The 144,179-nt window shown below is 52.5% G+C and overlaps 1 non-coding gene and 1 pseudogene across 1 annotated transcript; both read right to left on the minus strand.

Annotated features, from left to right (window-relative positions):
* Positions 1-1,381: 1,381 nt before the first annotated feature.
* On the minus strand, positions 1,382-63,062 carry LOC145337931 (uncharacterized; annotated as a pseudogene).
* A 47,284-nt stretch (positions 63,063-110,346) lies between these two features.
* Positions 110,347-110,538, minus strand: LOC145337935 (U2 spliceosomal RNA). Its single transcript, XR_013885406.1, has one exon. It is a non-coding gene; the product is annotated as a U2 spliceosomal RNA (small nuclear RNA).
* Between the last annotated feature and the right edge of the window lie 33,641 nt (positions 110,539-144,179).

A 144,179-nucleotide genomic window follows, 5' to 3' on the forward strand; every position in this document is an offset into this window, starting at 1 on the left:
GCTGGACGGTGACCAAGACACACACACACAGACACACAGACACACACACACGCAAGGTCACTCCTTGTTGGGTCCAACGTCCTGAGCTGACTCTGCAGAGCCCAGAACCTGGGGGTGCAAGTGCACAAGTCTTTGAAGGTGGCAGTACAGGTGGAGAAGGTAGTGAAGAAAGCCTATGGATGTTAGCCTTTATAGGAAGGGGGATAGAAATAAGAGCTGGAGTCTAATGTCACAGTTGTACAGAACGTTGGTTAGGCCGCATTTGGAGTACTGCGTCCAGTTCTGGTCGCCTTACTACCAGAAGGACGTGGAGACTCTGGAGAGAGTGCAGAGGAGGTTTACCAGGATGTTGCCCTGGTGTGGAAGGACTGGGGTATGAGGAGAGATTGGGCAAATTGGGGCTGTTTTTCCTTTGAAAGACGGCGACTGAGGGGGGATCTAATGGAGGTGTATAAGATTATGAAGGGTATCGATAGAGTCAACAGTGGGAAGCTATTTCCTGTGTAACCCGCACTTCATTGCCGTGTCAATGTCAGCGGCTCAAGGGAGAAGGTTTCAGTGTTTAACCTCGCTGCTGGCCACTCGGCCCATCTCTCTCTGTGTCAAACTTACTAATCCTACCCCCCCACAACTCCCCACCTAGTCATCGCCAGAGAGAGAGAGAGACGGAATATTTTGCAACAAGGATTTTATTGAAAATTTAGCTGGAAGTTGGAGTCAGCACCGATCGCAAACGGACAACTCTCTGCCCATCCGCTTGTCCACTCTGTGCCCCCACCCACCCCCCCGGCCCCGCCTCTCGTTACCGTCATCTCTCCAACGCTGAATGTGTGTGTGTGTGTGCGGGGGGATAGTTTAGTTGGGGGGGGTTAGGGTTACGGTGATGGATCGATGAATGGGGAGCAGGATGGGGTTGGTGGGTGGGGGGTGGGGAAGGGGTTCCCGCAGTTTTTTGATAGGGCGGTGGTGTGGGGGTGGTGAAGGAACCTGTGATTGTTTCCCATCCCACATACAGACTCTTTGTGTGTGATGGATTGGAGAGTGGGGGGTGGGTTGTGGCGGGGGGAGGCGTCGGTTTTTGGGGAGGGTGAAGGGCCCCACGGATGCGGGAGGGTGGGCTGGGGGGTGGTGGGGGAGACAAGTGAGGGCGTCGGTGGTGGTGGTGGGGGTGGGGGGCTACTGAGAGTTCAGCGAGTTAGCCAGTCCCGTACAGTGTGGGCCAAAGATTGGGTTGGGCGGGGTTTGGATGAAGGGGGCTCTTGGGAATTGAAGGATTGGAGGTTTTGGGGGTGGTGGTGGGGGGGGCGTGATTGGGGAACCGGGGGTGAGGGCCAGGGAAGTGCCCGCCCCACCCCCACACCCCCCCCCCCAACCCCCCGGCTCTGATTTTTAGCCGCAAACTCAATGGTTGGCCATGATCTCCTTGAGCCAGTCGAGGTGGTTGTAGATATTGGTGTAAACGGCGTACGTGTAGGCCCGACAGGCCTCGTCGTAGGAGAGGATGCCGGCGGCGTACTCCACGCCCCCCTCCTCCACCACGAAGGGGGCGCCCCGGTCCCCCCGGCACACGTTCTCCTCCAGCGCCGAGCGCTGGGTGCAGAACAGGTCGGGGGCGTCCTCGGCGAAGAGGCTGGGCTGCTTCTGGACCAGCTGGTGCAGGCACTGGCTGGCGTTGGCTATCCCCAGCTCCACGTACAGCAGGTGGGTGGCGGGCTTCAGCTCCACGCCCATCCCCCAGCCTGCCAGGTGGCCCACCTTGCCCGGGGCAGCCAGGTCGTGCGTGGGCAGACAGATGGGCATGATATGATTGGAGTAGGTGATGTTCTCCTTGAGTTTGACCAGGGCCAGGTCGTTGCTGTAGACCACGGCATCGTTGGTCTTTGGGTGGGTGAAGATCTTGTCGATGTGGACCTCGTGGGCACTGTCCATTTCCCGGGCATCCTCGATGCCCACGTAGGCATGGAAATTGGCCTTGATCTCTGCCTCCGAGCGCCCCTCTCCCTGGAGGGCGTGGGCGCTGGTCAGCATCCACTGGTGGGCAATCAGTGCCCCGTCGATGATCTCCCATCGGCCCCCCGCAGCAGCATGCTCCAAGGAGAGGCTCCGTTCACCACCATCTGGCCCCCACCACCCGCTGGTGGGTCTCCAAATGGACCACGGGACGGCCACAGAGATCTAGAGAGAGAGAGAGAGGGAGAGGAACATCAGACGACCCTCACCGAGAGAGAGACAGAGAGAGAGACAGAGAGAGACGAGAGAGAAGAGAGAGAGAGACAGAGAGAGACAGAGAGAGAGACAGAGAGAGAGAGACAGAGAGAGAGAGACGGAGAGAGAGACAGAGAGAGAGAGAGAGACAGAGAGAGAGACAGAGAGAGAGAGACGGAGAGAGGAGAGACAGAGAGAGAGAGACAGAGAGAGAGACAGAGAGAGAGAGAGAGAGAGAGAGACAGAGAGAGAGAGACGGAGAGAGAGACAGAGAGAGAGAGACGGAGAGAGAGAGGGAGAGAACATCAGACTGACCCCCTCACCAAGAAAGAGACAGAGAGAGAGAGACAGAGAGAGAGAGAGACAGAGAGAGAGAGAGAAACAGACAGGAGAGAGAGAGAGAGACAGAGAGAGAGAGACACAGAGAGGAGAGAGAGACGGAGAGAGAGAGACAGAGAGTGAGAGACAGAGAGAGAGAGAGAGACAGAGAGAGAGACAGAGAGAGAGAGAGACAGAGAGAGAGAGAAAGAGAGAGAGACAGAGACAGAGAGAGAGAGAGACAGAGAGAGAGAGAGAGGGAAAGAGAGAGACAGAGAGAGAGGGAGAGAGAGAGAGACAGAGAGAGAGAACAGGGAGAGAGAGAGAGAAAGGGAGAGAACATCAGACTGATCCCTCACCGAGAGAGACAGAGAGAGAGAGACAGAGAGAGAGAGAAAGAGAGAGAGACAGAGAGAGAGAGACAGAGAGGGAGAGAGAGAGAGAGGGAGAGAACATCAGACTGATCCCTCACCGAGAGAGACAGAGAGAGAGAGAGAGAGTGAGAGACAGAGAGAGACAGGGAGAGAGAGAGAGAGACAGAGAGAGAGAGAGAGAGAGACAGAGAGAGAGACAGAGAGAGAGAGAGAGAGACAGAGAGAGAGACAGAGAGAGACAGAGAGAGAGACAGACAGACAGACAGTGTGAGAGAGAGAGGGACAGAACATCAGACTGACCCCTCACCGAGAGAGACAGAGAGAGAGAGGGAGAGACAGAGAGAGAGATAGAGAGAGACAGACAGACAGAGAGAGAGAGAGACAGACAGAGAAAGAGAGACAGAGAGACGGTGGGGGGAGAGAGAGACAGAGAGAGAGAGAGACAGAGAGAGAAGAACAGAGAGAGAGAGAGAGAGACAGAAGACAGTGTGAGAGAGAGAGGGACAGAACATCAGAGTGACCCTCACCGAGAGAGACAGAGAGAGAGAGAGAAACAGAGAGAGAGAGAGGGGGGGAGAGAGAGACAGACAGACAGAGAGAGAGAGGGGAGACAGAGAGAGAGAGACGGAGACAGAAACAGAGATAGAGACAGACAGAGAGAGAGAGACAGAGAGAGAGAGACAGAGCGAGAAACAGAGAGAGAGACAGAGAGACACGCAGAGACAGAGAGAGTCTCGCAGTGTAACAGGGGTCCCTGATGGAAGGCAGACAGAGTAAATATGATTCTGTACCTGGCTTGCACGTAGGGATTTCAAAATCAAGGTCAGTGTTTTCTCCATTATCCTTCGATCGTACAGACATAAACACCATAGACTAAACACCTAGACAGCACAACAGGGGTTAGAGTGCAGCACGGCAAACTGATATATCCCCCGGTACCCCCCGAGACTCCCCCGCAGAGCCCATCACCCACTCAGCACTGACCCTCCCACAGTGCAGTGCTCCCTCAGCACTAACCCTCCCACAGTGCGGCGCTCCCTCAGCACTGACCCTCCCACAGTGCGGCACTCCCTCAGCACTGACCCTCCCACAGTGCGGCGCTCCCTCAGCACTGACCCTCCCACAGTGCGGCGCTCCCTCAGCACTGACCCTCCCACAGTGCGGCGCTCCCTCAGCACTGACCCTCCCACAGTGCGGCGCTCCCACAGTGCGGCGCTCCCTCAGCACTGACTCTCCCACAGCGCGGTGCTCCCTCAGCACTGACCCTCCCACAATGCGGCACTCCCTCAGCACTGACCCTCCCACAGTGCGGTGCTCCCTCAGCACTGACCCTCCCACAGTGCGGTGCTCCGTCAGCTCTGTCTGTGGACAGATTTCTCGAACCCACCTTCATCGCTGAAATCTCTTTCGTGGTAGTTTGCGTCACAAGTATATTTGATCGCAGAGAGATATGACGTGACCCCGTGCGTTGTCACGTATTCAAAGTGTCCGTGTTCGATATCCTTCGGAACGCCGCAGGAAACTGAGAGATAGAAAGGGAGGGAAGGAGAATTCCTCAATCTGGGACACTGAGATCGAACCAACGCAGGATTCAAACAGACCCTTCTGCCAATACAGTTCCTGCTCTCCCCTTCGATCGGCCATTGCTTGATCGAATTTTAACCCCAGCCTCACAATCTCGCCGCTCCCCCCTCTAATCTTTCCTCAGTCGGGATAGGGAGACTGGAAACGTGCTCCGAGTGTGGGTCTAACTGAGGAGATAGGGAGACAGGAACTGTGCTCCGAGTGTGGGTCTAACTGAGGGGACAGGGAGACTGGAACTGTGCTCCGGGTGTGGTCAAATCGAGCGGATAGGGAGACGGGAACTGTGTTTCGAGTGTGGGTCTAACCGAGGGGATAGGGAGATGGGAACTGTGTTCCGAGTGTGGGTCTAATGGAGGCAATACGGAGACGGGAACTGTGCTCCGAGTGTGGGTCTAACTGTGGGGATAGGGAGACAGGAACTGTGCTCCGAGTGTGGGCCTAACCGAGGGATAGGGAGACCGGAACTGTGCTCCGAGTGTGGGTCTAACTGTGGGGATAGGGAGACGGGAACTCTGCTTCGAGTCTGTGTCTAACCGAGGGGATAGGGAGACGGGAACTGTGCTCCGAGTGTGGGTCTAATCAAGGGGATAGGGAGACGGGAACTGTGCTCTGAGTGTGGTCTAACCGAGGGGATAGGGAGACTGGAACTGTGCTCCGGGTGTGGGTCTAACCGAGGGATAGGGAGGTGGGAACTGTGTTCCGAGTGTGGGTCTAATGGAGGCAATACGGAGACGGGAACTGTGCTCCGAGTGTGGGTCTAACTGTGGGGATAGGGAGACAGGAACTGTGCTCCGAGTGTGGGCCTAACCGAGGGGATAGGGAGACCGGAACTGTGCTCCGAGTGTGGGTCTAACTGTGGGGATAGGGAGACGGGAACTCTGCTTCGAGTCTGTGTCTAACCGAGGGGATAGGGAGACGGGAACTGTGCTCCGAGTGTGGGTCTAATCAAGGGGATAGGGAGACGGGAACTGTGCTCTGAGTGTGGGTCTCACCGAGCAGGTAGGGAGACAGGAACTGTGCTCCGAGTGTGGGTCTAATCAAGGGGATAGGGAGACGGGAACTGTGCTCCGAGTGTGGGTCTAACCGAGGGGATAGGGAGATGGGAACTGTGCTCCGAGTGTGGGTCTAATCAAGGGGATAGGGAGACCCGAACTGTGCTTCAAGTGTGGTTCTACTCGAGGGGATAGGGAGACAGGAACTGTGCTCTGAGTGTGGGTCTAATTGAGGGGATAGGGAGACAGGAACTGTGCTCCGAGTGTGGTCTTATCGAGGGGATAGGGAGACGGGATCTGTGCTCCGAGTGTGGGTCTCACTGAGGAGATAGGGAGACTGGAACTGTGCTCCGAGTTTGGGTCTATCCGAGGGGATAGGGAGTCGGTAACTGTGCTCCGAGTGTGGGTCTATCCGAGGGGATAGGGAGAAGGGAACTGTGCTCCGAGTGTGGGTCTAATTGAGGGGATAGGGAGACAGGAACTGTGCTCCGTGTGTGGTCTGTCCGAGGGGATAGGGAGACGGGAACTGTGCTCCGAGTGTGGGTCTAACTGAGCGGATAGGCTGACCAGAACTGTGCTCCTAGTGTGGTCAAATTGAGGGGATAGGGAGACAGGAACTGTGCTCCGAGTGTGGTCTAATCGAGTGGATAGGAGATGGGAACTGTCCTCCGAGTGTGGGTCGAACTGAGGGGATAGGGAGAGGGGAACTGTGCTCCGAGTGTGGGGCTAATCGAGGGGATAGGGAGACCGGAACGTTCCTCCGAGTGTGGTGTAACCGAGGAGATAGGGAGAGGGGAACTGTGCACCTAGTGTGGGTCTAATCGAGGGGACAGGGAGACGGGAACTGTGCTCCGAGTGTGGGTCTAATCAAGGGGATAGGGAGACGGGAACTGTGCTCCGAGTGTGGGTCTAACCGAGGGGATAGGGAGACGGGAACTGTGCTCCGAGTGTGGGTCTAATCGAGGGGATAGGGAGATGGGAACTGTGCTCCGAGTGTGGGTCTAACCGAGGGGATAGGGAGATGGGAACTGTGCTCCGAGTCTGGGTCTAATCAAGGGGATAGGGAGACCCGAACTGTGCTCCAAGTTTGGTTCTACTCGAGGGGATAGGGAGACAGGAACTGTGCTCTGAGTGTGGGTCTAATTGAGGGGATAGGGAGACGGGAACTGTGCTCCGAGTGCGGTCTTATCGAGGGGATAGGGAGACGGGATCTGTGCTCCGAGTGTGGGTCTCACTGAGGAGATAGGGAGACTGGAACTGTGCTCCGAGTTTGGGTCTATCCGAGGGGATAGGGAGTCGGTAACTGTGCTCCGAGTGTGGGTCTATCCGAGGGGATAGGGAGAAGGGAACTGTGATCCGAGTGTGGGTCTAACCGAGGGTGTAGGGAGACAGGAACTGTGCTCCGAGTGTGGGTTTAATTGAGGGGATAGGGAAGACGGGAACTGTGATCCGAATGTGGTCTAATCGGGGGGATATGGAGACGGGAACTGTGCTCCCAGTGTTGGTCTATCCGAGGGGATAGGGAGACAGGAACTGTGCTCCGAGTGTGGGTCTAATTGAGGGGATAGGGAGACAGGAACTGTGCTCCGAGTGTGGTCTGTCCGAGGGGATAGGGAGACGGGAACTGTCCTCCGAGTTTGGTCGAATCGATGGAATAGGGAGACCGGAACTGTGTTCCGAGTGTGGGTCTAATCGAGGGGATAGGGAGATCGGAACTGTGCTCCGAGTGTGGTCAAAGCGAGGGGATAGGGAGACGGGAACTGTGCTCCGAGTGTGGGTCTAACCGAGGGGATAGGGAGACGGGAACTGTGCTCCGAGTGTGGGTCTAACTGAGCGGATAGGCTGACCAGAACTGTGCTCTGAGTGTGGTCAAATTGAGGGGATAGGGAGACAGGAACTGTGCTCCGAGTGTGGTCTAATCGAGTGGATAGGGAGACCAGAACTGTACTCCGAGTGTGGTCTAACCGAGGGGATAGGGAGACGGGAACTGTGCTCCGAGTGTGGTATAATCGAGGGGATAGGGAGACGGGAACTGTGCTCTGAGTCTCCGAGTGTGGGTCTGACTGAGGCAATATGGAGACGGGAACTATGCTCCGAGTGTGGTCTAACTGAGGGGATAGGGAGATGGGAACTGTGCTCCGAGTGTGGTCTAACTGAGGGGATAGGGAGACGGGAACTGTGCTCCGACTGTGGGTCTAACCGAGGGGATAGGGAGACGGGAACTGTGCTCCGACTGTGGGTCTAACCAAGGGGATAGGGAGATGGGAAACGTGCTCTGAGTGTGGTCAAAGCAAGGGGATAGGGTGACGGGAACTGTGCTCTGAGTGTGGGTCTAACCGAGGGGATAGGCTGACCAGAACTGTGCTCCGAGTGTGGTCAAAGTGAGGGGATGGGGAGTCGGGAACTGTGCTCCGAGTGTGGTCTAATCGAGGGGATAGGGAGACGGGAACTGTGCTCCGAGTGTGGTCTAATCGAAGGGATAGGGAGATGGGAACTGTCCTCCGAGTGTGGTCTAATCGAGGGGATAGGGAGACGGGAACTGTGCTCCGAGTGTGGTCTAATCGAAGGATAGGGAGATGGGAACTGTCCTCTGAGTGTGGGTCTAACTGAGGGGATAGGGAGTGGGGAACTGTGCTCCGAGTGTGGATCTAATCGAGGGGATAGGGAGACCGGAACCTTCCTCCGAGTGTGGTGTAACCGAGGAGATAGGGAGAGGGGAACTGTGCTCCGAGTGTGGTCTAATCGAGGGGATAGGGAGAGTGGAACTGTGCTCCGAGTGTGGTACAATTGAGGGGACAGGGAGACCAGAACTGTGCTCCGAGTGTGGGTCTCACCGAGCGGATAGGGAGACCGGAACTGTGCTCCGAGTGTCCGAGTGTGGGTCTAACTGAGGCAACACGGAGACGGGAACTGTGCTCCGAGTGTGGTCTAATCGAGGGGATAGGGAGACGGGAGCTGTGCTCCGAGTGTGGGTCTAACCGAGGGGATAGGGAGACGGGAGCTGTGCTCCGAGTGTGGGTCTAACCGAGGGGAGAGGGAGACGAGAACTGTGCTCCGAGTGTTGGTCTAACTGAGGTGAGAGGGAGACGAGAACTGTGCTCCGAGTGTGGGTCTGACTGAGGGATAGGGAGACGGGAACTGTGCTCCGAGTGTTGTCTAATCGAGGGGATAGGGAGACGAGAACTGTGCTCCGAGTGTGGGTCTGACTGAGGGGATAGGGAGACGGGAACTGTGGCTCCGAGTGTGGGTCTAACCGAGGGGATAGGGAGACGGGAACTGTGCTCCGAGTGTGGGTCTAACCGAGGGGGAGGGAGACGAGAACTGTGCTCCGAGTGTTGGTCTAACTGAGGGGAGAGGGAGACGAGAACTGTGCTCCGAGTGTGGGTCTGACTGAGGGGATAGGGAGACGGGAACTGTGCTCCAAGTGTTGTCTAATCGAGGGGATAGGGAGACGAGAACTGTGCTCCGAGTGTGGGTCTAACCGAGGGGATAGGGAGACGGGAACCTTGCTCCGAGTGTGGGTCTAACCGACGGGATAGGGAGACGGGAACTGTGCTCCGAGTGTGGGTCTAACCGAGGGGAGAGGGAGACGGGAACTGTGCTCCGAGTGTTGTCTAATCGAGGGGATAGGGAGACGAGAACTGTGCTCCGAGTGTGGGTCTAACCGAGGGGATAGGGAGACGGGAACCTTGCTCCGAGTGTGGGTCTAACCGAGGGGATAGGGAGACGGGAACCTTGCTCCGAGTGTGGTCTAATTGAGGGGATAGGAGACGGGAACTTTGCTCCGAGTGTGGTCTAATCGAGGGGATAGGGAGACGGGAATTGTGGTCCGAGTGTGGGTCTAACCGAGGGGATAGGGAGACGGATACTGTGCCCCGAGTGTGGGTCTAACCGAGGGGATAGGGAGACATGAACTGTGCTCCGAGTGTGGGTCGAACCGAGGGGATAGGGAGACGGGAACTGTGCTCCGAGTGTGGGTCTAACCGAAGTGATAGGGAGACGGGAACTGTGCACGGTGCTCCGAGTGTGGTGTAACCGAGGGATAGGGAGACTGTGTGTTACTGAGGTTAATCTCTCTCTCACCTTTGTGACATTCTGGCAATTCGTACTTCAGTTTTGCGTTCTTCCACTTGTTCTGTTCTGTACAAATGTACACAGCTAGAGACCAGAGGGAGAGACAGAGAGAGAGAGAGAGACACAGAGACAGGCTGAGAACAAATCCCAGATAATCGGATCCACATTTACCCAAACCATCGCAGTGTAACACACCCTCCCCCGGTACTCTGAAATATCCCCCTCCACCTCGATTTCATCATTCTAACCCCTTCCCCTACCCCCTGGGGCGGAGGCTGGAAGGGGAGCGAGGGAGACAGGGAGAGGGCAGGGGGAGCGAGGGAGACAGGGAGAGGGCGGGGGAGCGAGGGAGACAGGGAGAGGGCTGGGGGAGCGAGGGAGACAGGGAGAGGGCTGGTGGAGCGAGGGGGACAGGGAGAGGGCGGGGGGAGTGAGGGAGACAGGGAGAGGGCGGGGGAGCGAGGGAGAGGGGAAGAGGGTGTAGGGAGTGAGGGAGACGGGGAGAGGGCGGGGGAGCGAGGGAGACAGGGAGAGGGCGATGGGGAGCGAGGGAGACGGGGAGAGGGTGGGGGGAGCGAGGGAGACAGGGAGGGGGGGAGCGAGGGAGTCATGGAGAGGGCAGGGGGAGCGAGGGAGACGGGGAGGAGGGGGGAGCGAGGGAGACGGGGAGAGGGCTCGGGCAGCGAGGGAGACAGGGAGAGGGCGGGGGGAGTGAGGGAGACAGGGAGAGGGCGAGGGGAGAGAGGGAGACAGGGAGAGGGCAGGGGGAGTGAGGGAGAGGGCGGGGGGAGTGAGGGAGACAGGGAGAGGGCGGGGGGAGCGAGGGAGACAGGGAGAGGGCGGGGGGAGAGAGGGAGAAGGGGAGATGGCGGGGGGAGCGAGGGAGACAGGGAGAGGGCAGGGGGAGCGAGGGAGACAGGGAGAGGGTGAGGGAGAGAGGGAGACGGGGAGAGGGCGGGGGAGAGAGGGAGACAGGGAGAGGGCGGGGGGAGCGAGGGAGACAGGGAGAGGGCAGGGGAGCGAGGGAGACAGGGAGAGGGCGAGGGAGAGAGGGAGACGGGGAGAGGGCGGGGGAGAGAGGGAGACAGGGAGAGGGCGAGGGGAGCGAGGGAGACAGGGAGAGGGCGAGGGGAGTGAGGGAGACAGGGAGAGGGCGAGGGAGAGAGGGAGAAGGGGAGAGGGTGGGGAGCGAGGGAGAGGGGAAGAAGGTGAGGGAGTGAGGGAGACGGGGAGAGGGCGGGGAGAGCGAGGGAGACAGGGAGAGGGCGGGGGGAGCGAGGGATACGGGAGAGGGCGAGGGAGAGAGGGAGACAGGGAGAGGGCGGGGGGAGCGAGGGAGACAGGGAGAGGGCAGGGGGAGCGAGGGAGACAGGGAGAGGGCGAGGGAGACAGGGAGAGGCGGGAGAGGCAGGGGGAGCGAGGGAGACAGGGAGAGGGCAGGGGAGCGAGGGAGACAGGGAGAGGGCGGGGGAGCGAGGGAGACAGGGAGAGGGCGAGGGAGAGAGGGAGAAGGGGAGAGGGCGGGGGGAGCGAGGGAGACGGGGAGAGGGCGGGGGGAGCGAGGGAGACGGGGAGAGGGCGGGGGGAGCGAGGGAGACAGGGAGAGGGCAGGGTGAATGAGGGAGACGGGGAGAGGGTGGGGGGAGCGAGGGAGAGGGGAAGAGGGCGGGGGGAGTGAGGGAGACAGGGAGGGGGCGGTGGGGAGCGAGGGAGACAGGGAGAGTGCAGGTGAATGAGGGATGGGCCTCAGAGTATGGGATTTACAACAGCTAATTTTGGATTTCCTCAAATTGCTCCCAAACCCATTCCAAAATTGCCTAATATTATGATCACTCTTTCCTGGATCTCCCAGCTTAGCAAGGTCACGGACCGTCCCAGTTTCAGCCAACACACTGGGCTAGAAATATTCTCTTCCTGGTTGTGTCCTTGGTAGAATGAACCAGAAGTTTACCCGACTCTGAAGCTGCTTCTCTCGGTCTGGGAACAATCGCTCCAATTTACCAGGGGAACTCTTCACAGCATTCCTTATGGCGCAGGTTTGCTGCTTATCCGACATGGCCATCCTTTGATATCAGGACGGCTGGCGTTTCTCCCCATCATTCTCGAATAAAAAACTATCACTGGTGGCACCCCCCCACCCCAGGCCCACTCGCGATCTCCTCAGTTAACCTGGTAAACATTGCGAACACAATCTTGGTCGCATTGTAACCATAACCCGGAGGCCGGTGGGTGGAGTACAATCGACACAGCTCACTCAGAGAAGAATAAGAACAGCGTGTCATCGAACGTTCAGTGAGTGTCCGGTGAATTTGGCTGGCAATACACCTGTATCCCCAAATTCCACCAACGTCAGGTTACAGGCTGCCCTAGAATATTTCAGCTCAATAGTCAGCAGAAGGGGATGCACGATTTTCTTTTTGGTTGGTGGGGTGGGGTTGGGGACACATTTTCTCACTCGATTACACTTTGATGGTTCGCCCCCGGACACCAGCGTTACCTACCCTCCTCAGGATCCTCGAGGTGGTAGACCGGGCCATCGCAAACATACTTGATCACGGAAAGATAGGTGTCATCATCGTGATGGGACAGATATTCATAATGTCCGTGAGAAATATTCGCAGGAACGCCGCAGTGAACTGAAACAGGAGGAGAGACAGAGAGAGAGACGGAGAGGGAGTGCAGTGAGGCACAGATCAGTAACGCATTTAGTCCTTCAGCCCCCACCCACAGTGTGTGGCTCCCTCGGCACTGACCCTCCCACAGTGCGGTGCTCCCTCAGCACTGACCCTCCCACAGTGCGGCGCTCCCCCAGCACTGACCCTCCCACAGTGCGGTGCTCCCTCAGCACTGACCCTCCCACAGTGCGGCGCTCCCCCAGCACTGACCCTCCCACAGTGCGGTGCTCCCTCGCCACTGACCCTCCCACAGAGCGGCGCTCCCTCAGCACTGACCCTCCCACAGTGTGTGGCTCCCTCAGCACTGACCCTCCCACAGTGTGTGGCTCCCTCGCCACTGACCCTCCCACAGTGCGGCGCTCCCTCGGCACTGACCCTCCCACAGTGTGGCGCTCCCTCAGCACTGACCCTCCTACAGTGCGGCGCTCCCTCAGCACTGACCCTCCCACAGTGCGGCGCTCCCTCAGCACTGACCCTCCCACACTGCGGTGCTCCCTGAGCACTGACCCTCCCACAGTGTGTGGCTCCATCAGCACCGACCCTCCCACAGTGTGGTGCTCCCTGAGCACCGACCCTCCCACAGTGCGGTGCCCCCTCAGCCCTGACCCTCCCACAGTGCGGTGCTCCCTCAGCACCGACCCTCCCACAGTGCGGCACTCCCTCAGCACTGACCCTCCCACAGTGCTGCGCTCCCTCAGCACTGACCCTCCCACAGTGCGGTGCTCCCTGAGCACTGACCCTCCCACAGTGTGTTACTCCATCAGCACCGACCCTCCCACAGTGTGGTGCTCCCTCAGCACCGACCCTCCCACAGTGTGGTACTCCCTCAGCACCGACCCTCCCACAGTGCGGTGCCCCCTCAGCCCTGACCCTCCCACAGTGCGGCACTCCCTCAGCACTGACCCTCCCACACTGCGGTGCTCCCTCAGCACTGACCCTCCCACAGTGTGTGACTCCATCAGCACTGACCCTCCCACAGTGTGGCGCTCCCTCAGCATCGACCCTCCCACAGTGCGGTGCTCCCTCAGCACTGATTCTCGCACAGTGCGGCGCTCCTCAGCACCGACCCTCCCACAGTGTGTGACTCCATCAGCACCGACCCTCCCACAGTGCGGCGCTCCCTCAGCATCGACCCTCCCACAGTGCGGTGCTCCCTCAGCACTGACTCTCCCACAGTGCGGCGCTCCCTCAGCACCGACCCTCCCACAGAGCGGCACTCCCTCAGCACCGAACCTCCCACAGTGCGGCGCTCCCTCAGCACTGACCCTCCCACAGTGCGGTGCTCCCTCAGCACTGACTCTCCCACAGTGCGGTGCTCCCTCAGCACTCACCCTCCCACAGTGCAGCGCCCCCTCAGCACTGACCCTCCCACAGTGCGCCGCTCCCTCACCAATGACCATGCAACAGTGCGGCGCTCCCTCAGCACTCACCCTCCCACAGTGCAGCGCCCCCTCAGCACTGACCCTCCCACAGTGCGCCGCTCCCTCAGCACTGACCCTCCCACAGTGCGGCGCTCCCTCACCAATGACCCTGCAACAGTGCGGCACTCCCTCAGCACTGACCCTGCCACAGTGCGGCACTCCCTCAGAACCGACCCTCCCACAGTGCGGCTCTCCCTCAACACCAACCCTCCCACGGTGCGGCGCTCCCTCAGCACTGACCCTCCCACAGTGCGGCGCTCCCTCAGAACTGACCCTCCCACAGTGCGGCGCTCCCTCAACACCAACCCTCCCACAGTGCGGCGCTCCCTCAGCACTGACCCTCCCACAGTGCGCCGCTCCCTCAACACTGACCCTCCCACAGTGCGGTGCTCCCTCAGCACTGACCCTCCCACAGTGCGGCGCTCCCTCAGCACCGACCCTCCCACAGTGCGGTGCTCCCTCAGCACTGACCCTCACACAGTGTGGCGCTCCCTCAGCACTGGACCCTCCCACAGTGCGGCGCTCCCTCAACACCAACCCTCCCACAGTGCGGCGCTCCCTCAGCACTGACCCTCCCACAGTGCGGTGCTCCCTCAGCACTGACCCTCCCACAGTGCGGTTCTCCCTCAGCACTGACCCTCCCACAGTGCGCCGCTCCCTCAACACTGACCCTCCCACAGTGCGGTGCTCCCTCAGCACCGACCCTCCCACAGTGCGGTGCTCCCTCAGCACCGACCCTCCCACAGTGCGGTGCTCCCTCAGCACTGACCCTCACACAGTGCGGCGTTCCCTCAGCACTGACCCTCCCACAGTGTGGTGCTCCCTCAGCACCAACCCTCCCACAGTGCGGTGCCCCCTCAACCCTGGCCCTCCCACAGTGCGGCACTCCCTCAGCACTGACCCTCCCTCAGCACCGACCCTCCCACAGTGCAGTGCTCCCTCGGCACTGACCCTCCCACAGTGGGCACTCCCTCAGCACTGACCCTCCCTCAGCACCGACCCTCCCACAGTGCGGTGCTCCCTCGGCACTGACCCTCCCACAGTGCGGCGCTCCCTCAGCACTGACCCTCCCACAGTGCGGCGCTCCCTCAGCACTGACCGTCCCACAGTGCGGTGCTCCCTCAGCACTGATCCTCCCACAGTGCGGTGCTCCCTCAGCGCCGACGCTCCCACAGTGTGGTGCTCCCTCAGCACTGACCCTCCCACAGTGCGGTGCTCCCTCAGCACTGATCCTCCCACAGTGTGGTGCTCCCTCAGCACCGACCCTCCCACAGTGCGGTGCCCCCTCAGCACTGACCGTCCCATAGTGCGGCACTCCTCAGCACTGATCCTCCCACAGTGTGGTGCTCCCTCAGCACCGACCCTCCCACAGTGCGGTGCCCCCTCAGCCCTGACCCTCCCACAGTGCGGCACTCCCTCAGCACTGTCCCTCCCTCAGCACCGACCCTCCCAAAGTGCGGTGCTCCCTCGGCACTGACCCTCGCACAGTGCAGCACTCCCTCAGCACTGACCCTCCCTCAGCACCGAACCTCCCACAGTGCGGTGCTCCCTGGCACTGACCATCCCACAGTGCGGCGCTCCCTCAGCACTGACCCTCCCACAGTGCGGTGCACCCTCAGCACCGACCCTCCCACAGTGTGGCGCTCCCTCAGCACTGACCCTCCTACTGTGCGGCACTTCCTCAGCACTGACCCTCCCACAGTGCGGCGCTCCCTCAGCACTGACCCTCCCACAGTGCAGCACTCCCTCAGCACCGACCTCCCACAGTGCGGCGCTTACACAGCACTGACCCTCCCACAGTGCGGCGCTCCCTCGGCACTGACCCTCCCACAGTGCGGCGCTCCCTCGGCACTGACCCTCCCACAGTGCAGCGCTCCCTCGGCACTGACCCTCCCACAGTGCGGCGCTCCCTCGGAACTGACCCTCCCACAGTGCGGCGCTCCCTCACCACTGACCCTCCCACAGTGTGGCGCTCCCTCAGCACTGACCCTCCCACAGTGCGGCGCTCACTCAGCACTGACCCTCCCACAGTGTGGTGCTCCCTCAGCACTGACCCTCCCACAGTGCGGGCCTCCCTCAGCACTGACCCTCCCACAGTGCGGCCCTTCCACAGCACTGACCGTCCCACAGTGCGGTGCTCCCTCAGCACTGACCCTCCCAGAGTGTGGCGCTCCCTCAGCACTGGTCCTCCCACAGTGCGGTGCTCCCTCAGCGCCGACGCTCCCACAGTGCGGTGCTCCCTCAGCACTGACCTCCCACAGTGCAGTGCTCCCTCAGCACTGACCCTCCCACAGTGTGGCGCTCGCTCAGTACTGACCCTCCCACAGTGTGGTGCTCCCTCAGCACTGACCCTCCCACAGTGCGGTGCTGCCTCAGCACTGACCCTCCCACAGTGTGGTGCTCCCTCAGCACCGACCCTCCCACAGTGCGGTGCCCCCTCAGCCCTGACCCTCCCACAGTGCGGCACTCCCTCAGCACTGACCCTCCCTCAGCACCGACCCTCCCACAGTGCGTTGCTTCCTCAGCACTGACCCGCCCACAGTGCGGTGCTCCCTCAGCACTGACCCTCCCACAGTGTGGCGCTCGCTCAGTACTGACCCTCCCACAGTGCGGTGCTCCCTCAGCACTGACCCTCCCACAGTGCGGTGCACCCTCAGCACTGACCCTCCCACAGCGTGGTGCTCCCTCAGCACCGACCCTCCCACAGTGCGGTGCCCCCTCAGCCCTGACCCTCCCACAGTGCGGCACTCCCTCAGCACTGACCCTCCCTCAGCACCGACCCTCCCAAAGTGCGGTGCTCCCTCGGCACTGACCCTCGCACAGTGCGGCACTCCCTCAGCACTGACCCTCCCTCAGCACCGAACCTCCCACAGTGCGGTGCTCCCTCGGCACTGACCCTCCCACAGTGTGGCGCTCCCTCAGCACTGACCCTCCTACAGTGCGGCGCTCCCTCAGCACTGACCCTCCCACAGTGCGGCACTCCCTCAGCACTGACCCTCCCACAGTGTGGCGCTCCCTCAGCACTGACCCTCCCACAGTGCGGCGCTCACTCAGCACTGACCCTCCCACAGTGCGGTGCTCCCTCAGCACTCACCCTCCCACAGTGCGGGCTCCCTCAGCACTGACCCTCCCACAGTGCGGCGCTTCCACAGCACTGACCGTCCCACAGTGCGGTGCTCCCTCTGCACTGACCCTCCCAGAGTGCGGCGCTCCCTCAGCACTGACCCTCCCACACTGCGGTGCTCACTCAGCACTGACCCTCCCACATTGTGTGACTCCATCAGCACCAACCCTCCCACAGTGCGGCGCTCCCTCAGCACTGACCCTCCCACAGTGCGGCACTCCCTCAGCACTGACCCTCCCACACTGCGGTGCTCCCTGAGCACTGATCCTCCCACAGTGTGTGACTCCATCAGCACCGACCCTCCCACAGTGTGGTGCTCCCTCAGCACCGACCCTCCCACAGTGCGGTGCCCCCTCAGCCCTGACCCTCCCACAGTGCGGCACTCCCTCAGCACCGACCCTCCCACAGTGTGGCGCTCCCTCAGCACTGACCCTCCCACACTGTGGTGCTCCATCAGCACTGACCCTCCCACAGTGTGTGACTCCATCAGCACCGACCCTGCCACAGTGCGGCGCTCCCTCAGCATCGACCCTCCCACAGTGCGGTGCTCCCTCAGCCCTGACCCTCCCACAGTGCGGCGCTCCCTCAGCACTGACCCAGCCACACTGCGGTGCTCCCTGAGCACTGACCCTCCCACAGTGTGTGACTCCATCAGCACCGACCCTCCCACAGTGTGGTGCTCCCTCAGCCCTGACCCACCCACAGTGCGGCGCTCCCTCAGCACTGACCCTCCCACAGTGCGGTGCTCCCTCAGCACTGACCCTCCCACAGTGCGGCGCTCCCTCAGCACCGACCCTCCCACAGTGCGGCACTCCCTCAGCACCGACCCTCCCACAGTGCGGCGCTCCCTCAGCACTGACCCTCCCACACTGCGGTGCTCCCTGAGCACTGACCCTTCCACAGTGCGGTACTCCCTCAGCACCGACCCTCCCACAGTGCGGCACCTCTCCGACCCTCCCACAGTGCGGGGTTCCCTCAGCACTGACCCTCCCACAGTGCGGCGCTCCCTCAGCACTGACCCTCCCACAGTGCGGTACTCCCTCAGCACCGACCCTCCCACAGTGCGGCGCTCACTCAGCACTGACCCTCCCACAGTGCGGCGCTCCCTCAGCTCTGACCCTCCCACAGCGCGGCGCTCCCTCAGCACTGACCCTCCCACAGTGCGGCGCTCCCTCAGCACTGACCCTCCCACAGCGCGGCGCTCCCTCAGCACTGACCCTCCCACAGTGTGGTGCTCCCTCAGCACCAACCCTCCCACAGTGCGGTGCCCCCTCAGCCCTGGCCCTCCCACAGTGCGGCACTCCCTCAGCATTGACCCTCCCTCAGCACCGACCCTCCCACAGTGCAGTGCTCCCTCGGCACTGACCCTCCCACAGTGGGCACTCCCTCAGCACTGACCCTCCCTCAGCACCGACCCTCCCACAGTGCGGTGCTCCCTCGGCACTGACCCTCCCACAGTGCGGCGCTCCCTCAGCACTGACCCTCCCACAGTGCGGTGTTCCCTCAGCACTGACCCTCCCACAGTGCGGCGCTCCCTCAGCACTCACCCTCCCACAGTGCGGCGCTCCCTCAGCACTGATCCTCCCACAGTGCGGCGCTCCCTCAGCACTGACCCTCCCACAGTGCGGTGTTCCCTCAGCACTGACCCTCCCACAGTGCGGCGCTCCCTCAGCACTCACCCTCCCACAGTGCGGTGCTCCCTCAGCACTGACCCTCCCACAGTGCGGTGCTCCCTCAGCGCCGACGCTCCCACAGTGTGGTGCTCCCTCAGCACTGGCCCTCCCACAGTGCGGTGCTCCCTCAGCACTGACCCTCCCACAGTGTGGCGCTCGCTCAGTACTGACCCTCCCACAGTGCGGTGCTCCCTCAGCACTGACCGTCCCATAGTGCGACACTCCCTCAGCACTGACCCTCCCACAGTGTGGCGCTCGCTCAGTACTGACCCTCCCACAGTGCGGTGCCCCCTCAGCCCTGACCCTCCCACAGTGCGGCACTCCCTCAGCACTGTCCCTCCCTCAGCACCGACCCTCCCAAAGTGCGGTGCTCCCTCGGCACTGACCATCCCACAGTGCGGCGCACCCTCAGCACCGACCCTCCCACAGTGTGGCGCTCCCTCAGCACTGACCCTCCTACTGTGCGGCACTCCCTCAGCACTGACCCTCCCACAGTGCGGCGCTCCCTCAGCACTGACCATCCCACAGTGCGGCGCTTACACAGCACGGACCCTCCCACAGTGCGGCGCTCCCTCGGCACTGACCCTCCCACAGTGCGGCGCTCCGTCGGCACTGACCCTCCCACAGTGCGGCGCTCCCTCGGAACTGACCCTCCCACAGTGCGGCACTCCCTCAGCACTGACCCTCCCACAGTGTGGCGCTCCCTCAGCACTGACCCTCCCACAGTGCGGCGCTCACTCAGCACTGACCCTCCCACAGTGCGGTGCCCCCTCAGCACTGACCCTCCCACAGTGCGGGACTCCCTCAGCACTGACCCTCCCACAGTGCGGCCCTTCCACAGCACTGACCGTCCCACAGTGCGGTGCTCCCTCTGCACTGACCCTCCCAGAGTGCGGTGCTCCCTCAGCACTGGTCCTCCCACAGTGCGGTGCTCCCTCAGCGCCGACGCTCCCACAGTGCGGTGCTCCCTCAGCACTGACCCTCCCACAGTGCGGTGCTCCCTCAGCACTGACCCTCCCACAGTGTGGCGCTCGCTCAGTACTGACCCTCCCACAGTGCGGTGCTCCCTCAGCACTGACCCTCCCACAGTGCGGTGCTGCCTCAGCACCGACCCTCCCACAGTGCGGTGCCCCCTCAGCCCTGACCCTCCATAGTGCGGCACTCCCTCAGCACTGACCCGCCCTCAGCACACGACCCTCCCACAGTGCCGTGCTCCCTCAGCACTGACCCTCCCACAGTGCGGTGCTCCCTCAGCACTGACCCTCCCACAGTGTGGCGCTTGCTCAGTACTGACCCTCCCACAGTGCGGTGCTCCCTCAGCACTGACCCTCCCACAGTGCGGTGCTCCCTCAGCACTGACCCTCCCACACTGTGGTGCTCCCCTCAGCACCGACCCTCCCACAGTGCGGTGCCCCCTCAGCCCTGACCCTCCACAGTGCGGCGCTCCCTCAGCACTGACCCTCCTACAGTGCAGCGCTCCCTCAGCACTGACCCTCCCACAGTGCGGCACTCCCTCAGCACTGACCCTCCCACAGTGCGGCGCTCCCTCAGCACTGACCCTCCCACAGTGCGGCGCTCACTCAGCACTGACCCTCCCACAGTGTGGTGCTCCCTCAGCACTGACCCTCCCACAGTGCGGGGCTCCCTCAGCACTGACCCTCCCACAGTGCGGCGCTTCCACAGCACTGACCGTCCCACAGTGCGGTGCTCCCTCTGCACTGACCCTCCCAGAGTGCGGCGCTCCCTCAGCACTGACCCTCCCACACTGCGGTGCTCACTCAGCACTGACCCTCCCACAGTGTGTGACTCCATCAGCACCGACCCTCCCACAGTGCGGCGCTCCCTCAGCATCGACCCTCCCACAGTGCGGTGCTCCCTCAGCACTGACCCTCCCACAGTGCGGCGCTCCCTGAGCACCGACCCTCCCACAGTGCGGCACTCCCTCAGCACCGACCCTCCCACACTGCGGCGCTCCCTCAGCACTGACCCTCCCACACTGCGGCGCTCCCTCAGCACTGACCCTCCCACAGTGCGGCGCTCCCTCAGCACCTACCCTCCCACAGTGCGGCACTCCCTCAGCACCCACCCTCCCCACAGTGCGGCGCTCCCTCAGCACTGACCCTCCCACACTGCGGTGCTCCCTGAGCACTGACCCTCCCACAGTGTGTGACTCCATCAGCACTGACCCTCCCACACTGCGGTGCTCCCTGAGCACTGACCCTCCCACAGTGTGTGACTCCCTCAGCACTGACCCTCCCACACTGCGGTGCTCCCTGAGCACCGACCCTCCCACAGTGCGGTGCCCCCTCAGCCCTGACCCTCCCACAGTGCGGTGCTCCCTCAGCACCGACCCTCCCACAGTGCTGCGCTCCCTCAGCACTGAGCCTCCCACAGTGTGTGACTCCATCAGCACCGACCCTCCCACAGTGCGGCGCTCCCTCAGCATCGACCCTCCCACAGTGCGGTGCTCCCTCAGCACTGACTCTCCCACAGTGCGGCGCTCCCTCAGCACCGACCCTCCCACAGTGTGTGACTCCATCAGCACCGACCCTCCCACAGTGCGGCGCTCCCTCAGCATCGACCCTCCCACAGTGCGGTGCTCCCTCAGCACTGACTCTCCCACAGTGCGGCGCTCCCTCAGCACCGACCCTCCCACAGTGCGGCACTCCCTCAGCACCGAACCTCCCACAGTGCGGCGCTCCCTCAGCACTGACCCTCCCACAATGCGGTGCTCCCTCAACACTGACTCTCCCACAGTGCGGTGCTCCCTCAGCACTGACCCTCCCACAGTGCGGCGCTCCCTCAGCACTGACCCTCTAACAGTGCGGCCCTCCCTCAGCACTGACCCTCCCACAGTGCGGTGCTCCCTCAGCACCGACCCTCCCACAGTGCGGTGCTCCCTCAGCACTGACCCTCACACAGTGTGGCGCTCCCTCAACACTGACCCTCCCACAGTGCGGCGCTCCCTCAACACCAACCCTCCCACAGTGCTGTGCTCCCTCAGCACTGACCCTCCCTCTGCACCGACCCTCCCACAGTGCGGTGCTCCATCGGCACTGACCCTCCCACAGTGGGCACTCCCTCAGCACTGACCCTCCCTCAGCACCGACCCTCCCACAGTGCGGTGCTCCCTCGGCACTGACCCTCCCACAGTGCGGCGCTCCCTCAGCATTGACCCTCCCACAGTGCGGTGTTCCCTCAGCACTGACCCTCCCACAGTGCGGCACTCCCGCAGCACTGATCCTCCCACAGTGTGGCGCTCCCTCAGCACTGACCCTCCCACAGTGCGGTGTTCCCTCAGCACTGACCCTCCCACAGTGCGGCACTCCCGCAGCACTGATCCTCCCACAGTGCGGCGCTCCCTCAGCACTGACCCTCCCACAGTGCGGTGCTCCCTCAGCACTGACCCTCCCACAGTGCGGCACTCCCTCAGCACTGACCCTCCCACAGTGCGGTGCCCCCTCAGCCCTGACCCTCCCACAGTGCGGCACTCCCTCAGCACCGACCCTCCCTCAGCACCGACCCTCCCACAGTGCGGTGCTCCCTCGGCACTGACCCTCCCACAGTGCGGCACTCCCTCAGCACTGACCCTCCCTCAGCACCGACCCTCCCACCATGCGGTGCTCCCTCGGCACTGACCCTCCCACAGTTCGGCCCTCCTTCAGCACTGACCCTCCCACAGTGTGTGACTCCCTCAGCACTGACCTTCCCACAGTGCGCCGCTCCCTCAGCACTGACCCTCCCACAGTGCGGTGCTCCCCCAGCACCGACGTTCCCACAGTGTGGCGCTCTCTCAGCACTGACCCTCCTACAGTGCGGCGCTCCCTTAGCACTGACCCTCCCACAGTGAGGCGCTCCCTCTGCACTGACCCTCCCACAGTGCGGCGCTCCCTCAGCACCGACCCTCCCACAGTGCGGCGCTGCCTCAGCACTGACCCTCCCACAGTGTGGTGCTCCCTCAGCACCGACCCTCCCACAGTGCGGCGCTCCCTCAGCACTGACCCTCCCACAGTGCAGCGCTCCCTCAGCACTGACCCTCCCACAGTGTGGTGCTCCCTCAGCACTGACCCTCCCACAGTGTGGCGCTCCCTCAGCACTGACCCTCCCACAGTGCGGCGCTCCCTCAGCACTGACCCTCCCACAGTGCGGCGCTCCCTCAGCACTGACCCTCCCACAGTGTGGCGCTCCCTCAGCACTGCCAATCCAATATAATCCATCCTTATTCAGATACACATCAGGATCCACTCAGAGCCCAGTGCAAAAAATATTGCAAAAACACTGACCCTCCCATTCTCTCCTGGGGTGAATGTGAAAACCTCGTTAAAGCAAAAGATTGAAATAAAACATTGTTAGAACCTGTGCCAGGAATGACCAAATCCTGGATACAAATCCCCACAGTGCCGTGCTCCCTCAACACTGACCCTCCCACAGTGCGGCGCTCCCTCAGCACTGACCCTCCCACAGTGCGGCAATCCCTCAGCACTGACCCTCCCACAGTGCGGCGCTCCCTCAGCACTGACCCTCCCACAGTGCAGCGCTCCCTCAGCACTGACCCGCCCACAGTGCGGCACTCCCTCAGCACTGACCCTCCCACAGTGCGGCGCTCCCTCAGCACTGACCCTCCCAAAGTGCGGCGCTCCCTCAGCATCGACCCTCCCACAGTGCGGTGCTCCCTCGGCACTGACCCTCCCACAATGCGGCGCTCCCTCAGCACTGACCCTCCCACAGTGCGGCCCTTCCACAGCACTGACCGTCCCACAGTGCGGTGCTCCCTCAGCACCGACCCTCCCACAGTGCAGCGCTCCCTCAGCACCGACCCTCCCAAAGTGCGGCGCTCCCTCAGCACTGCGAATCCAACATAAACCACCCTTATTCAGATACACATCAAGATCTCCACAGACCCCAGAGTAACTTACATTGTAAAAACACTCACCATCATGGTGCCCCCTGGGCTCAAAGTGTAAAACTGGTTAAAATAAAAGATTGAAATAAAACATTGTTAGAACCTGTTCCAGGAACGAACTCATCCTGGAGACAAACTCCGACAGTGCGGCATTCCCTCGGCACCGACCCTCCCACAGTGCTATGCTCCCTCAGCACTGACCCTCCCACAGTGCGGCGCTCCCTCAGCACTGACCCTCCCACAGTGCGGCGCTCCCTCAGCACTGACCCTCCCACAGTGCGGCGCTCCCTCGGCACCGACCCTCCCACAGTGCGGCGCTCCCTCAGCACTGACCCTCCCACAGTGCGGCACTCCCTCAGCACTGACCCTCCCACAGTGCGGCGCTCCCTCAGCACTGACCCTCGCACAGTGCGGCACTCCCTCAGCACTGACCCTCCCACAGTGCGGTGCTCCCTCAGCACTGACCCTCCCACAGTGCGGCGGTCCCTCAGCACCGACCCTCCCACAGTGCGGCGCTCCCTCAGCACTGACCCTCCCACAGTGTGGCGCTCCCTCAGCACTGACCCTCCCACAGTGCGGTGCTCCCTCAGCACTGACCCTCCCACAGTGCGGCGCTCCCTCAGCACTGACCCTCCCACAGTGCGGCGCTCCCTCAGTACTGACCCTCCCACAGTGCGGTGCTCCCTCAGCACTGACCCTCCCACAGTGCGGCACTCCCTCAGCACTGACCCTCCCACAGTGCGGTGCCCCCTCAGCCCTGACCCTCCCACAGTGCGGCACTCCCTCAGCACTGACCCTCCCTCAGCACCGACCCTCCCACCGTGCGGTGCTCCCTCGGCACTGACCATCCCACAGTGCGGCGCACCCTCAGCACCGACCCTCCCACAGTGTGGCGCTCCCTCAGCACTGACCCTCCTACTGTGCGGCACTCCCTCAGCACTGACCCTCCCACAGTGCGGCGCTCCCTCAGCACTGACCATCCCACAGTGCGGCGCTTACACAGCACGGACCCTCCCACAGTGCGGCGCTCCCTCGGCACTGACCCTCCCACAGTGCGGCGCTCCGTCGGCACTGACCCTCCCACAGTGCGGCGCTCCCTCGGAACTGACCCTCCCACAGTGCGGCACTCCCTCAGCACTGACCCTCCCACAGTGTGGCGCTCCCTCAGCACTGACCCTCCCACAGTGCGGCGCTCACTCAGCACTGACCCTCCCACAGTGCGGTGCCCCCTCAGCACTGACCCTCCCACAGTGCGGGACTCCCTCAGCACTGACCCTCCCACAGTGCGGCCCTTCCACAGCACTGACCGTCCCACAGTGCGGTGCTCCCTCAGCACCGACCCTCCCACAGTGCAGCGCTCCCTCAGCACCGACCCTCCCAAAGTGCGGCGCTCCCTCAGCACTGCGAATCCAACATAAACCACCCTTATTCAGATACACATCAAGATCTCCACAGACCCCAGAGTAACTTACATTGTAAAAACACTCACCATCATGGTGCCCCCTGGGCTCAATGTGTAAAACTGGTTAAAATAAAAGATTGAAATAAAACATTGTTAGAACCTGTTCCAGGAACGAACTCATCCTGGAGACAAACTCCGACAGTGCGGCATTCCCTCGGCACCGACCCTCCCACAGTGCTATGCTCCCTCAGCACTGACCCTCCCACAGTGCGGCACTCCCTCAGCACTGACCCTCCCCACAGTGCGGCGCTCCCTCAGCACTGACCCTCCCACAGTGCGGCCCTTCCACAGCACTGACCGTCCCACAGTGCGGTGCTCCCTCAGCACCGACCCTCCCACAGTGCAGCGCTCCCTCAGCACCGACCCTCCCAAAGTGCGGCGCTCCCTCAGCACTGCGAATCCAACATAAACCACCCTTATTCAGATACACATCAAGATCTCCACAGACCCCAGAGTAACTTACATTGTAAAAACACTCACCATCATGGTGCCCCCTGGGCTCAAAGTGTAAAACTGGTTAAAATAAAAGATTGAAATAAAACATTGTTAGAACCTGTTCCAGGAACGAACTCATCCTGGAGACAAACTCCGACAGTGCGGCATTCCCTCGGCACCGACCCTCCCACAGTGCTATGCTCCCTCAGCACTGACCCTCCCACAGTGCGGCACTCCCTCAGCACTGACCCTCCCACAGTGCGGCGCTCCCTCGGCACCGACCCTCCCACAGTGCGGCGCTCCCTCAGCACTGACCCTCCCACAGTGCGGCACTCCCTCAGCACTGACCCTCCCACAGTGCGGCGCTCCCTCAGCACTGACCCTCCCACAGTGCGGCGCTCCCTCAGCACTGACCCTCCCACAGTGCGGCACTCCCTCAGCACTGACCCTCCCACAGTGCGGCGCTCCCTCAGCACTGACCCTCCCACAGTGCGGCGCTCCCTCAGCACTGACCCGCCCACTGCGGTGCTCCCTCCGCACAGACCCTCCCACAGTGTGGTGCTCCCTCAGCACTGACCCTCCCACAGTGCGGTGCCCCCTCAGCCCTGACCCTCCCACAGTGCGGCACTCCCTCAGCACTGACCCTCCCTCAGCACCAACCCTCCCACAGTGCCGTGCTCCCTCGGCACTGACCCTCCCACAGTGGGCACTCCCTCAGCACTGACCCTCCCTCAGCACCGATCCTCCCACAGTGCGGCGCTCCCTCAGCACTGACCCGCCCACTGCGGTGCTCCCTCCGCACAGACCCTCCCACAGTGTGGTGCTCCCTCAGCACCGACCCTCCCACAGTGCGGTGCCCCCTCAGCCCTGACCCTCCCACAGTGCGGCACTCCCTCAGCACTGACCCTCCCTCAGCATCGACCCTCCCACAGTGTGGTGCTCCCTCAGCACTGACCCTCCCACAGTGCGGCACTCCCTAAGCACTGACCCTCCCACAGTGCAGCGCTCCCTCAGCACCGACCCTCCCAAAGTGCGGCGCTCCCTCAGCACTGACCCTCCCACAGTGCGGCGCTCCCTCAGCACTGACCCTCCCACAGTGCAACGCTCCCTCAGCACTGACCCTCCCACAGTGCGGCACTCCCTCAGCACTGACCCTCCCACAGTGCGGCGCTCCCTCAGCACTGACCCTCCCACAGTGCGGCGCTCCCTCAGCACTGACCCTCCCACAGTGCGGCGCTCCCTCAGCACTGACCCTCCCACAGTGCGGCGCTCCCTCAGCACTGACCCTCCCACAGTGCGGCGCTCCCTCAGCACTGACCCTCCCACAGTGCGGCACTCCCTCAGCACTGACCCTCCCACAGTGCGGCGCTCCCTCCGCACTGACCCGCCCACTGCGGTGCTCCCTCCGCACAGACCCTCCCACAGTGCGGTGCCCCCTCAGCCCTGACCCTCCCACAGTGCGGCACTCCCTCAGCACTGACCCTCCCTCAGCACCGACCCTCCCACAGTGCGGTGCTGCCTCGGCACTGACCCTCCCACAGTGGGCACTCCCGCAGCACTGACCCTCCCTCAGCACCGACCCTCCCACAGTGCGGTGCTCCCTCGGCACTGACCCTCCCACAGTGCGGCGCTCCCTCAGCACTGACCCGCCCACTGCGGTGCTCCCTCCGCACAGACCCTCCCACAGTGTGGTGCTCCCTCAGCACCGACCCTCCCACAGTGCGGTGCCCCCTCAGCCCTGACCCTCCCACAGTGCGGCACTCCCTCAGCACTGACCCTCCCTCAGCACCGACCCTCCCACAGTGCGGTGCTCCCTCGGCACTGACCCTCCCACAGTGGGCACTCCCTCAGCACTGACCCTCCCTCAGCACCGACCCTCCCACAGTGCGGTGCTCCCTCGGCACTGACCCTCCCACAGTGCGGCGCTCCCTCAGCACTGACCCGCCCACTGCGGTGCTCCCTCCGCACAGACCCTCCCACAGTGTGGTGCTCCCTCAGCACCGACCCTCCCACAGTGCGGTGCCCCCTCAGCCCTGACCCTCCCACAGTGCGGCACTCCCTCAGCACTGACCCTCCCTCAGCATCGACCCTCCCACAGTGCGGTGCTCCCTCGGCACTGACCCTCCCACAGTGCGGCGCTCCCTCGGCACTGACCCTCCCACAGTGGGCACTCCCTCAGCACTGACCCTCGCTCAGCACCGACCCTCCCACAGTGCGGTGCTCCCTCGGCACTGACCCTCCCACAGTGCGGCGCTCCCTCAGCACTGACCCTCCCACAGTGCGGTGTTCCCTCAGCACTGACCCTCCCACAGTGCGGCGCTCCCTCAGCACTGACCCTCCCACAGTGCGGCGCTCCCTCAGCACTGACCCTCCCACAGTGCTGTGCTCCCTCAGCACTGACCCTCCCACAGTGCGGCACTCCCTCAGCACTGACCCTCCCACAGTGCGGCGCTCCCTCAGCACTGACCCTCCCACAGTGCGGTGTTCCCTCAGCACTGACCCTCCCACAGTGCGGCGCTCCCTCGGCACCGACCCTCCCACAGTGCGGCGCTCCCTCAGCACTGACCCTCCCACAGTGCGGCACTCCCTCAGCACTGACCCTCCCACAGTGCGGCGCTCCCTCAGCACTGACCCTCCCACAGTGCGGCGCTCCCTCAGCACTGACCCTCCCACAGTGCGGCACTCCCTCAGCACTGACCCTCCCACAGTGCGGCGCTCCCTCAGCACTGACCCTCCCACAGTGCGGCGCTCCCTCAGCACTGACCCGCCCACTGCGGTGCTCCCTCCGCACAGACCCTCCCACAGTGTGGTGCTCCCTCAGCACTGACCCTCCCACAGTGCGGTGCCCCCTCAGCCCTGACCCTCCCACAGTGCGGCACTCCCTCAGCACTGACCCTCCCTCAGCACCAACCCTCCCACAGTGCGGTGCTCCCTCGGCACTGACCCTCCCACAGTGGGCACTCCCTCAGCACTGACCCTCCCTCAGCACCGATCCTCCCACAGTGCGGCGCTCCCTCAGCACTGACCCGCCCACTGCGGTGCTCCCTCCGCACAGACCCTCCCACAGTGTGGTGCTCCCTCAGCACCGACCCTCCCACAGTGCGGTGCCCCCTCAGCCCTGACCCTCCCACAGTGCGGCACTCCCTCAGCACTGACCCTCCCTCAGCATCGACCCTCCCACAGTGCGGTGCTCCCTCGGCACTGACCCTCCCACAGTGCGGCACTCCCTAAGCACTGACCCTCCCACAGTGCAGCGCTCCCTCAGCACCGACCCTCCCAAAGTGCGGCGCTCCCTCAGCACTGACCCTCCCACAGTGCGGCGCTCCCTCAGCACTGACCCTCCCACAGTGCAACGCTCCCTCAGCACTGACCCTCCCACAGTGCGGCACTCCCTCAGCACTGACCCTCCCACAGTGCGGCGCTCCCTCAGCACTGACCCTCCCACAGTGCGGCGCTCCCTCAGCACTGACACTGCCACAGTGCGGCGCTCCCTCAGCACTGACCCTCCCACAGTGCGGCGCTCCCTCAGCACTGACCCTCCCACAGTGCGGCACTCCCTCAGCACTGACCCTCCCACAGTGCGGCGCTCCCTCAGCACTGACCCTCCCACAGTGCGGCGCTCCCTCCGCACTGACCCGCCCACTGCGGTGCTCCCTCCGCACAGACCCTCCCACAGTGCGGTGCCCCCTCAGCCCTGACCCTCCCACAGTGCGGCACTCCCTCAGCACTGACCCTCCCTCAGCACCGACCCTCCCACAGTGCGGTGCTGCCTCGGCACTGACCCTCCCACAGTGGGCACTCCCTCAGCACTGACCCTCCCTCAGCACCGACCCTCCCACAGTGCGGTGCTCCCTCGGCACTGACCCTCCCACAGTGCGGCGCTCCCTCAGCACTGACCCGCCCACTGCGGTGCTCCCTCCGCACAGACCCTCCCACAGTGTGGTGCTCCCTCAGCACCGACCCTCCCACAGTGCGGTGCCCCCTCAGCCCTGACCCTCCCACAGTGCGGCACTCCCTCAGCACTGACCCTCCCTCAGCACCGACCCTCCCACAGTGCGGTGCTCCCTCGGCACTGACCCTCCCACAGTGGGCACTCCCTCAGCACTGACCCTCCCTCAGCACCGACCCTCCCACAGTGCGGTGCTCCCTCGGCACTGACCCTCCCACAGTGCGGCGCTCCCTCAGCACTGACCCGCCCACTGCGGTGCTCCCTCCGCACAGACCCTCCCACAGTGTGGTGCTCCCTCAGCACCGACCCTCCCACAGTGCGGTGCCCCCTCAGCCCTGACCCTCCCACAGTGCGGCACTCCCTCAGCACTGACCCTCCCTCAGCATCGACCCTCCCACAGTGCGGTGCTCCCTCGGCACTGACCCTCCCACAGTGGGCACTCCCTCAGCACTGACCCTCGCTCAGCACCGACCCTCCCACAGTGCGGTGCTCCCTCGGCACTGACCCTCCCACAGTGCGGCGCTCCCTCAGCACTGACCCTCCCACAGTGCGGTGTTCCCTCAGCACTGACCCTCCCACAGTGCGGCGCTCCCTCAGCACTGACCCTCCCACAGTGCGGCGCTCCCTCAGCACTGACCCTCCCACAGTGCGGCACTCCCTCAGCACTGATCCTCCCACAGTGCGGTGCTCCCTCAGCACTGACCCTCCCACAGTTCGGCGGTCCCTCAGCACCGACCATCCCACAGTGCGGCGCTCCCTCAGCACTGACCCTCCCACAGTGTGGCGCTCCCTCAGCACTGACCCTCCCACAGTGCGGTGCTCCCTCAGCACTGACCCTCCCACAGTGCGGCGCTCCCTCAGCACTGACCCTCCCACAGTGCGGCGCTCCCTCAGTACTGACCCTCCCACAGTGCGGTGCTCCCTCAGCACTGACCCTCCCACAGTGCGGCACTCCCTCAGCACTGACCCTCCCACAGTGCGGTGCCCCCTCAGCCCTGACCCTCCCACAGTGCGGCACTCCCTCAGCACTGACCCTCCCTCAGCACCGACCCTCCCACCGTGCGGTGCTCCCTCGGCACTGACCCTCCCACAGTGCGGCCCTCCTTCAGCACTGACCCTCCCACAGTGTGTGACTCCCTCAGCACTGACCTTCCCACAGTGCGCCGCTCCCTCAGTACTGACCCTCCCACAGTGCGGTGCTCCCTCAGCACTGACCCTCCCACAGTGCGGCACTCCCTCAGCGCCGACCCTCCCACAGTGCGGCGCTCCCTCAGCACCGACCCTCCCACAGTGCGGCACTCCCTCAGCACCGACCCTCCCACAGTGCGGCGCTCCCTCAGCACTGACCCTCCCACAGTGCGGCACTCCCTCAGCACCGACCCTCCCACAGTGCGGCGCTCCCTCAGCACTGACCCTCCCACACTGCGGTGCTCCCTGAGCACTGACCCTTCCACAGTGTGTGACTCCATCAGCACCGACCCTCCCACAGTGTGGTGCTCCCTCAGCACCGACCCTCCCACAGTGCGGTGCCCCCTTAGCCCTGACCCTCCCACAGTGCGGGGTTCCCTCAGCACCGACCCTCCCACAGTGCGGTACTCCTTCAGCACTGACCCTCCCACAGTGCGGTGCTCCCTCAGCACTGAGCCTCCCACAGTGCGGCGCTCCCTCAGCTCTGACCCTCCCACAGCGCGGCGCTCCCTCAGCACTGACCCTCCCACAGTGCGGCGCTCCCTCAGCACTGACCATCCCACAGTGCGGCGCTTACACAGCACGGACCCTCCCACAGTGCGGCGCTCCCTCGGCACTGACCCTCCCACAGTGCGGCGCTCCGTCGGCACTGACCCTCCCACAGTGCGGCGCTCCCTCAGCACTGACCCTCCCACAGTGCGGCGCTCCCTCAGCTCTGACCCTCCCACAGCGCGGCGCTCCCTCAGCACTGACCCTCCCACAGTGCGGCGCTCCCTCAGCACTGACCATCCCACAGTGCGGCGCTTACACAGCACGGACCCTCCCACAGTGCGGCGCTCCCTCAGCACTGACCCTCCCACAGTGCGGCACTCCCTCAGCACTGACCCTCCCACAGTGCGGTGCCCCCTCAGCCCTGACCCTCCCACAGTGCGGCACTCCCTCAGCACTGACCCTCCCTCAGCACCGACCCTCCCACCGTGCGGTGCTCCCTCGGCACTGACCCTCCCACAGTGCGGCCCTCCTTCAGCACTGACCCTCCCACAGTGTGTGACTCCCTCAGCACTGACCTTCCCACAGTGCGCCGCTCCCTCAGCACTGACCCTCCCACAGTGCGGCGCTCCCTCTGCACTGACCCTCCCACACTGCGGTGCTCCCTGAGCACTGCCCCTCCCACAGTGTGTGACTCCATCAGCACCGACCCTCCCACAGTGTGGTGCTCCCTCAGCGCCGACCCTCCCACAGTGCGGCGCTCCCTCAGCACCGACCCTCCCACAGTGCGGCACTCTCTCAGCACCGACCCTCCCACAGTGCGGCGCTCCCTCAGCACTGACCCTCCCACAGTGCGGCACTCCCTCAGCACCGACCCTCCCACAGTGCGGCGCTCCCTCAGCACTGACCCTCCCACACTGCGGTGCTCCCTGAGCACTGACCCTTCCACAGTGTGTGACTCCATCAGCACCGACCCTCCCACAGTGTGGTGCTCCCTCAGCACCGACCCTCCCACAGTGCGGTGCCCCCTTAGCCCTGACCCTCCCACAGTGCGGGGTTCCCTCAGCACCGACCCTCCCACAGTGCGGTACTCCTTCAGCACTGACCCTCCCACAGTGCGGTGCTCCCTCAGCACTGAGCCTCCCACAGTGCGGCGCTCCCTCAGCTCTGACCCTCCCACAGCGCGGCGCTCCCTCAGCACTGACCCTCCCACAGTGCGGCGCTCCCTCAGCACTGACCCTCCCACAGTGCGGTACTCCCTCAGCACCGACCCTCCCACAGTGCGGTGCTCCCTTAGCACTGAGCCTCCCACAGTGCGGCGCTCCCTCAGCTCTGACCCTCCCACAGCGCGGCGCTCCCTCAGCTCTGACCCTCCCACAGCGCGGCGCTCCCTCAGCACTGACCCTCCCACAGTGCGGCGCTCCCTCAGCACTGACCCTCCCACAGCGCGGCGCTCCCTCAGCACTGACCCTCCGACAGCGCGGTGCTCCCTCAGCACGGACCCTCCAACAGTGCGGTGCTCCCTCAGCACTGACCCTCCCACAATGCGGTACTCCCTCAGCACCGACCCTCCCACAGTGCGGTGCTCCCTCAGCACTGACCCTCCCACAGTGCGGTGCTCCCTCAGCACCGACCCTCCCACAGTGCGGCGCTCCCTCGGCACTGACCATCCCACAGTGCGGTGCTCCCTCAGCACTGACCCTCCCACAGTGCGGCGCTCCCTCAGCACTGACCCTCCCACAGTGCGGTACTCCCTGAGCACTGACCCTCCCACAGTGCGGCGCTCCCTCAGCATTGACCCTCCCACAGCGCGGCGCTCCCTCAGCACTGACCCTCCCACAGTGCGGCACTCCCTCAGCACTGACCCTCCCACAGTGCGGCACTCCCTCAGCACTGACCCTCCCACAGTGCGGCGCTCCCTCAGCAGTGACCCTCCCACAGTGCGGCGCTCCCTCAGCACTGACCCTCCGACAGCGCGGTGCTCCCTCAGCACGGACCCTCCAACAGTGCGGTGCTCCCTCAGCAGTGACCCTCCCACAGTGCGGTACTCCCTCAGCACCGACCCTCCCACAGTGCGGTGCTCCCTCAGCACTGACCCTCCCACAGTGCGGTGCTCCCTCAGCACCGACCCTCCCACAGTGCGGCGCTCCCGCAGCACTGACCCTCCCACAGTGCAGCGCTCCCTCGGCACTGCCCCTCCCACAGTGCGGTGCTCCCTCAGTACTGACCCTCCCACAGTGTGGGGTTCCCTCAGCACTGACCCTCCCACAGTGCGGCGCTCCCTCAGCACTGACCCTCCCACAGTGCGGCGCTCCCTCAGCACTGACCCTCCCACAGTGCGGTGCTCCCTCAGCACCGACCCTCCCACAGTGCGGCGCTCCCGCAGCACTGACCCTCCCACAGTGCAGAGCTCCCTCGGCACTGACCCTCCCACAGTGCGGTGCTCCCTCAGTACTGACCCTCCCACAGTGCGGGGTTCCCTCAGCACTGACCCTCCCACAGTGCGGCACTCCCTCAGCACTGACCCTCCCACAGTACGGTACTCCCTCAGCACCGACCCTCCCACAGTGCGGCGCTCCCTCAGCACTGACCCTCCCATAGCGCGGCGCTCCCTCAGCACTGACCCTCCGACAGCGCGGTGCTCCCTCAGCACGGACCCTCCAACAGTGCGGTGCTCCCTCAGCACTGACCCTCCCACAGTGCGGTGCTCCCTCAGCACCGACCCTCCCACAGCGCGGCGCTCTCTCTGCCCTGCCATTCCAATATAATCCTCCCTTATTCAGATCCAGAACAGGATCTCCACAGAGCCCAGATTAATAAATATTGCAAAAACACTCACTGTCATGGTGCCCCCTGGGCTGAATGTAAGAACCTGGTTAAAACAAAAGATTGAAATGAAACATTGTTAGAACCTGTGCCAGGTATGACCAAATCCTGGAGACAAACTCCCACAGTGCGGCGCTCCCTCTGCACTGACCCTCCCACAGTGCGGCGCTCCCTCAGCACTGACCCTCACACAGTGCGGCGCTCCCTCAGCACTGACCCTCCCACAGTGCGGCGCTTCCACAGGACTGACCATCCCACAGTGCGGCGCTCCCTCAGCACTGACCCTCCCACAGTGCGGCGCTCCCTCAGCAACGACCCTCCCACAGTGCAGTGCTCCCTCAGCACCGACCTTCCCACAGTGCGGCGCTCCCTCTGCATTGACGCTCCAACAGTGCGGCGCTCCCTCAGCGCTGACCCTCCCCCAGTGCGCTGCTCCCTCAGCAGTGACCCTCCCCCCAGTGCGGCGCTCCCTCAGCACTGACCCTCCCACAATGCGGCACTCCCTCAGCACTGACCCTCCCACAGTGCGGCGCTCCCTCAGCACTGCCCCTCCCACAGTGCGGCGCTCCCGCAGCACTGACCCTCCCACAGTGCGGCGCTCCCTCAGCACTGACCCTCCCACAGTGCGGTGCTCCCTCAGCACTGACCCTCCCACAATGCGGCGCTCCCTCAGCACTGACCCTCCCACAGTGCGGTGCTCCCTCAGCACTGACCCTCCCACAGTGCTGTGCTCCCTCAGCACTGACCCACCCACAGTGCGGTGCTCCCTCAGCACTGACCCTCCCACAGTGCGGCGCTCCCGCAGCACTGACCTTCCCACAGTGCGGTGCTCCCTCAGCACTGACCCTCCCACAGTGCGGTGCTCCCTCAGCACTGACCTTCCCACAGTGCGGTGCTCCCTCAGCACTGACCCTCCCACAGTGCGGCGCTCCCGCAGCACTGACCCTCCCACAGTGCGGCGCTCCCTCAGCACTGACCCTCCCACAGTGCGACGCTGCCTCAGCACTGACCCTCCCACAGTGCGGCACTCCCTCAGCACTGACCCTCCCTCAGTGTGGCGCACCCTCATCACTGACCCTCCCACAGTGCGGTGCTCCCTCAGCACTGACCCTCCCACAGTGCGGTGCTCCCTCAGCACTGACCCTCCCACAGTGCTGTGCTCCCTCAGCACTGACCCACCCACAGTGCGGTGCTCCCTCAGCACTGACCCTCCCACAGTGCGGCGCTCCCTCAGCACTGACCTTCCCACAGTGCGGTGCTCCCTCAGCACTGACCCTCCCACAATGCGGCGCTCCCTCAGCACTGACCCTCCCACAGTGCGGTGCTCCCTCAGCACTGACCCACCCACAGTGCGGTGCTCCCTCAGCACCGACCCTCCCACAGTGCGGCGCTCCCTCAGCACTGACCTTCCCACAGTGCGGTGCTCCCTCAGCACTGACCTTCCCACAGTGCGGTGCTCCCTCAGCACTGACCCTCCCACAGTGCGGCGCTCCCGCAGCACTGACCCTCCCACAGTGCGGCGCTCCCTCAGCACTGACCCTCCCACAGTGCGACGCTCCCTCAGCACTGACCCTCCCACAGTGCGGTGCTCCCTCAGCACTGACCCTCCCACAATGCGGCGCTCCCTCAGCACTGACCCTCCCACAGTGCGGTGCTCCCTCAGCACTGACCCTCCCACAGTGCGCCGCTCCCTCAACACCAACCCTCCCACAGTGCGGCGCTCCCTCAGCGCCGACCCTCACCCAGTGCGGCGCTCCCTCAGCACTGACCCTCCCACAGTGCGGCGCTGCCTCAGCACTGACCCTCCCACAGTGCGGCACTCCCTCAGCACTGACCCTCCCTCAGTGTGGCGCACCCTCATCACTGACCCTTCCACAGTGCGGCGCTCCCTCTGCACTGACCCTCCCACAGTGCAACTCACCCACACATGGATTGAGGTCTGATAATGATCCAATCAAACAGAGCAACATCAAATGGAATGGGAAAATCCTGCAGGAATAAAACACAGAACAGATCTATCATTCGCACTGTTCACCCTATCCATAACCCTCAGAATTGTATCCACCTCTCACAGGTCTCCCCTCATCCTCCGCCTTTCCAGGGAGATCAACCCCAGTTTACACAATCTCTCCTCATCGCTCAGCCCCTCCATACCAGGGCAACATCTGGTAAACCTCCTCTGCACTCTCTCCAAAGCCTCCATGCCCCTGCCAGCAGGATCGAGATGTGGATATGCCGGCGTTGGACTGGGGTAAACACAGTAACAAGTCTTATAAATCGGTTGGACTGAAACCTGGTGTGGTCAGGATCAACACCAGATTAGATACAGAGTAAAGCTCCCTCTACACTGTCCCATCAAACACTCCCAGGACAGGTACAGCACGGGGTTAGATACAGAGTAAAGCTCCCTCTGCACTGTCCCCCCATCAAACACTCCCAGGACATGTACAGCACGGGGTTAGATACAGAGTAAATCTCCCTCTACACTGTCCCCCCATCAAACACTCCCAGGACAGGTACAGCACGGGGTTAGATACAGAGTAAAGCTCCCGCTACACTGTCCCCCCATCAAACACTCCCAGGACATGTACAGCACGGGGTTAGATACAGAGTAAAGCTCCCTCTACACTGTCCCCCCCATCAAACACTCCCAGGACAGGTACAGCACGGGGTTAGATACAGAGTAAAGCTCCTTCTACACTGTTCCCCATCAAGCACTCCCAGGACAGGGACAGCACGGGGATCGATACAGAGTAAAGCTCCCTCTACAGTGTCCCCCATCAAACACTCCCAGGACAGGTACAGCACGGTGTTAGATACAGAGTAAATCTCCCTCTACACTGTCCCCCCATCAAACACTCCCAGGACAGGTACAGCATGGGGGTTAGATACAGAGTAAATCTCCCCTTGGCCAGGGTTCTCACCCCATGTTGAGACTGTGTCTGGGCGTCCGTGGGCAATCGGAGCTGATCTTGGAGGAGACGGGTGTCCGCTGGGCTCGGTGCTTTGCAATTGCTCTCTCTGCGCAGATCCCGCTGCTTTTCACCCTCTGTCTCTCTTGTGTCCCCTCCCCACTGCCCAGATCTGTAACTTTCCATTGAGTTAGTGACTGCAGAGTCAGCGACTGGCCAGTCTCCACCCCACCCCCCTGTCGCCCTCCTCCACTCTCTTTCCCGTCTCCAGCCCTCCCCTTCCCGCATCTGCCATCCCTTATCTCCCGAACCTTCCCCCACTGAACTCACCAGAGGCAAACAGTTCAGTATCGACAGATGAGTCTGCAAAATCGGGAGCTGGACGGTGACCAAGACACACACACACACACACACACACACACGCAAGGTCACTCCTTGTTGGGTCCAATGTCCTGAGCTGACTCTGCAGAGCCCAGAACCTGGGGGTGCAAGTGCACAAGTCTTTGAAGGTGGCAGTACAGGTGGAGAGTGTGGTGAAGAAAACCTATGGGATGTTAGCCTTTATAGGAAGGGGTATAGAATGTAAGAGCTGGAGTCTAATGTCGCAGTTGTACAGAACGTTGGTTTGGCCGCATGTGGAGTCCTGCGTCCAGTTCTGGTCACCTTCCTACCAGAAGGACGTGGAGACTCTGGAGAGAGTGCAGAGGAGGTTTACCAGGATGTTGCCCTGGAGTGGAAGGACTGGGATATGAGGAGAGATTGGGCAAATTGGGGCTGTTTTCCGTTGAAAGACGGCGACTGAGGGGGGATCTAATGGAGGTGTATAAGATTATGAAGGGTATCGATAGAGTCAACAGTGGGAAGATATTTCCTGTGTAACCCGCACTTCATTGCCGTGTCAATATCAGCGGCTCAAGGGAGAAGGTTTCAGTGTTTAACCTCGCTGCTGGCCACTCGGCCCATCTCTCTCTGTGTCAAACTTACTAATCCTACCCCGCCCACCGACTCCCCACCTAGTCATCGCCAGAGAGAGAGAGAAAGACAGAATATTTTGCAACGAGGATTTTTATTGAAAATTTAGCTGGAAGTTGGAGTCAGCACCGATCGCAAACGGACAACTCTCTGCCCATCTGCTTGTCCACTCTGTGTCCCCCACCCACCCCCCGACCCCGCCTCTCGTTACCGTCATCTCTCCAACCCCACAATCCTCCCCTCCCCTTCCCTACCAGGCGGCAAGCTCCCAACACCACATTCCCTCGGGGTCTGACACTTCCCCCCACCCCACCCTCCACCCCGCTACCTTCCCCCACTCCGTCAGGTCTGGAGGATACGGCCAGAATTCCCCAGCCCCGATGGAAAACCACTCGGACGCACCGGTTTCTGGACGAGGGGGCATCCTACCCCTCCCCCCTCCCCGCAGGCTTTTTCCCGGGAGGGAGAGGGGAGTAGGAGGTGGGTGGGGAGGTGGGGGGCTCCCCCCACTCTTTGTCAGGAGGGAGAGGGGAGTAGGAAGTGGGTGGGGAGGGGGGGTCCCCACTCTTTCCTGGGAGGGACAGGGATTCGGAAGGGGGTGAGTGATTGGAAGTCGGGGGTGGGGGGGGTTCCCCACAGTTTGTTGGGAGGGAGAAGGGAAGAAGGTGGTTTTGTGGGGGGGGGGGGGGTGGGGGAGACAAGTGAGGGCGTCGGTGGTGGTGGTGGGGGTGGGGGGGCTACTGAGAGTTTAGCGAGTTAGCCAGTCCCGTACAGTGTGGGCCAAAGATTGGGTTGGGGGGAGTTTGGGTAAAGGGGGCTCTTGGGAATGGAAGGATTGGAAGTTTTGGGGGTGGTGGTGGGGGGGGGTGATTGGGGAACCGGGGGTGGGGGCAAGGGAAGTGCCCGCCCCACCCCCACACCCCCCCACCCCCCCAGCTCTGATTTTTAGCTGCAAACTCAATGGTTGGCCATGATCTCCTTGAGCCAGTCGAGGTGGTTGTAGATATTGGTGTAAACGGCGTACGTGTCGGCCCGACAGGCCTCGTCGTAGGAGAGGATGCCGGTGGCGTACTCCACGCCCCCCTCCTCCACCACGAAGGGGGCGCCCCGGTCCCCCTGGCACACATTCTCCTCCAGCGCCGAGCGCTGGGTGCAGAACAGGTCGGGGGCGTCCTCGGCGAAGAGGCCGGGCTGCTTCTGGGCCAGCTGGTGCAGGCACTGGCTGGCGTTGGCTATCCACAGCTCCACGTACAGCAGGTGGGTGGCGGGCTTCAGCTCCACGCCCATCCGCCAGCCCGCCAGGTGGCCCACCTTGCCCGGGGCAGCCAGGTCGTGCGCGGGCAGGCAGATGGGCATGATATGATTGGAGTAGGTGATGTTCTCCTTGAGTTTGACCAGGGCCAGGTCGTTGCTGTAGACCACGGCATCCTTGGTCTTTGGGTGGGTGAAGATTTTGTCGATGTGGACCTCGTGGGCACTGTCCATTTCCCGGGCATCCTCGATGCCCACGTAGGCATGGAAATTGGCCTTGATCTCTGCCTCCGAGCGCCCCTCTCCCTGGAGGGCGTGGGCGCTGGTCAGCATCCACTGGTGGGCAATCAGTGCCCCGTCGATGATCTCCCCATCGGCCCCCCGCAGCAGCATGCTCCAAGGAGAGGCTCCGTTCACCACCATCTGGCCCCCCACCACCCGCTGGTGGGTCTCCAAATGGACCACGGGACGGCCACAGAGAACTAGAGAGAGAGAGAGAGGGAGAGAACATCAGACTGACCCCTCACCGAGAGAGAGAGACAGAGACAGAGACGGAGAGAGAGAGACAGAGAACATCAGACTGATCCCTCACCGAGAGAGACAGAGAGAGAGAGAGACAGAGAGACAGAGAGAGAGAGAGAGACAGAGACAGAGAGAGAGAGACAGAGAGAGAGAGAGAGGGAGAGAGAGAGAGACAGAGAGAGAGGGAGAGAACATCAGACTGATCCCTCACCGAGAGAGAGAGAGAGACAGAGAGATAGACAGAGAGAGAGACAGAGAGAGAGAGAGAGACAGAGGGAGAGAGACAGAGAGAGAGAGAGAGACAGAGAGAGAGATAGAGGGAGAGAACATCAGACTGATCCCTCACCGAGAGAGAGAGAGAGAGACAGAGAGAGAGAGAGAGAGAGAGAGAGAGAGACAGAGAGAGAGACAGAGAGAGAGAGAGACAGAGAGAGAGAGAGACAGAGAGAGAGAGACAGAGAGAGAGACAGAGAGAGAGAGGGAGAGAACATCAGACTGATCCCTCACTGAGAGAGAGAGAGAGAGAGAGAGACAGAGAGAGAGATAGAGAGAGAGAGAGAGACAGAGAGAGAGAGACAGAGAGAGAGAGAGAGACAGAGAGAGAGAGAGAGACAGAGAAACAGACAGAGAGAGAGAGACAGACAGAGAAAGAGAGACAGAGAGACGGGGGAGGGGGAGAGAGAGACAGAGAGACAGAGACAGAGAGAGAGAGAGAGACAGAGAGAGAGACAGAGAGAGAGAGACAGAGAAACAGAGAGAGAGAGAGAGAGACAGAACATCAGACTGACCCCTCACCGAGAGAGACAGAGAGAGATAGAGAAACAGAGAGAGAGAGAGAGAGAGGGGGAGAGAGAGAGAGAGGGGGAGAGAGAGAGAGAGACAGAGAGAGACAGAGAGAGAGAGAGAGCCGGAGACAGAAACAGAGATAGAGAGAGACGGAGACAGAGACAGAGAGAGAGAGACAGAGAGAGAGAGACAGGCAGAGAGAGAGACAGGCAGAGAGAGAGACAGAGAGAGAGAGAGAGTTGGAGAGACAGACAGAGACAGAGAGAGAGCGAGAAACAGAGAGACACAGAGAGATACAGAGAGAGAGAGACAGAGAGACACGCAGAGACAGAGAGAGTCTCCCTGTGTAACAGGGGTCCCTGATGGAAGGCAGACAGAGTAAATATGATTCTGTACCTGGCTCGCATGTAGGGATTTTGAAATCAAGGTCAGTGTTTCTCCATTTCCCTTCGATTGTACAGACATAAACAGCAAGACAGCACAACAGGGGCTGGAGTGCAGCACGGCAAACTGATATATCCCCCGGTACCCCCCCCACACTCCCCGCAGAGCCCATCACCCACTCAGCACTGAACCTCCCACAGTGCAGCGCTCCCTCAGCACTAACCCTCCCACAGTGCGGCGCTCCCTCAGCACTGACCCTCCCACAGTGCGGCGCTCCCTCAGCACCGACCCTCCCACAGTGCGGCGCTCCCTCAGCTCTGACCCTCCCACAGTGCGGTGCTCCCTCACCACTGACCCTCCCACAGTGCGGTGCTCCCTCAGCACTGACCCTCCCACAGTGCGGCGCTCCCTCAGCACTGACCCTCACACAGTGCGGCGCTCCCTCAGCACCGACCCTCCGACAGTGCGGCGCTCCCTCAGCACTGACCCTCCCACAGTGTGGTGCTCCCTCAGCACTGACCCTCCCACAGTGCGGTGCTCCCTCAGCACTGACCCTCCCACAGTGCGGCGCTCCCTCAGCACCGACCCTCCCACAGTGCGTTGCTCCCTCAGCACTGACCCTCCCACAGTGCGGCACTCCCTCAGCACCGACCCTCCCACAGTGCGGCGCTCCCTCAGCACCGACCCTCCCACAGTGCGGTACTCCCTCAGCTCTGACCCTCCCACAGTGCGGTGCTCCCTCAGCTCTGACCCTCCCACAGTGCGGTGCTCCCTCAGCACCGACCCTCCCACAGTGCGGTACTCCCTCAGCTCTGACCCTCCCACAGTGCGGTGCTCCCTCAGCTCTGACCCTCCCACAGTGCGGTGCTCCCTCAGTACCGACCCTCCCACAGTGCGGCGCACCCTCAGCACCAACCCTCCCACAGTGCGGCACTCCCTCAGCACTGACCCTCCCACAGTGCGGCGCTCCCTCAGCACTGACCCTCCCACAGTGCGGTACTCCCTCAGCTCTGACCCTCCCACAGTGCGGTGCTCCCTCAGCACCGACCCTCCCACAGTGCGGTACTCCCTCAGCACTGACCCTCCCACAGTGCGGCGCTCCCTCAGCTCTGACCCTCCCACAGTGCGGTGCTCCCTCAGCACCGACCCTCCCACAGTGCAGCGCTCCCTCAGCACTGACCCTCCCACAGTGCGGCGCTCCCTCAGCACCGACCCTCCCACAGTGCGGTGCTCCCTCAGCACTGACCCTCCCACAGTGCGGCGCTCCCTCAGCACCGACCCTCCCACAGTGCGGTGCTCCCTCAGCACTGACCCTCCCACAGTGCGGTGCTCCCTCAGCACTGACCCTCCCACAGTGCGGTGCTCCCTCAGCACCGACCCTCCCACAGTGCGGTGCTCCCTCAGCACCGACCCTCCCACAGTGCGGTGCTCCCTCAGCTCTGTCTGTGGACAGATTTCTCGAACCCACCTTCATCGCTGAAATCTCTTTCGTGGTAGTTTGCGTCACAAGTATATTTGATCGCAGAGAGATATGACGTGACCCCGTGCGTTGTCACGTATTCAAAGTGTCCGTGTTCGATATCCTTCGGAACGCCGCAGGAAACTGAGAGATAGAAAGGGAGGGAAGGAGAATTCCTCAATCTGGGACACTGAGATCGAACCAATGCAGGATTCAACCAGACCCTTCTGCCCATCCAATTCCTGCTCTCCCCTTTGATCGGCCATTGCTTGATCGAATTTTAACCCCAGCTCCACAATCTTGCCGCTCCCCACTCTAATCTTTCCTCAGTCGGGATAGGGAGACTGGAACTGTGCTCCGAGTGTGGGTCTAACTGAGGAGATAGGGAGACAGGAACTGTGCTCCGAGTGTGGGTCTAACTGAGGAGATAGGGAGACAGGAACTGTGCTCCGAGTGTGGGTCTAACCGAGGGGATAGGGAGACGGGAACTGTGCTCCAAGTGTGGGTCTAACTGAGGAGATAGGGAGACAGGAACTGTGCTCCGAGTGTGGGTCTAACCGAGGGGATAGGGAGACGGGAACTGTGCTCCAAGTGTGGGTCTAACCGAGGGGATAGGGAGACGGGAACTGTGCTCTGAGTGTGGATCTAACCGAGGGGGTAGGGAGATGGGAACTGTGCTCCGAGTGTGGGTCTAACCGAGGGGATAGGGAGACCGGAACTGTGCTCTGAGTGTGGGTCTAACCGAGGGGATAGGGAGTCGGGAACTGTGCTCCGAGTGTGGTTCTAACCGAGGGGATAGGGAGACCGGAACTGTGCTCTGAGTGTGGTCTAACCGAGGGGATAGGGAGACTGGAACTGTGCTCCGGGTGTGGGTCTAACCGAGGGGATAGGGAGGTGGGAACTGTGTTCCGGGTGTGGGTCTAATGGAGGCAATACGGAGACGGGAACTGTGCTCCGAGTGTGGGTCTAACTGTGGGGATAGGGAGACGGGAACTGTGCTCCGAGTGTGGGTCTAACCGAGGGGATAGGGAGACAGGAACTGTGCTCCGAGTGTGGGTCTAACTATGGGGATAGGGAGACCGGAACTGTGCTCCGAGTGTGGGCCTAATCCAGGGGATAGGGAGACGGGAACTGTGCTCCGAGTGTGGGTCTATTCGAGGGGATAGGGAGACAGGAACTGTGCTCCGAGTGTGGGTCTACTCGAGGGGATAGGGGGACAGGAACTGTGCTCCGAGTGTGGGTCTAGCCGAGAGGATAGGGAGACCGGAACTGTGCTCCGAGTGTGGGTCTAACCGAGGGGGTAGGGAGACGGGAACTGTGCTCCGAGTGTGGTTCTAACCGAGGGGATAGGGAGACCGGAACTGTGCTCTGAGTGTGGTCTAACCGAGGGGATAGGGAGACGGGAACTGTGCTCCGAGTGTGGTTCTAACCGAGGGGATACGGAGACTGGAACTGTGCTCCGGGTGTGGGTCTAACCAAGGGGATAGGGAGCTGGGAACTGTGTTCCGGGTGTGGGTCTAATGGAGGCAATACGGAGACGGGAACTGTGCTCCGAGTGTGGGTCTAATTGAGGGGATAGGGAGACCGGAACTGTGCTCCGAGTGTGGGTCTAGCCGAGGGGATAGGGAGACAGGAACTGTGCTCCGAGTGTGGGTCTAATTGAGGGGATAGGGAGACCGGAACTGTGCTCCGAGTGTGGGTCTAATCGAGGGGATAGGGAGACGGGAACTGTGCTCCGAGTGTGGGTCTAACCGAGGAGATAGGGAGACCGGAACTGTGCTCCGAGTGTGGGTCTAACTATGGGGATAGGGAGACCGGAACTGCGCTCCGAGTGTGGGCCTAATCCAGGGGATAGGGAGCCGGGAACTGTGCTCCGAGTGTGGGCCTAATCCAGGGGATAGGGAGCCGGGAACTGTGCTCCGAGTGTGGGTCTATTCGAGGGGATAGGGAGACAGGAACTGTGCTCCGAGTGTGGTTCTACTCAAGGGGATAGGGAGACAGGAACTGTGCTCCGAGTGTGGGTCTAGCCGAGGGGATAGGGAGACAGGAACTGTGCTCCGAGTGTGGGTCTAATCGAGGGGATAGGGAGTCGGGAACTGTGCTCCGAGTGTGGTTCTAACCGAGGGGATAGGGAGACCGGAACTGTGCTCTGAGTGTGGTCTAACCGAGGGGATAGGGAGACTGGAACTGTGCTCCGGGTGTGGGTCTAACCGAGGGGATAGGGAGGTGGGAACTGTGTTCCGGGTGTGGGTCTAATGGAGGCAATACGGAGACGGGAACTGTGCTCCGAGTGTGGGTCTAACTGTGGGGATAGGGAGACGGGAACTGTGCTCCGAGTGTGGGTCTAACCGAGGGGATAGGGAGACAGGAACTGTGCTCCGAGTGTGGGTCTAACTATGGGGATAGGGAGACCGGAACTGTGCTCCGAGTGTGGGCCTAATCCAGGGGATAGGGAGACGGGAACTGTGCTCCGAGTGTGGGTCTATTCGAGGGGATAGGGAGACAGGAACTGTGCTCCGAGTGTGGGTCTACTCGAGGGGATAGGGGGACAGGAACTGTGCTCCGAGTGTGGGTCTAGCCGAGAGGATAGGGAGACCGGAACTGTGCTCCGAGTGTGGGTCTAACCGAGGGGGTAGGGAGACGGGAACTGTGCTCCGAGTGTGGTTCTAACCGAGGGGATAGGGAGACCGGAACTGTGCTCTGAGTGTGGTCTAACCGAGGGGATAGGGAGACGGGAACTGTGCTCCGAGTGTGGTTCTAACCGAGGGGATACGGAGACTGGAACTGTGCTCCGGGTGTGGGTCTAACCAAGGGGATAGGGAGCTGGGAACTGTGTTCCGGGTGTGGGTCTAATGGAGGCAATACGGAGACGGGAACTGTGCTCCGAGTGTGGGTCTAATTGAGGGGATAGGGAGACCGGAACTGTGCTCCGAGTGTGGGTCTAGCCGAGGGGATAGGGAGACAGGAACTGTGCTCCGAGTGTGGGTCTAATTGAGGGGATAGGGAGACCGGAACTGTGCTCCGAGTGTGGGTCTAATCGAGGGGATAGGGAGACGGGAACTGTGCTCCGAGTGTGGGTCTAACCGAGGAGATAGGGAGACCGGAACTGTGCTCCGAGTGTGGGTCTAACTATGGGGATAGGGAGACCGGAACTGCGCTCCGAGTGTGGGCCTAATCCAGGGGATAGGGAGCCGGGAACTGTGCTCCGAGTGTGGGCCTAATCCAGGGGATAGGGAGCCGGGAACTGTGCTCCGAGTGTGGGTCTATTCGAGGGGATAGGGAGACAGGAACTGTGCTCCGAGTGTGGTTCTACTCAAGGGGATAGGGAGACAGGAACTGTGCTCCGAGTGTGGGTCTAGCCGAGGGGATAGGGAGACAGGAACTGTGCTCCGAGTGTGGGTCTAATCGAGGGGATAGGGAGTCGGGAACTGTGCTCCGAGTGTGGTTCTAACCGAGGGGATAGGGAGACCGGAACTGTGCTCTGAGTGTGGTCTAACCGAGGGGATAGGGAGACTGGAACTGTGCTCCGGGTGTGGGTCTAACCGAGGGGATAGGGAGGTGGGAACTGTGTTCCGGGTGTGGGTCTAATGGAGGCAATACGGAGACGGGAACTGTGCTCCGAGTGTGGGTCTAACTGTGGGGATAGGGAGACGGGAACTGTGCTCCGAGTGTGGGTCTAACCGAGGGGATAGGGAGACAGGAACTGTGCTCCGAGTGTGGGTCTAACTATGGGAATAGGGAGACCGGAACTGTGCTCCGAGTGTGGGCCTAATCCAGGGGATAGGGAGACGGGAACTGTGCTCCGAGTGTGGGTCTACTCGAGGGGATAGGGAGATGGGAACTGTGCTCCGAGTGTGGTTCTAACCGAGGGGATAGGGAGACCGGAACTGTGCTCTGAGTGTGGGTCTAACCGAGGGGATAGGGAGTCGGGAACTGTGCTCCGAGTGTGGTTCTAACCGAGGGGATAGGGAGACCGGAACTGTGCTCTGAGTGTGGGTCTACTCAAGGGGATAGGGAGACAGGAACTGTGCTCCGAGTGTGGGTCTAGCCGAGGGGATAGGGAGACAGGAACTGTGCTCCGAGTGTGGGTCTAATCGAGGGGATAGGGAGACCAGAACTGTGCTCCGAGTGTGGTCTAACCGAGGGGATAGGGAGACGGGAACTGTGCTCCGAGTGTGGGTCTAATCGAGGGGATAGGGAGACGGGAACTGTGCTCCGAGTGTGGGTCTAACCGAGGGGATAGGGAGACCGGAACTGTGTTCCGAGTGTGGGTCGAATCGAGGGGATAGGGAGACGGGAACTGTGCTCCGAGTGTGGGTCTAATCGAGGGGATAGGGAGAACGGAACTTTGCTCCGAGTGTGGGTCTAATCGAGGGGATAGGGAGACCGGAACTGTGCTCCGAGTGTGGGTCGAATCGAGGGGATAGGGAGACGGGAACTGTGCTCCGAGTGTGGGTCTAATCGAGGGGATAGGGAGACCGGAACTTTGCTCCGAGTGTGGGTCTAATCGAGGGGATAGGGAGACCGGAACTGTGCACCGAGTGTGGGTCGAATCGAGGGGATATTGTGAGAGGAGGAAGATGCAATTTTTGAAATCATGGGCTGACTGGCCGAGGGCAGGAAAATGGGGAAGTAAAAATATTGTGTAAACGCCTTTCAGGGGCAGGTGATTGACCACCAGTATGAGATCAGTTGTTTGCAGTCAAAGTAACAGTCAGGGGTTGGGTGACAAAAGAAACGATTATCGCTGATCATATAACTGTTACAGAAGAAACGATTATCGCTGATCATATAACTGGTACAAAAGAAACAATTATCACTGATCATATAATTGGTACAAAAGAAACGATTATCGCTGACCGTATAACTAAATAAGTTTAAGATAAGGAAGCGCGGGAACCAATGGGAAAGAGAAAGGAAGTACGGGGACCAATGGGAAAAGAGAAGGAAAGGCGGGACATATGATGAACTCGCGAATGCATGTAAGGTGTAATCATGTATTGTAAGGGTGTGTGTACCTACGGGACCACACCCGTTCTTGCAAGATCGAATAAAACTGACATAGGGAAACTCATCCGTGTCTTTGATTTCGAACGTGGTTAAGGGGATCTGAAGTGAAATCGTGCCTCCAGAGGAGTCTCCTTAAAGGGGGTTGTCGCCGGTGGAAACCTAACGGTGATAACTAAGCCAGTCAAGCGTCCACCCCTCCAGGACTGGGTCAGTTGCTCGGGTGTACTCCATACAAACTGACTGGCCTCAGACTGGGAGCCGTTCTCACTTCCTACAATAGGGAGACGGGAACTGTGCTCCGAGTGTGGGTCGAATAGAGGGGATAGGGAGACCGGAACTGTGCTCCGAGTGTGGGTCTCACCGAGGGGATAGGGAGATGGGAACTGTGCACGGTGCTCCGAGTGTGGTGTAACCGAGGGGATAGGGAGACTGTGTGTTACTGAGGTTAATCTCTCTCTCACCTTTGTGACATTCTGGCAATTCGTACTTCAGTTTTGCGTTCTTCCACTTGTTCTGTTCTGTACAAATGTACACAGCTAGAGACCAGAGGGAGAGACAGAGAGAGAGAGAGAGACACAGAGACAGGCTGAGAACAAATCCCAGATAATCGGATCCACATTTGCCCAAACCATCGCAGTGTAACACACCCTCCCCCGGTACTCTGAAATATCCCCCTCCACCTCGATTTCATCATTCTAACCCCTTCTCCTACCCCCCTGGGGCAGAGGCTGGAAGGGGAGCGAGGGAGACAGGGAGAGGGCAGGGGGAGCGAGGGAGACAGGGAGAGGGCGGGGGGAGTGAGGGAGACAGGGAGAGGGCTGGTGGAGCGAGGGAGAGGGGAAGAGGGTGTAGGGAGTGAGGGAGACGGGGAGAGGGCGGGGGAGCGAGGGAGACAGGGAGAGGGCGATGGGAGCGAGGGAGACAGGGAGAGGGCTGGGGGAGTGAGGGAGACAGGGAGAGGGCGGGGGGAGACGGGGAGACGGCGGGGGGAGAGAGGGAGACGGGGGAGAGGGCGGGGGGAGCGAGGGAGACAGGGAGAGGGCGAGGGGGAGAGAGGGAGACGGGGAGAGGGCGGGGGGGAGAGAGGGAGACGGGGAGAGGGTGGGGGGAGCGAGGGAGACGGAGAGGGCGGGGGGAGACGGGGAGACGGGGAGAGGGTGGGGGGAGTGAGGGAGACAGGGAGAGGGCGAGGGGAGCGAGGGAGACAGGGAGAGGGCGAGGGGAGCGAGGGAGACAGGGAGAGGGCGGGGGGAGAGAAGGAGACGGGGAGAGGGCGAGGGAGTGAGGGAGGGGAGAGGGCGAGGGGAGTGAGGGAGACGGGGAGAGGGCGAGGGGAGCGAGGGAGACGGGAGAGGGCGTGGGGAGCGAGGGAGACAGGGAGAGGGCGAGGGGAGCGAGGGAGACAGGGAGAGGGCGGGCGAGGGGAGCGAGGGAGACAGGGAGAGGGCGGGGGGAGTGAGGGAGACGGGGAGAGGGCGAGGGGAGTGAGGGAGACGGGGAGAGGGCGAGGGGAGTGAGGGAGACGGGGAGAGGGCGAGGGGAGTGAGGGAGACGGGGAGAGGGCGGGGGGAGCGAGGGAGACGGGAGAGGGCGAGGGGGGGAGCGAGGGAGACGGAGAGAGGGCGAGGGAGACAGGGAGACGAGGAGATGGCAGGGGGAGCGAGGGAGAGGGGAAGAGGGTGGGGGGAGTGAGGGAGACAGGGAGAGGGTGGGGGGAGTGAGGGAGACAGGGAGAGGGCGGGGGGAGTGAGGGAGACGGGGAGAGGGCAGGGGGAGCGAGGGAGAGGGGAAGAGGGTCGGGGGAGTGAGGGAGACAGGGAGGGGGCGGGGGGAGTGAGGGAGACAGGGAGAGGGTGGGGGGAGTGAGGGAGACGGGGAGAGTGCAGGGTGAATGAGGGATGGGCCTCAGAGTATGGGATTTACAACTGCTAATTTTGGATTTCATCAAATTGCTCCCAAACCCATTCCAAAATTGCCTAATATTATGATCACTCTTTCCTGGATCTCCCAGCTTAGCAAGGTCACGGACCGTCCCAGTTTCAGCCAACACACTGGGCTAGAAATACTCTCTTCCTGGTTGTGTCCTTGGTAGAATGAACCAGAAGTTTACCCGACTCTGAAGCTGCTTCTCTCGGTCTGGGAACAATCGCTCCAATTTACCAGGGGAACTCTTCACAGCGTTCCTTATCGCGCAGGTTTGCTGCTTATCCAACATGGCCATCCTTTGATATCGGGGTGGCTGGCGTTTCTCCCCAACATTCTCGAAAAGAAAACTATCACTGGTGGCACCCCCCCCACCCCAGGCCCGCTCGCGATCTCCTCAGGTAACCCGGTAAACATTGCGAACACGATCTTGGTCGCGTTGGAATCATAACCCGGAGGCTGGTGGGTAGAGCACAATCGACACAGCTCACTCAGAGAAGAATAAGAACAGCGTGTCATCGAACGTTCAGTGAGTGTCCGGTGAATTTGGCTGGCAATACACCTGTATCCCCAAATTCCACCAACGTCAGGTTACAGGCTGCCCTAGAATATTTCAGCCCAATAGTCAGCAGAAGGGGATGCACGATTTTCTTTTTGGTGGGCCGTGGGGGGGTGGAGGGGTGCGTTTTCTCACTCGATTACACTTTCATGGTTCGCCCCCGGACACCAGCGTTACCTACCCTCCTCGGGATCCTCGAGGTAGTAGACCGGGCCATCGCAAACATACTTGATCACGGAAAGATAGGTGTCATCATCGTGATGAGACAGATATTCATAATGTCCGTGAGAAATATTCGCAGGAGCGCCGCAGTGAACTGAAACAGGAGGAGAGACAGAGACGGAGAGGGAGTGCAGTGAGGCACAGATCAGTAACGCATTTAGTCCTTCAGCTCCCACCCACAGTGTGTGGCTCCCTCGGCAGTGACCCTCCCACAGTGCGGCGTTCCGTCGGCACTGCCGCTCCCCCCACAGTGGATCCCCTTGGATCCCATGCCCTCTCACTTTCTCAAGAAGCCTTGCATGGGGAACCTTATCGAAGGCCTTGCTGAAGTCCACATAAACCACATCCACCGCTCTTCCTTCCTCAGTGTGTTCACTCGCATCTTCAAAAAACTCAACCAGGCTCGTAAGGCACGACCCGCCCTTGACAAAGCCGTGCTATTTTTGGTCACACTATACCTCTCGAAATCTTCATAAATCCTGCCTCTCAGGATCTTCTCCATCAACTGACCAACCACTGAAGTTAGACTCTCTGGTCTATCATTTCCCAGGCTCTCCCTATTCCCTTTCTTGAGTAAAGGAACAACATCCTCCGGGACATCTCCCGTCTCCATCGACGAGGCAAAGATCATCGCCAGGGGCTCTGCAATCTCTTCCCTGGCCTCCCACAGTAACCTGGGGAACATCCCATCCGGTCCTGGCGACTTATCCATCTCGACACTATTCAAAAGCTCCGACACATCCTCTTTCTTAACGTCCACACACTCAATCTTTTCAGTCCGCCCCCAAACCTGCCCAAACAACCACCCAGATCCTTTTCCCTCAGGAATCCCAGAGTAAAGTATTCATGAAGCACCTCTGCTATTTCTCCCGGTTCCACACAGACTCTCCCCATTCTCCTTTTCTCGGTTCCATCCCTTCAAATCTCATCCTTTCCCTCTTCACATATCTGGAGAAGGCCTTGGGGTTCTCCTTAACCTTATCCGCCAAGGCCTTCTCATGACCCCTTCTGGCTCTCCTCATTTCCTTCTGAACTTCCTTCCTACAAGCCTCATCCACCTCTCGATCCCGAACATCTCCCAGCTCCCTCAATCTTTCGGGAGCTTTTCTTATCGAGTGGATTTTTCTCAGCTCCCGAGCACCACGGTTCCCGTGAACCGACCAAAACTTCCCTGTCTCATTGGAACGCGGTCGCGCAGAGCTCCGGACAAACATTCCTTGAAAATCTGCCACCTTTCTTCCACGCGTTTCCCTGAGGGAAAACTCCTTCCAATTTACGCCTCGAATTTCCTGCCTGATGGCTTCATATTTCCCCTCACTCCAGGTGAAAACTTCCCAAGATAGCCTGGTCCCAGTTCCTCGAGTGCGAGTGTGAAGGAGACAGAGTTATGATCACTATTCCCCAAATGCTCCCCCACAGAGAGATCCGACACTTGTCCAGGTTCATTCCGCAAAGCCAGATCTCCAGACAGCCCAGAATACGAAACATTGCAAACACACTCACCATCCTTGTGTGCGATATCCTCAGCTTCATCAGCTGGATAAAAAATAGATGGAAATAAAACACTGTTAGACCCAGTTCCCAAAATCCACCGGTCCCTGGGAAGTTATTGCCACAGTGCGGTGCTCCCTCAACACCAACCCTCCCACAGTGCGGCGCTCCCTCAGCACTGACCCTCCCACAGTGTGGCGCTCCCTCAACACCGACCCTCCCACAGTGCGGCGCTCCCTCAGCACCGACCCTCCCACAGTGCGGCACTCCCTCAGCACTGACCCTCCCACAGTGCGGCGCTCTCTCAGCACTGACCCTCCCACAGTGCGGCGCTCCCTCAGCACTGACCCTCCCACAGTGCGGCGCTCTCTCAGCACTGACCCTCCCACAGTGCGGCGCCCCCTCTGCACCGTCCCTCCCACAGTGCGGCATTCCCTCAACACTGCCCCTCCCACAGTGTGGCTCTCCCCCGGCACTTACCTAAGTGAGAGTGTGAAGGAGACATAATTATGATCACTATTCCCTAAAATGCTCCCCCACAGAGAGATCCAACACTTGTCCAGTTTCATTCCACAAAGCCAGGTCTCCAGAGAGCCCAGAATACTAAACATTGCAAACGCACTCACCATGTTTGTCTGCGTTCTGCCCAAATTCATTGGAATCTGGTTAAAAAACAGATGAAAATAAAACGCTGTCAGACCCTATTCCAAAATGCAACGTTCCCTGGGAAGTAACTCCCACAGTACGGCCCTCCACGGCACCAACCCTCTCACAGAGCGGCGCACCCTCGGCACCGACCATCCCACAGTGCGGCGCTCCCTCGGCACTGACCCTGCCACAGTGCGGCGCTCCCTCAGCACTGACCCTCCCACAGTGCGGCACTACCTGAGCACTGACCGTCCCACAGTGCGACACTCCCTCAGCACTGACCCTCCCACAGTGCGACACTGCCTCAGCACTGACCCTCCCACAGTGCGGCGCTCCCTCAGCACTGACCCTCCCACAGTGCGGCACTACCTGAGCACTGACCGTCCCACAGTGCGGCGCTCCCTCAGCACTGACCCTCCCACAGTGCGGCGCTCCCTCAGCACCGACCCTCCCACAGTGCAGCGCTCCCTCAGCACTGACCCTCCCACAGTGCGGTGCTCCCTCAGCACCGACCCTCCCACAGTGCGGCGCTCCCTCAGCACTCACACTCCTACAGTGCGGTGCTCCCTCAGCACCGACCCTCCCACAGTGCGGCGCTCCCTCAGCACTGACCCTCCCACAGTGCGGTGCTCCCTCAGCACCGACCCGCCCACAGTGCGGCGCTCCCTCAGCACTGATCCTCCCACAGTGCGGCACTCCCTCAGCACTGACCATCCCACAGTGCGGTGCTCCCTTAGCACTGACCCTCCCACAGTGCAGCACTCCCTCAGCACTGACCCTCCCACAGTGCAGCACTCCCTTAGCACTGACCCTCCCACAGTGCGGCGCTCCCTCAACACTGACCCTCCCACAGTGCGGTGCGGGAAGGGCAGGACTGGCAGCTGAATGTTCCTGAGTACAGGTGTTTTAGGTGTGAGAGAGGAGGGTTGAAGAGAGGTGGAGGGGTGGCACTGTTAGTCAAGGAAAACATCACAGTAGTGCAGAGGGAGGACAATATGGAAGAGATAGGGATTGAGTCACAGTGGGTGGAGTTGAGGAATAAAAAGGGAGAGATTACATTGCTAGGGGTGTACTATAGGCCACCCAACAGCCTGAGGTCAGTGGAGGAAGGCATTTGCAGGGGCATTTTGGACAGGTGCAGGAAGAATAGGGTGGTTGTAGTCGGTGACTTTAATCTTCCTGGAGTGGATTGGAGGGGGCCTAGAGCTGGGGGTACGGAGGGAGAGGAGTTTGTGAAATGTGTTTTGGAAGGGGCTCTAGAGCAGTATGTAACTAGCCCGATTAGGGAAGGGGCAATACTGGATTTAGTGTTGGGTAAAGAGCCAGGGCAGGTGGTTGAGGTAGAGGTAGGCGAACATGTGGCTAACAGTGACCACAAGTCCGTCTACTTTAGGATAAAAATGGAAAGGGACGAGTGCCGGCCGAACGGGAGGGTGCTGAACTGGGGAAAGGCGAGCTATAGCCGGATTAGGAGGGAGCTGCAGGACACTGATTGGGAGGGACTGTTAGCTGGCAGGTCCACGGTTGGCATGTGGGAGGCTTTTAAGGGCAAAATGAAATGGTTGCAGGGGAGGTATGTTCCGGTTAAGAGGAAGGATGGGAAAGGTAGGATTAGAGAGCCGTGGATTACAGGGGGTATTGAAGACTTGGTCAGTAAGAAGAGGGAGGCGTATGTTAGGTCGAAACGACTGGGTACGGAGAGTGCGCTGGAGGAATATAGAGAGAGTAGGAGGGAGCTAAAAAGGGGAATTAGAAGGGCGAAGAAAGGGCATGAAATGGCTTTGGCTGGAAGGATTAAGGAAAATCCAAAGGCATTTTATTCTTATATTAGGAGCAAGAGAGTAGTTAGAGGGAAAATTGGTCCTCTTAGGGACAAAAGTGGGGAGTTATGTATTGAGTCGGAGGGAATGGGGGAGCTCCTGAATGAATACTTTGCGTCGGTATTCACGAAGGAGAGGGGTTCGGAATCGTGCGGTCTGTTAGCGGGAGCTGAGGATCAGCTAAAGGAAATATCTATTACGAGGGAGGAAGTGTTAGGGCTTTTAGGTAGCGTAAGGACGGATAAAGCTCCGGGGCCCGATGGTATTTATCCCAGGCTGCTTAGGGAGGAGAGAGATGAAATTGCTGGGCCTCTGGCGCAAATCTTTGTCCCTTCTTTGGACACAGGTGAGGTCCCAGAAGACTGGAGGGTAGCAAATGTGGTACCGCTGTTCAAAAAAGGTAGTAGGGATAACCCTGGGAATTATACGCCGGTCAGTTTGACATCGGTGGTAGGAAAATTAATGGAAAAAATACTTAGGGGTAGGATGTATGAGCATTTGGAGTGTTGCGATCTGATTAGGGATACGCAACATGGCTTTGTTAGAGGGAGGTCTTGCCTTACGAATCTGGTGGAATTCGTTGAGGAGGTGACAAAAACGGTTGACGATGGGAGAGCCGTTGATGTCATCTATATGGATTTCAGTAAGGCGTTTGACAAAGTCCCTCATGGTAGGCTGGTAGAAAAGGTTAAGGCGCATGGGATACGAGGTCAGGTAGCTAGGTGGATTGAGAACTGGTTGGGTAATAGGAGACAGAGGGTAGTGGTGGAGGGGACTTTGTCCGGCTGGAGGCCAGTGACCAGTGGTGTGCCGCAGGGCTCAGTACTGGGACCTCTCCTCTTTGTAGTCTACATAAATGACTTGGAAGAGAGCGTAGGTGGTGTGATCAGCAAGTTTGCTGATGACACCAAGATGGCAGGGTTGGCGGGTACGGAACTGGATTGTCAGGTGATACAACAGGATATAGATAGGTTGGTGCATTGGGCAGATAGGTGGCAGATGGAATTTAATCCTGACAAATGCGAGGTGATGCATTTTGGAAGGAATAATGTAGAGAAGAGTTATGTGATTAAAGGTAGACAAATTAGGAGTATAGAAATACAGAGGGACCTGGGAGTGCAGGTTCACAAATCCATGAAGGTTGCGACACAAGTGGAGAAGGTTGTTAGGAAGGCTTATGGAATGCTAGCCTTTATAGGAAGAGGCATAGAGTTTAAAAGCTGCTGTCTAATGCTTCAGTTGTACAGACGTTGGTTAGACCGCATTTGGAGTACTGTGTGCAGTTCTGGTCACCATACTACCGGAAGGACGTGGAGTCTCTGGAAAGGGTGCAGAGGAGGTTTACCAGGATGTTGCCTGGCATGGAGGGACTGGGTTACGAGGAAAGGTTGGAGAAACTGGGACTATTCTCCTTGGAAAGACGGAGATTGAGGGGGGACATGATAGAGGTATATAAGATACTGAAGGGAATAGACAGAGTCAATAGTGAGAGACTGCTCCCTAGATTGGGTACAAATACAAGAGGACATGATTTAAGGGTGAGGGGGGAGAGGTACAATTTGGAAGTGAGAGGAAGATTCTTTACGCAGAGAGTTGTAGCGGTATGGAACACGCTACCGAGTAGGGTGGTGGAGGCAGGAAGGTTGGACTTGTTTAAGGTTCAGTTAGATAGACACATGAGTGAAACGAGGATGGAGGGTTATGGTAGGGGTTATTGAATAAGGGTTAGAACCTCAGGAGACACTGGAAAGGCAGGCTTGTGTGATTAACGTTTTTGTCTTTTTTCCGCAGGTGGAGGTCCACCTTGCTGTCAAACGAGGGGCATGCACACGGTGGGTCGTGCGTGGGCTGCTCCTGGAGGATCCGGGAGTGGCCTAGTACTTCGTGTCGGGGTGTGTGCTTGATCCTGGACCGGTAGACGGGTGCCGCAACAGCTCAGTGACTAGCACTGCTAGCTGTGCAGATACATGGATTTGGGCCTGTGTCTGTGGGAGTTTGTGCATTCTCCCTGTGGTTGCGTGGGTTTCCTCCGGGCACTCCGGTTTCCTCCCACACCCCAAAGATGTGCTCTTAGGCTGATTGGTTTTACCAAATTGACACTATTCTCCCCTGAATCTGGCTAAGTCAGGGGTTCTATTTGTAGATACGCAGGGTAGAATAGGTGTAGGGTGATGCAGCGGCGCGGGCTCGTTGGGCCGAAGGGCCTGTTTCCCGTACTGGGTTGTTCTTTGTTGACCCTCCCACAGTGCGGCGCTCCCTCAGCACTGGCCCTCCCACAGTGCGGCGCTCCCTCAGCACTGACCCTCCCACAGTGCGGCGCTCCCTCAGCACTGACCCTTCCACAGTGCGGTGCTCCCTCAGCACTGACCCTCCCTCAGTGCGGCGCTCCCTCAGCACCGAACATCCCACAGTGCGGCGCTCCCTCAGCACTGACCCTCCCACAGTGCGGTGCTCCCTCAGCACTGACCCTCCCACAGTGCGGCGCTCCCTCAGCACTGACCCTCCCACAGTGCGGTGCTCCTTCAGCACAGACCCTCACACAGTGCGGTCCTCCCTCTGCACCGTAACTCCCACAGTCTGGCGCTCCCTCAGCACTGACCCTCCCGCAGTGCGGCGCACCCTCAGCACTGACCCTCCCACAGTGCGGCAGTCCTCAGCACTGACCCTCCCACAGTGCGGCGCTCCCTCAGCACTGCCAATCCAATATAATCCATCCTTACTCAGATACACATCAGGATCCACTCAGAGCCCAGTGCAAAAATATTGCAAAAACACACACTATCAACTTCCCTCCTGGGGCGAATGTGAAAACCTGGTTAAAACAAAAGATTGAAATAAAACATGGTTAGAACCTGTGCCAGGTATGACCAAATCCTGGATACAAATCCCCACAGTGGGGCGGTCCCTCAGCATCGACCCTCCCACAGTGCGGCGCTCCCTCGGCACCGACCCTCCCACAGTGCGGCGCTCCCTCAGCACTGACCCTCCCACAGTGCGGTGCTCCCTCAGCACTGACCCTCCCACATTGCGGCACTCCCTCAGCTCCGACCCTCCCACAGTGCGGTGCTCCCTCAGCACTGACCCTCCCACATTGCGGCACTCCCTCAGCTCCGACCCTCCCACAGTGCGGCGCTCCCTCGGCACCGACCCTCCCACAGTGCGGCGCTCCCTCAGCACCGACACTCCCACAGTGCGGCGTTCCCTCAGCACTGACCCTCCCAGAGTGCGGTGCTCCCTCAGCACCGACACTCCCACAGTGCAGCACTCCCTCAGCACTGACCCTCGCCTCAGTGGATCCCCTTGGATCCCATGCCCTCTCACTTTCTCAAGAAGCCTTGCATGGGGAACCTTATTGAAGGCCTTGCTGAAGTCCATATAAACCACATCCACCGCTCTTCCTTCCTCAGTGTGTTCACTCGCATCTTCAAAAAACTCAACCAGGCTCGTAAGGCACGACCCGCCCTTGACAAAGCCGTGCTATTTTTGGTCACACTATACCTCTCGAAATCTTCATAAATCCTGCCTCTCAGGATCTTCTCCATCAACTGACCAACCACTGAAGTTAGACTCTCTGGTCTATCATTTCCCGGGCTCTCCCTATTCCAATTCTTGAGTAAAGTAACAACATCCTCCAGAACCCCTCCCGTCTCCATCGACGTGGCAATGATCATCGCCAGGGGCTCTGCAATCTCTTCCCTGGCCTCCCACAGTAACCTGGGGAACATCCCATCCGGTCCTGGCGACTTATCCATCTCGACGCTATTCAAAAGCTCCGACACATCCTCTTTCTTAACGTCCACACACTCAATCTTTTCAGTCCGCCCCCAAACCTTCCCAAACAACCACCCAGATCCTTTTCCCTCGGGAATCCCAGAGTAAAGTATTCATGAAGCACCTCTGCTATTTCTCCCGGTTCCACACAGACTCTCCCCATTCTCCTTTTCTCAGTTCTATCCCTTCAAATCTCATCCTTTCCCTCTTCACATATCTGGAGAAGGCCTTGGGGTTCTCCTTAACCTTATCCGCCAAGGCCTTCTCATGACCCCTTCTGGCTCTCCTCATTTCCTTCTGAACATCCTTCCTACAAGTCTCATCCACCTCTCGATCCCGAACATCTCCCAGCTCCCTCAATCTTTCGGGAGCTTTTCTTATCGAGTGGATTTGTCTCAGACCCCGAGCACCACGGTTCCCGTGAACCGACCAAAACTTCCCTGTCTCATTGGAACGCGGTCGCGCAGAGCTCCGGACAAACATTCCTTGAAAATCTGCCACCTTTCTTCCACGTGTTTCCCTGAGGGAAAACTCCTTCCACTTTACGCCTCGAATTTCCTGCCTGATGGCTTCATATTTCCCTTCACTCCAGGTGAAAACTTCCCAAGATAGCCTGGTCCCAGTTCCCTCGAGTGCGAGTGTGAAGGAGACAGAGTTATGATCACTATTCCCCAAATGCTCCCCCACAGAGAGATCCGACACTTGTCCAGGTTCATTCCGCAAAGCCAGATCTCCAGAGAGCCCAGAATACGAAACATTGCAAACACACTCACCATCCTTGTGTGCGATACCCTCAGCTTCATCAGCAGGATAAAAAATAGATGGAAATAAAACTCTGTTAGACCCAGTTCCCAAAATCCACCGTTCCCTGGGAAGTTATTCCCACAGTGCGGTGCTCCCTCAACACCAACCCTCCCACAGTGTGGCGCTCCCTCAGCACTGACCCTCCCACAGTGCGGCGCTCTCTCAGCACTGACCCTCCCACAGTGCGGCGCTCCCTCAGCACTGACCCTCCCATAGTGCGGCACTCCCTCAGCACTGACCCTCCCACAGTGCGGCACTCACTCAGCACTGACCCTCCCACAGTGCGGCGCTCCCTCAGCACTGACCCTCCCACAGTGCGGCAGTCCCTCAGCACTGACCCTCCCACAGTGCGGCGCTCCCTCAGCACTGACCCTCCCACAGTGTGGCACTCCCTCAGCACTGACCCTCTAACAGTGCGTCACTCCCTCAGCACTGACCCTCCAACAGTGCGGCACTCCCGCAGCACTAACACTCCCACAGTGCGGCGCTCCCTCAGCATTGGCCCTCCCACCTTCTGACGCTCCCTCAACACAGACACTCCCACAGTGCGGCACTCCCTCAGCAGCAACCTTCCCACAGTGCGGAGCTCCCTCAGCACTGACCCTCCCACAGTGCGGCGCTCTCTCTGCACTGACCCTCCCAAAGTGCGGCGCTCCCTCAGCACTGACCCTCGCACAGTGCAGCGCTCCCTCAGCACCGGCCCTCCCACCTTCTGACGCTGCCTCAACACAGACCCTCCCACAGTGCCATGCTCCCTCAGCACTGACCCTCCCACAGTGCGGCACACCCTCAGCACTCACACTCCCACAGTGCGGCGCTCCTTCAGCACTGACCCTCCCACAGTGCGGCACTCCCTCAGCACTGACCCTCCCACAGTGCGGCGCTCCCTCGGCACTGACCCTCCCACAGTGCAGCACTCCCTCAGCACTGACCCTCCCACAGTGCGGCGCTCCCACAGCACCGACGCTCCCACAGTGCGGCGCTCCCTCAGCACCGACCCTCCAACAGTGCGGGGCTCCCTCAGCACTGCCCCTCCCACTCTGCGGCATTTCCTCAGCACTGACCCTCCTGCAGTGCGGCGCTCCCTCAGCTCTGACCCTCTCACATTGCAGCGCTCCCTCAGCACTGACCTTCCCACAGTGCAGCGCTCCCTCAGCACTGACCCTCCCACAGTGCGGTGCTCCCTCAGCACCGACCCTCCCACAGTGCGTCGCTCCCTCAGCACTGACCCCCCCACAGTGCGGCGCTCCCTCAGTACTGACCCTCCCACAGTGCGGCGCTCCCTCAGCACTGACCCTCCCACAGTGCGGCGCTCCCTCGGCACTGACCCTCCCACAGTGCAGCACTCCCTCAGCACTGACCCTCCCACAGTGCGGCGCTCCCACAGCACCGACGCTCCCACAGTGCGGCGCTCCCTCAGCACCGACCCTCCAACAGTGCGGGGCTCCCTCAGCACTGCCCCTCCCACTCTGCGGCATTTCCTCAGCACTGACCCTCCTGCAGTGCGGCGCTCCCTCAGCTCTGACCCTCTCACATTGCAGCGCTCCCTCAGCACTGACCTTCCCACAGTGCAGCGCTCCCTCAGCACTGACCCTCCCACAGTGCGGTGCTCCCTCAGCACCGACCCTCCCACAGTGCGTCGCTCCCTCAGCACTGACCCCCCCACAGTGCGGCGCTCCCTCAGTACTGACCCTCCCACAGTGCGGCGCTCCCTCAACACAGACCCTCCCACAGTGCGGCACTCCCTCAGCACTAACACTCCCACAGTGCGGCGCTCCCTCAGCACTGACCCTCGCACAGTGCGGCGCTCCCTCAGCACTGGCCCTCCCACTTTCTGACGCTCCCTCAACACAGACACTCCCACAGTGCGGCACCCACTCAGCACTCACACTCCCATAGTGCAGTGCCCCCTCAGCACTGAACCTCCCACAGTGCGGCGCTCCTCAGCACTGACCCTCCCACAGTGCGGCGCTCCCTCAGCACCGACCCTCCCACAGTGCGGCGCTCCCTCAGCACTGACCCTCCAACAGTGCGGCGCTCCCTCAGCACTGACCCTCCCACAGTGCGGCGCTCCCTCAGCACTGACCCTCCCACAGTGCGGCGCTCCCTCAGCACTGACCCTCCCACAGTGCGGTGCTCCCTGAGCACTGACCCTCCAACAGTGCGGCACTCCCTCAGCACTCACACTCCCATAGTGCGGCACTCCCTCAGCAGCCACCTTCCCACAGTGCGGCGCTCTCTCTACACTCACCCTCCCAAAGTGTGGCGGTCCCTCTGCACTGACCCTCGCACGGTGCGGCGCTCCCTCAGCACTGACCCTCCCACAGTGCGGCGCTCCCTCAGCACTGGCCCTCGCACAGTGCGGCGCTCCCTCAGCACTGGCCCTCCCACCTTCTGACGCTGCCTCAACACAGACCCTCCCACAGTGCCATGCTCCCTCAGCACCGACCCTCCCACAGTGCGGCACACCCTCAGCACTCACACTCCCACAGTGCGGCGCTCCGTCAGCACTGACCCTCCCACAGTGCGGCGCTCCCTCAGCACCATCCCTCCCACTGTGTGGCACTTCCTCAGCATTGACCCTCCCATAGTCCAGCGCTCCCTCAGCACCGACCCTCCCACAGTGCGGCGCTCCCTCAGCACTGACCCTCCCACAGTGCGGCACTCCCTCAGCACTGACCCTCCCACAGTGCGGCGCTCCCTCGGCACTGACCCTCCCACAGTGCGGCACTCCCTCAGCACTGACCCTCCAACAGTGCGGCGCTCCCTCAGCACTGACCCTCCCACATTGTGGCGTTTCCTCGGCACTGACCCGAGTGTGAGTGTGAAGGAGACATAATTATGATCACTATTCCTTCAAATGCTCCCCAACAGTGAGATCCGACACTTGTCCAGTTTCATTCCACAAAGCCAGGTCTCCAGAGAGCCCAGAATACTAAACATTGCAAACGCACTCACCATGTTTGTCTGCGTTCTGCCCAAAATTCATTGGAATCTGGTTAAAAAACAGATCGAAATAAAAAGCTGTTAGACCCAGTTCCAAAATCCAACGTTCCCTGGTAAGTTACTCCCACAGTGCGGTGCTCCCTCAGCACCAACCCTCCCACAGTGCGGCACTCCCTCAGCACCAACCCTCCCACAGTGCGGCACTCCCTCAGCACCAACCCTCCCACAGTGCGGCACTCCCTCAGCACTGACCCTCCCACAGTGCGGCACTCCCTCATCACTGACCCTCCCACAGTGCGGCGCTCCCTCAGCACTGACTCTCCCACAGTGCGACTCACCCACACATGAATTGAGGTGTGATAATGATCCAATCAAACAGAGCAACATCAAACGGAACCAGAAAATCCTGCAGGAATAAAACACAGAAAATATCTATTCCCAAATAAACAATGTCTTTGTGAAGAAGGAACACTGTCCCCATCAAACACTCCCAGGACAGGTACAGCACGGGGTTAGATTCGGAGTAAAGCTCCCTCTACACTGTCCCCATCAAACACTCCCAGGACAGGTACAGCACAGTGTTAGATACAGAGTAAAGCTCCCTCTACACTGTCCCCTCTGTGAAACACTCCCAGGACAGGTACAGCACGGGGTTAGATACAGAGTAAAGCTCCCTCTACACTGTCCCCCCATCAAACACTCCCAGGACAGGGACAGCATGGGGTTAGATACAGAGTAAAGCTCCCTCTACACTGTCCCCCCATCCAACACTCCCAGGACAGGTACAGCACGGGGTTAGATACAGAGTAAAGCTCCCTCTGCACTGTCCCCCCATCAAACACTCCCAGGACAGGTAAAGCACGGGGTTAGATACAGAGTAAAGCTCCCTCTACACTGTCCCCCCCATCAAACACTCCCAGGACAGCTACAGCACAGGGTTAGATACAGAGTAAAGCTCCCTCTACATTGTCCCCATCCAACACTCCCAGGACAGGGACAGCACGGGGTTAGATACAGAGTAAAGCTCCCTCTACACTGTCCCCCATCAAACACTCCCAGGACGGGTACAGCACGGGGTTAGATACAGAGTAAAGCTCCCTCTACACTGTCCCCCCATCAAACACTCCCAGGACAGGTACAGCACGGGGTTAGATACAGAGTAAAGCTCCCTCTACATTGTCCCCATCCAACACTCCCAGGACAGGGACAGCACGGGGTTAGATACAGAGTAAAGCTCCCTCTACACTGTCCCCCCATCAAACACTCCCAGGACAGGTACAGCACGGGGTTAGATACAGAGTAAAGCTCCCTCTGCACTGTCCCCCCCATCAAACACTCCCAGGACAGGTACAGCACGGGGTTAGATACAGAGTAAAGCTCCTTCTACACTGTCCCCCCCATCAAACACTCCCAGGACAGCTACAGCACAGGGTTAGATACAGAGTAAAGCTCCCTCTACATTGTCCCCATCCAACACTCCCAGGACAGGGACAGCACGGGGTTAGATACAGAGTAAAGCTCCCTCTACACTGTCCCCCCATCAAACACTCCCAGGACAGGTACAGCACGGGGTTAGATACAGAGTAAATCTCCCCTTGGCCAGGGTTCTCACCCCATGTTGAGACTGTGTCTGGGCGTCCGCTGGCAATCGGAGCTGATCTTGGAGGAGACGGGTGTCCGCTGGGCTTGGTGCTTTGCAATTGCTCTCTCTGCGCAGATCCCGCCGCTTTTCACCCTCTCTCTCTCTTGTGTCCCCTCCCCACTGCCCAGATCTGTAACTTTCCATTGAGTTAGTGACTGCAGAGTCAGCGACTGGCCAGTCTCCACCCCACCCACCCCCGCCGCCCTCCTCCACTCTCTTTCCCGTCTGCAGCCCTCCCCTTCCCGCATCTGCCATCCCTTATCTCCCGAACCTTCCCCCACTGAACTCACCAGAGGCAAACAGTTCAGTATCGACAGATGAATGTTTAAAATCGGGAGCTGGACGGTGACCCAGGCACACACACACACACACACACACATACACACAGACACACACACACACACACACACACACACAGACACACACATACACAAGGTCACTCCTTGTTGGGTCCAACGTCCTGAGCTGACTCCGCAGAGCCCAGAACCGTCTCCAGGCGAGCGAGAGAATCGAGCCATCTCCCCCCCACCCCCCACCCCCCACACCTCCCCTTGACCTTGGCGGTGAGCCGCCATCTTGAATGGCTCCGTGCCGTGGGGTGACCCAGAGTGACCCTTGAACGTAGGACATTGAACGCGGGGAAGGAGCCGTTCTTGAGTCGGTCGGGACGTGACCTCAGACTTTTGTACCTCTTTCCCCGAGGGAAGACGTTGGATGGGAGACTGTCCGGGGGGGGGTTCGGCGGGGTGGGGGTGGGGGCTGGGGGGGGAGGGTGCATGGTGGGTGGGGGTGGGGGGGGTCCTTATAGTGTCTATAAATGACTTGGAAGAGGGAGTAGGTGGTGTGATCAGCAAATTTGCAGATGACACTAAGATGTCTGGATTGGCGGGCAGTGAGGAGCAGTGTCTGGGAATACAACGGGATATCGATAGGCTGGGATATTGGGCAGATATATGGCAAACGGAATTTAATCCGGATAAACGTGAGGTGATGCATTTTGGCCGGAATAATGTAGGGGGGAGTTACATGATAAAGGGTAAGCCTATAAAGAGTATAGAAATGCAGCGAGACCTGGGGGTGCAAGTGCACAAGTCTTTGAAGGTGGCAGTACAGGTGGAGAAGGTGGTGAAGAAAACCTATGGGATGTTAGCCTTTATAGGAAGGGGTATAGGGTATAAGAGCTGGAGTCTAATGTCGCAGTTATACAGAACGTTGGTTAGGCCGCATTTGGAGTCCTGCGTCCAGTTCTGGTCACCTTACTACCGGAAGGACGTGGAGACTCTGGAGAGAGTGCAGAGGAGGTTTACCAGGATGTTGCCTGGTGTGGAAGGAGTGGGGTATGAGGAGAGATTGAGCAAATTGGGGCTGTTTTCCCTTGAAAGACAGCGACTGAGGGGGGATCTAATGGAGGAGTATAAGATTATGAAGGGTATAGATAGAGTAAACAGTGGGAAGCTATTTCCTATGTAACCCGCACTTCATTGCCGTGTCAATGTCAGCGGCTCAAGGGAGAAGGTTTCAGTGTTTAACCTCGCTGCTGGCCACTCGGCCCATCTCTCTCTGTGTCAAACTTACTAATCCTATTTTTATAAATGATCTGGATGAGGGTATAGTTGGGTGGATTAGTAAATTTGCTGATGACACCAAAGTCGGAGATGTGGTAGGTAGTGAGGAAGGGTGTCATAGTTTACAGAGAGACTTGGGCAAGTTGCAGAGTTGGGCCGAGAGGTGGCGGATGGAGTTTAATGCGGAAAAGTGTGAGGTAATTCACTTTGGCAGGAATAACAGATGTGTATAGGGCTAACGGTAGGACTCTGAGTAGTGTGGATGAACAGTGGGATCTAGGTGTATGTGTACATAGATCCCTGAAAGTTGGGAATCAAGTAGATAAGGTTGTTAGGAAGGCATACGGTGTCTTGGCATTTATTAGTAGAGGGATTGAATTTAGGAGCCGCAGCGTCATGTTGCAACTGTACAAAACTCTGGTGCGGCCGCACTTGGAGTATTGTGTGCAGTTCTGGTCCCCATGTTATAGGAAGGATGTGGAGGCTTTGGAGAGGGTGCAGAGGAGGTTTACCAGGATGTTGCCTGGTATGGAGGGGAGGTCCTATGAGGAGAGACTGAGGGATTTGAGGTTGTTTTCGTTAGAAAGAAGGTGGCTAAGAGGGGACCTTATTGAAACATATAAAATGATTAGAGGTTTAGATAGGGTGGACAGTGATAGCCTTTTTCCTCGGATGGAGAAAGCTAGCACGAGGGGGCATAGCTTTAAATTAAGGGGTGGTAGTTATAGGACGGATGTCAGAGGTAGGTTCGTTACCCAGAGGGTGGTGAGGGATTGGAATGCCCTGCCTGCTGCAGTTGTAAATGCGCCTAGTTTGGGGGCGTTTAAGAGATCCTTGGATAGGTTTATGGATGGAAAGGGATTAGTTTAGGTTAGAGGGTCATTGCTTTTTAATTGGTCGGCGCAACATCGTGGGCTGAAGGGCCTGTTCTGCGCTGTTATGTTCTATGTTCTATGTTCTACCCCCCGCCGACTCCCCACCCAGTCATCGCCAGAGAGAGAGAGAGAGACGGAATATTTTGCAACGAGGATTGTTATTGAAAATTTAGCTGGAAGTTGGAGTCAGCACCGATCGCAAACGGACAACTCTCTGCCCATCTGCTTGTCCACTCTGCATCCCCCACCCCAGCCCCCGACCCCGCCTCTCATTACCGTCATCTCTCCAACGCTGTATGTGTGTGTGTGTGTGTGTGCGGGGGGGATAGTTTAGTTGGGGGGGCGTTAGGGTTACGGTGATGGATCGATGAATGGGGGAGCAGGATGGGGTTGGTGGGCAGGGGATGGGGAAGGGGTTCCTGCAGTTTTTTGATAGGGCGGTGGGTGGGTGGTGGTGAAGGAACCTGTGATTGTTTCCCATCCCACATACGGACTCTTTGTGTGTGATGGATTGCAGAGTGGGGGGTGGGTTGCTGGTGGGGGGGGGCGTCGGTTTTTGGGGAGGGTGAAGGGCCCCACGGATGCGGGAGAGTGGGTTGGGGGGGTGGTGGGGGAGACAACTGAGGGCGTCGGTGGTGGGGGTGGGGGTTGGGGGGGCTACTGAGAGTTTCGCGAGTTAGCCAGTCCCGTACAGTGTGGGCCAAAGATTGGGTTGGGGGGGGTTTAGATAAAGGGGGCTCTTGGGAATGGAAGGATTGGAGGTTTTGGGGGTGGTGGCGGGGGGGGTGATTGGGGAACCGGGGGTGGGGGCAAGGGAAGTGCCCACCCCACCCCCACACCCGCCTCCCACACCCCCCCCCCCCCGGGTCTGATTTTTAGCCTCAAACTCAATGGTTGGCCATGATCTCCTTGAGCCAGTCGAGGTGGTTGTAGATATTGGTGTAAACGGCGTATGTGTAGGCCTGACAGGCCTCGTCGTAGGAGAGGATGCCGGCGGCGTACTCCACGCCCCCCTCCTCCACCACGAAGGGGGCGCCCCGGTCCCCCCGGCACACGTTCTCCTCCAGCGCCGAGCGCTGGGTGCAGAACAGGTCGGGGGCGTCCTCGGCGAAGAGGCCAGGCTGCTTCTGGGCCAGCTGGTGCAGGCACTGGCTGGCGTTGGCCATCCCCAGCTCCACGTACAGCAGGTGGGTGGCGGGCTTCAGCTCCACGCCCATCCCCCAGCCCGCCAGGTGGCCCACCTTGCCCGGGGCAGCCAGGTCGTGCGCGGGCAGGCAGATGGGCATGATATGATTGGAGTAGGTGATGTTCTCCTTGAGTTTCCACTCTGCTCCCAGATACTTTACACCATTAGATATTACAATTCAAACATTGTCATCTCTCCAATTTCATATTTGTCCAAGGCGATCACAGACAGACGAAGGAAATTTGACATGCCCACTATGACTCTCAGCAACTTTTACAAGTGCACCATAGAAAACATTCTTTCTGATTGTCTCACAGTTTAGCGCGGCTCAGCCTCTACGTGTGAGGTTCCGTTACAACCGATTCAGGAACAGCTTCTTCCCAGCTGCCGTCAACTTTTTGAATGGATCTGTCTTGCAATAGTACTCTGTAGTGCATTGCTACACCCGAACTGTGACTGCAACACTACATTTTGCACTCTCTCCTTCTCTATGAATGTCATGCTCTGCTTATCTAGTGCGTAAGAAACAATACTTTACAATGAATGTTAATATATGTGACAATAATAAATCGAATCAAAAGATAAAACAATTAAAACCCCAGCAGATGAGAAAGCGACTGGAAGTTGCATCTGAGTCTCCTGTTGTTAGGTTCACCATGACAGACCAATCTGGGACATTGACATGTAATAAATGACTTTATCAGCTGAGTTTTATTTGTTAACCTCAAGGTCTTTGTCACATTTAGAAATTAAAATATTTTGTGCCACCAAAACCAGGGTTGTACTGCTGAAGCTTTATAAGGCTCTGGTCAGACTACCTTTGGATTATTGTGAGCAAATTTGGGCCTGTATTAAAGAAAGAATGTGCTGGTCCTGGAGAAGATCCAGAAGAGGTTCACAAGAATGATCCCGGGAATGAAAAGCTGGAGATTGGAGGAGCGTTTGAGGACTCTGGGTCTGTACTCGGAGTTTAGAAAGATGTGGGGGTCCTCATTGAAACCTACAGAATACTGAAAGACCTGGATAGAATGGAATTGAGGAAAATGCTTCCATTTGTAGGAGAGACTATGATCTGAGGGCACAGCCTCAGAATAAAAGGACGACCGTTTTTTACCGAGATGAGGAGGACTTTCTTCAGCCAGAGGGTGGTGAATCTGTGGAATTCATTGCCATAGAAGGCTGTGCATGGCCAGTTCATTGAGTGTATTTAAGACAAATTCTTCAAAGACTATGAATTAATGTGATGTTTTTAATGGTATAGAATATCTCTCCACTTTTCAGCGCTGACATCTGCAACTGCAGATGGATGAAAAACAACAATCTGACAAACCCCAGGACTGAGATTTCTGATCTCTTATAGAGTGAAGGGATATGAGGAGCAGCTGGGAAAGTGGATTAGACACAGGAGAGCAATAAGAACATAAGAAATAGGAGCAGGAGTAGGCCATCTAGCCCTTCGAGCCTGCCTCGCCATTCAATAAGATCATGGCTGATCTGAAGTGGATCAGTTCCACTTTCCCGCTGTCTCCCAATAACCCTTAATTCCCTTGTCTATCAGAAACCTATCTACCCGTGACTTATATATATTCAGCGAGGTAGCCTCCACCACTTCAACGGGCAGAGAATTCCAGAGATTCATCACCCTTTGAGTGAAGAAGTTCCTCCTCAACTCCGATCTAAACTGCACCCTCCCCTCCCCCACCCGTTATCTTGAGGCTGTGCCCTCTAGTCCAGCTATCCTTTCTAAGCAGGAAGAATCTCTTATCTCTCTTACAACCACGATTGTATTCAATGCTGAGCAGGGGCAAGGGGCCATGGAGTCTACAACTGGCACTATTCCTGATGCTTTTCAATTAAAAACCAGACATTTTCCAACTGTTACAAATTACCACTTAAAGTTCACTGCCTGGCAGACAGGAAAAATAAGATATTACTATCCATGGAGAAGTAGTCAGGGTCAAAGTGACAGTCAAGTTCACACATTTAGCCAATTAGGAATGGCTGGAATAGAAAAGAGACAGATCTTACAATGGAGCATGGACAGTCTTAAAAACCATCAGCTTCTCTGAATCTGTAATCACCAGCTTCTCCATTTCCCAAAATAAAAATGAAGAAAGTATCTGCCTGTTACTCTCCACTTATTCAATTGCAGCTCCCAGCTTCACTTTCAATTGAAATCCTTCATGATAATTTGTGGTGCAATTTGAAAGGGAGCCCAAAAACAGAGAGACTTGGGAAAACGAGCAGATTTTTAAAAAGCTGGGAATAATTCCAAGTGCTGAATTTGCGTAAAAACTGGAGGAATTCCCGCTGGGGTTTATTTTAGTGGGATTTTCAAACCTCCCATACTCTGCGCACTGCAGGATGCACTCGCGTGAATCTCCTTAAAAATCCAGAGTGGACCCTAACCCAGCTGGAGAGGCCGGTGGCACAGCACTGAGAGGGCCCCTGTGCAGGCACTGATTTGTCAGAGCAGAGACTGGCACTGGTGCAATAGTCCACACTGCCAGCCTCCCGATTGCTGTCCAGCCCCATGATCCCACGCACACATTGCTGACCGTGCAGCCTCCCAGCCCTCCCCCCGTGCGCTGTAATCTCTGGTCTCTCAGACACGTCTGGGCCAGCCATGACCTCTTTCTACACCTCCCCCCCAACCCCACTTCACCAGCCCGAAGGGGGACTAGGGAGAGGTTGAGGGGGAGATGCTTGCAGGCCCAAAAGTTTCAGTCCCAGGTCGGCTATGCAGATGGTCATCAGTATAATTTATACAGCTCCGCTCTGATTTCTGGCATAAAGTTGACTGCGCCAAAAATCTGGCCAGGGATACAGGGAGGCCATGGCACCCAGTGGGAAGCCTGTCACACAGCCTTTGCTTGTGTCTCTTGGCTCACTGCGCTGCTAGTGGACTGGGGGAATCGCCCCCCTGGACTACAAAAGGCGAGAGGTTTTGTTTATCAATCATCAGTTCAGCCTCAATTACAGCAATACATCCAATTTGAGGTCTCTGGAAAGAATGTAAAGCAGCATTACCAGCACAGGACCAAGAATCAGGATCTTTACCAAATGAATGAAAAGGTTCATGAAGGTGACTCATCGCCACCTTATCGACAATTAGAGATCAGCAATAAATGCCAGTGATGTCCCGACTCCATTGACAGACAATAAAAATTTCAGTTGTTTTTAGACCGTGGAGAAACTGGCACGATCCTCCAAGGGCAAAGAATAAAGAGAGTCTGAACGGGGGGGTTCAAAATGAGGAGGTTTTGATAATGAGAAGTGTTTCCACTGGCAGAAGGGTCAGAATCAGATAAGGACAGATTTATTGTGATCTGGAATTGGCAAAGAAGTCAGAAGAGAAATGAGCTGTTTTTAAACAGCAAGTTCTGATCTGGAAAGAACTATCTGAAAAAGTGAGCACACAAATAACATTCCCCTCCAACTGTCTGCTCTGAGGATTTTAGGGTTTTGAATGGAATTATCAGTTGACAGAAATTTTACTCACTGGTGTGAGAGCCCCGGACAAGGGGACAAGTATCTCATTATCAGATTCAGGAGATAAATTTAGGAAACACTTGCTCACACAAAGGATGGTGGAAGTGTGGAACTCTCTCCCACATCTAGCTGCAGATACAAGCTGTTGAATATTCTCCCCCTGTCTGCGTGTATTTCCTCCGGGTGCTCCGGTTTCCTCCAACAGTCCAAAGATGTGCTCTTAGGCTGATTGGTGTAACAAATTGTCCCTAAATTATTCTCCCCTTAATCTGGTTTCCAATGGGGGTACCATAAGCATAGACACGGGTCAAGAGTGGAGGAGGAAAAGCACATTGTTAAGATGGCGGCGCAGGCTCGTTGGGCCGAAGGGCCTGTTTCCCGTGCTGTGTTGTTATTTTTTATGTGCAGGTTAGGTGGATCAGTTGACTCTAGTGTCAGGGGATTAGCAGGGTAAATATGTGGGTGTTATTCGGATAAGGCCTTGGTGGGGTCGTGGTTGGGGCAGACTTACAAACACATGTACTCACACATACAGGCTAGGAATTCGCACATGTTCACATGTTATTTCAAGAAGAAATTAGATAGCTCTTAGGCTGATTGGTTTACCAAATTGACACTATTCTCCCTGAATCTGGCTAAGTTAGGGGTTCCACTCGCATACACGTAGGGCAGGGTAGGTGTAGGAGGATGCGGCGGCGCGGGCTCGTTGGGCCGAAGGGCCTGTTTCCTGTGCTGGGTAGTTCTTTGTTCTTGTTTGTTTGTATAACTTCTGGGGCTAAAGGGGTCGAGGGATTATGGAGGGAAAGGGGGATCAGGATATTGAATTTGATGATCAGCCATGAGGAGGAGATCATAGAGTGTATCTGCGATATCTTCCTTGAACAATATGTAATGGAACCCTGCAAGGGAGCAAGCTATCCTAGATGGGTTCCTGTGTAATGAGACAGGAATAATTAATGATCTTACAGTTAGGGATCCTCTTGGAAGAAGCAATCACAGTATGTTTGAATTTAAAATACAGATGGAGTATGAGAAGGTAAAATCCAATCCCAGTGTCTTGTGATTAAACAAAGGAGACTATAACGGGATGAGGGAGGAGTTGGCTCAGGGAGCAAAAACTTTATGGTGGGACAATTGAGGAACAGTGGTGGACTTTCAAAGTGATCTTTCACAGTGCTCAGCAAAAGTATATACCAGTGATAAGGAAGGACTGTAGAAAAAGATAATCCGCCATGGATATCTAAGAAAATAAAGGAGGGTATCAAATTGAAAGAAAATGCATACAAAGTGGCAAAGATTAGTGGGAACATAGAGGTTTGGGAAATCTTTAAAGGTCAACAGAAAGCCACGAAAAAGCTATAAAGAAAGGTAAGATGGATTATGAAAGTAAACCAGCTCAGAATAAAAAAAAGATAGCAAAAGTTTCTACAAGCATATAAAATGAAAAAGAATGGCTAAAGTAAACATTGGTTGTTTAGATGATGAGAAGGGGAGTGTAATAACTGGAAATGAGAAAATGGCTGATGCATTGAACAGGTATTTTGCGTGAGTCTGCACAGTGGAACACACAAATAACATGCCAATAATTGACGACAGGAAGCCTATGGCAGGTGAGAACCTAGAAACTATCATTATTATGAAAGAGGTAGTGTTGAGCAAGTTAATGGGGCTAAAGTCTCCTGGTCCTGATGGAATGCATCCCAGGGTACTAAAAGAGATGGTGGGGGAAATAGCAAATGCACTAGTGGTAATTTACCAAAATTCACTGGACTTTGGCGTGGTTCCCGCAGATTGGAAAACTAAATGTTTAAAAAAGGAGTTAGACAAAAGATGGGTAACTATAGGCCAGTTAGCTTAACTTCTGTAGTAGGGAAAATGCTTGAATCTATCATCAAGGAAGAAATAGTGAGACATCTGGATATAAGAACATAAGAAATAGGAGCAGGAGTAGGCCATCTTGCCCCTCGAGCCTGCCCCGCCATTCAATAAGATCATGGCTGATCTGTCGTGGCTCAGTTCCACATTCCCGCCCTCTCCCCATAACCCTTAATCCCCTCTCTTATCAAAAACCCATCAACCCGCGTCTTAAAAATATTTAGCGAGGTAGCCTCCACCACTTCAAGGGGCAGAGAATTTGTCCCATTGGTAAGACGCAGCATGGATTCATGAAGGGCAGGTCATGTTTGACTAATTTGGTGGAATTCTTTGAGAACATTACATGTGCAGTGGACAATGGGTTCAGTTGGGTCACTTGAGAGTTACAAGGTAGCTAGGAATGAGTTAAAAAAGGGCTTAGGAGAGCTAGGAGGAGGCATGAGAAGTCCTTGGCGAGTCGGATAAAAAAAAAACCCAAGGCTTTTTACTCTTATGTGAGAAATAAAAGAATGACCAAGGTGAGATTAGGGCCAGTCAAGGATAGTAGTGGGAACTTACACATGGAGTCCAAAGAGATAGGAGAGGTGTTGAATGAATACTTTTCTTCAGTGTTCACTAAGGAACAGGCCATGTTTGTAAGGATGAGTGTGTGACACAGGCTGATAGAATGGAGGAGGTACATGTTCTGATGGAAGATGTATTAGCAATTTTGAAAAACCTGAGGGTCAATAAGTCCCCTGGGCAAGATGGGATACTCCTAGGATACTTTGGGAGGCAAGGGATGAGGTTGTGGAACCTTTAGCTTTGATCTTTGGGTCCTCACTGTCCACGTGGATTGTGTCAGGGGACTGGAGAGTGGTGAATGTTGTTCCTCTCTTCAAGAAAGGAAATGGGAATGACCCTGGTAATTATAGGCCAGTTAGTCTTTCTTCAGTGGTCGGTAATTTAATGGAAAGGGTCCTGAGGGATAGGATTTATGATCATTTGGAAAGATGCAGTTTAATCAGGGAGGTTTCGTGAGGGTAAGTCCTACCTCACAAGTTTGATTGAATTCTTTGAGGAAGTAACTAAATGTGTAGACAAAGGTAGAGCAGTTGGTGTTGTATACATGGATTTTAGTGAGGCTGGCTAGGGTGAGCGTTGGTCCCTTAGAGGATGAGAAGGGGGACTTAGTGGTAGGGGATGGGGATATGGCTGAGGTCTTGAATAACTTTTTTGTGTCTGTCTTCACGGAGGAGGACGTGAATAATTTGCCGGGTGTTAGAGATGGAAAGGTGGTAGGACTGGAGGGTCTTAATGACATTACTGTTACTAGAGAGGCGGTGCTCGACAGACTGGAGGGGCTGATTGTAGACAAGTCCCCAGGACCGGATGGAATGCATCCGAGGGTTCTGAAAGAAATGGCGGAGGTGATAGTGGATGCCTTGGTGGTTATTTTCCAGACGTCGCTGGATTCCGGGGAAGTGCCACAAGATTGGAAAATGGCTAATGTTACGCCGTTGTTTAAGAAGGGTGCCAGGCAAAAGGCAGGGAATTATAGGCCGGTTAGTTTAACGTCTGTTGTAGGTAAAATCTTAGAATCCGTCATCAAGGAGGAAATAAGAACATAAGAAATAGGAGCAGGAGTAGGCCATCTGGCCCTTCGAGCCTGCCCCACCATTCAACAAGATCATGGCTGATCTGTCGCGGCTCAGTTCCACTTTCCCGCCCTCTCCCCATAACCCTTAATCCCCTCTCTTATCAAGAACCCATCAACCCGCTTCTTAAAAATATTTAGTGAGGCAGCCTCCACCACTTCAACGGGCAGAGAATTCCAGAGATTCACCACCCTTTGAGTGAAGAAGTTCCTCCTCAACTCCGTTCTAAACCGTCCCCCATTTATCTTGAGGCTGTGCCCGCTAGTCCTACTGTCTTTTTTGAGCGGGAAGAGTCTCTCCACCTCGATCCTATCCATCCCATTCATCATCTTATACGTCTCAATGAGATCTCCCCTCATTCTTCTAAACTCTACCGAGTACAAGCCTAGTTTATTCAGCCTCTCCTCATAGCTCAACCCCCTCAACTCCGGTATCAGCCTAGTAAACCTCCTCTGCACTCCCTCCAAGGCCAAAATATCCTTGCGCAGGTGCGGCGCCCAAAACTGCACACAGTACTCCAGCTGCGGCCTCACCAATGCCCTATACAGCTGCAGCAAGACCTCCCTACTTTTATATTCAATCCCCCTCGCTATGAAGGCCAGCATCCCATTCGCCTTCCTGACCACCTGCTGCACCTGCAGGCTGGGTTTTTGCGACTCATGCACAAGGACCCCGAGGTCCCTCTGCACCGTCAGTGAGGCATCTTGAGAGAAAGTGCTTGATAGAGCAGACGCAGCACGGTTTCGTTAAAGGGAAGTCCTGTCTGACAAATTTACTGGAGTTCTATGAGGATGTGTCTAGGGTGGTGGATAGAGGAGAGCCGGTGGATGTGGTCTTTCTTGATTTTCAGAAGGCGTTTGACAAGGTACCTCAAGAGGTTATTGCAGAAGGTCAGGGGACATGGAGTTGGGGGTAGGGTGTTAGCGTGGATAGAGGATTGGTTGTCAAATAGGAGGCAGAGAGTCGTGGTCAATGGGTGCTATTCGGATTGGTGGATGGTGACTAGTGGAGTGCCCCAGGGGTCGGTGCTGGGGCCTCAGCTATTTACCATTTATATAGATGATCTGGAGGAGGGAACCGAGTGTAGGGTGTCGAAATTTGCTGATGACACCAAGATTGGTGGAACGGCAAATTGTGCAGAGGGTGTGGAGAGTCTGCAGAAGGATCTAGATAGGCTGGGCGAATGGGCCAGGAAATGGCAAATGGAATTTAATGTTGGCAAGTGCGAGGTGGTCCACTTTGGTAGGAATAATGGTAGGAAGGGTTATTACTTAAGTGGCGAAAAACTGCATTAGGTGACGGTGCAGAGGGACCTTGGGGTCCTTGTGCATGAGTCGCAAAAACCCAGCTTGCAGGTGCAGCAGGTGGTCAGGAAGGCAAATGGGATGCTGGCCTTCATAGCGAGGGGGATTGAATATAAAAGTAGGGAGGTCTTGCTGCGGCTGTATAGGGCATTGGTGAGGCCGCAGCTGGAGTACTGTGTGCAGTTTTGGGCGCCGTACTTACGCAAGGATATTTTGGCCTTGGAGGGAGTGCAGAGGAGGTTTACGAGGCTGATGCCGGAGTTGAGGGGGTTGAGCTATGACGAGAGGCTGAATAAATTAGGCTTGTACTCGTTAGAGTTTAGAAGAATGAGGGGAGATCTCATTGTGACGTATAAGATGATGAATGGGATGGATAGGATAGAGGTGGAGAGACTCTTTCTGCTCAGAAAGGATAGTAGGACTAGCGGGCACAGCCTCAAGATAAATGGGGGGCGGTTTAGAACGGAGTTGAGGAGGAACTTCTTCACTCAAAGGGTGGTGAATCTCTGGAATTCTCTGCCCGTTGAAGTGGTGGAGGCTACCTCGCTAAATATTTTTAAGACGCGGGTTGATGGGTTTTTGATAAGAGAGGGGATTAAGGGTTATGGGGAGAGGGCGGGAATGTGGAACTCAGCCACGACAGATCAGCCATGATCTTATTGAATGGCGGGGCAGGCTCAAAGGGCTAGATGGCCTACTCCTGCTCCTATTTCTTATGTTCTTATGTTTGATAAGGTTCCCCCATGGTCGGCTCATGAAGAAATTAAGGAGGTGGGGGATAGAAGGAAATTTGGCCGATTGAATAAGTAACTGGCTGTCTCATAGAAACAAGTCTCTGTCCTTTGAGATTCAGTGTCACAGGCCTGGTTGGGTTCACTCTGTCCTTTGAGATTCAGTGTCACAGGCCTGGCTGGGTTCACTCTGTCCTTTGAGATTCAGTGTCACAGGCCTGGCTGGGTTCACTGCCAGGTTCACAGTAGTGCCCTCTATCTCGATTTGAAGTCCCAACTATCTCAATTTGGACAGCCCCCTATCTTGATTGTGAATGCCCCACTAACGATTAGGAGTAGCCCATCTCGATTTTGGAGTGTCCCTATCTGCAATAAGAGAGCCTTCTATCTCAATTAGGAATGCCCCCCTCTTTAGATTGGGACCAGTGGCTATTTCAGTTAGGGTGCCCCCCCCACCCCAATCACTTCTGAGTGTCCCCGGTCAATTAGGAATGCTGCCTACCTCGATTTGGTCTGCATCTCCTTGGATTAGGAGTGACCTGCATCTCGAATAATGAAGCCTTCTATATCAGTTTGGGGTATTTAGATTTGGAGCAGCAACTAATTCAATTAGGAGTGTCCCCCCGTCACCATTAGGAGTACCCCAAATTCGATTGGGAGCTCTCCCTGTCTTGACTGGGAGCACCCCCTGTCTTGAATAAGAGACTTCTATCTGGATTAGATGTGCTTCCATTCAGATTTAGGGCAATGACAGTTTCAATTATGAGTGCCTGCACATCTGCCAGCAGTGCTCCTGTCAATTAGGAGTGCCCAGGTGAATTAGGAGTGCCCCCTGTTAATTACAAGTGCCCCGTCAATTAGGAATGCTCCCTATTTCGAGTTGGAGTGCCCTCTATTTTGAGTTGGAATGCCCCCCATTTTGAGTTGGAGAGCCCCCATCTTGATTATGTGTGCCCTCATCTCGATTAGAGGGCCATGGACCAAATCCTGAGTGGAATGACAGGAGTCCAGCCTTACCTGGATGATATCTTGGTCATGGATTCGACTATTTTCTAAGTACTTGGAGAATCTCTTATAGAGGTTGCAGGAGCAGTGCCAGCAAGTCAAGAGAGTAATATGAGTTCTTCAAGGACCCCATTGAACGCCTGGGTCATGAAATTGACGGCAATGGATTACACAAGGCGTCATCATGAAGGCCCCAAGACCAGACAATGCTTCCCAATTAAGGTTGTTTTTGGGTTTAATCAATTAATATGGCAAGCTCATTCTGGATCTGGTGACAGCGTTGAAACTGATGCTCCAGCTGCTGGTGAAAGGACAGCGTGGAAGTGAACAAAACAAAAGGAGGCTTCCCTAGCGGTAAAGCAGGCTTTGAAGAGATTGGAAATACTAGTTCAACTTAAAAAAGTTACTGCTGCAGCTTACATGTTACTCCTCACCCAATGGGATTGGTGTCATCCTGTCTCACGTTATGTCAAACGGAGAGGAAGATCCAGAGTATTCACTTCTAGATTGTTGACGAAAGCTGAGGAAAAGTCTGCTCGGGTGGAAGAAAGCGGCTTAGGCATCGTCTTTATGTCAAGAAATTAAAAGCTTTGCCATGATGATGTTGTATGACGGAGCGAGCTCGAAGGGCTGAATTGCCATCTCCCACTCATAATTCCTATGTTTTATCTTCCATCCTTGGACCATAGACTGGGATAGCGTCCATGGCAGCAGTTTGATTGTAGAGTTGGGTGTTGGTGCTGTCAGTCAGAGAAACACGGCAATGTGGATGCTCTGTCCAAGCTGCCTTTGCCTGGAGATAAAGATGTTCCTGCTGGAATGTGAAGATAATGTATTTCACACAAGAAGATAAAGTTCTGGTAACCGCTAACCAGGTACGGAAAGTCACCCGGAATGATCCGGTTATGAGGCAGGGAGTGGAACTTGTCCAGAGAGGGAGGATGAGTAGAAAGCACCCGGAGTTACGGCGATAAGTGTGTGGAGGCTGGGAGTTGTCGGCGTTGCTGGATGTTTATTCTGGGCGATGGGAGCCTCATTCCCCCATCATTAAGAGGGAAGGTGCTGGAACGGGAGCACCAAGAGCACCCGTGGGTGCTGCCAATGGAAGAAATAACAAGAAGCTGTTTGTGGTGCTGCCCAAATGGAGGAGAAAGTGGGACGGTGCGAATGCTGCTCTTGGGGACGGAAGGTGCTGCCTCTCGCTGGCTGGGATTGTCCCCAATGGCAGCGAATCCACGGCGAGTCGCTGCTTCATCACAATCTTGATGTGGAGATGCCGGTGTTGGACTGGGGTGGACACAGTAAGATGTCTCACAACACCAGGTTACAGCCCAACAGGTTTATTTGGCAGCACGAGCTTTCCGAGTGTGGCTCCTTCTTCAGGTGAGCGGGAGATGTGTTCACAAACAGGGTGTATATAGGCACAGACTCCATTTCCAGGATAATGGTTGGAATGTGGGTCTTTCCAAGTGTTAAAGGTGCAGACAGTGTGAGTGGAGAGAGGGTTTGAGCAGCAGCTTACAGAGGCTGTGCTGTTATCTCCAGCCAGGACACTGACTCATCACAATCTGCCCGAGTCCACCCAGACCAGCTGTCAATCATTCTGCTGGAGCGGGCTCCTATTGGCTGTCTCCATCTGATGGACAGCGCCATGGACCAATGAGGAATGCGAACACCGTGCGGTCCCGCCCACTGACGTGTCGGGAAGCGGCCGTTAAACGGTTTCTGCGCGCGGCGGGGGCGGGGCGGACTGGTGTCACGTGAGCGGAGAAGCGGGAATCTTCTTCTTCGGCGGGAACTGACCGGCGTCGAGCGGAGCGCGCGGATTTGTGAATAACGGTAAGGAATTAACGGCCCAGAAAAAGGTTCAACATTCAGCTTGAGGATTAAAATGGTGATTTACTGTGTAAATACAGCGTGTCTCTGTATAATATTAACAGAGCCGGGGGGATGGTCAGTTACACTGTGAGGCGGCACGGTGGGGGCTCAGTGGTTGGTGCTGCGCTCTCACAGCGTCAGGGAGGCCCCGGCTTCAATTGGCGGCCTTGGGCTCAGTGTCTGTGTGGAGTCTGTACATTGTCCCCGTGTCTGCGGGGGGAGCCTTTCCTCACACTCTCCAAACATCAGCAGCATAGGGAGACTGGGCAGGATCAGGGGGATAGGATCTGTCTGGATGGACTGAATGGCCTCCTCCTGCCCTGCAGGAACTGGAGATTTCATAGAAAGATCTGTTATTACAATCTAGTCCTTGTTTGTGTAAACACTGTGCTGCACCATCTCAGTCACTACAATCAAGCACTTGTATGAATAAACACAGCACCAGATTTTTCCCCATTATTTCAGTCTGGGCCCTGCTCCGGTTTCTTCCCGCAGTCCAAAGATGTGTGGGTTAGGTTCATTGGCCGTGTTAAAAATCACCCCTTAGTGTCCTGAGATGTGTAGGTTAGAGGGATTAGTGGGTAAATGTGTAGGGATAAGGGGGTAGGGCCTGGGTGGGATTGCGGTCGGTGCAGACTCGATGGGCCGAATGGCCTCTTTCTGTGCTGTAGGGTTTCGATGATTCTCTGATATTAGAGGGAGGGGGAGGGATTGTTATGGGAGATGAAAAGGCCCCCAATGTGTCATATGGTCTCAATCTGATGTCTCTCTGCCTCAGAATGATTCAATACTCGGCTCGGAGTGTGTACATCACCAGAATCAAACACACGCCGCTGTTCTTTACATCCAACTCTGTAGCTGGGCCTGGTGTCCCCTTCACCACATCAGGGTGTGGGGGCTGAGTTTGGATCTCTCCATCACATTGGGACTCACCAGCAATGTCCAATTTCAGGAGAACTTTGTTCCAATGATGTTTAACCTTGGACTGCACCCGTTGTTTTAATGTAGACCTGGTCACTGACCATCACTGAGATTGACCTGAACATGTCAGTAAATGTCCCACTGTTTTATAAATAAACATTGGGACATTTGCATCGTCTCTGCCTCTGGTTTGTGTCTCTGTTGGTTTGTTCACATTTGGCGATGGGTCAATGTTAAATGGACAGTTTAATAGGAGTGGATAAACATTTGGATTTATTAAAGTGTTGCCAGGGGAGACGGCCCTCCGCCATCTTGCCGTTGCCAGGGGAGACGGCCCTCTGCCATCTTGCCGTTGCCAGGGGAGACGGCCCTCCGCCATCTTGCCGTTGCCAGGGGAGACGGCCCTCTGCCATCTTGCCGTTGCCAGGGGAGACGGCCCTCTGCCATCTTGCCGTTGCCAGGGGAGATGGCCCTCTGCCATCTTGCCGTTGCCAGGGGAGACGGCCCTCTGCCATCTTGCCGTTGCCAGGGGAGACGGCCCTCTGCCATCTTGCCGTTGCCAGGGGAGACGGCCCTCTGCCATCTTGCCGTTGCCAGGGGAGACGGCCCTCTGCCATCTTGCCGTTGCCAGGGGAGACGGCCCTCTGCCATCTTGCCGTTGCCAGGGGAGACGGCCCTCTGCCATCTTGCCGTTGCCAGGGGAGACGGCCCTCTGCCATCTTGCCGTTGCCAGGGGAGACGGCCCTCTGCCATCTTGCCGTTGCCAGGGGAGACGGCCCTCTGCCATCTTGCCGTTGCCAGGGGAGACGGCCCTCTGCCATCTTGCCGTTGCCAGGGGAGACGGCCCTCTGCCATCTTGCCGTTGCCAGGGGAGACGGCCCTCTGCCATCTTGCCGTTGCCAGGGGAGACGGCCCTCTGCCATCTTGCCGTTGCCAGGGGAGACGGCCCTCTGCCATCTTGCCGTTGCCAGGGGAGACGGCCCTCCGCCATCTTGCCGTTGCCGGGGAGACGACCCTCCGCCATCTTGCCGTTGCCAGGGGTTTCAATGCGGCGGCGGTCCGCGTGTGGCCCACTGGGAGAATCCCCCTCCCGCACATGCGCACCGGCAGGTAGATGTTAATCTTCTTTTAAATGTTGATGATTTTTATTCCTAATCCACTCCCGGCAGAATTTCTGTTCCTGCTCGATTCGGGAAGGTCGCTTCCTGTTTTTTAATTTTTTTTAATCCTGATCCGCGCGGTGCAGTCTGGGAGAACACAGCGCGCAGGCGCGGTCCCACCCCGGCCTCTGGATATAAATATGGATTTGATTTAATTTTGATTCGGTTCCTGACGGGGTTTCCGGCTCGGAATTTCTCTCACTTTCCCCATTGCTCAACACTCACTACTTCCTTTTTATTTAAAGACAAACGGCGGGGGAGGGGGAGGGGCCTCACCGTGACACCACGGCAACATGGCGGAGGCCCCGCCCCTCCACAGGCCCTGGATGTTCCGCCAAAGAGCAGTGGCTTGGCCGGAGGAGGCAGGAGGCGACACTGGGAGGAGCAGTGCCAGCCGGGAGAGTTACATTGGCTACTGGTGGGCGGGAGGGTAAACAGCGGCAGCACTGACTCTGTCCAAAGGCTTCCCCAGTTCAGCTGCTCAGAGGTACTGGGAACCTCTTCAAATGTAAACTGCAGCTTCTCAAGTTCTCCATCCGTCCATCTCACCCTCGCTGCATCCATCTCACCCTCCCTCTGTCCACCTCACCCTCCCTCTGTCCACCTCACCCTCCCTCTGTCCACCTCACCCTCCCTCTGTCCACCTCACCCTCCCTCTGTCCACCTCACCCTCCCTCTGTCCACCTCACCCTCCCTCTGTCCACCTCACCCTCCCTCTGCCCATCTCACCCTCCCTCTGCCCATCTCACCCTCCCTCTGCCCATCTCATCCTCCCTCTGCCCATCTCACCCTCCCTCTGTCCATCTCAGCCTCCCTCTGTCCATCTCAGCCTCCCTCTGTCCATCTCACCCTCCTTCCCTCTCTCCATCCATCCCTCTCCTACAACAAGAACCATTCATTCAGCACAACATCTTCCAGCTCATTCCCCCAGTCTGTATTCCAGCCTTTATCAAATCCACTCTGCTCCCAGATACTTTACACCATTAGATATTACAATTCAAACATTAACATCTCTCCAGTTTAATATTTGTCCAAGGCCATCACAGAATAAGGAAATTTGGCATGCCCACTACGACTCTCAGTGACTTTGACAAGTGCACCATAGAAAGCATTCTTTCTGGTTGTTTCACAGTTTGGTATGGCTCCGACTCTCCGTCTGAAGTCGCGTTCCAACCGACTCAAGAACAGCTTCTTCCCACCTGCCGTCAGAGATTTGAATGGACCTAACTTGCATTAGTTCACCGTAGTGCATTACTACGCCTGAGCTGTGACTGTAACACACATTTTGCACTCTCTCCTTTCCTTCTCTATGAACGTTATGCTCTGCTTGTCGAGTACACAAGAAACAATACTTTACACTGTATGTTAATACATGTGACAATAATAAATCAAATCAAAGGATGAATCATCTATTAAAATCCCAGCACATGAGAAAGCGACTGGAAGCTGCATCTGAATCTCCTGCTGTTAGGTTAACCATGACAGACCAATCTGGGACATTGACATGTAAGAAATGACTTTATCAGCTGAGTTTAGTTTGTTATTCTCAAGGTCTTTGCCACATTTAGAAATTAAAATAATTTGTGCCACCAAAACCAGGGATGTGCTGCTGAAGCTTTATAAGGCTCTGGTCAGACTACCTTTGGAGTATTGAGAGCAAATTTGGGTCTGTATCAAAGAATGTGCTGTCCCTGGAGAAGGTCCAGAAGAGGTTCACAAGAATGATCCCGGGAATGAAAAGCTGGATGTTGGAGGAGTGTTTGAGGACTCTGGGTCTGTACTCAGAGTTTACAAAGATGACGGGGTCCTCATTGAAACTTACAGAATACTGAAAGGTCTGGATAGAGTGGACATGAGGAAGATGCTTCCATTTGTAGGAGAGACTATGATCCCAGCGCACCGCCTCAGAATAAAAGGACAAACGTTTTGCACCGAGATGAGGACTTTCTTCAGCCAGAGGGTGGTGAATCTGTGGAATTCATTGCCATAGAAGGCTGTGCATGGCCAGTTCATTCTGTGTATTTAAGACAGAGATAGATAGGTTCCTGATTGGTAAGGGGATCAAACGTTATTGGGAAAAGATGGGAGATTGGGGTTGAGAAACGTATCAGCCACAATTAAATGGTGGAGTAGACTCGATGAGCCGAATAGCTGAATTCTGCTCTTGTATCTTATGGTCTTTTTAGTTTCACACTCCCTGTTAGCTGCAGTATTTATACTAGTCCCCAGCTCGTTATTAGTGTCCGTATTAGTTTCAGCATTCCAATGGTTCCCAATTTGAATCTGATGAATTAACCAACTAGCATTTGATTTCAAATACCTACAGTAATACAGATGATAAAATTAGGAATATCCATTACAATTACAGAGCAGCAACATTAACCCTTTCTCTTCCAAGACTCAATAATATAGATCATGTCACATACTGAGCAGTATTCAGTTAAAACTAGCACAGACAAGACAACACAATAAAGTTAGTTTAAATTGAAATAATAGATGATATGAATAGTTTGTTCTGAAGAAGTGATACTAATTTGAAAGTGATTAATTCATAGTCTTTGAAGAATTTCCCTGATTCAATGTGATTCTTTTAATGGTATAGAATATCTCTCCACTTTTCAGTGCTGACATCTGCAACTGCAGATGGATGAAAAACAACAATCTGACAAACCCCAGGTAATATCTGTCATGGTAAAATAAACAGTTTGATAAATAATGGTAATATCTGACATCATGCATCTATCCTGAGATATTTGGGATAATCCAAAATAAATCATACATTCAGAAATTAAATAAAGCTGAGGTGAGTGTGCAGGGACAGAGTGAAATTGTGAATTCTAGCTGTAGCTCTGCATCTGCTCAGTGAGATATAAGGAACAAGGAAAGAGGAAACTGCATTTCCAAGGCTCCAAGAGGATTGGGAGAGGTTTAAATGTCAACAAAGAATGACAAAGAAATTGATAAAGAAGGGTAGGATAAACTATGAAGCTGGGCTAGCGCTTAATATAAAAAAGGATAGCAAGAGTTTTTATAAATACATAAAAAGGAAGAGGCTGGCTAGGGTGAACGTTGGACCCTTAGAGGATGAGAGGGGGGACTTCGTGGTAGGGGATGGGGAAATGGCTGAGGCCCTGAATAACTTTTTTGTTTTGGTCTTCACGGAGGAGGATGTGAATAATTTGCCGGGTGTTAGCGATGGAAAGATGGTAGGAATGGAGGGCCTGAATGACATTATTGTTACTAGAGAGGCGGTGCTCGACAGACTGGAGGGACTGATTGTGGACAAGTCCCCACTACCGGATGGAATGCATCCAAGGGTTCTGAAAGAAATGGCGGAGGTGATAGTGGATGCCTTGGTGGTTATTTTCCAAACGTCGTTGGATTCCGGGGAAGTGCCGGAAGATTGGAAAACGGCTAATGTTACGCTATTGTTTAAGAAGGGTGGCAGGCAAAAGGCAAGGAATTATAGGCCGGTTAGTTTAATGTCTGTTGTAGGTAAAATGTTAGAATCCGTGATCAAGGAGAAAATAGCAAGGCATCTTGAGGAGAAATGTTTGATAGAGCAGACGCAGCACGGTTTCGTTAAGGGGAAGTCGTGTCTGACGAATTCATTGGAGTTCTATGAGGATGTGTCTAGGGCAGTGGATAGAGGAGAGCCGGTGGATGTGGTGTTTCTTGATTTTCAGAAGGCGTTTGACAAGGTGCCTCACAAGAGGTTATTACAGGAGGTCAGGGGGCATGGAGTTGGGGGTAGTGTGTTAGCATGGATAGAGGATTGGGTGTCAAATAGGAGGCAGAGAGTGGGGGTCAATGGGTGCTATTCGGATTGGCGGTTGGTGACGAGTGGAGTGCCCCAGGGGTTGGTGCTGGGGCCTCAGCTATTTACCATTTATATAGATGATCTGGAGGAGGGAACTGAGTGTATGGTGTCGAAATTTGCTGATGACACCAAGATTGGTGGAACAGCAAATTGTGCGGAGGGTGTGGAGAGTCTGCAGAAGGATCTAGATAGGCTGGGCGAATGGGCCAGGAACTGGCAAATGGAATTTAATGTTGGCAAATGTGAGGTTGTCCACTTTGGTAGGAATAATGGTAGGAAGGACTATTACTTACGTGGTGAAAAACTGCAGCATGCGACGGTGCAGAGGGACCTCGGGGTCCTTGTGCATGAGTCGCAAAAACCCAGCCTGCAGGTGCAGCAGGTGGTCAGGAAGGCGAATGGGATGCTGGCCTTCATAGCGAGGGGGACTGAATATAAAAGTAGGGAGGTCTTGCTGCAGCTGTGTAGGGCACTGGTGAGCCCGCAGCTGGAGTACTGTGCGCAGTTTTGGTCACCGCACTTGCGCAAGGATATTTTGGCCTTGGAGGGTGCGCAGAGGAGGTTTACTAGGCTGATACCAGAGTTGAGGGGTTTGAGCTATGAGGAGAGGCTGAATAAACTAGGCTTGTACTCGTTAGAGTTTAGAAGAATGAGGGGAGATCTCATTGAGACGTATAAGATGATGAATGGGATGGATAGGATAGAGGTGGAGAGGCTCTTCCCGCTCAGAAAGGACAGTAGGACTAGGGGGCACAGCCTCAAGATAAAGGGGGGGTGGTTTAGAATGGAGTTGAGGAGGAACTTCTTCACTCAAAGGGTTGTGAATCTCTGGAATTCTCTGCCCGTTGAAGTGGTGGAGGCTGCCTCGCTAAATATTTTTAAGATGCGGGTTGATAGGTTTTTGATAGGCAAGGGGATTAAGGGTTATGGGGAGAGAGCGGGAATGTGGAACTGAGCCACGACAGATCAGCCATGATCTTACTGAATGGAGGGGCAGGCTTGAAGGGCTAGATGGCCTACTCCTGCTCCTATTTCTTATGTTCTTCTGAATCCTCTGATGGTCCATATCACTACCTGCAATTCCACCAACCTTTTGTGACATCTGCTAACTTATTAATGAAAACATTTACATTTTCCTCCAAATCATTTATTTATTTTTTCAAACAAAAAAGGTTCCAGCACTGATCCTTGAGGAAAATCGCTTGTCACAGCCCTCCATTCGGACACACACCCTTCCTCTGCTACACTCTGTCTCCTGTCACCGAGCTAGTTCTGTATGCACCTTGCCAACTCATCTGTGATCCATCGCAACTTAACCTTCTGTACCAATCTTACACGAGGGACCTTGTCAAAGGCCTCAGTGAAGTCCATGTCGATAACATCAACTGCCTTATACTCATCAATCATCGTCGTCACTTCCGTGAAAAAACTCCATCAATTTAGTGAGTCACGACCTCGCCTTCGGATAACATGTTGCCTCTCGATAATGCATCCACTTATTTCCATGTTGGAGTAAATCATGTCTCGAGGAAACCTAGGATGAGGTCAAAAACTGTAACTGTAAACTGTCTGTGCTTTATATGCTCTGTCTGAGGCCAGAACTCTCCATTCACCTGACGAAGGGGCTAACCCGAAAGCTAGTGAATTTACTATCAAATAAATCGGTTGGACTGAAACCTGGTGTTGTCAGACTTCTTACTGTGTTTACCCCAGTCCAATGCTGGCATATGACTCCTTTCCATCTCATGCAGACCGGGTTACTCTTGTATTTGTGACACAAAAAGTGCTGGATTGAACGGGGTTAACTGACGCTGTTCAGTCACTGTGACTAATATGTCTCCACGGATCGGGGCAGTGTCACTGGAGGTTTTCAGTCTCCATGGATCGGGGCAGTGTCACTGGGGGTTTTCAGTCTCCATGGATCTGGGCAGTGTCACTGGAGGTTTTCAGTCTCCATGGATCGGGGCAGTGTCACTGGAGATTTTCCTTCTTCTATTATTAATGGATTCCGTTCAGGGTGTTTTTCCATAAAGTCAGCGGGAGCGATAACTCCGAGACTAACAGAGATTGTCATTTGTAGAGACATTGGGAGAAGAGATCAGAATCTGGGAACAATGGACTGGAACGTTTCAACAATGGATCAGAATCTGGGAACAATGGACTGGAACGTTTCAACAATGGATCAGAATCTGGGAACAATGGACTGGAACGTTTCAACAATGGATCAGAATCTGGGAACAATGGACTGGAATGTTTCAACAATGGATCAGAATCTGGGAACAATGCATCGGAACATTCCACCCCCACCACCCGTGGATTTCTTTACAAGTGGCACTTTCGCCGAGGGTCTTTATTTCATGACAAGTGATGGATTTGAAATGCTACCATTGACATGGCGGATTCTCTGTGTACTCTACATTGTTCAAGGATTTTACTACCCTGTCCTGGCTCTGGTTGGTGTCCCCGGTAAACGTCAAGTCCAGAACTTACTCCTGTAAAACCTACTTTTATTTATTTCTGATCTTGTCATTTGTTCTGCACTGCTATTATCGTTACTGTTGCTGTTGTGTCTCTATATTTAGTGAATACAACACAACAGTTAAAACTGTTTGAGTGTATTTGATAGCTCAGGTTATCTGAATTTCTCCCATTGTGGTAACTGGTAAGCTTCTATATCAGTGATTAAATATGTAACTATCTTTCAATGTATTACTGTCTTTGTTATTTGAGTTATGGAAACATGGACACTGACTTCAATGACTCTCCCCATCTCTTTTCCATATCTACTGACACTAACCTAAGGCTAGTTCAGACTGATTGCAACCTCTGTTAACTATTTTACCCTGAGCTGATATCTGACTCCCATCTTCTCCATCATTAATCCTGTTCCTGTAACCTTCGGGATACTATACTCTGGCCCTCCCAGCTGTCATTGTGAATTCCAGACACAACCATCCCAATTCTCTGATGACCAGCTGCCCAGTTACAAAGCTGTTGAATCAAAGCACATCATGTCCCAGCTCTCACCAAATCCCATTTACCCATCATTCGTGTGCCCACTCACTTCAGTCACCAGCTGCTCTGGAACAGCGTCAAGTTATTCATTCACCTGATCAAATTTCTCCATGATTCTTCATCTGATTCCCCCATTCTCTATCCATTGTCTCTGTTCGTTCACATTCATACAGTACATGAAAATACCCACTTCACTTCTCCCCTTCCCCAGCCCACACCATATTTCTCCCTGCCAACAATGTTCTTTGTTAGACTCCCTCTTGTACCCATGGTATGGAAATCTAGATCCACATATAGAGCAACCACACTGCTGATCTGATCCATTGTGTGCAATCAATCTCTCCATGTTAGGAAGATACCGTGACAGCTTGGGCTGGGAATGGAAAGCAAGCTCCAAATGTGACATTAACAAGTCAGTTCAATCAATCTAACAGTACCCGAATTTAATATTCACATTCTTATGTTTAAATGTCTTCTCGAGTGTGTTGCAACCATTTTTTGTTCCAGTTCTCCAGAGGAGTTCCGTTCAAGTACCTTTGAAATTCCCTGATTAAAGTGAATGTTTGTCCCTCTGAGTCTCGGGTTTGTATTTTGTGCTCTGGAGAATCATTGGTGCCAATGTGACAGAGTTCTGGAAAAAAGGAAATCCTCTGTGTTTTGTCCCTGTTATCTCCAGTGTGAAGCTCCATGTTGGACAGGGGGTTTCAGCAGCTCTGACACATGTCTGCAAAACTTGAAAATGGTCGGTCCATTGAACACATATGTTAGTCACTCTCAGCTTAACGTGTATTCCGCAACACGATAAGATAATGAAGGGACTTTACAATATAATGAAGGAGCTAGATAGTATAGAGGTTGAGAGATTCTTCCCGCTTAGAAAGGACAGCAAGACTAGAGGGCACAGCCTCAAGATAAGGGGGGGCGGCAGTTTAGAATGAAGTTGAGGAGGAACTTCTTCACTCAAAGGGTGGTGAATCTCTGGAATTCTCTGCCCGTTGAAGTGGTGGAAGCTGCCTCGCTGAATATATTTAAGACACGGGTAGATAGGTTTCTGATAGACAGGGGAATTAAGGGTTATGGGAAGAAAGCGGGAAAGTGGAACTGATCCACTTCAGATCAGCCATGATCTTATTGAATGGCGGGGCAGGCTCGAAGGGCTAGATGGCCTACTCCTGCTCCTATTTCTTATGTTCTTATGATGAATCTAGCACGGTAGCACAGTGATTAACAATGTTGATTCATAGCGCCAGGGGCCCGGGTTTGATTCCTGGCTCTGGCCACTGTCTGTGTGGCGTTAGCACATTCTCATCGTGTCTGTGTGGGTTTCCCCTGGCGTTCCAGTTTCCTCCCACAATCTGAAAGGCGTGCTGGTTAGTTGCATTGACCCAAACAAGCGCTGGACTGTGGCGTCTGGGGGAATTTCATAGTAAATGCATTATTGTTAATGTCAGCCTTGCTAATAAATAAACTTTACTGTAATTTAAATATTCCATGAATCGAACATGCAGCTGAGGGGCTATTGGCTGACTCTTGTGATTGGAAAGTTAGTGGCTGTGTTGTGGCTGGTTATGGAAGTGGTGTTGTGAGCTGTTGCATACACTCAGGGAGGACAGAGGAATTGCTCTGAGGACTGAACTCTGGGCAAGGTAAAGGGATCACATTTACTATGTGTCTGGCTGTGTGGTGTGACCAGAAAACCGAGCACTGGCCGCAGAGAGGGGAAGCTCTGTAAAGAGTGAGGAGGATGGGGGTTTCTCATGCCCACCCTGGTGTTCCCAATCACTATGGAATTGTGACCAACCTTTCTTTCATTCATTCATGGGTATCACTGGCAAGGCCACTATGAGTTGTCCATTCCTACTTGCCCTGTTATGCCCCGCTAGAGGGAATGTGACGGTCAAACAAATCTGATATTCTGTGATTAGATTCCTGGTCCAACAACATTGCCCTGAGTCACTGGATAACTAATCTATTGTCAATCCCACATTTCCATTATACACTTCTGTCTTTCAATTCTCACTTGCATCCCACGAATGTGTAATCCAGAGAAAATGTATCTTTTCACATGAGACAGAGACCTGAGTCCTATCACACTGGCTGATGGAATTTCAATTCAATAAATAAAACAATTTGGAATGAAAAGGAATCACAGGGACAAGGGAAAGGGGTAGGTCTTTCAGCGCCTCGTGCCGACTCCTATATTTAATACGATCATGGCTGGGTGTTGTGCAATGAGAAATGTTTAGGTGACAATGTAATTATGAGACAATCCTAGGGGACAAGTGAATACAATCTGGTAGAATTCCTTGTCAAGGTGTCTTTCTTGCGCTATATAGACAGAGCATACCATTCCTGGAGAAGGAAAGGAGAAAGTGAAGGATGTACTGTCACAGTCATAACTGGGGTGCCGAGAAAAACTGACTTAATGCAAGTTAGGTTCATTTTAAAGTCTGACGGCAGCAGGGAAGAAGCTGTTCTTGAGTCGTTTGGTACGTGACCTCAGGCATTTGTATTAAACATACGATCATTGCTGTTTAAGTATTTCATGCAGCTCCACACCGAGTTCTGGTGTGGAGCTGATGGCGCTGGATATCTAGCTGCTGGAGAGTCATGAAGGATTAAGCGCCCAATGGGGACCCCACTAGATAAGCTCCGATTGAGTCTGTCAGCCAGCTGTGCTGTTAAAATAGTAGAGAGGCTCGGAGAATCGCCGGCACTGTATTTGTCTGGGTCAGTGTTTATTTTGTGCCTTATTTATTCTCCAACCTGCCGTATGATTTTACTTTTTATTTCTTTCCCTTCTAGTGAACATACTTACAATTGTAACGCTGAGTACCCGGAACTGTGGTCTGTCCAAATGTGTCACTCGGTACCTGGTTGCCATGTCATTGGGAGATCTACTGGTTGTTTTTCTGGACCTGATATTGAGACACATTCCCATTGTTTATGGGAAACATTTTAAATTCCTGGAGTCCATCCCCGTGTGTAATATCCACGCTGTCCTGCTTTTTGCAGCCACTGACTGTTCTCTCTGGTTCACCGTCACTTTCACCTTTGATCGATTTGTGGCCATTTGCTGTCCCAAGCTGAAAATTAAATATTGCAGTGAGAAAACGGCAGCTGTGGTTCTGGGAACAGTGAGTGTGCTCAGCTGTTCAAAGAACATATTCTGGTATTGTATGTTAACCAGTGATTAGTTGCCGAGGAACTTACCCTGGTTTTGTAGAACTGCATTATATGTTGAGGAATCTCTGGCCTGGGTAACAATTGTGTTCCTCCACAACATTTTGAACCCATGTGTTCCATTTGGCCTGATTCTGCTGTTCAATGTCTTCACCATCAGACATATTTTAGTGAGCAGCAGAGCCCACAGGAGACTCCGAGCTCATAGTAGTGGAGAGAATCCCAGTGACCCCGAGATGGAGAGTCGAAGGAAATCCATAATTTTACTGCTTTTAATATCAGGCAATTTTATTCTGTTATGGTCAATGACCATGGTTTATATGACTTCTGAACGGCTTTCGTGGTTGGGGTATCATACTGTAATTTTTCCTTATTGCTTCATGGAATGTGGCTTCATGTTGCAGCTCCTGAGTTGCTGCACAAACACTGCAATTTACACTGTGGCACAGACTCAGTTCAGACAGCAGATGAAAAATGTGTTGAAATTTCCCTTCACTAAAATTCTTCAATTCATTTAAGGCTGAGAGAGACACCCACCCACACGGCCTCTATATTTTCCTATTGGACATTCAAATGATATGACAACAAACATCCTCGTACTGATGGGACAGATGGAACATTGTCATCAGCTCTCCTCTGATCACTTCACCTATTCATCATTGTGGTTCTGGACACTGACTGGACAGAACTGGGACATTTGCCATTTCGAACAAAGAACAACACAGCATGGGAAACAGGTCCTTCGGCCCAACTAGCCCGTGCCGCCATATTAACAATATATTTTTCCTACACCTCCCTTGACCTGTATCTATGATTATGGTACCCCCATTGGAAACCAGATTCAGGGGAGAATAATTTAGGGACAATTTGTTACACCAGTCAGCCTAAGAGCACATCTTTGGGGTCTGGGAGGAAACCGGAGCACCCGGAGGAAACCCACGCAACCACAGGGAGAATGCGCAAACTCCCACAGACACTGGCCCAAATCCATGTATCTGCACAGCCAGCAGTGATAGTCACTGAGCTGTCGTGGTGCCCATCTGCTGGTCTAGTTTGAAGCACACACAAACAACGCGAAGTACTAGGCCACTCTCGAAACATCCAAGAGCAGCCCACGCATGACCCACCGTGTGCATGCCCCTCGTTAGACAACAAGGTGGATTGACGCACCTGTGGAGTAAAAGAGACAAAACATCAACACATGTAACATTAGATTTCCAGGAACGTCCCGAGGCTCTGACCCTTATTTAAAACCGTTTCCTATAACCCTCCATCCCTGTTTCGCTCATGTGCCTATTTAAGTAAACCTTAAACAAGTCCAGCGTGCCTGCCTCCACCACCTTACTTGGTAGTGCATTCCATACCCCCATGACCTTCTGTGTGAAAAACCTCCCTCTAGTATCCAAATTATACTTCTCCCCCCTCACCCTAAGCTCGTGGCCTCTCGTGATAGTTGTCTCCAATATCGGAAAAAGCCTGCCACTGTTTATCTATACCCTTCATTATTTTATACACCTCCATCAGATCCCCCCTTAATCTCTGTCTCTCTAAGGAAAAGAGCCCCAGTTTACCCAATCTTTCCTCATCACCCAGTCCTTCTATACCAGGCAGCATCCTGGTAAACCTCCTCTGCACTCTCTCCAGGGTCTCCACGTCCTTCCGGTAGTAAGGTGACCAGAACTGGACGCAGTACTCCAAATGCAGTCTAACCAACGTTCTGTACAACTGTAGCATTAGACGCCAGTTCTAGTACTCTATACCCCTTCCTATAAAGGCTAGCAAACCATAGGCTTTCTTTGCAACCTTCTCCACCTGTGTTGCCACCTTCAGAGACTTGTGCACTTGCACTCCCAGGTCCCTCTGCATGTCTATACTCTTAATAGGTCTACCTTTTATCATATAACTACCCTCTACATTTTCCTTCCAAAATGCATCACCTCGCATTTATCAGGATTAAATTCCATCTGCCATCTATCTGCCCAATATACCAGCCTATCTATATCCTACTGTGTCACCTGACACTCCTCCTCACTATCTGCCAATCCTGCCATCTTGGTGTCATCTGCAAACTTGCTGATCACACCACGTGTGCCCTCTTCCAAGTCATTTATATATATTACGAATAGAAGAGGTCCCAGTACTGAGCCCTGCGGCACACCACTGGTGACAGACCTCCAGCTAGAAAAGGACCCTTCCACTACTACTCTCTGTCTCCTCTTACCTAGCCAGTTTTCAACCTAACTAGATACCTGGCCTTGTATCCCATGAGCCTTAACCTTTTCTACCAACCTACCATGAGGGGCTTTGTCAAACACCTTACTGAAATCCATATAGACGACATCAACGGCTCATTCTTCATCGACTGTTTTTGTCACCTCCTCAAAAACTTCGACCAGATTCGTAAAGCAAGACCTCTCGTTAACAAAGCCATGCTGTGTATCCCTAATCGGATTGCAACACTCCAAATGCGTATACATCCTATCCCTAAGAATGTTTTCCAACAACTTTCCTACCACTGACGTCAAACTCACTGGCCTATAATTACCTGGGTTATCCCTACTCGAGATCCCTCATCTCGGTGCAAAACGGTTGTCCTTTTATTCTGAGGCTGTGCCCTCGGATCATAGTCTCTCCTACAAATGGAAGCATCTTCCTCAATTCCATTCTATCCAGGTCTTTCAGTATTCTGTAAGTTTCAATGAGGACCCCCTCATCTTTCTAAACTCCGAGTACAGACCCAGAGTCCTCAAACATTCCTCCAATCTCCAGCTTTTCATTCCCGGGATCATTCTTGTGAATCTCTTCTGGACCTTCTCCAGGACCAGCACATTTATTCTTTAATACAGGCCCAAATTTGCTCACAATAATCCAAAGGTACTCTGACCAGAGCCTTATAAAGCTTCAGCAGTACAACCCTAGTTTTGGTGGCACAAATTATTCTAATTTCTAAATGTGGCAAAGACCTTGAAGTTTACACATTTAACTCAGCTGATAAAGTCATTTATTACAAGTCAATGTCCCAGATTGGTCTGTCATGGTTAACCTAACAACAGGAGATTCAGATGCAGCTTCCAGTCGCTTTCTCATCTGCTGGGATTTTAACTGATTTATCTTTTGATTCGATTTATTATTGTCACATATATTAACATTCATTGTAAAGTATTGTTTCTTACGCACTAGACAAGCAGAGCATGCCATTCATAGAGAAGGAAAGAGTGCAAAATGTAGAGTTACAGTCACAGTTCGGGTGTAGCAATGCACTCCGGTGTACTATTGCAAGATAGATCCATTCAAAAAGTTGACTTCAGCTGGGAAGAAGCTGTTCCTGAATCGGTTGTAACGGAACCTCAGACGCAGAGGCTGAGCCGCGCCAAACTGTGAGACAATCAGAAAGAATGTTTTCTATGGTGCATTTGTAAAAGTTGCTGAGAGTCCTCGTGGCTGTGCCAAATTTCCTTAGTCTGTCTGTGATCGCCTTGGACAAATATGAAATTGGAGAGATGATAATGTTTGAATTGTAACATCTAATGGTGTAAAGTATCTGGGAGCAGAGTGGATTTGATAAAGGCTGGAATACAGACTGGGGGAATGAGCGGGAAGATGTTGTGCTGAATGAATGGTTCTTGGTGTAGGAGAGGGATGGATGGAGGGAAGGAAGGAGGGTGAGATGGACAGAGGGAGGGTGAGGGGGACAGAAGTAGGGAGGGTGAAGTTGACCTGGGGGGGAGGCAGGGGGCACGGAGGGAGGATGTTGAATTTGAGAAGCTGCAGTTTACATTTGAAGAGGTTCCCAGTGCCTCTGAGCAGCTGAACTGGGGAAGCCTTTGGGCAGAGATGGTGCTGCTGCTGTTTCCCCTCCCGCCCACCAGGGGCCGCTCTAACCCTTCTGGCTGGTGCTGCTGCTCCTCCCAGTGTCACCTCCTGCCGCCTCCGGCCCAGCCGCTGCTCGTTGGCAGAACATCCGGGACCTGTGGAGGGGCGGGGCTGCTGCCATGTTGCTGTGACTTCACGGTGAGGCCCCTCACCCTCCCCCGCCGTTTGTTTTTAAATAAAAAGGAAGAAGTGAGTGTTGAGCAATGGGGAAGGTGAGAGAAATTCCAAGCCGGAAACCCCGCCAGGAACCGAATCAAAATTAAATCAAATCCATATTTATATCCAGAGGCCGGGGCGGGACCGTGCCTGCGCGCTGTGTTCTCCCAGACTGCACCGCGCGGATCAGGATTTAAAAAAATAAAAAAACAAGAAGCGACCTTCCCGAATCGAGCAGGAACAGAAATTCTGCCGGGAGCGGATTAAGAATAAAAAACCATCAACATTTAAAAGAAGATTAATATCTACCTGCCGGTGCGCATGTGCGGGAGGGGAATTCTCCCAGAGGGCCGCGTGCGGACCGCCGCATTGAAACCCCTGGCAACGGCAAGATGGCGGCCGGCCGTCTCCCCTGGCAATGGCAAGATGGCGGAGGGCCGTCTCCCCTGGCAACACTTTTATAAATCCAAATGTTTATCCAATCCCATTAAACTGTCCATTTAACATTGACCCATCGCCAAATGTGAACAAACCAACAGAGACACAAACCAGAGGCAGAGACGCTGCAAATGTCCCAATGTGTTAGAGATGAATATAAAATGTGGTAAACATAAAATTATGACTGAAGAAATAGAACTAGGATCTTGTAACTGTACAACAGCAAACAGACATAGTTTAAACAACACAGGATGGGGAAAGGATGAAGGGGAATGAATGTTATCTCATAAGAACAAACTAAGCAGGACAGAAACCTACGATTCGGCATATTGCCAACCCGCATTATGGAAACAACTGTGGTTTTAATCACTAATACAGGGTATGAAAGTTGCTGAAGCTAGACAGAACTATAGTCAAGGACAGTGAAGAAAACTGCCTATTGTGTAGGGATAACACCAGACGTGCAGTGTGAAGTAAAACATGTACATCACATCTTGTAGGAATGTAAAATGTCCAAATTGTGAAACAAATGGTAAGCAAGATGTGTTGTTACTGCAACTGAGTATACCTTCTAACTACAGGGGAATAAAAGGTCACTGAGATAGTAGGGACATCAGCAATTAAGTTAGCAGAAGACTTGATACAGCCGGTCTGAACTGGACTTGTTAACAGTTCTCCGGGGAACATTGATAAGACGGATGAATCTCATAAGAACGAATCAAGTAAGGATATTGAAACAACTCTACAATATGCACTCTTGCAATAACAGAAGAAGATGGTTAGAGGGGAGCAGAGGGGCTTGGGACATGAGCCAACATACAGCACAACCTGTAACTAGGGGTACCTTAAGCCAATAGGGGAATGACAACACATAAATGAGACAGGGGAGAACAATGTATTGTGTAATTGATTAACATGCTTGTAGAAATAGTATAAAAAGCCTGCTTAAACTCAATGTAAGGTGTGCCTATCTTTTGGACACCTGGTCTTGCAAGAACGTTAAATAAAATATTTCGCTCCTTCGGAACTTGACTCGACTAAATTGTTTGACTGTGAGCTGCGTTTCTCACAAATGTTTAATTATGAAACAGTGGGACATTTACTGACATGTTCAGGTCAATCTCAGTGATGGTCAGTGACCAGGTCTACGTTAAAACAACGGGTGCAGTCCAAGGTTAAACATCATTGGAACAAAGTTCTCCTGAAATTGGACATTGCCGGTGAGTCCCAATGTGATGGAGAGATCCAAACTCAGCCCCCACACCCTGATGTGGGGAAGGGGACACCAGGCCCAGCTACAGAGTTGGATGTAAAGAACAGCGGCGTGTGTTTGATTCTGGTGATGTACACACTCCGAGCTGAGTATTGAATCATTCTGAGGCAGAGAATCATCAGATTGAGACCATATGACACATTGGGGCCTTTTCATCTCCCATAACAATCCCTCCCCCTCCCTCTGATATCATAGAATCATCAAAACCCTACAGCACAGAAAGAGGCCATTCGGCCCATCGAGTCTGCACCGACCGCAATCCCACCCAGGCCCTACCCCCTTATCCCTACACATTTACCCACTAATCCCTCTAAACTTGCACCTCTCAGGACACGAAAGGGCAATTTTTAACATGGTCAATCAATGTAACCTGCACATCTTTGGACTGTGGGAGGAAACCGAAGCACCCAGAGGAAACCCATGCAGACACAAGGAGAATGTGCAAACTCCACAGAGAGTGTGGAATATGATGTCCCTGTGTGTGAATGGGGGATCTTTGAGTGTCCACTGACTCCTGAGGGTAACAGGACAGCTCGATAAGGTGGTTTCGACCAGCAGACGGAATACTTTACTGACTAATGTGTAGAATGCAGTAAGAAGTCTCAATACAGCAGATGAAAGTCTAACAGGTTTCCCTGAGCAGGGATATTTGAATCATCGATAGTCACAGGTGAGGTGCCTGAAGATCGGAGTGACAAATGTTGTGCCTTCGTTTAAAAAGGTCTACAGGGAAAAGCTTGGGAACTACAGGCCAGTGAGCCTCACATCTGTGGTGGGTAAATTGTTGGAAGGTATTTTGAGAGGCAGGATCTACAGGCACTTAGAGGTGCAAGGACTGATTAGGGACAGTCAGCATGGCTTTGTGAGTGGAAAATCATGTCTCACAAATTTAATTCAGGTTTTTTGAAGGGGTGAACAAGAAGGTAGATGAGGGCAGGGGAGTTGATGTGGCCTACATGGACTTTAGCAAGGCCTTTGACAAGGTACCGCATGGTAGATTGTTGCATAAATTTAAATCTCACGGGATGCAGGGTGCAGTATCTAAATGGATACAAAATTGGCTTCTTGACAGAAGCCAAGTGGTTGTAGAGAGTGGTTTTTCAAACTGGAAGCCTGTAACTAGTGGTGTGCCTCAGGGATCAGTGCTGGGCCCACTGTTGTTTGTCATTTATATTAATAATTTGGATGAGAATATAGGAGGCATGGTTAGTAAGTTTGCAGATGACACTAAGATTGCTGGTGTAGTGGACAGTGAAGAAAGTTATCTCCAATTGCAATGGGATCTTAATCAATTGGGCCAGTGGGCTGATGAGTATCAGATGGAGTTTAATTTAGACAAATGGGAGATTGAACCAGGGCAGGACTTACTCAGTTAATGGTAGGGCACTGGGGAGAGTTACAGAACAGAGCGATCTAGGGCTTTATGTTCATAGCTCCTTGAACATGGAGTCATATGTGGACAGAGTGGTGAAGAAGGCATTTGGTGCGCTTGGTTTCATCGGTCAGAACATTGCATACAGGAGTTGGAATGTTTTGAAGTTGTACAAGACATTGGTAAGGCCACACTTGGAATACTGTGTGCAATTCTGGACACCCTATGATAGAAAGGATATTATTAAACTAGAAAGAGTGCAGAAAAGATTTACTGGGATGCTACCGGGACTTGATGGATTGAGATATAAGGAGAGGCTGGATAGACCAGGACTTTTTCCTGTGGAGCACAGGAGGCTTAGGGGTGATCTTATAGAGGTCTATAAAATAATGAGGGGCACAGATCAGCTCGATACTCAATATCTTTTCCCAAACGTAGGGGAGTCTAAAACTTAAGGGCAAAGGTTTAACAGGTACATGACACGCAGAGGCATTTGGGATTAAATGAATACCTTGAAGAGTATAGGAGGTGTAGGAATAGAGTAAAGAGAGAAATCAGGAGGGCAAAAAGGAGATACGAAAGGTAAAAAACAGATAAGAAACTGGGGCAATTTTTTCACACAGAGGGTGGTGAGTGTCTGGAACAAGCTGCCAGAGGTAATAGGAGAGGTGGGTACAATTTTGTCCTTTAAAAAGCATTCAGGTAGTTAAATGGACACAGAGGGATATGGGACAAATGTGGGCAATTGGGACAGCATAGGGGTTTTAAAACAAAAAGGGCAGGATGGACAAGTTGGGCCGAAGGGTGTGCTTTCATGCTGTGAATCTCTATGATTCTACGATTTGGCAGCAATAGCCACAAGCTTTCAGAGTGTTGCTCCTTCATCAGGTGAGTGGGATTTCAGTTCACAATCCAGGCATATAAAGACAAATATAAAAACATATAAAGGCACATAAAAACAGGGCAGATAAAGTGCAGACCACTGTTAGTAATCAGCTACATCAACAAACAACATCAACAATCTCCATCAACAAACAGCATCAACCAGCTCCATCAACAAACAGCATCAACCAGCTCCATCAACAAACAGCATCAACCAGCTCCATCAACAGACAGCATCAACCAGCTCCATCAGCAAACAACATCAAACAGCTCCATCAACAAACAGCATCAACCAGCTCCATCAGAAAACAGCATCAACCAGCCCCATCAGCCAACAACATCAACCAGCTCCATCAACAAACAGCATCAACCAGCTCCATCAACAAACAGCATCAACCAGCTCCATCAACAAACAGCATCAACCAGCTCCATCAACAAACAACATCAACCAGCTCCATCAACAAACAGCATCAACCAGCTCCATCAACAAACAGCATCAACCAGCTCCATCAACAAACAGCATCAACCAGCTCCATCAACAGACAGCATCAACCAGCTCCATCGACAAACAACATCAACCAGCTCCATCAGCAAACAGCATCAACCAGCTCCATCGACACACAGCATCAACCAGCTCCATCAACAAACAGCATCAACCAGCTCCATCAACAAACAGCATCAACCAGCTCCATCAGGAAACAGCATCAACCAGCTCCATCAACACACAGCATCAACCAGCTCCATCAACAAACAGCATCAACCAGCTCCATCAACAAACAGCATCAACCAGCTCCATCAGAAAACAGCATCAACCAGCCCCATCAACAAACAGCATCAACCAGCTCCATCAACAGACAGCATCAACCAGCTCCATCGACAAACAACATCAACCAGCTCCATCAGCAAACAACATCAACCAGCTCCATCAGCAAACAACATCAACCAGCTCCATCAACAAACAGCATCAACCAGCTCCATCAACAAACAGCATCAACCAGCTCCATCAGCAAACAACATCAACCAGCTCCGTCAACAAACAGCATCAACCAGCTCCGTCAACAAACAGCATCAACCAGCTCCATCAACAAACAGCATCAACCAGCTCCATCGACAAACAACATCAACCAGCTCCATCAGCAAACAGCATCAACCAGCTCCATCGACACACAGCATCAACCAGCTCCATCAACAAACAGCATCAACCAGCTCCATCAACAAACAGCATCAACCAGCTCCATCAGGAAACAGCATCAACCAGCTCCATCAACAAACAACATCAACCAGCTCCATCAACAAACAGCATCAACCAGCTCTACCAACAAACAGCATCAACCAGCTCCATCAGCAAACAGCATCAACCAGCTCCATCAGCACACAGCAATAACCAGCTTATAAGTACAAAAGAACATCAGAAATAGGAGCAGGAGTAGGCCGTCTAGCCTTTCAAGCCTGCCTTGCCATTCAATAAGATCATGGCTGATCTGAAGTGGATCAGTTCCACTTTCCTGCCTGATCCCCGAAACCTTTAATTCCCTTTCCTATCAGAAACCTATCTACCCGTGAATTGAAATGATTGAACAATGTTGCCTCCACCACTTCAACGGGCAGAGAATTCCAGAGACTCACCACCCTCTGAATGAAGAAGTTCCTCCTCAACTCTGTTCTAAGCTGCACCCCCGCAACCCCCACCGCCCACCCCTCTCCCCATCACTGCCCCTTATTTTGAGGCTGTGCCCTCTCGTTCCGGTAAATGTAACTTGTAAAGGAAATCACTGGTTATGGTGAGCAGGTGGGTAAGTGGAGCTGAGTCCACAAAAAGTTCAGGCATGATCTTATTGAATGGCGGAGCAGGTTCGAGGGGCCAGATCGCCTTCTCCTGCTCCTAATTCTTATGTTCTTATATCCTTATATTTATGAAATGGATGTCAAGTCGCTTGTCATGCTTCTCTCAGCAAAGACCCAGTCATTCAAATATATCGCCTGAGGCTCAGTCAGGTCGTTCAATATTGGTGATCCCGTTCATTCTACATGATCGACATTGCTAACCCCTTTCCAGAATAATTTTCGATATTTGTCCGAGTTTCGGTGCTTTTCCCTGTTGTGGATCAACAGAGGAGATTATTGAGTCATTAGATGAGGGATGACAGGAGGTGATGAGCTGCTGAGGTTACAGAGATTTTGGTTGCCCTGATGCAATGAGACATGATGGAGACTGGCTACTGGGATGTCCTCCGGCTAGAACTTTCTGACTGCATGAAGATGTACTACTACAGCTTATAAATCTGTTTTGAGAGTGGGACATGACCTACACAATGATATTAATGGTCAATTATGGGACACTTGTGGAAAAGCCTGATACCGTGACTGATGCCACGTTGGACGAAATGGATGATTGGCATTTGTGGCCTTCCCTCCCACCCAATCAATGTGATGACACAACGCCTTCAAATAAGAAATAAGAGACAGACAAGAAGCAGTGATTAATGCAAATTTATTTCATGGCAGGACTGAGACAGCTGGTGTGAGGGAGTCTGCCTGATCAGAGAAATCATGAGTCACAATGTCCTGTAGCCTCGGACAGCCTCACAGCTCGGTGCATCTTGTAATTGGATGTCATCGATATACACAGCAATGGTGGCCCCAGTAACAAAGTTTGGGTTTCTCAATCATTCCCGATCCGCAGTGACCTCTGAAGCAAAAACCACCAACGGAGGCGCATCTGAAGTTATCACCTGTAATCAAGCAAGGAGCATTGATTTGGTCAATAATTCTAGGGATGGAGTGAAGGTGGTGATCTTTGAAACATCCCCACATTATACCTGTCAATATCACACTCAAGGTGAAGTACTGAGGAACACAGTGTGACATAAAATTACATTTTTGACTCATGTCCTTGTCCAGATTCACCTTAAGTGTATTCATAAAGTCATCTGAAACCCTCCTGTTGGGTAGGAGATTGAATATTCTCACCACTCTCTGGTCAAAGACATTCCTCCTAATTCCTTCACGGCACTGTGATTCCGATAGCACCTAGATTTTAACTCTAGACCACAAGTGGAAAACTTTCGCAACTTCCAGCACATGAGAATTTTCCACATCTTAGTCACAAAACAAACAATTAGTGTTGAAACCGAATACAATTCACCACGGTGATTTTTGATGAGAATTGTCACATTAATTCACTCGTTCCCCGACCTGGCAAATACCTGGCAAATACCAGGGCAGGTGGCCAGAAGCCTCCTGCTTTATCACATAACTTCAGAACAAATCAAACGGGGACAGGCTGAAGGGGTTTTAGGGAAATAATTCATTGGTCTGTTTCACTGGGGTTTTAACGCCACGGCAAATGATGCTTTGGTTCGTATGAGCTGGACTCTAATGGCCCGAATTGGAGGAGTTGAGAGAACTTGGCGAACAGTTAGACTGAATAAGATTGCAGAGATAGTGAATTGGCGAGGCCATGGTTAATTTGAAAACAAGCATGAGACTTTGAATGCTAAATAATTAAATGGACTCGAACCAAGGTAGCTCGGTGGATAAGGAGTCCCTGTGTGAACAGGACTTGGTGAGGGTAAAGACATTTCCACAGCTATTTGGAAGGTGTATCTTTACAGAGCCAGGTGTGCATTGGGATTGTGGTGTATACAGATAACCAAGGGCTGGGTTTGCATTGCAGCGGTTGATGAGATAAGACAAGAATATTATCGAGTGATGCTGTACAGCTTGTAGTAGGCAGTACCAGAGGTATGCGATTGTATTTGCATGTTGGAATTCATAACACACCTATGCTACGGAGAGTTTGCTCCAGCACTTACCTTCAATTTGAACCCCATCGTCTCTCTTATTCAGGACGTTGCTGTGGGCCAGTGACGTGACACCAAGCACCAAGAGCAGTGTTTTCATCATCTTCGGTTCAGTTTGTCACCTTACTTTGCAAGCGGACTGGAGTTATATCACTTCAGAAAGCATTATCTAGTTAAAGATCATACACCCCCTCTGCGGATTGGCTAGAACTTGGGCGTATTATATTGTCAGTTCAGTAACTGACAGCGATAATCAGTCCAATCATTGACTCAATATTTCTCCAAGGAAAGCGTTTGATTAATAACCAAAGCAAAACCTGAGGGAATAGAGCTGATTTATAGAAACAAAGTGCTTTGATTAAATTGACTCCTTTCAGCAGAACAAGAGGTCATTGGAGAACAGTATTTCCAAATTTTCATGAAAAACACAATCCAAATGTACCCAAACATCCTCCACCCACGGCGCACACTCCCCACCCAGCTCCCCAATGGCCCGACACAATTTCATTGTCTATATGTTGATGCTTTTCATATTTTGATTTTTTTAAATAATGAATGTGTTTCCACCACCCTTTAAGAGAACGCAGTGTAGATCATTGATGCATCAAAATAAATTATCTACAACTTTGATATGGCCCTGATCTCCCAACAGCAACCTTTGAAATATTCCATCTCCATCCATTGATGAAGAGTTTGGAACAATTCCTTTGCACCCTGAAGCCAATGGCTCAGAAGACGGCACACAAAACTAACAAAGCTCATCAGGACTTGCTGTTGCCAAGATATTTCGGCGCACACACTGTCGCGTTACCTATGCTACGATATTGACTACAAATCAAGGTCATTTCATTGGATACAGGGACCTTCCAATCATCGATTTGATGGTAACAGCACGATAGTAATACAAATCTTTACCATTTCTACATTGGATCTAAAGCCCATTGAACATCATGGAATCACAGAATGACTTCAAAGACATATAGCAACGGCTCATCAAAGTTGGCCTTGTAAGTGGCTTTCACGTCCAAAGAACTTATAATAATGAGATGTGGAAGGTGCCTGAATATTGGGTCGCAGTTTTGGGGGTCAGACTGCATTCCACGTGAATACAACAATTCCATTCTTGCTATTTGTGTTACAACATGTTTTGCTCGTTTTGAGCTGTTATATATTTACCTGCATCACGGAACTGGCCGGCCACCAGTTGCCATCCTGTCTGATGGCCGTGAACATGGTATGAGGATCTGAGAGTGATGGATAGGATCCAGCCTCATATTGACTGAATATGAAGACAATTCACAGGCCAACATTCAACAAGGTTGTGAAAAAAAATGACCTGAATACAATCAGCCAGATTGTTCCCCCTTAACCATATTTCACTTGGCTATGATAAACCTACCAAACACTGCATTAAAAATACCAATTCCTCGAGAATTGATTCTTGTTTGCAGAACACCTATTATAAAGATTCAGAGACATTTGTTTGTTTATAGTACAGACATCTGTAATTATTCATCTATTTCCTTCCGTCGCTGGGATGGAAATCATTCTATACTGTGGAAATATCACTCCATAGTCCCATTATTTCCTGCATTTGTGTATCATTACTTTTTCCAGATCTTCAATGGGTATTTTATGTTTATTTGATCTGTTTCACTGGTGAGACACACATCCGTAGCTTGTCGCTAGTTTCCTGTGAACTGAAAGGCTCACTGGGCTGTTTCCGAGAAGAATTAAATGTCAAAAAAAAACTTTGTTTAGTGTCTGGAGTGATATAGAGGCCAGTTCAGGGAGACTATAACTGCACTGTATCCTCTGCTCCTGGTTTTATATTTCCCATGAATGGTTTTCCCATTCAACAGCAATAGTATCATTGTAATGTCACTGTGCCGATAATCCAGAGATATCAGTAAATGGTCTGGAGATGTGGGTGTAAATCTAAACGCCACATTCGAACAATCTCAATATAATTCACTCATTCTTTCTGTAATGAAAAGATGGTTCCAGAAATGGTGACTTGAAACTGGGAGGTTGTCATCAGAGCTCATTGTAATTGCAATGCCCGATAAAAAGGACATTTGCTGTGCTTATCTTATGATTCAGTTATTCTGCAACAGAAGGTGGATATTCGACCCGTGGAGGCAATGCCAGCTCTCTGTAGAATCATCCGCTCAGCCTCATTCCTCCTAACAGAAGAACATAAGAAATAGGAGCAGGAATAGGCCATCTAGCCCCTCGAGCCTGCCCCGCCATTCAATAAGATCATGGCTGATCTGTCGTGGCTCAGTTCCACATTCCCGCCCTCTCCCCATATCCCTTAATCCCCTTGCCTATCAAAAACCTATCAAACCGCGTCTTAAAAATATTTAGCGAGGCAGCCTCCACCACTTCAACGGGCAGAGAATTCCAGAGATTCAACCCTTTGAGTGAAGAAGTTCCTCCTCAACTCCGTTCCAAACCACCCCCCCTTTATCTTGAGGCTGTGCCCCCTAGTCCTACTGTCCTTTCTGAGCGGGAAGAGTCTCTCCACCTCTACCCTATCCATCCCATTCATCATCTTATACGTCTCAATGAGATCTCCCCTCATTCTTCTAAACTCTAACGAGTACAAGCCTAGTTTATTCAGCCTCTCCTCATAGTTCAACCCCCTCAACTCCGGTATCAGCCTAGTAAACCTCCTCTGCACTCCCTCCAAGGCCAAAATATCCTTGCGTAAGTGCGGCGACCAAAACTGCACACAGTACTCCAGCTGCGGCCTCACCAATGCCCTATACAGCTGCAGCAAGACCTCCCTACTTTTATATTCAATCCCCCTTGCTATGAAGGCCAGCATCCCATTCGCCTTCCTGACCACCTGCTGCACCTGCAGACTGGGTTTTTGCGACTCATGCACAAAGTAAGATTGCAGAGATAGTGAATTGGCGAGGCCATGGTTAATTTGAAAACAAGCATGAGACTGACCCACTGACTCAGCCCCGCCCCCTGCCGACTCACCCCCGCCCCCTGCCGACTCACCCCTGCCCCCTGCTGACTCACCCCTGCCCCCTGCCGACTCAGCCCCGCGCCCTGCCGACTCAGCCCCACCACCTGCTAACCCAGCCCTGCGTCCCCACTGACCCAGTTCCACCCCCTGCTGACTCAGCCCCGCCTCCCTGCTGACTCAGCCCCACCCCCTGCTGACTCAGCCCCGCCCCCTGCTGACTCAGCCCTGCCCCCTGCTGACCCAGCCCTGCCTCCCCACTGATCCAGTTCCGCCCCCTGCTGACTGAGCCCCGCCCCCTGCTGACTCAGCCCTGCCCCCTGCTGACCCAGCCCTGCCTCCCCACTGATCCAGTTCCGCCCCCTGCTGACTGAGCCCCACCCCCTGCTGACTCAGCCCCCTCCCCACTGACCCAGCTCCACCCGCTTCTGACTCAGCCCCGCCTCCCTGCTTACCCAGCCCTGCCCCCCCACTGACCCAGCCCCGCCTCCCTGCTGACCCAGCCCTGCCCCCCCACTGACCCAGACCTGTCCCCTGGCGACCCGGCCCCACAATCTCAGGTGGCAGTGTACTCAAGCAACACAGGAACTTCGGAACATGAGCTCCTCGCCAACCTGGCAAAGGTCCAACAGCAATTTTTGAAGGTTCAGGTATGCAGGAAAAGGGACAAATGTATCTTCTAAACAACTGCCCTGTACCACCCAGGCTATTGAATAGGTGGCAAGGGTGTCCATCTGGTGGAAGCGAAGGCCAAGTCGCGCTTGCTCCAATGAACCCCACAGAACTGAATTCCTTCCTGGGGTTAGTGAATGATTACAGGAGGTTTGTTCCTAATTGAACTTCTCTGCTGGGCTCTGAGTGTCCCACCATATCAAAGGTGGCCTGCGGGCTGGGAGGAGGGGGCAGGGGTAAGGCTGGAGTTGCCTCAATGCAGCTGGAGGTTAAACGGCAACTTTTGTCCCTCTAGTTCACTTTGACTCATAAGAACATAAGAACATAACAAGTAGGAGCAGGAGTAGGCCATCTAGCCCTTCGAGCCTGCCCCGCCATTCAATAAGATCATGGCTGATCTGAAGTGGCTCAGTTCCACTTTCCCGCTTTCTCCCCAAATCCCTTAATTCCCTTGCCTACCAAAAAACTTATCCACCCGTGTCTTAAATATATTTAGCGAGGCAGCCTCCACCACTTCAACGGGCAGAGAATTCCAGAGATTCACCACCCTTTGAGTGAAGAAGTTCCTCCTCAACTCCGTTCTAAACTGCACCCCCTTATCTTGAGGCTGTGCCCTCTAGTTCTGCTGTCCTTTCTGAGCGGGAAGAATCTCTCTATCTCTACCTTATCCATCCCCTTCATTATCTTATACGTCTTATATACATCATTATCTTATAAGATCCCCCCTCATCCTTCTAAACTCCAACGAGTACAGACCCAGTCTATTCAGCCTCTGTCCATAGTCCAACCCCCTCATCTCCGGTATCAGCCTAGTGAACGTCCTCTGCACTCCCTCCAAGGCCAAAATATCCTTGCGCAAGTACGGGGAGCAAAACTGCACACAGTACTCCAGATGCGGCCTCACCAGTGCCCTGTACAGTTGCAGCAAGACCTCCCTGCTTTTATATTCAATCCCCCTCGCTATAAAGACCAGCATCCCATTCGCCTTCTTGATCACCTGCTCCACCTGCAGGCTGGGTTTTTGCGACTCATGCACAAGGACCCCCAGGTCCCTCTGCACCGTAGCATGCTGCAGCTTTTCACCCTTTAAATAGTAATCCCTCCTACTATTATTCCTGCCAAAGTGGATAACCTCACACTTGCTAACATTATACTCCATCTGCCAGGTCCTCGCCCACTCGCTCAGCCTATTTAGATCCCTCTGCAGACTTTCCACACCCTCCGCACAATTTGCTTTTCCACTTTGTGTCATCAGCAAATTTCAACACCTTACACTCAGCCCCCTCCTCCAGATCATCTATATAAATGGTAAATAGCTGAGGCCCCAGCACCGATCCCTGGGGCACTCCACTAGTCACCAGCCGCCAATCAGAATAGCACCCATTGATACCAACTCTCTGCCTCCTATTAGACAACCAATCCTCTATCCACGCTAACACCTTACCCCAACTCCATGCCCCCTGACCTTCTGAAGCAACCTTTTGTGCGGCACCTTATCAAAGGCCTTCTGAAAATCGAGAAACACCACATCCACCGGTACCCCTCCGTCTACCGCACTAATCACATCCTCATAGAATTTCAATAAATTTGTCAGACACGACTTCCCCTTAACGAATCCGTGCCGCGTCTGCTCTATCAAACAATTCTTCTCAAGGTGCCTCACTATTTCTTCTTTGATGACGGATTCAAGCATTTTTCCCACAACAGACGTTAAACTAACCAGCCGATAATTCCCTGCCTTTTGCCTGCTACCTTTTTTAAACAGCGGCGTAACATTAGCCGTTTTCCAATCTTCCGGCACTTCCCCGGAATCCAGCGAAGTTTGGTAAATAATCACTAAGGCATCTACTATCACCTCTGCCATTTCCTTCAGAACCCTGGGATGCATTCCATCCGGTCCTGGGGACTTGTCCACCATCAGTCCCGCTAGTCGATCAAGCACTACCTCTCTAGTAATTGCATTCAGGCTCCTCGACTCCTACCATCCTTCTATCTTTAATACCCGGCAAACTATTCGCGTCCTCCTCCGTGAAGACCGAGGCAAAAAACTTATTTAAGGCCTCAGCCATTTCCTCATCCCCCACCACTAAATCCCCCCTCTCATCCTCTAAGGGTCCAACATTCACACTAGCCAGCCTCCTCCTCTTTATATATTCATAAAAACTCTTACTGTCCTTTTTTATATTTGGTGCTGGTTTAGCTTCATAGTCTATCCCTTCTTTCTTTATCAACTTCTTATTCAATCTTTGTTGATTTTTAAACCTCTCCCAATCTTCTACTCGCCCACTACTTTTAGCCACTCTAAACGCATCAGCTTTTATGCGACTCCAAATAGGACCTTACTTTGATGGGTTCCCTTAACCTCAATGTTTTTGCCGGTATCCATGACTGGACACATAAAGACCCAGTCCCCTGAGAATTGAAAACATAATCTTCTGTGGGTGACTCAGAGCAACCTTGAGACAATATGATACACTACTGGGACAAGGAAAGACAAATTCAGTGTTGAGTATGGCATCATCCTGTGGGTTCCACATAGTTGTCCCTCACCCAGACTGATAATGGATATTTATGCAATTACACAACAGCACCCCGAGATATCACAGCACCCCGAGATATCGCAGCACTTCGAGATTTTGCTGCACCCGGAGATTTCACAGCACCTAGAGATATTGCAGCACCCCGAGATATCGCAGCACTTTGAGATTTTGCTGCACCCGGAGATTTCACAGCACCCCGAGATTTTGCAGCACCCCGAGATTTCAGAGATGGAAACGCTCGCCTGGAGCTACATATGGTGGCCTGGGCATGACACAGACATTATTGACTAGGTTCAACAGTGTGAATTGTACCAGGAGAGTCAAAAACTGCACCTCAGCCTCCCTACATCCATGGGAGTGGTCTATTAGGCCTTGGTACGGTCCAGTTAGACTTCACTGGGCCTTTTTTGGGCTCTATGTTCCTGATTGTGGTCAAAGCATATTCCAAATGGTTGGAGATACATCAGATGTACTCCACCACTTCCCACACTACCATTGAGAACCTAGGACAAAGTTTCAGCATGCACAGGTTACCTGAAATCCTGCTCTCTGACCATTGCACTGCCTTCAGAAGCATCGAGTTTCAGGCCTTCATACTTTCCAATGGAATCAAACACAGTAGGACAGTGCCCTATTACCCATTATCAAATGGTGCAGATTTTTAATCTGTACATTAAGAAGCAACCTGTGGTGTCCATAGGGACCAAACTGGTGCAATTTCACTTCAACTACAGGCCAATCTCTCATAAAACAACAGGAATCACCCCAGTGGAAATATTAATGGGATGAAGGCTTCAAACAAGACAAACATTACATTTCCCAAACCTGACAGGGAGGGTGGATCCACAACAGAAGACCCACATGCAGAACCAGGATTCTGTGCAAACAGAAAGAGCATTTATGACCCATGATCCAGTCCACGTGAGGAACTTCAGGATGGCATCCATTGGGTCCTCAAGATTATAACAGAAAATCCAGGGCCCATGTTGTACCAACTCCAAGTGCAGGTCAAGATCATCAGGAAACACCTGAACCATCACCGGAATAGAGAGCCTGTGTCAGTACAGGTGTCAGTACCAGTCACAGCATGGCCACTGCCAACGACGAGCCACAGATGGAGATCACCCGGGGGGAATTGAAAATCAGTTGGCTCCACTCAGGCCAGCAGTTGTAGACTCAGAGCCTATTAACACTCAAGAGCAGTCGAACGGCACTCAACTGCCACTGCAAATAAATAGGTATTTGGTGATGAAAAACTGGCCTTGATAAGATTACTACACCTTGATATTATTTATTTTCATGGATATTAAAATAGTTTAAAATTCAGTGAACACACGCTGATATCTGCACTGGCTTTTTATGAGAACATGGTTAAGGTTTTCTCACTCTGCATATTCTTCCTTCATTCATTTATCTAATTCCATTTAAGGATGTCGGGGTCTGTGCTGAACCGCTGCTCAAACTATTCCCTTCCAGTTTAACGCACTGTTTGATCTAACAATTCAATCCTGATGGTACCACAAGTAACCCGCTGTGTGTTACTGAATGGGTATCTGTTTCCTAACCACACAATCCTTCAGAATATGAAAAGTACTTTCTTTCCTTTAATAGGATTTATTACCATTTTAATGAATGAAATTCACAGGATCTTACAGAGAAAGAATTATCAGTTGAAGTAAATCAACAAATGGGAGCAGCATATTAATTTAAATGCTGATTTAGTCTCAGAAATATAATCCGTTGAACTAGCTGATCAGCAGCTCAGTCCCTTCATCTCAGGTATTTTTTTAAATCCAATTCAATCAAATCAAGTCCAATTCAAAGTCTCAACAAGTTGAGACATTCCCGATCTAAGCTGACAAGACAGGGCTCTCACCTTCTGTCTTCGACTGATCTACATGATCCAAGCTGATTGGAGTAGGCATTGCATCTCCTCCAAGGCTCGATCTCATTTGCATCTTCGCCAAAAAGCCAAGATGCTGCTTTTGAAAATTGCTTCAAATGAAGCTAAAATGTAACCTAATGACTTCAGCCAAGTACAGTATGTTGATACTACACTTGATCTTAGCCAACAGGCCAAGAAGAGATCTCAAGTATTAACCTAATAATTATAGCACAGCTCCACCTGGAGCCATTGTGGATTGCTGGAAAGGAATTCAAAACTGAACACACTGAGCTCCAACTAACCTCATTATAGTGGCTTGTGAAAACTAATTCAAACTGAATCCAACAGTTACTGATTTCTGTATCAAGGATCAGTCTCAGTATGACCATCTGTTGTTAATGTCCTACTCAATTCAGACCTGTCACATTTAAACCTAAAGTGCATTATCTGACATTGTGCCCCAAGAAGCTCCTTCCACAATCTTGTCACTCTGTCTATGGAGACTCTGTGCTCCCGGTCCCTGGTTAATGTCATCACCTCTTATTCAAAATGAGACGGATAGCAGAGAATAGAAACAAGTTGAACTGTGAGGGTCCCAGTGTTGAATAAACTGTTTCTCAGTTACCGTCTCAGATCAGCATTGGATAATAGCTACAGCGGCAAAGGATGGATTCACTGCAGGGAGCTCACAGTTAGATAATAGCTACAGCTGCAAAGGATGGATTCACTGCAGGGAGTACACACTTAGATAATAGCTACAGCACAAAGGATGGATTCACTGCAGGGAGCTCACAGTTAGATAATAGCTACAACCGCAAAGGATGGATTCACTGCAGGGAGCTCACAGTTAGATAATAGCTACAAACGCAAAGGATGGATTCAGTGCAGGGAGCTCACAATTAGATAAAAGCTACAGCTGCAAAGGATGGATTCAATGCAGGGAGCTCACAGTTAGATAATAGTTACAGCTGCAAAGGATGGATTCACTGCGGGGAGCTCACAGTTAGATAATAGCTACAGCACAAAGGATGGATTCACTGCAGGGAGCTCACAGTTAGATACTAGTTACAGCTGCAAAGGATGGATTCACTGCAGGGAGCTCACAGTTAGATAATAGCTACAGCTACAAAGGATGGATTCATTGCAGGGAGCTCACAGTTAGATAATAGTTACAGCTGCAAAGGATGGATTCACTGCAGGGAGCTCACAGTTAGATACTAGCTACAGCACAAAAGATGGATTCACTGCAGGGAGCTCACAGTTAGATAATAACTACAGCACAAAGGATGAGGCTGATACCGGAGTTGAGGGGGTTGAGCTATGAGGAGAGGCTGAATAAACTAGGCTTGTACTCGCTAGAGTTTAGAAGAATGAGGGGAGATCTCATTGAGACGTATAAGATGATGAATGGGATGGATAGGATAGAGGTGGAGAGACTCTTCCCGCTGAAAAAAGACAGTAGGACTAGGGGGCACAGCCTCAAGATAAAGGGGAGGCGGTTTAGAACGGAGTTGAGGAGGAACTTCTTCACTCAAAGGGTGGTGAATCTCTGGAATTCTCTGCCCGTTGAAGTGGTGGAGGCTGCCTCGCTAAATATTTTTAAGAAGCGGGTTGATGGGTTTTTGATGAGAGAGGGGATTAAGGGTTATGGGGAGAGGGCGGGAAAGTGGAACTGAGCCACAACAGATCAGCCATGATCTTATTGAATGGCGGGGCAGGCTCGAAGGGCTAGATGGCCTACTCCTGCTCCTATTTCTTATGTTCTTATGTTCTTATGGATTCACTGCAGGGAGCTCACAGTTAGATAATAGCTACAGCACAAAGGATGGATTCACTGCAGGGAGCTCACAGTTAGATAATAGCTACAGCTGCAAAGGATGGATTCACTGCAGGCCGCTCACAGTTAGATAATAGTTACAGCCGCAAAGGATGGATTCACTGCAGGGAGATCACAGTTAGATAATAACTACAGCTGCAAAGGATGGATTCACTGCAGGGAGAGGAGGAAAGTAATCTCCCTGAGAGGGAACACATTTAAATGGAAGGAAGAAAGAGATTCTTCACAATCAATTCAGAAACTACTTCCTCAATCACATTGCATCACTGTGCATATCCTGCCTTTGTTAATTCACTGCAGCTAATTCCTGGTTATCTCAGTAGAAATCACACCGATCATCTGAGCTGGCCCTGTTTATAATACCTGTGTCTGAGTTTCACCCTCTGGTAAAAGCTGTTCTGAGATCTTTTAGAGTTTCTATTTACAGGAGACAGAAACCAATTGAACCAGTTTGACAAGTCTACACCCAATTCACTTGGAAACAAAGTTTCAGGCTGGTTAGAAAGTTTATCATTTCCAATTCGGTAAATGCAATTAATTTCTTTCTGTAACATTGCAAAAAGTCACAGTGTTCATCTGATATTTTGAGTGTGTGTTTATTACCCGAGTATTGGTTGGGGCAGGGAGATGCAGACTGTGCAGCTAAACTCTGTATATTGAGGGCGTCAGAGCTCCTAAAATTAATTCCCTGTAATTTCGAAAATTGAAACCTTCTCCAAAAGATACAGTAAATGTTGCGGTAAAACCCATATCGAGGAAGGTCCAGGGCCCATCCCAGTCTGAACTGGGATGTGGGAGTGCTCCAATTCATCTCATTCCATCCTTCTTAAAAATGATGATGTGGAACCGGAATGATCTGATTCTGGGAGCCTCACTGTTAAACAGATCACCTTCATCACTGCTCCAGCTCAGTCACTGTATAAAACCACTTTGAAAGGGAACAGCTGCAACATCCTTGTAACATAATCTGACTGAGAAAATGCTTTAAAATAAAGAAATATATAAGTACAGGAGCAGACAAATCTTACCTTGACCTGCTGATTCTCCGTTTCCACATCGAGTCTGCTAGTTTTCTCTTTGTAAACTCATTGTTACCAGGTGTGATGTTGTTCCTGGTTTTCTTTCAGCAAATCACAGTTCAGTAATTGGATCTGATCTTTGTAATTTGAGATTTGTATTACATCTTGATGAGTTGAATGGCTTCCTGCTGTGCTGGAACGACCCTACCTCTGCCTCGGTCCTCCGAATGGAAGTTGCTATTTCAAAAATATATCATTGAGCCAGTTTAAAAACTCTTCGAACGATGAGCAAAGTTAGTTACAAACAATTTGTAATTAATTGCTGTCACACAGTGAGTTCAATAGGAGTCATAGAGGTTTACAGCATGGAAACAGGCCCTTCGGCCCAACTTGTTCATGCTGCCTTTTTTTTAAACCCCTAAACTAATCCCAATTGCCCGCATTTGGCTATATCCCTCTGTACCCATCATACCCATGTAACTGTCTAAATGCTTTTTAAAAGACAAAATTGTACCCACTTCTACTACTACCTCTGGCAATTTGTTCCAGACACGTACCACCCTCTGTGTGAAAAAAAATGCCCCTCTGGACACTTTGTATCTCTCCCCTCTCACCTTAAACCTATGCCGTCGAGTTTTAGACTCCCCTACCTTTGGGAAAAGATGTTGACTATCTGGCTGATCGGTGCCCCTCATTATTTTATAAATCTGTATAAGATCAACCCTCAGCCTCCGAGGCTCCAGAGAAAAACGTTCCAGTCTATCCAGCCGCTCCTTATAACTCAATCCATCAAGTCCCGGTAGCATCCTAGTAAATCTTTTCTGCACTCTTTCTACTCTAATAATATCCTTTCTATAATAGGGTGACCAGAATTGCACACAGTATTTCAAGTGTGGTCTTACCAATGTCTTGTACAACTTCAACAAGACATTCTAACTCCTATATTCAATGTTCTGACCAATGAAACCAAGCATGCCGAATGCCTTCTTCACCACTCTGTCCACCTGTGATTCCACTTTCAAGGAGCATGAACATGTACCCCGAGATCTCTTTGTTCTGTAACTCTCCCCAACACCCTACCATTAACTGAGTAAGTCCTGCCCTGGTTCAATCTACCAAAATGCAAAGCTTCACATTTGTCTAAATTAAACTCGATTTGCCATTCGTCAGTCCACTAGCTCAATTGATCAAGATCTTGTTGCAATTGGAGACAACTTTCTTCACTGTCCACTATGCCACCAATCTTAGTGTCATCTGCAATCGTACTAACCATGCCTCTTATATTCTCATCCAAATCATTAATATAAATGACAAATAACAGTGGGCCCAGCACTAATCCCTGAGGCACACCACTGGTCACAGGCTTCCAGTTTGAAAAACACTTCTCGACAACCACCCTCTGGCTTCTATCAAGAAGCCAATTTTGTATACATTTAGATACCTCACCCTGAATCCCATGAAATTTAACCTTATGCAACAACCTACCATGTGGTACCTTGTCAAAGGCTTTGCTAAAGTCCATGTAGACAACATCAACTGCACTGCCCCCATCTACCTTCTTGGTTCCCCCTTCAAAAAAGTCAATCAAATTTGTGAGACATGATTTTCCACTCACAAAGCCATGCTAACTGTCCCAAATTAGTACTTGCATCTCTAAATGCCTGTAGATCCTGTCTCTCAAAATACCTTCCAACAATTTACCCATCACAGATGTGAGGCTCCATCGATTTTCTCATGTTCAGATTTTCAAAATAAGAGTAAGTGTCAGATGTTTCAATGCAGGATCTGGTAACTTAAAAGGTGAACACATTAACCATTTAACTGTTGAATGGAAGTGTGGTTGCACAGAAAGAAATTTATTTCCTCATGCTCACTCATATTACAAAACTGGATCTTATTCACTCCAGCTGCTTGTCGACCATGCATCCTGCGCTCACTGACCAATATTAGGATTCAGTCCAGAATTGCCTTGATTTTAAAATTCCTATTCCCATATTCAATTTTCTGAATGATTTCAGCCCTTCCAAGATCTTTAACATTCTACGACGCTGTAACCATCCAAAGTTTCAGCGTTCTTTCAATTCTGCTTCCCTCATTTCTTTCATCCCTCCATTGTCAGCCGTACCTTCATCTGCCTGGGTCAAATCGCTAGAACTTACTCCCTTCTCTCCCATAAAAATCTTTAAAAAATCTGCCTCTTTTATCATGCTTTTATGGTCGTGTCCAGTAAGACAATAAACTTGCCTGATTTTGCTCCAGTAAATGACTTTGGAATATTTTATAGCATTAAAGGAGCTATAAGAATACAAATTGCTTTTGTTGAAATCAAAGCAAAATACTGTGGATGCTGGAATCTGAAGCAAAGGGTGGCACGGGTGGTCCAGTGATTCGCACTGCTGACTCTCAGTGCTAGGGACCCGGGTTTGATTCCCGGTTTGGATCACTGTGTGTGGACTTTGCAAGTTCAACCCATGTTTACCTGGGTTTCCTCCGTTGCTCCGGTTTCCTCCCACAATCCGAAAGGCGTGCTGCTTAGGTGCATTGCCAATGCTAAATTCTCCCTCAGTATAACCCAAACAGGCACCCGAGTGTGTCAACATGGTGATTTTCACAGTAACTTCATTGCAGTGTTAATGTAAACCTACTTGTGACACTAGTGAGTAAACTTAAACAGAAAACGCTGGAAAATCTCAGCAGGTCTGACAGCATCTGTCAAATAGAGCCAACGACCCTTAGTAAAGCTGATCATGGTCCTTGTGAGCATTCCCATGGTGAAATGGCGCTAGTGGCGACAGGCTCTGAACTTTTGAACAAGACAAACACATTGCTGCTCTCTCCTCAATTTGGATATCAAGTCCTGACCACTAAAAATAACTTCTTTCATAACTCAGCTTTCCTATGGAAACCTGACTTATAATATTTTATGGTATGTCTGGCTCCCGTGAGAAATGAAATCCTAGAATGAGGCCCAAAAGTCATTGTTAGTGACAGGTTATCCACTAATTAAGTAAATTTCCTTCCACATAGGTGTTGGGCTGATTTTGAAAATTATTTCTGGAGATTCTTTTTATTTGTGTCCATAGTTCATTCCTGTTCTATTCAAGGTCCTGGTACCACAGCTATCAGCTTCTCTTTCCCATCGGACATTATGTGAGAAACTACAGCTTCCATCCCATAAGCTGATGCTTTACACGTCAGTTGCAAGGGTAAATTCTCATTAAAGTATGTCAGGACTTCTGACTTTACTAGTACCTCTCACACAGATCCACCCATTTCTACTTCCATTTCCTGTTATGACACAAAATATTGTGTAAAGATTTGAGAATAGTTGCTAGATTAGTGACAAACCTTTCATGAATAATCCTTTAATACACCCAAAGGAGAACTAAGATGATCGTTGTTGAGGTACAAGTACCTTAGACTTTTGAAGACAATTTGTGTAGTATTTTTACATCGACAGAAGATTGGAAATCTTCTGTATTTGTCTTTCCATATTCTTAATCCAACATCTTCTAATCTCTGGAGTGTGACATCGAAGTTGTGGAGATGTTCTTCCTCTTTCTTTCCAGTATCTTAGATATGACCTATGAAATACTGGACTCTTTCTAATCTGCTTAGAATGTGACCATGGCACATTGGAACAACACAGGTGCAAACGTGATGCTAAATGGAAGTCGTGTATACCTGAATAGCCCTTGGTATGTCACAACAGTCAAATATTGTTGGGAATCTGGATCACATTCATCTGGAGATAAGCATGACTAAGATCAATTTGACTGAAGTGTTGCCTTTAGCCAAATCAGTGAATAAATCCACCTCTCCATCATACAGCATCTGTTAGCTCTGGGATCAGGCATTTCCCAAGAGTTATCATTCACTCTCCACATCAGGTGTGACACAGACAGCTGCCCAGTAAAATCCAAAGAGTCCCACTGATCTCCACAACCTGGTTACAGGTGGGATCCTGTTCACTGAGACTCCAAACTGGGAAATCCCTTTGGTTGAAGATTTACACTCAGTGCAGGATGAAACCAGACTAATTCTCTTGGCAGAGAATATTCTCGAGTGAAATGTGGAATTTGGTGATCAATGGTGAATTAAATGATCCTTCACTTGGTTTCCAACAGCTTGGCAGGATTGTACTATGTAAAAGTTTATGTTTGATGTTTTTGATTTGATGGAATTTTGATATTAAGCTCTTGTATTTTATGAATTATATCTCTGCATTTCTATGTTATAAGTGGATTGATTCTTCTGGACAATGGCACTCTCCATGAGATGAGCGCCCTGATTGAATACAGTTACCAAATTTCTCATTGCATCAGCAGTTGACCAATGAACACTGTAGGAGGTGAAAATAGTTACCACTCTTCTACTAATATTAACATCAATGTATAACACTGTCATTCATAAAGGTATCATCAAATAAGGTCATATGGTTTGAACTGAAGAACAAGAAAGAGCGTATAACATCTAGCCCAGGCAGCCAAAAGGAAGTCAAAGAGTAAATATGTAGTGAAATTGCGAAGAAAAATGTATTCCAGAGACAGCTCAATATAGCGTTTGGGGCAATTGGGACCAAAGGTTATGGGGAAAATGCAAGATTAGGCTATTGAGTCGGGTGATCAGCCATGGTCGTAGTGATGGTGGAATTGGCTCAAAGGGCTAAATGGCCTCCTCCTGCTCCTATCTTCTATATTTCTATCCATAGAACATAGCACAGGAAACATGACGCCAAATTAAACTAATCCCTTCTGCCTGTCCTTGGTCCATATACCTCTCTTTGCATATTCATGTGCTTATCTAAAAGCCTATTAAATTCCCCTATCGTACCACCCCTGGCAACACGTTCCAGACACCTACCACCCCCACCCCTGGCAACACGTTCCAGACACCTACCACCCCCACCCCTGGCAACGTGTCCCAGACACCTACCACCCCCACCCCTGGCAACACGTTCCAGACACCTACCACCCCCACCCCTGGCAACACGTTCCAGACACCCACCACCCCCACCCCTGGCAACACGTTCCAGACACCTACCACCCCCACCCCTGGCAACACGTTCCAGACACCTACCACCACCACCCCTGGCAACGTGTCCCAGACACCTACCACCCCCACCCCTGGCAACGTGTCCCAGACACCTACCACCCCCACCCCTGGCAACACGTTCCAGACACCTACCACCCCCACCCCTGGCAACACGTTCCAGACACCTACCACCCCCACCCCTGGCAACACGTTCCAGACACCTACCACCACCACCCCTGGCAACACGTTCCAGACACCTACCACCACCACCCCTGGCAACACGTTCCAGACACCTACCACCACCACCCCTGGCAACACGTTCCAGACACCTACCACCCCCACCCCTGGCAACACGTTCCAGACACCTACCACCACCACCCCTGGCAACGTGTTCCAGACACCTACCACCACCACCCCTGGCAACACGTTCCAGACACCTACCACCCCCACCCCTGGCAACACGTTCCAGACACCTACCACCACCACCCCTGGCAACACGTTCCAGACACCTACCACCACCACCCCTGGCAACACGTTCCAGACACCTACCACCACCACCCCTGGCAATGCATTCCAGACATCTACAACTCTGAGTAAAAAACATGCCTTTCACATGTCTGTTGAAGCATGCCCCCTATTAGTAGACATTGTAACTCTCAGTAGAAAATTCTGACTGTCGACCCTCTGACCATTTTATAGATTCCAGCCAGGCCTCCCCTCAGCCTCTGCCGCTGCAGAGAAAAGAACCCTTAGTTTGTTCATCCTCTCCTTACAGCTCATATCCCCTAATCTAGGCGGCATTCTGGTAAACCTCTTCTGCACTGTCTCCAAAGCCTCCACACCCTTCCTGTAACGTGGCAACCAGAATTGAATGCAAAATCGAACTGCAGCCTAACCAAAGTTTTATAAAGCTGCAACATGACATCCTAACCCTTAAACTCAATGCCCTGGCCAATAAAGGCAAGCACGCCATACATTTTCTTGACCACCCTATCTACTTGTGTAGTCACTTTCAGGGAGCTATGGACCCGAACCCCAAGATCCCTCCATATATCCCTGCCGTTAACTGTATACTTACCCTTAACATTTGACCTCCTAAAGTGCAGCACTTCACACTTGCCTGGATTAAACTCCATCTGCCATTTCTCCACAAATATCTGCAACTAATCTATATCCCGCTGTATCCTTTGACAATCTTCTATACTGTCCACAACTCCACTTATCTGGAGTTGTCTGCAAATTTACTAACTCACCCATGTTACCATCCAAGTCATTTATGTATATCCCAAAGAAATAGGTCCAAGTGCAGATCCCTGTGGAACATAACACGGACCTCGAACCAGAAAAAAAAACGCCTTCTACCACAACCCTCTGACTTCTTTGCGCAAGTCAATTCGGAATCCAAGTGGCCAAGTCACCGTGGATCCTTTGCATCTTAATCTTCTGGATGAACCTACCATGAGGGACATTGTCAAAAGCCATGAAGACAATATCCACGACTCTACCATCATCACCCCTCAAAAAAAACTGATCAAGTTAGTAAGACATGACCTGCCCCACACACGTCCATGCTGGCATTCCGGAACAGGCCATGCCTTTCCAAGTACAGTAACAAAATGACAGCGATCAAAGTGGATTTCAACTGTCCCAAAATTAACTGAGATGTATTGAGCGCAAAGAGCAATTAAAATGTATTTGTCCCACAATACACTCTGTACGTTAGGTTTGTAAAAAGTATATTACAATACTACTCAAAGCTGACAGCAGACAAAGTGCAAAACAAATAAGTTTCTTGCAGTTCTATATGTTATTCACTCCATTCACAATCACAGTTAACATTTAGCGTGAACATATGTCAAACATGTAACCTGAGGGTTTATTTTGTGCCTTCGTTCTCTCACTGAGAGGTCTTAAAAAGCAGCCTTTTCCCTTTATGGTAGCTGCCCCAGATTTTACTGAGGCTCCCAGTACGTTGTTCTGAACCTGGGAATGTGTCAGTCTGCAATTACAGAGGTAGAATTAAAAAGGAACTTGGAAAAGCAAAGTAAGGGCAAAAGAAAATAAGAGGTCAGTAAAAAAAGAAAGCCAAAAGATATTTTATAAAGACAAAAATGCAAACAGATAACTAAGAAAAGAGTGCCAAGGATTAAAACAAAATGGTAACTTGTGAATGGAGAGAGATGAAATGCGCATGGTTCTTAATGATCCATGTGTCTGCTTTCACAAAACAGGGAAGCAAAGCAGACCTCTCAGTTGAAGGTGAGGGTTGTGAAATATTGAATGTGTTAAACTTAGGGAGAGATGAAGTGTTGAGATATTCACATCTTTGAAAGTGAATAAATCACCAGATCGGGATGAAATGCATCCCAGGCTGCCAAGATGAGTAAGGGAATGAAAAGAAGAAGCTTTAACCATCACTTTCCAACTCTTTGGCTACGGTGTGATGTTGTCAGACTGGAGAATTGCTAATCTTGTAGTTATTTAAAAAGCAGCAAGGGCAGGTGGCAGTTACATAAATAGGGGTGGTTGTATGGACTCGAGATTTCAGAGATTGAGATTGTTAGACGCTAGAGGTAGTTCCACGATAGGGAATGCTGTAGAGCCTGGTGGAGATGATAGAGATCGGGTGGGTTGTAATCCTATCTCAGGCCTATCTACAAATGAGAGTAGCATCAGAGTCACAACCACCCCTAACGACAGTCACACAGATAAGAACAAGGAGCAGCAGTCGGCCATCAGGTCCCTCGAGCTTGCTCCACCATTCAATAAGATTGTGGCTGATCTTTTTATGGACTCAGCTCCACTTAATTAGGCCTGTTACATGGGCCTGTTGTGCTTTAAGCGGCTTCCCTTTGGCATCATGTCAGCTCAGAGTCTGTTCGGGATGGCCATGGACCAAATCCTGAATGAAATGACAGGAGTCCAGTGTTACTTGGACAATATCTCAGTCACAGATTCATTTATTTTATGAAAATTTTGAGAATACTTTAAACAGTCTGCAGGAGCACGGCCTGCAAGTTAAGAGAGAAATGTGAGTTCTTCATTGAATACCTGGGTCATGAAATTGAAGACGATGGATTGCACAAGGCCTCAGATGGAGGCCATCATAAAGGCCTCAAGACCAGACAATGTGCTCCAATTAGTGATTTTTGGCAAGCTCATTCCAGATCTGGCAGCAGCATTGAAATTGATGCTCCGGCTGCTGGCGAATGGACAGCTATGGAAGTGGACACAAAAAATGAGAGGCCTCCCTGGAGGTAAGGAAGGCGTTGAAGAGATTGGAAATGTCAGTTCACTGTAACCTAAAGTTGCCACTGCAGCGTGCATGTGACACCTCGCTTACGGGATTGGGGCTATCCTGTCTCACATCATGCCAAACAAGGAGGAAAGATCCACAGTATTCACTTCTAGATCATTAACAAAAGCTGAGGAAAATTATGCTCAGGAAAAGGAAGGCTTAGGTATTGCCTTTGTCAAGAAATTAAAAGCTCTGCCATGATTAGATTAGACATTGGCTCAATGGAAGAAACCAGCAAGTGGTGGCGAAGGATTGTTTCTCTGACTGGAGGCCTGTGACTAGTGGTGTGCCACAGGGATCAGTGCTGGGTGCATTGTTATTTATCATCTATACAAATGATCTGGATAATAATGTGGTAAAGTGGATCAGCACATTTGCTGATGATACAAAGATTGGAGGTGTAGTGGACAGTGAGGAAGGTTTTCAAAGCTTGCAGAAGGATTTGGACCAAATAGAAAAATGGGCTGAAAAATGGTGGATGGAGTTTAATGCAATGCAGACAAGTGTGAACTATTTTCCCTCAATGTGGATGGCCATAAAACATTAGATAAGGGTCATGGGTAGAGGGGGGGACTGGTGGTGTTAAGATGGTGGCACGGGCTTGTTGGGCTGAAGGGCCTGTTTACCGGGCTGTTTTTGTTCTTTGTTGTTCTTATTTCACTTTGAAAGGACAAACCAAGGTACAACATACAAGATAAATGGTAGCACACTGAGGAGTGCAGTAGAACAGAGGGATCTGGGAATACAGAATACATGGAATTCTCTAAAAATGGTGTCACAGGTAGATAGGGTCGTAAAGAGTGCTTTTGGTTCATTGGCCTTTATGAATCAAAGTATTGAGTATAAGAGTTGGAATGGTTGAATAGGTTAGGACTTTATTCCCTGGAGCGTAGAAGAATGAGGGAAGGTTTGATAGAGGTGTATAAAATTATGATAGAGTGAATGAAAGCAGGCTTTTTCCACTGAGGGTAGGGGAGAAAAAAACCAGAGGGCATGGGCTAAGGGTGAAGGGGGAAAAGTTTAAAGGAGTATTGGCGGTCGGGGGGGGGGGGGTGGGGGGGTGCTTCTTCACACAGAGTGTGGTGGGAGTGTGGAATGAGCTGCCAGATGAAGTGGTAAATGCTGGCTCACTTTTAACATTTAAGAAAAACTTGGACAGGTACATGGATGAGAGGGGTGTGAAGGGAAGTGGCCCAGGTGCAGGTCAGTGGGACTAGGCAGAAAAATGGTTTGGCACAGCCAAGGAGGGCCACAAGGTCTGTTTCTGTGCTGTAATGCTCTATGGTTCTATTCTATGGTTCTATGGAAATGGGGTAATTACAGGATCAGTCTGTTTTATCTTGGTAGACAAATTATTCAAAGACATTTCGAAAGTTATTATAAATGATCCTTAGGAAAGGCATCAATTTGTTAAAGAAAAGTCATGTCTGACTAACCTCTCTGATTTTTTCTCAAATTAGAGAGACACTTGTTTGATGCAGTCTACGTGAGTTTTTTTTCTGACAACGAGTTGGAAAAGTAAAAGCCATTGGATCCAAGGAAAATAAAGTGGTCATCTGGATCCAAAACTGGCTCAATGGCTGGAATCAAATTGCAATGGTGTATGGATATTTTTTGTAATTGAATGACTATCCAGTGAGAACTCCGTACTCGGCGCCTTGCTGCTTGTGGTAAATATCAATAATTCAGTCCTTAATAAAGCAGATTACAAGGAAGTTCCTCTGCTTATTTCTTCACTCTTCACAGTTCTGCACATTCCTGTCTAAATATTCATTACAGCGTACCATTTTCAACTTCAACAAACAATAATCCGTGTGAAAAGCATATGTCAAGTAGTTTCCTGACTTCCTGTAAACTAAACACAAGACCTCTTCCTGACAAGTCTTCACCCGTAAGCTTCCATTGTACCTCAGGGTTCCCGCACTTCCAATATTGCCATCAAACATTTACTGGTTCCACTACTATTGGCCACGACACGTAAACCTGACATGGGAGACTTAATTGGGGCTGGAGTGAATTGCAGAAGCAAAATCTTCCTGAGGTTGCAAATCATCCTCCTACACTGACTTAAATATAGGATATGGAAATGCTGCCGTTGGACTGGGGTAAACACAGTGAGACATCTCACAACGCCAGGTTAAAGTCCAATAGATTTACCAAATAGGTGAGTGGCGAAGGGTCAGAGGCCCAAAAGCTAGTGGTTTTTGAAACCAAATAAACATAGAACATAGAACATAGAACATTACAGCACAGAACAGGCCCTTCGGCCCATGATGTTGCGCCGACCAGTTAAAAAACAATGACCCACTAACCTAAACCAATCCCTTTTCGTCCATAAACCTATCCACGGATCTCTTAAACGCCCCCAAACTAGGCGCATTTACAACTGCAGCAGGCAGGGCATTCCAATCCCTCACCACCCTCTGGGTAAAGAACCTACCCCTGACATCCGTCCAAAACTACCCCCCCTTAATTTAAAGCCATGCCCCCTCGTGCTAGCTTTCTCCATCCGAGGAAAAAGGCTATCACTATCCACCCTATCTAAACCTCTAATCATCTTATATGTTTCAATAAGATCCCCTCTTAGCTGCCTTCTTTCTTGCAAAAACAACCCCAAATCCCTCAGTCTCTCCTCATAGGACCTCCCCTCCATACCAGGCAACATCCTGGTAAACCTCCTCTGCACCCTCTCCAAAGCCTCCACATCCTTCCTGTAATGTGGGGACCAGAACTGCACACAATACTCCAAGTGCGGCCGCACCAGAGTTTTGTACAGTTGCAACATGACGTTGCGACTCCTAAATTCAATCCCCCTACCAATAAACGCCAAGACACCGTATGCCTTCTTAACAACCTTATCTACTTGATTCCCAACTTTCAGGGATCTATGTACACATACACCTAGATCCCTCTGTTCATCCACACTATTCAGAGTCCTACCGTTAGCCCTATACTCAACACATCTGTTATTCCTACCAAAGTGAATTACCTCACACTTCTCCTGTTGGACTTTAACCTGGCGGTGTGAGACTTCTTATTAAATATAAGAGACATGACTAAGAAGCTTGCAAGTTATATGAAAATTGGTTAAGTAGTTAACAGTGAGACAGAAAACTTTAGAATGAAGAAAGATGTCTGTGGACAGAACAATTAGGCAGAAAAGTGTCAAACAGAAATTAATCCTGTGAAGTGTGAGGTAATGCATTTAGAAAAGGCAAATAAGCTGATGAAATAAACAATATATAAATGGATTGGGAAAAGAGAGACCAAAAAAACAGAGATATGTTGGGGTCCAGGACAAGCTCATATACATGATACTGGTCAAGGCATTAAATGTCAGAAGTTACATTAATCTTATCTGCTGTCTGCAAAAAAATCCCCGTCTCTTTATTTCAGTGTAGTTTGTGTAAGTTCTGTCCCTCATCCTCTGCATCAATGAGATAGAAATTTCTTGTAACTTGCTCAAATTAAACAAATTGGAAATGTGATTGTATCCCTTTTCAGTGAGGCTTACTGCTTTACCCTCTGTGTGAAAGCTGCTGCGCATCCTCAGCATGGAATTCAATTTAAACATTCCTCACTTACTGCAGAGAAGGGAGCGGCCCCATTCCAGGGATCAAATTCAACCAGTTTGACAACCTGCGGCTAATTCAACTGTCAAAAAAATTTCATTTGAAATTTTACTTTAACTCTTCTTGTTCCAGAGATGTTCAGTAAATCCGTCAAATGCTAGGAAGCAAATTCCAACCGGGACTTCGGAATTTTGAGCAAATATTGATTTCCTCATATTTGTGGTTTCACTCCAGAGCCCAGGAGCCAGTTCCTTGTCAATGAGCTGAGAGAAGGACAGTTTCTGTACCTGGAGATTAACCATTTAACTTCCAAACTGAATGATCTCTGAACAACAATGGCTGCAGCTGTTGGGCAATGAGCACTAACACTCCAGTTACATTTATTATTGTAAACCAGCAACAGAGGCACCAAACAGGGTGGATTCTGGCCCAATGGAGTTTCATTCATTCAGGATGACAAGTGAAGTGAACCAATGGCAGGTCATCGTCAACTGTCCTTATCGAGGATGAGATGGAATTAAGATGCAGATGAGGAAACATGTAATTAAATAGAGGAATAGGTTCAAGGGACAGAATAATTGCCTCCTGTTACTGTATTTAAATGTTAGTTGAATAATGATGTGTAAAACTTCTGGAGGATTTACACCTCCCTGTTATTTAGTTGAACTTGGATTGTTTATTTCAGGTGGTGCAACATTTTAATTCAGAGAATGGTCAGATAATCAGTTTCAAAGGGAACTTTCGAAACAATAGTTTAGCAAAAACACTTTCAATGTTCCATCCTTTGCCAGTTATAGAATCAGGCACCTACTCTCTGCCTCCTATTTGACAGCCAATCCTCTATCCATGCTAACACCTTACCCCCAACTCCATGCCCCCTAACCTTCTGTAACAACCTTTTGTGCGGCACCTTATCAAACACCTTCTGAAAATCGAGAAACACCACATCCACCGGTTCCCCCCTGTCCACTGCACTAGTCACATCCTTATAGAATTCCAATAAATTTGTAAGACACGACTTCCCCTTAACGAATCCGTGCTGCGTCTGCTCTATCAAACAATTCTTCTCAAGGTGCCTCGCTATTTCTTCTTCGATGACGGATTCAAGCATTTTTCCTACAAAGTTATGAGGGATATTGGATGAAAACATGATTTCCATCTCCAGGTAAAAGAGATTAAAGCAAACAGGTTAGGGAAGGAATTTCAGAGCTGCATGTCAAAGGGAGTGGAGATACACAGGAGGCCAAACGTGGAGGAATGCTGAGATCTCAGAGGGGAAAAACCATGGACCTATGTGAACAGGAGTTTGAAAATTCTAAGGCTGGAAGCAGACACAGAGCTAAAGAGAAATGAGGCCTCAAAGGGACATGAAATGCAGGATGAAATAGTTCTCCTTGGATGACAAAACTGAATAATTTTGGCTTATACTCTGAGTTGCGATGAATGAGAGGTGATTGCACTGAAACGTACAAGTATTTGAAAGGACTGGTCAATGTAGACACTAAGTAATTGTTATCCACTCATTCGGAAGTTGAAAACAGGAGTGCAAAATCTCAGGCTAAGTCGTAGATTGTTTAGAATTGGGGTGAGGTGAAATGTTTTCAATCAGAGGGTTGTTAATCTTTGGAATTCTCTACCCCAGAGAAGGTGGATGATCCAGTACTGAAAATATTCAGGACTGAGGTTTCTGATTTCTAATAGACTGGAGGGATATGAGGAGCAGCTGGGAAAGTAGAGTTGGGGCAGAAGAGCAGTCAGGATTATATTCAATGCAGAGCAGGGTTGAGGCCATGCAGTCTACAACTGCTACTGTTACTGATGCTTTTCAATTAAAAATTAAAACTATGAACAGAAATCCCACTGACCTGATGAAGGGGTGACACTCCGAAAGCCAGTGGCTTGTGCTACCGAATAAACCTGTTGGATTTTAACCTGGTGTTGTGAGATTTCTTACTTTAAATTAAAAGCCAGACATTTGCCAACTGGGGACCAAGATAGTAATATAAAATTTAATGCTTACGGTTGCCTAGCAGACAGGAAAAGAAAATATTACTGCCCATGGAGAAGTAGTCAGGATCAAAGCAATAGTCTAGTTTACACATTTAGCCAATTAGGAATAGCTGGAACAGAAAAGAGACAGATCTCACAATGGAGCATGGACAGTCTTCAAAACCATCACCTTGTCTGAATCCGCAATCACCAGCTTCTCCCTTTCCCAAAATACAAATGAAGAATATATCCACCCACTGCTCCCTACTTATTCAATTGCAGCTCCCAGCTTCACTTCCAATTGAAATCCTTCATGATAATTTGTGATGCAATTTGAAAGGTAGCCCAAAAAGAGAGACTTGACAAAATGGGCAGAAAATTTTAAAGACAACACAGTGTAAAAAGCTGGGATAAAGTTCCAAGGGCCAAGTTCGTGTAAAAAACTGGAGTAATTCCCACTAGGGTTTATTTTAGCGGGATTTTTAAACCTCACATACTCTGCGCACTGCAGAATGCACTCGCGTGAATCTCCTTAAAAATCCAGGGTTGACCCTATTCTAGCTGGAGAGACCGGTGGCACAGCACTGAGTGGGCCACTGTGTAGACGCTGATTTATCAGAGCAGAGACTGGCGCTGCTGCAGTAGTCCACACTGGCAGCCTCCTGATTGCTGTCCAGCCCCACGACCCCACACACATTACTGACCGCCCCTCCCCCACACGCTGTAATCACTGGTCTTGCAGACATGTCCGGGCCAGCCATGACCTCTCTCCCCAAAACCACCCCCACACTGGCCTGGAAGGGGTTGGGCAGGGGGGTGGGAGATGCTTGCAGGCCCAAAGACTTCAGTCCCAGGTCGGCTATGCAAATGGTCATCAGCATAATTTATGCAGCTCCTTACTGATTTCTGGCACAAAGCTGACTGCGCCAAAAATCTGGCCAGAAACACCTGAAGGCCGTGGCACCCAGCAGGAAGCTGCTACACAGTCTTCGCTTGTATCTCTCAGCTCACTGTGCTGCTAGTGGACTGGGGGAATCACCTCCACAAGCTGCAAAAGGCGAGAGGTTTTGTTTATCATTCACCAGTTCAGCCTCAGCTACAGCATTACATCCAATTTGAGGTCTCTGGAAAGAATGTAAAGCAGCATTACCAACACAGGACCAAGAATCAGGATCTTTACCAAATGAATGAAAAGGTTCATGAAGGTGACTCATCGCCACCTTATCGACAATTAGGGATCAGCAACAAATGCCAGTGATGTCCCAATTCCATTGACAGGGAATAAAAACTTCCGTTTTTTCGACCATGGAGAAACTGGCACTATTTTCCAAGGACAAAGAATAAAGACAGCACCAAGGACCCAGATTTGATTCCCGGCTTGGGTCGCAGTATGGAGTTTGCATGTTCTCCCTATGTCCGCTTGGGTTTTCTCCAGGTGCTCCAGTTTCCTCCCACATTCTGAAAGACATGCTGGTTCGGTGCATTGACCCGAACAGGCGCCAACTAGGGGAATTTCACAGTAACTTCATTGCAGTGTTAATGTAAGACTGAGTTGTGACCAATAGATGAATTTTACCTTTGAATTCTAAACACTAACCACCCCCTGAGAGAAACAAAAATCCTCCTCATCTCCATCTTTAATGGCAGCTGTATGAATTTAAAACGGTTCCCTCCCCGATACTAGATTCCCCCATGTTGGCCCTGTTCTGTGATAATTAATATAGATGTTTAAAGATGATTCAGTAGTTCTTTAAGGGTAGCAGACACAGTGAAAAAAAGAAACGACTCTGTACACAGTAGATATATTTCAAGGGGATATTGCAGCCAGCTGTATCTGAGTGGGCAGTAATCTTCTTTCAGAATCAGATTGTGGGTTCAGCTCAGAGCCTCAAATACTAGGCCCTGAGCATCGATCAGAGACTCTGAACACAGCATGATGGAAGAGGGGACAAAGGAAAGTGGGGTTGAATTTGTGAACCTTGCCTTGTGGAAAGCTTTAGTGCTTGGGGAGAATGTCAACTTTTCAATGGACCTACCATATATTAAGCTGATCTTTCTCTATACCCTATCGGTAACTGCAACATTATATTCTGCATCCTCTCCTCTCATTCTCCCCTATGTATTCTGTGTACGGTATGTTTTGTCTGTACAGCGCACAAGAAACAATACTTTTCACTGTATCCCAATACATGCGGCAATAATAAATCAAATTAACATGGTGAAGTTTAGATTCTGTGGGGTGACAGTTGTCTGAATACAGATTCTATCTTATTGTAATATTAAGGTACCACATGTGCTGAGCTCACCAGCGTTCAGTCTGTATTGTGTGAATCCAGTCTTGAAATATCCACTAATGTTGCTAATTCTGCCAAGACAGAAAGAGAAAGTGTTTGCATTCTCCGTGATTAGACCACTTAATGATAAACATCATGGTAGACGAGAAGGATAGAGAGAGGAAGGGATGCGAGTAACAGAGGGGTAGGGAGAATGAGAGAGAGCAATGCAGAGAGTAACAGTTGTCTGAATACAGATTCTATCTTATTGTAAGATTCAGGTACCTCATGTATTGAGCTCACCAGCATTTGCAGAAGCCATTAAATAAATACTGTTCTGTTTATATTGTGTGAATCCAATCTTCAAATTTGCACTCATGTTGCTAATTCTGCCAAGACAGAAACAGGAAGAGTGTTTGAATTCTCCATGATTAGACCCCTTAATGATAAACAGCATGGTGGATGACAGGGATAGAGAGAGAGAGAGATGGAGCGATGCAGAGTAACAGAGAGATAGGGAAAGGGAGCAATGCAGAGAATAACAGTTAGATAGTGAGGAATAGAGATTAATCCAGATGGATAGTGAGTGTCAAGGGAGTCTGAGACACCACATAGGCGAGGTAAAGATTTGAAAATGGAGGAGTGTTTCTTATCTACTTTTAAAAGATAAACCACACTCAAGCCAGTCACATTTCACACTCTCTGCTCAGTCCTGTGTTAGGGGGTGTTGAGTGTGGGATCAGTGTTTGCTTTTCTCAAACCGCACTGATATTCCCAACAAAGGCAAGAGGTTTCAATGTTTAAAAATGTAAACAATTCAAGGCAAAACTAGACCGGATTTGGTTAAATCTTACAGGACCCAGGGTAGGGTAGTCAAATGGATACAAAATTGGTTGACGACAGAAGATAGAGGGTGGTTGTAGAGGGTTGTTTTTCAAACTGGAAGCCTGTGACCAGTGGTGTGCCTCAGAGATCAGTGCTGGGTCCACTGTTATTTGTCATTTATATTAATGATTTGGATGAGAGTTTAGTAGGCATGGTTAGTAATTTTGCAGATGACACCAAGATTTGTGGCATTGTGAACAGTGAAGAAGTTTATCTAGGACTGCAATGGGACATTGATCTTTGATCGAGTGGGCTGATGAATGGCGCATGGAGTTTAATTTCCATAAATGCAAGGTGATGTACTTTGGTAGATCAAACCAGCGTACTATTTAGTTAATGGTAGGGCATTGGTGAAAGTCATAGAACAGAGATATGGGGGTACAGATTCATAGCTCCTTGAAAGTGGGGTCACAGTGGATAGAGTGGTGAAGAAGATATTCGGCATGCTTGGTTTCATTGGTCAGAATATGGAATAGGAATTGGGACATCATGTTGAAGTTACACAACATTGGTAAGGCCACACTTGGAATACTGTGTATTGTTCTGGTCCCTATTATATAAAGGACATTATTAAACTAGGAAATGTGCAGGAAAGAACTTTTGGGCTAATGCTGGGTCTTAATGATTTGACTTATAAGCAAAGGCTGCATGGACTGGGACATGTTTTCCTGGAGCATAGGAGACTAAGGGGTGGTCTTATAGTGGACTCGTTGGGTTCACTCTGTCCTTTGAGATTCAGTGTCACAGGCCTGGCTGGGTTCACTCTGTCCTTTGAGATTCAGTGTCACAGGCCTGGCTGGGTTCTCTGTGTCCTTTGAGATTCAGTGTCACAGGCCTGGCTGGGTTCACTCTGTCCTTTGAGATTCAGTGTCACAGGCCTGGCTGGGTTCACTGCCAGGTTCATAGGAGTGCACGTATCAATTAGTAGTGCCTTCTATCTCGATTTGAAGTCCCAACTATCTCAATTTGGAGAGCCCCCTATCTTGATTGTGAATGCCCCACTAACGATTAGGAGTAGCCCCTTCTCGATTTTGGAGTGTCCCTACCTGCAATAAGAGAGCCTTCTATCTCAATTAGGAATGCCCCCCTGTTTAGATTTGGACCAGTGACTATTTCAGTTAGGAGAGCTCTCTGTCATTTCTGAGTCAATCAGGAATGCTGCCTACCTCGATTAGGTCTGTCCCTCCCTCAATTAGGAGTGACCCGTATCTCGAATAATAGAGCCTTCTATATCAATGAGGGGAGCCCGCACTTAGATTTGGAGCAGCAACTAATTCAATTAGAGACCCCCAACGCCCCCTGTCACCGTTAGCAGTGACCCCCCCCCGACACCGTTGGCTGTGCACCCCCTCCCCCCCAGTCTTGATTATGGGCTGTCCTGTCTGATATCAAACGCAGAGGAAGATCCAGAGTATTCATTTCTGGATCATTGATAAAAGCTGAGGAAAAGTCTGCTCGGGTGGAAGAAGGCGGATTAGACATTGTCTTTATGTTGAGAAATTAAAAGCTCTGCCATGATGATGTTGTGTGACGGAGCGAGCTCGAAGGGCTGAATTGCCGTCTCCCACTCATAATTCCCATGTTTTATCTTCCATCCTTGGACCATACACTGGGATAGCGTCCATGGCAGCAGTTTGATTGTAGAGTTGGGTGTTGGTGCTGTCAGTCAGAGAAACACGGCAATGTGGATGCTCTGTCCAAGCTGCCTTTGCCTGGAGATAAAGATGTTCCTGCTGGAATGTGAAGATAATGTATTTCACACAAGAAGATAAAGTTCTGGTAACCGCTAACCAGGTACGGAAAGTCACCCGGAATGATCCGGTTATGAGGCAGGGAGTGGAACTTGTCCAGAGAGGGAGGATGAGTAGAAAGCACCCGGAGTTACGGCGATAAGTGTGTGGAGGCTGGGAGTTGTCGGTGTTGCTGGATGTTTATTCTGGGCGATGAGAGCCTCATTCCCCCATCATTAAGAGGGAAGGTGCTGGAACGGGAGCACCAAGAGCACCCGTGGGTGCTGCCAATGGAAGAAATAACAAGAAGCTGTTTGTGGTGCTGCCCAAATGGAGGAGAAAGTGGGACGGTGCGAATGCTGCTCTTGGGGACGGAAGGTGCTGCCTCTCGCTGGCTGGGATTGTCCCCAATGGCAGCGAATCCACGGCGAGTCGCTGCTTCATCACAATCTTGATGTGGAGATGCCGGTGTTGGACTGGGGTGGACACAGTAAGATGTCTCACAACACCAGGTTACAGCCCAACAGGTTTATTTGGCAGCACGAGCTTTCGGAGTGTGGCTCCTTCTTCAGGTGAGCGGGAGATGTGTTCACAAACAGGGTGTATATAGGCACAGACTCCATTTCCAGGATAATGGTTGGAATGTGGGTCTTTCCAAGTGTTAAAGGTGCAGACAGTGTGAGTGGAGAGAGGGTTTGAGCAGCAGCTTACAGAGGCTGTGCTGTTATCTCCAGCCAGGACACTGACTCATCACAATCTGCCCGAGTCCACCCAGACCAGCTGTCAATCATTCTGCTGGAGCGGGCTCCTATTGGCTGTCTCCATCTGATGGACAGCGCCATGGACCAATGAAGAATGCGAACGCCGTGCGGTCCCGCCCACTCTGACGTGTCGGGAAGCGGCCGTTAAACGGTTTCTGCGCGCGGCGGGGGCGGGGCGGACTGGTGTCACGTGAGCGGAGAAGCGGGAATCTTCTTCTTCGGCGGGAACTGACCGGCGTCGAGCGGAGCGCGCGGATTTGTGAATAACGGTAAGGAATTAACGGGCCAGAAAAAGGTTCAACATTCAGCTTCAGGATTAAAATGGTGATTTACTGTGTAAATACAGCGTGTCTCTGTATAATATTAACAGAGCCGGGGGGATGGTCAGTTACACTGTGAGGCGGCACGGTGGGGGCTCAGTGGTTGGTGCTGCGCTCTCACAGCGTCAGGGAGGCCCCGGCTTCAATTGGCGGCCTTGGGCTCAGTGTCTGTGTGGAGTCTGTACATTGTCCCCGTGTCTGCGGGGGGAGCCTTTCCTCACACTCTCCAAACATCAGCAGCATAGGGAGACTGGGCAGGATCAGGGGGATAGGATCTGTCTGGATGGACTGAATGGCCTCCTCCTGCCCTGCAGGAACTGGAGATTTCATAGAAAGATCTGTTATTACAATCTAGTCCTTGTTTGTGTAAACACTGTGCTGCACCATCTCAGTCACTACAATCAAGCACTTGTATGAATAAACACAGCACCAGATTTTTCCCCATTATTTCAGTCTGGGCCCTGCTCCGGTTTCTTCCCACAGTCCAAAGATGTGTGGGTTAGGTTCATTGGCCATGTTAAAAATCACCCCTTAGTGTCCTGAGATGTGTAGGTTAGAGGGATTAGTGGGTAAATGTGTAGGGATAAGGGGGTAGGGCCTGGGTGGGATTGCGGTCGGTGCAGACTCGATGGGCCGAATGTCCTCTTTCTGTGCTGTAGGGTTTCGATGATTCTCTGATATCAGAGGGAGGGGGAGGGATTGTTATGGGAGATGAAAAGGCCCCCAATGTGTCATATGGTCTCAATCTGATGTCCCTCTGCCTCAGAATGATTCAATACTCGGCTCGGAGTGTGTACATCACCAGAATCAAACACACGCAGCTGTTCTTTACATCCAACTCTGTAGCTGGGCCTGGTGTCCCCTTCACCACATCAGGGTGTGGGGCTGAGTTTGGATCTCTCCATCACATTGGGACTCACCGGCAATGTCCAATTTCAGGAGAACTTTGTTCCAATGATGTTTAACCTTGGACTGCACCCGTTGTTTTAATGTAGACCTGGTCACTGACCATCACTGAGATTGACCTGAACATGTCAGTAAATGTCCCACTGTTTTATAAATAAACACTGGGACATTTGCAGCGTCTCTGCCTCTGGTTTGTGTCTCTGTTGGTTTGTTCAAATTTGGCGATGGGTCAATGTTAAATGGACAGTTTAATGGAATTGGATAAACATTTGGATTTACAAAAGTGTTGCCAGGGGAGACGGCCCTCTGCCATCTTGCCGTTGCCAGGGGAGACGGCCCTCCGCCATCTTGCCGTTGCCAGGGGAGACGGCCCTCCGCCATCTTGCCGTTGCCAGGGGTTTCAATGCGGCGGCTGCCCGCACGCGGCCCTCTGGGAGAATCCCCCTCCCGCACATGCACACCGGCTAGTAGCTGTTAATCTTTTCTTAAATGTTGATATTTTTTATTCCTAATCGGCTCCCGGCAGAGTTTTGGTTCCTGCTCGATTCGGGAAGGTCGCTTTTTTTTTTAAATTGTGTTTTTTTTAATCCTGATCCGCGCAGTGCAGTCTGGGAGAACACAGCACGCAGGCGCGGTCCCGCCCCGGCCTCTGGATATAAATATGGATTTGATTTAATTTTGATTCGGTTCCTGGTGGTGTTTCCGGCTCGGAATTTCTCTCACTTTCCCCATTGCTCAACACTCACTTCTTCCTTTTTATTTCAAAACAAACGGCGGGGGAGGGGGAGTGGCCTCACCGTGACATCACGGCAACATGGCAGAGGCCCCGCCCCTCCACAGGCCCCGGATGTTCCACCAACGAGTAGCGGCTGGGCCGGAGGCGGCAGGAGGTGACACTGGGAGGAGCAGCAGCTGCAGCACCATCCAGGAGGGTTACAGGGGCCCCTGGTGGCCGGGAGGGGAAACAGCAGCAGCACCGTCTCTGCCCAAAGGCTTCCCCAGTTCAGCTGCTCAGAGGCACTGGGAACCTCTTCAAATGTAAACTGCAGCTTCTCAAATTCTCCATTAGTCCACCTCACCCTCCCTGTATCCACCTCACCCTCCCTCTGTCCACCTCACCCACCTTCCCTCTCTCCATCCATCCCTCTCCTACAAGAAGAACCATTCATTCAGCACAACGTCTTCCCACTCATTCCCCCAGTCTGTATTCCAGCCTTTATCAAATCCACTCTGCTCCCAGATACTTTAGACCATTAGATATTACAATTCAAACATTAACATCTCTCCAGTTTAATATTTGTCCAAGGCGATCACAGACAGACTAAGGAAATTTGACACGTCCACTACGACTCTCAGTAAATTTGAAATGTGCACCATAGAAAGCATTCTTTTTTTTTTCCAAAAATATACTTTATTCATAAAAATCTCAAGTAATCTATTACAAAGTACAGGGCTTCGAGTAGCAAAACAATGCGGAATCAAAACATTTCATTCTTTTTGGTTGTCTCACGGTTTGGTCTGGCTCCTGCTCTACGTCTGAGGTCGCGATTCAGGAACAGCTTCTTCCCAGCTGCCGTCAGACGTTTAAATGAACCTATCTTGCATTAGTTCACCGTAGTGCATTACTGCACCAGAGCTGTGACCGTAACACTACATTTTCTACTCTCTCCTCGATGAACGTTACGCTCTGTCTAGTGCACGACAAACAATACTTTACACTGTATGTTAATACACGTGACAAATAATTCAAATCAAAAGATATATCATCAGTTAAAATCCCAGCAGATGAGAAAGCGACTGGAATCTGAATCTGAATCTCCTGTTGTTCGGTTAACCATGACAGACCAATCTGGGACACTGACATGTAATAAGTGACTTTATCAGCTGAGTTTTATTTGTTAACCTCAAGGTCTTTGCCAATTTAGAAATTAAAATATTTTGTGCCACCAAAACCAGGGTTGCTGAAGCTTTATAAGGCTCTGGTCAGACTACCTTTGGATTATTGTGAGCAAATTTGGGCCTGTATTAAAGAAAGAATGTGTTGTCCCTGGAGAAGATCCAGGAGAGGTTCACAAGAATGATCCCGGGAATGAAAAGCTGGATGTTGGAGGAGTGTTTGAGGACTCTGGGTCTGTACTCGGAGCTTAGAAACACGAGGGGATCCTCATTGAAACCTACAGAATACTGAAAGGCCTGGATAGAATGGACATGAAGAAGATGCTTCCATTTGTAGGAGAGACTATGATCCGAGGGCACAGCCTCAGAATAAAACGACAACCGTTTTGCACAGAGATGAGGAGGACTTTCTTCAGCCAGAGGGTGGTGAATCTGTGGAATTCATTGCCATAGAAGGCTGTGCATGGCCAGTTCATTGAGTGTATTTAAGACAGAGATAGATAGGTTCCTGATTGGTTAGGGGATCAAATGTTATAGAGAAACGATGGGACAATGGGTTTGGAAACTTATCAGCCATGATTAAATGGTGGAGAAGACTCAATGAGCAGATTTTTTTTATTTCAAAAATATACTTTATTCATAAAAATCACAACTATTGCAAACCTACATGTCTAAAAATTGCAAACAGTGCAGAATAAAAACATTTTTACAGTAATATACAAATTACAGTCATTAAATTTCAAAACTATATACTTGCCTAAAAATTTACTGTGTGCAGAATGAGCAGAATTCCTTAAATTCTGCTCCTGTATCTGCTAACAGTGAGAGTGAAACTAAAAAGTTATGTACAGTATTTACACTAGTCCCCCTGCTCTTTATTAGCTTGCGCACATATTAGTTTCAGCATTCCAATGGTTCCCAATGAGGGAACAGAGTTCATGTACAGTGTCTGGTGATAAAAGGGTTAATGCACCAGCCGAGGTTCCTGCTGTAAACTCCAATCCCTGTCAATATTGTTCAATATTCACACTGCAGTAACCGGTTCCCAGATGCAGACATGGGACTTTGAACTTGTCTGAGGCTCACACAGAGCAGCGCCTGCAGTAGGTGTGAGCTGCCAGCAGATGGTGGCATTGTGTGACTTTAATCCCCAGATAGTGAAAGAGGTTTTGAGGAGAGCCTGGTGGAGCCTTTAATTCATTCACAGAGACAGAGAGGAAACTCTGACAAGATTGACCAATCTGTCCTCTGCTGGGTACTGTCAGAATCTCACACACTCTTCCCTCTCTCTGGAGAATGATCTCTGCTGCTCCATTTTGAAAGGAGGGTGAAGACTCTGTTGCTGAGAACACTGACAACACATTGCTGCTTAAACAATGGCTTGCAGCAATCTTTCCTTCAATGTGGAGACTAAAACTACAACAGTTTTCCAGCTGGGAAACCAGGTAAGCAGGGAAATCACTGCCAGGCCGGAGGGGCTGATGGAATAGGGAGGGAGAGGGGCAGGAATGAAGGGTTTGGAAGGAGCTGTCGAAGATCTTCACAATTCAGGATTTCACTGTAACCGGTGGAGCAGCAATGTTCACAGATTGAAATGTTCAGACTGACACTGTCAGTCCCTGTCTGGAGCCCCGCAGTGACTCCAGCTGTATCTTTCCATTTGGACTGAACTGATTCCACCCCAACCTGAAACAGATTAAAGATGAAACAGGAAATAAACAGATTGAACAACAGGGTAAATAACAGGAGACTGGAGTTAATGGGACAAATCTTCTGGTTTCTGGATGACCAGAGAACCAGACACACAACTGAAGATGAGCATCGGGACCCTGTGGATGTCCTGACGCACTGATCTACCTGGGAATTGTCCCAGAGATAGTAACCACTATTGGGGAATTCCCCTGCTGCAGTTAGAGTCAGAGACTTGGGACAGATCCACAAAATTTACCTGGATACTTACTCAGGTAATGTTAGACAGCTCACCACCTGGGCTAATACCTGAATAGCACAACCGAGTCCCCCAATCACTTCCCACTGATCCCCCATACTACACCTCCCACAATCTGACTAGACCCACTCATCCCTACCTCCCCTCCAGCCTGGCCACCTCCCATGAGCCCTTAAACTAATCGGACTAACCCTCCCAACTTGGCCTCATCCTGAGCCAACCTCTCCTCACCTGACATAGAAACATAGAAGATCGGAGCAGGAGGAGTCCATTTGGCTCTTCGAACCTGCTCCACCATCCATCACCATCATGTCTGATCGTCCAACTCAATAGCCTCGTCCTGCTTTCTCCCCATAACCTTTGATCCTGTTCACCCCAAGTGCTCTATCCAGCTGCCTCCTGAATACATTCTTGACTAAACCTCTGACTTAAACTCCTTTCCCCAGAACCAACCCCACCCCACTACCCTCTTCAAAGTTATTAACCAACCCCAACCCCCCACCACACAACCACATCTGTTTAGACCCCAACAACATGACCAACTCCCAGTCACCATCCAAACTCCCGATTAACCCTCCAACCCAACACAATACAACTCATCCACTCCCCCGACACCCAGAACTAATCCTCCAACCTCTCCCCAGCTCCCTGACTAACCATTCATCCAGCGACACACCAACCCATTCACTCCCCCAATCAACTCACACGGAGCTCCCCGGGGTCACTGCGCTGTAAATAGGGTGTGTGCACTCTCTTCCCTGACTCTGCTCTGACGGAGCTCCCCGGGGTCACTGTGCTGTAAATAGGGTGTGTGCTCTCTCTTCCCCGACTCTGCTCTGACGGAGCTCCCCGGGGTCACTGTGCTGTAAATAGGGTGTGTGCTCTCTCTTCCCCGACTCTGCTCTGACGGGGCTCCCCGGGGTCACTGTGCTGTAACTAGGGTGTGTGCTCGCTCTTCCCCGACTCTGCTCTGATGGAGCTCCCCGGGGTCACTGTGCTGTAAATAGGGTGTGTGCTCTCTCTTCCCCGACTCTGCTCTGATGGAGCTCCCCGGGGTCACTGTGCTGTAAATAGGGTGTGTGCTCTCTCTTCCCCGACTCTGCTCTGACGGAGCTCCCCGGGGTCACTGTGCTGTAAATAGGGTGTGTTCTCTCTCTTCCCCGACTCTGCTCTGATGGAGCTCCCCGGGGTCGCTGTGCTGTAAATAGGGTGTGTGCTCGCTCTTCCCCGACTCTGCTCTGATGGAGCTCCCCGGGGTCACTGTGCTGTAAATAGGGTGTGTTCTCTCTCTTCCCCGACTCTGCTCTGATGGAGCTCCCCAGGGTCACTGTGCTGAAGATTCTGGGAGAAATATGCAGCAGTTTCAGGTTGGGGGAATTTTCACACATTCCGGCAATCTGCTTACCATTGCTGCTGCTTGGAAGATTCAGGCCCATTTATATTTTAAATTCATTTATATTTTCATTGTTACTCTAAAAATTAACACAAACACTCACCAGATCCATTCCAGACTCCTGCAGGTCAGTATGAGGTGGCGGAGAGCAGGGACAGATTGATCTGTGAAGGAGTTTAATCCCAGGTACAGAATCCTCAGTGACTGTTTTGTACAGAGAGCGGAGACGAGATCCTCAGCACAAGAATCTGTGAGTGTGTTCTTAAACAGTCTGGAGACCAGAGAGAGAAATAACAAGAATCAGGCTCAATCCCCAGTGTTTTATATAATACTGTTAATAACAATAATAATGTATTGTAGGAGACATTCCAAAAACACAACTTGCATTTCTGTAGAATGAGGAAATACTCAATGCTGAAAATGAAATATAAATAAACTGGAAATGCTCAGCAGGTTAGGGAAATATTTGTGAAGAGAGAAACAGGGGTAAATTTTGAGCTTCCATTGGAACTGGGAACGGGCAGTGAATTGACAGGTTTGAAGGGACAGCGGTGGGTGGCTGGGGATGAAACAAAGAAAGGACAAACTGGAATGACAGGAGTGATTAAATGGTAGAAGTGATGATGGGACAGGACCATAATCACAGGATCCCCATGTCCTTACTCGGAGTGGCTCGGGAGGGACATGGGATGGTCGGTGGTTTGGGAATGCAGTTTGTGGTGAGGGTGAAGATAATGGCTGTGATTTTCCCAGAAGCTGTGAATTCCCAACATGGGGATTGGAAATGGGTGGTGTGTCTGTGTGGGCAGGATAGACAGAGTTATGAAGGTGATATTGTCAGAGGCGGACAATTAACGGCTGGCAGGCAGGGGGAGCTGCCCACTGAGGCAGCCTGGGCAGGGGACAGTCCCGGTTCAGGCAATGCTGGCACCATCTCCAAAGGCAGCCAGCAGGACTTTCAAACACAGCAGCTCTGGAGGGAGCAGAGAGGGAGCTCTGCTTACTGAATGAGGGGCTGAAATGTCAGAAAGCAGAGCAAGGGTTATTCCCCCAATCACTAATTCCTCCCTGGAGGGGCTCCTCCCGGCTGCTCAGGCTCGGAGGGAGGTCCTGTTCCCTCAGGATGGGAGGAGGTTATCCCATCATTACAAGCCAGTCTGGATGGAGATTGCTGGGAGGTGAGCAGGTTTCAGACACGTGGTTACAGTGTGGAAAAGGATCAATGTCCTGATGTGTTCTGACACGGTGAGTGCAGCACAGCCTGATATGTGAATAAGGATGAGAGGGAAATTGTAGAAAGAACATCTCGACCCAGTCACATTCACCCCTTGGTCCACACGTTGGACAACCCTGGGCCAGTGCATGTGTTTGATAAGTGAGGAACAATGTGTGTGTTTGGAAAGAGAGCAAATATCATCAGGGAATGAGTGAAGAAGAGTGGAGACATCCAGATCTTGTCATCCTTACACCAATGGAAGATGAAGTGCTGGATCAGGAAGGCCTGGGGGCAGAGTGGGTAATTACTGCTGGTGAGATGGGTTGAGTGGGTGGCCTAATGAATGCGTACAGGAGAGTGTCTGGTGAGAACAAAACATAGAGCTTGTGTATCCATCACTGGGCACAGAGAGCAGTCTGAAGGACGTACTGGGATAAGAACAAAATAACTGCAAGACGACAAAGACCATTCAGCCCCTCGAGCAGAGTCCATCACAGCTGTTCTAATTGTAGTCACAATTATTTTCCCGCTCGCTCCTCTATAATCCTTGATTCGCTTCTGAATCCAAAATCATTCGTGACTCAGCTTTGACTATATTCAATGACTCTGCCTCCACGAGTCTCAAGGGAATAGAGTTCCACTCACTCACGACCATCTAAGATATAAATTTCTCCTCCTCTCAGTCTTAAGGGACTGACAATTACATTTTAAAATTCATCCCCTTGTTCTGGTCTCTCTTGCAAGAAGAAACAGCCTCTCAGTAAGCACCGTGTCTCATCCCCTCAGGATATTTTTTGTCTCAATGCCATCACCTTTAAATCTTCTGAACTTCATACACATTGCTCCAATCTGTTCAAATTTTCCTCGATAAATAAACCTCTCTATCCCCGGAATGAGTCGAGTGAATTTTCTCTGAACTGGTTCTTACAGAATTCTATCCTTTCTTATGTAAAGATCCTAACACTATACACATTTCTCCAGTTGTGTTCTAATGAAGGCTGAGTAAAACTGCAGCAAAATCTCCCGACTCTTACATTCCATTCCCATTGCAATAAAAAAATGAAGAAACAGGAGCAGAATCAGCCATTCAGTCCTTCAAACCCGTTCCAACATTCAATGTGATCATGGCTGATCTTTTACTTCAACACCATTTCCAGCATTATCCCTGTATTTCTTTACGTTTTTAATCAGTAGAAATATATCGAGCTCAGTCTTGCACAAACTGAATGACAGCTCTCTGGGGGAAAAAAATTCCGAAGATTCACCAGCATTCTAATGGGTAACAAATACCCCTCATCTCAGCCTAAATAACTGCCCCTTATTCTCAGACTGTGTCCCAGGTTTCAGACCCTCCAGCAAGGGGAAACATCCTTTCTACATCTGGCCTATTGAACCCTGTCAAATAGTGTTGGTTTGAATGAGGTCAGTTGTCATTTTTCTATAGGCCTGAGAATAATGTTTTTTTGTTCCTCAGAGGACAACCCATCTGTCCCTGGATCTGTTGCAGTGAACCTTCTTTACCTGCCAAGTATATCTTTCCTTCGGTCAGAGGACCAGAACTGTCCATAATTCTCCAGGTGTAGTCTTAGAAAGGCTGCATATAATTGCAGTAAGGCATATTTTTCCTCAACTCAAATCCTCTTAGAATAATGTCTAACATGCCATTTGTTATCTTAACTGCTCTCATCTTCGCTTTGACTGCCTCATGAACAAGATATCAAAATATCTTTGGAGTTGTCTTAATTTCTGTCTTTTTTCCCCTGGAAAATTGGATAACCTCACATTTTTACACACTGTAGTCCACCTGGGAAACTTTTGGACCCTCCCTGAGCCTCTCCACATCCCATTGAAACAACTTTACATCCTCCTCACAATTCAGATTTCCATCTAGTTTTCTATTATTCACAAATTTGGAAATATTATATTTGATCCCCACATCCATATCATTGGTACAAATCGTGAACAGCTGAGACCCAAACACTGATCCCTGCCGTACTCCAGTGGTTAGAGGCTGTCAACCCAAAAATAACCCATTTATTTCAACTCCTTGTTTCTGTCTATTAATCAGTTCTCAATCCATGCCGGTATATTATACACAATTCCATGTGCTCCAATTTTCTTTAATAACCACTCGAGTTTGAATCATGCAACTATTGAATCCCTAGTGTAGGAGGAGGTCATTCGCCCCATCGAGATAATCTGAGTATTTTACCAAGTTCCACTCCCCAGGACATCACAAATTTAACCGGGGTAATCCACCTAACATACACGTCGTTGGACACTAAGGGCATTTTTACCATGGCCAATCCAGCTACCTAGCACATCTTTAGAGTGTGGGTGGGAACCAGAGGAAACACAGGCAGATGTGGGAAGACTGTACAAAATACACACCAAGGGTGGAATTGAATCTGGGTCCCAGGCGCTATGATAACAGCTGTGCTAACCATACCAGCCTTTCATAATTCCATGTTGGCCCTGGCTAATTCTGTCATTAATTCCTCAGTGTTCTGTTATCACTTCCCTTACTGTAGATTACTGGAGTATCAATGTCAGACTAACAGATCGGCAGTTGCCCGTTTTCCCGTAACTCCACATATTTACATTGTTAATCCCCCTAAGCTACACGTCTTGGAAACTAAGGGGCAATTTAGCATGGTCAAATCCACCTAACCTGCACATTGTGGACTATGGGAGGAAACAGGAGCACCCGGAGGGAACCCACACAGAAACAAGAATAATGTACAAACTCCACAGACAGTCGTCCAGACCTGGAATGAATCCGGGTCCCTGATGCTGTGAGGCAGCAGTGCCAATCCCGGTGCCTCATCTTCACTTAATCTAATACATTCCTTAAATTAACAACAGCTGGAAAACTTCTGCTGCTGTTTTTCAAAAGACCTAATTCAGAAGTGAATTATACAGTCGATGGGTGAATCCATCAGAGCATTGGCCTACAAAGGGATTTGTGTGTATAAGTGTACAGATTCTTGAAAGTGGCAGCGCAGGTGGATAAGGTAGTCAAGAATGCACACAGTATGCGTGTCTTCATGACCAGGGCATCAAGTATAAAAGTTGGCAAGCTACGTAACAGCTGTGTGAAACTTTAATAACGCCACATTAATAATAATGCTTGCAGTTCTGTTCACCAAACTATCAGAAGGATATGGATGCTTTCGAGAGAGAGCAAAGAAGGTTTACCAGAATGTTGCCTAATCAAGGAGGGTTAAGGTATGAGAAGAGGTTGGATAAACACGGATTGTTTTCACTACAAAAAGGGAGGCTGAGGGGCGACCTGATCGAGGTTACACAATTATGAAAGGCATCAATATGGTGGACAATCACAGATTTTTCTCCAGGGTGGAATGATCAAATACAAGAGGGCACAGGATGAAGGTGAGAGGGGCACAGTTTAGGGGAGACGTGTGGGGAAGTTTTTCACTCAGGAGGGTGGTGGGTGCCTGGAATGCACTGCCAATGGAGGTACTGGAAACAGGTATGTTACCAATGTCCAAGGTGTATCTTAATAGACACACGAACAAGAGACGAACAGAGGAATAGAAACCGCTCCTGGGCAGTAAGTACTGGGTATGAATATGGATTAGAACATAGAACACTACAGCACAAACAGGCCCATCGGCCCACAAGTTGCAATGATCATATCCATACCTACCAGGCCTATCTATAACTCTCAATCCCATTAAATTCCATGTACTCATCCAGAAGTCTCTTAAAAGACCCCAGCGAGTTCGCCTCTACCACCACACAGA

This window comes from Carcharhinus amblyrhynchos, unplaced genomic scaffold (genome assembly GCF_965287045.1).
Source record: "Carcharhinus amblyrhynchos unplaced genomic scaffold, sCarAmb.v2.hapA scaffold_82, whole genome shotgun sequence".
Lineage (NCBI taxonomy): Eukaryota > Metazoa > Chordata > Chondrichthyes > Carcharhiniformes > Carcharhinidae > Carcharhinus > Carcharhinus amblyrhynchos.